General features: G+C 31.9%; 5 protein-coding genes and 1 long non-coding RNA gene across 8 annotated transcripts in view; 3 read left to right on the top strand and 3 right to left on the bottom strand.

The window, feature by feature from the left end:
- LOC139519382 (epoxide hydrolase 4-like) overlaps positions 1 to 2,142 on the bottom strand; it is a 20,171-nt gene extending 18,029 nt beyond the window's left edge. Inside the window, exon 1 of the mRNA XM_071311397.1 lies at positions 1,793 to 2,142. Coding sequence (XP_071167498.1) covers positions 1,793 to 1,999 — 207 coding nt within the window. The 5' untranslated portion in view covers positions 2,000 to 2,142. The remainder of the gene's footprint in view (positions 1 to 1,792) is intronic.
- A 23,946-nt stretch (positions 2,143 to 26,088) lies between these two features.
- On the top strand, positions 26,089 to 56,241 carry LOC139519400 (MAU2 chromatid cohesion factor homolog). Its single transcript, XM_071311452.1, is given in 19 exon segments — positions 26,089 to 26,358; positions 28,827 to 28,844; positions 29,635 to 29,700; positions 30,148 to 30,243; positions 31,282 to 31,380; positions 31,382 to 31,405; positions 31,970 to 32,125; positions 34,383 to 34,458; positions 37,583 to 37,656; positions 38,877 to 38,967; positions 39,469 to 39,572; positions 42,026 to 42,103; positions 42,857 to 42,922; positions 43,652 to 43,779; positions 45,206 to 45,283; positions 46,662 to 46,773; positions 52,799 to 52,889; positions 53,674 to 53,801; positions 54,386 to 56,241. Coding segments are annotated over 19 exon segments (1,764 nt in total). The 5' UTR covers positions 26,089 to 26,121; the 3' UTR covers positions 54,428 to 56,241.
- Positions 56,242 to 58,792: 2,551 nt separating this feature from the next.
- Positions 58,793 to 66,279, bottom strand: LOC139519398 (transcriptional repressor p66 alpha-like). 3 transcript variants are annotated; one of them, XR_011663580.1, is made up of 4 exons: positions 65,971 to 66,222; positions 63,719 to 64,176; positions 60,255 to 62,381; positions 58,793 to 60,197 (listed from the first exon to the last, which is right to left on the bottom strand). XR_011663580.1 is itself a non-coding variant. In XM_071311450.1 (3 exons), exons 2-3 carry the CDS (start codon positions 64,171 to 64,173, stop codon positions 60,953 to 60,955), a joined length of 1,884 nt encoding a protein of 627 aa, XP_071167551.1. In that variant the 5' UTR covers positions 64,174 to 64,176; positions 65,971 to 66,279; the 3' UTR covers positions 58,793 to 60,952. The 3 variants fall into 3 exon arrangements, 2 of the variants coding, with proteins under 2 accessions (XP_071167551.1, XP_071167552.1); XM_071311450.1 differs by having other exon boundaries at positions 58,793 to 62,381; positions 65,971 to 66,279; XM_071311451.1 differs by lacking the exon at positions 65,971 to 66,222 and adding an exon at positions 65,155 to 65,347 and having other exon boundaries at positions 58,793 to 62,381; positions 63,719 to 64,205.
- Positions 66,280 to 73,808: 7,529 nt separating this feature from the next.
- On the top strand, positions 73,809 to 74,907 carry LOC139519381 (amphoterin-induced protein 2-like). Its single transcript, XM_071311395.1, has one exon. It carries the CDS (start codon positions 73,840 to 73,842, stop codon positions 74,794 to 74,796), a length of 957 nt encoding a protein of 318 aa, XP_071167496.1. The 5' UTR covers positions 73,809 to 73,839; the 3' UTR covers positions 74,797 to 74,907.
- A 7,233-nt stretch (positions 74,908 to 82,140) lies between these two features.
- LOC139519401 (uncharacterized) lies at positions 82,141 to 84,347 on the top strand. The gene is made up of 2 exons (XR_011663581.1): positions 82,141 to 82,269; positions 83,070 to 84,347. It is a non-coding gene; the product is annotated as an uncharacterized lncRNA (long non-coding RNA).
- A 1,538-nt stretch (positions 84,348 to 85,885) lies between these two features.
- LOC139519397 (von Willebrand factor A domain-containing protein 5A-like) lies at positions 85,886 to 135,327 on the bottom strand. Its single transcript, XM_071311449.1, has 21 exons — positions 135,133 to 135,327; positions 127,726 to 127,826; positions 125,891 to 126,093; positions 124,664 to 124,883; positions 122,619 to 122,794; positions 122,119 to 122,227; positions 121,677 to 121,787; positions 120,470 to 120,596; positions 119,669 to 119,810; positions 117,785 to 117,864; positions 115,497 to 115,611; positions 115,077 to 115,244; positions 111,847 to 112,006; positions 110,840 to 111,000; positions 109,644 to 109,709; positions 104,994 to 105,059; positions 103,615 to 103,680; positions 99,501 to 99,549; positions 93,256 to 93,346; positions 89,998 to 90,268; positions 85,886 to 87,257 (listed from the first exon to the last, which is right to left on the bottom strand). Exons 2-21 carry the CDS (start codon positions 127,778 to 127,780, stop codon positions 87,078 to 87,080), a joined length of 2,616 nt encoding a protein of 871 aa, XP_071167550.1. The 5' UTR covers positions 127,781 to 127,826; positions 135,133 to 135,327; the 3' UTR covers positions 85,886 to 87,077.
- Between the last annotated feature and the right edge of the window lie 8,852 nt (positions 135,328 to 144,179).

Here is a 144,179-nt window from a genome sequence, read left to right as displayed (position 1 = left end):
TTTAACACAATGTTAAAAACACAAAAGTTAGCTTGGGATTGATTTTGGTTAAGGTTTAGGAATTAGGGGCCTAAAGGGCCCAACAATAGCATTTATCTAGTGTCAGAACAATAAGTTTGTATAAGTCTGAAATTGTACCACAATGCTAATGCCATAAGTAGAAGGTTGAGATATATTTTAAGGGTTATGGGGCAAACAGTCTAGGAATAAAGGGCCAAAAAGGGGCCAAAAACAAGCATTTTTGTAGTTTCAAGTCAATAAATTGGAGTTATCTTTCTTTGTCCAGAATGGTTATTGAATCGCCTAAAACCAATGCTTTATATAATCTTCTTTGAAAATTAGAGTTATCTTTCTTTGTCCAGAATAGAAGTTGAATCAACTTAAATCAATGCTATAAACAATATATACAATGCAATATTCACTTTACTACCAACTGATAAAATAAAGCAATCTTTACCATTCAGTGATTACAAACACTTTGATTACCATTCCAGGATTATGCCCCTTTACAAGTGTAAAAAATTGAAGACTTAATTTTTTTCGTTTCTGTTCTCATAATTTAAGTTTGTCTCAACTAAATTTAATGAAATGTGTATATATAATGCTTATAACCTCTAAACTCAGTTTAAGTTTAATTTTTGGCAGCTCCAATTTTACAGTTCTTGAGTTATATCCCTTTATAACGTTATATGCTAGCGGGGGCATCATCTGTGTTCTTTTGGACACATTCCCATTTATTTTTTTAGAAGTTACTATTAACCATATTAATTTTAGCCATGACTGTATGACATTTTATATTTTAATATTTTATGATATATTTAATGAGTAGAGTAGTTATTGTTGCAAACTCCATTAGAAATTTGAATTGAGATCATTTTTGGAATAAGGGAAAGGGGGAAGTGAGAAAAAAAATTGGGGTGAGGGTCAATTTTTTTTTCTCATTTCAGATTTCAGAATTTTAAAAGAAAATGTCTTAGTATTTTTTCTTTGAGAGTATTAATATTCAACAGCATAGTAAATTGCTCAATAGAAAATTTTTTTTAAGTTCATTAGCCCACACTCATTCTGAGTCAGAAACCTATGATGTGTCAACTATTTAATCACAATCCAAATTCAGAGCTGTATCCAGCTTGAATGGTGTGTCCATTATACTGTCCCCAACCGTTCAGGGTTCAACCTCTGCGGTTGTATAAAGCTGCGCCCTGCGAAGCATCTGGTTAAGTTTTAATCTACAGGTAGCATTATATCCCAAACGTACACAGAAAAAAGTCCAACAAAATATAACTTGATGAAGACTAAAAATTTAAAATTCCTATGGAGATTTGCATTGAAAAGGGAAACAACTCTTTAAAAAAGGCAGAAATATCAATAAAAATTATAAAAAAAATAACTTTACAGCTTCTATATAATTCAGCAGAATGTATTGATTCTTGTGGGTTTTTTTTTAAACTGAATTCAGTTAAATACTTGTCTATTTTAAAGATCTATTCTGTATTCAAGTATTCAACATGGTCAACCGTCCATAGAAAAAATATGCTCTGTGACATAACTTCAACTTGTCATTTGAACTGTACTGCAAAATATTAACACTATAACAAGAATTTCGAAAAAATATGGAGAATGCAACTTAAAAATAGACAGGAATTAAAATCGTTTCTTTCGTCTTTTTGTAATCGTTGAAAATGTTAGCCAAAGGCATTGATATTTGATATCGGAAAGTGACATTGTCATGCGAGTACATAATAACATGTAGACATACTGTACAGAAAGTCAGATTAAAGTGAATACTTGCCTCTAAATGTATAAAGCCGTGAGAACCCAATGTTGGGTCATTCAAACAGGCTGGCATCACATCTCTGGTCTTTGGCCATGCAGTCGTGAATGATTTAATTGGATGTCGAATAAATCTCCAAATAAGACCCATTACTGACATGGCAGCGAAAAATATTCCAAACGATAGTGCCACACAATATTGAATTTTGTGCGTAACCCACCCCATATTCAACGGGGTAGTTTTTTCAACAAACACTTAGAAAATAAAACGTTTTGTGTACTTTGGACCGTATTAAAAGAACGTGATAAAAGGAGTTTCGTACAAGGTTACAAAGTAAACAGGGAACTAGTATTCTGGGGTCAATTTCTAGAATGAGAAAAAGTAAAACTCGGACCACTAATGGTTTTATTAAACATCCGGATCATATGAATTTATTTTCCCCATTCTCTTCTCATGATTCTACAATACAAAGATAGATCTACAAAGTAGCCTACAGACCAGGGTTAATAGAATTGTAAATTAACCGTTTTGTAAAAGACCTGTATGTTATAACAAAGTAATGGAAGTACAATTGGCAATAACTGCTATAGGTCCTCCATTGTTTTATATTTAAATGGGATATGTATTACAGACTAGGGGAATAGCTCTGATAGCATGGATGGAGGCGATAACAAACTGACACATAAAAACACATCTTCTCCATTTTCTACATTTAAATCAGACAAAGATGACGTCGCAAACATAAATACAAAATACTGACAAAAGGGGAACAGCTCTCTCTTGCATACAGAAACATAATCTGACCATACATACTGATATATAACATATGTTTAAGCTACAAATTAAATAAATAAAATACGCAAATAATGCGTTAATCACCAATTCATTTATATTTTCAGAAATATATGAAATGTAACCGATGATCTTGATCTTGATCCTAATGTCAATATTTAGTTTGACACGACTGGTCTCTTAATGGTATTTATTCCTACTTGGCACTGTAGTTTCTCTGGGTAATGTCACATTCATGGTATACATTTAAATAAGCTAAATGGTTTACGCGCAAAAATCATAACTTAGAATAGAATAGAAGAACATGTTATTGTAAGTCGGGGTTACATGAACACACAATCTCTGTAATGTTTTGCCTACATTACAATACCAACACAGATACAGTATAAGTACTCTTTTATTTCATATCTAACTACATGATTTTCCAGCAGGATAAGTCCATTTTATTTTATATGAACAGGCACGTAGTCCTGGAAATATAAAAATTGTAAGTTCTGATTTTACATGTCGTAATGATCTGAATATTCAATTAAAAACACTAAAAACAAAAATACTATTAGCAGTGGCGGATCCAGGGGGTTCCGGGGGTTGGAACCCACTTTTTGTACGATCAATGCATTGAAATGGGGACATATAGTTGGAACCCCCTTTGTCCTGGGATGGGACCCCCTTTTTTAATTGGCTGGATCCGCCCCTGAGTAGAACATGAAAGTGCTGCATATAATTGCTCATTGTTGTGAGCATGAAATGATTCCGGGTTTTGTAGTACGCATGGATTCTGATGATGGTAGTGATAATTATGCCTATTGAGGAAATGGCGAATTTGCTGAAATACCTTTGCAATTATTCACGATGAATATTTTTTTCCCAGCTTGCCTTAACGCACTGACATTACAAAATAAATTTAGTAAACAACATACTTCATTCATTTCTTTATTTCCTCTATCAAGAGATTCAATGAACAACATATATGTTAACAAATTAAATTACAAAAGTTTACAAAACAGGCAACACTATACAATATTACAATATTACAATATTTACAATAACTATAGCATATTACCAAAAGAACGATTTAAGAAAATTGCTCTCACTAACGACAGTTCATATACTTAGCACGCTACTGTATCATCCTTCTCGTTACTCTGCTATACTCAGCAACACAGAGTGCAACGTGTACGTGGCACAAACTTAGAAAACTGTCAGTGTCGATATTTACTGTTGTTATGTGCTTGCCCAAAAGAATGCAGTATAAATGTTCATCATCGTATGAATACAGTTCGACAAATAATTGCAATGGAAACCTTTCAATAATGAAATCCCACCATGCGTCTCTGATTGATTGAGTACCACAACAACTACAACACGCATGTACGTACACATCTAGGAATGGTCTGTCGCATAGCTCGCAAGTGCTTCCCGTGTTATTAGGGATGTCAGTTAGTAATTTTGTTATGAAGTATGCGTTTATGATTTCTCTTGATGATCTAGCGCATTTCCAGAAATCAGGGACTTTGACCGAGAGGTGAATATTTCTAAAACGAGAAAAGTTATTGTTTATCTGTATTCGACGAGTCCATTCATCACTTTGTACTTTATCTACAGTATTATTTACTATGATTTTCCAAGATTGCTTTGTAGGGAAAACTCCATCTCGCATAAAGATAATCACATATTCATGAAGATAATATTTATATAAGATATCCATAATTTCTTGAATGAACCCATAATGTTTACGTTCGGTGTCAATAAAATAAGAGTACAGGCGCACAAGAAATAGTTTTTTTCGTCAGGAATTTACCATTAAGGCTACAAAGTTTTTGTAAGAAATATAACTTCTTTAACTCTATAGTTGAAGTAATGGGATGCAATCCAAGTATACTTTGACACATATCCGACCTAGTTGAAGTTCTTAAGTCTAAAATACGCTTGACTATAAAGTGCTGAAAACAATTCAACGTTGCTATATCGTTTGACTTTAAATTAGTCCACATTTCACAACCATACAGTACAGTAGGTAACACAATAGATTTATACAGTTTAAGTAGAACGCATGAATTTGCTGACTTGAGACATACACCATTAAGAGCGAAAAATGAGTTTTTGCCTCTTCTACATGCGTTAGAGGTCCTTTCTGCCGATCTAAATTTATAGTTTAGTTCAATACCCAAATGAGTATAATCCTCTGCTAACGGGAGAACACTGTTTGCAATATGCCAATCGTATTGTAACCGAACTTCTCGAGGATTTAGGGAGAATTGCATTACACAAGATTTCTTCGCATTGAAGCAAAATCGCCATCTATTAGCATAGTCAGCACATGTATCTAACATTCGCTGTAAACCTGACGGGGTTGTGCCAATACATGAAATGTCGTCAGCGAGAGCAGGAGAGCAACTGGCTATATGATATACACCTGTTTTCTGGTTACATTTTTCAAGTTCAACCAACATTTCGTTTATAAATATCAAATATATTAAACCAGACAATACCCCTCCCTGCCTTACACATTGTAATACAGGGAAAAAATCAGAATGATATTGGTTAACAACTACAGAACTCATGGTACCAATATGACAGTCATTTATAACTGACCACATTTTACTTGTTACCCCTATATTATACAATATATACATTAACCCAATTCTCCATACAGTATCAAAAGCTTTTTTACTATCTAAAAATGCAACAAATATTTTACTGAATGATTCAAGGTTATGATAAATAGTCTCATGTAGGTTAAATGATGCTGTTAAGCAACTAAGGTACTTTTGAAATCCTTGCTGTTTTGGAGATTCGGAATGTTTTTATCAAATAGCACACAATTTATTAACCGAGCTTTAATAACGCTTTCAAATAATTTCAAAACACAGGACAGTAAACTAACTGGTCTGTAGTTATCCGGTGAAGTCTTGCACTTGGTTCCACCTTTGAAGATAGGAACAAGGAGGCCTAGTTTCCAGTTCTGCGGTATTCGCCCTTGTTTGACGATGATGTTGAATATAGCGGTTACACACTTCACAACAGAGATACCTCCGTGACGCAAATGTTCGTTTTGGACTCTGTCATGTCCGGCGGCTTTTCTATACTTTAACTGTCCTATTAATTCGGTAACTTCCTTTTCAGTTATCAATCCACCAGGTAAGTATTCACCTTCAACACCACATGTTTTAATAATTTCATTGTATGTACTCTCGATACAACATTTAAAGTCATTGTCAAAATTATTCTCATCCTTTGGTTGGTATATATCATGGAAATATTCGGCGAAACAGTTTGCTACAGACTCGGGAGTATTACACACTTTATTTTCATACACAATCTCGGGATAAACTTTAGACGAACGACCTTTAAAACGTTTTATTTGTTTCCAAAACAGACGCACATCACATTCGGCAGTTTCATTGAGATCATCATAACAGCTCTGTATATACTGTTCATTAGCCACTTGTTGTACACGTCTAAACTCGGACTTGGCCCTTTTGTACATTCGATAAGAGTCAAAGTGCATGCCTCGAGGCCGACCTTCTAGTACCCAACATCTACGCTTTGATCTTTCGTTGTCATGTGCTCGTTTTACATCTGCGTTGCAGTAAGGTTTTGTATGTGGGTTAAAACCGCATTTCGGGATTGCAATGTCAGCAGCAGTGTGTGAAATGTTAACGAATTCGTCATTGATGGCGTCAATATCGACATAAGAAAAATACCTCATTTTATCAATCAACATATCAACAGGATCATTCAGCAGTTTTTTGTATTCATTTATCTGCGCATCTGAAACTTTATGCCAAGCAGGTAATTTGTCGCAAGAGTTCATTACACGATGCGGGTTTGAGTCTATCACAAACTCAGCCACAACTGGCAAATGATCGAACGTGCTACTTATCTCCCCTTCATCAAGGATTTCATAGTACCTTAGTTTTCTATACATACTTTAATTGCATAAGATATAATCTAACATTGTTTGTTTGGTTATATACGAATAATTTGGCCCCTTTATTTGTATTTCACCCCCGGCATACAAAAAATGATGCCTAGATACAAATTTTAATAACTCTTTTGATTTATAATTATTTGACATAGGTCTGTCTTTATCTAAGCAGCTAGCATTTAAATCACCTGCAATTATACAATTACCATAAACACTATAGTATGTATATGTTCCAGACCGTATGAGTATTTGGACCGTACGCGTACGGTCTGACTAATATTTAAAAGTTGGTCAAGTTTATTCGTTACAAATGCATATAGCAGATCAACATAATTTAAATATCAAATTAATCTAAAAAAGTTCAATTGTAATTGAAACAAAAACTTTATATTTTAACTTTTTTTTAGATTCACGCTAATTAAATCTGTTAGTCTCTTGTATTAAGCATGTCGATCAGTAATACATTAATTGAATTATGATCACTGAAATTGAAGATATCGTAAGTAAACATAATGTGGGAGGTCAATTGTTTTAGAATATTTAGCAACTTTCAGTTACCAAAAAATGCAAATGCAAAGGAACATGCATGAACTGCATTCATGAAAATGTAAAAAAATAGTACGTTACTTGAATTGTGTCACCTTGGGCGAGAGTACCAAAATGGGATTCAGATATAAAATTAAACAAATACTTAATTTCAATTGTTCGTTTGTTCATTTTATCTATCTAATTGTAATAAATTATCAATAACAATTTGTAAAACTAAAAATAAAGATTGTGATAAATGCTTGTTTCAATTTAACCCATATGATTAAATAACATGTATGGTCAGCTCGTACTGGACCATATGCGTATACTCATACGGTCCGACCGTACGCGTATGGTCGGACCGTACGAGTATACGTATACGGTCCGGACCGTACGCGTACGGTCCAAATACTCATATGGTCTGGAACATATATAAATTATCTAGTATATTTAATTCACTCTTATAATTTTCAATAGTCATCAGATGGTAAGTACGCACCAAAGATAAAAAGTGAACCATAAGACTGGTTTTTAAGTTCAATACCAGCTATTCTACTGGAGTTAATGTCACTTATTTCATTTACAGAAAACAGAAGTGAAGTTATAATATGGCAATACCACCCTTACCATGATATGCGTTATACCCTATGGGTAATGCATCAGCTTTACTTATACAGTTGTACCCTCTTTCAATAGTGGATAAATAATGTAAAGACCTTTCTTTCAATTTATGTTCCGATATAACACATAAATCACAATCAGTGTTCTTTAAAAATTTACTGAGACAAATAGTAGAGGACATGATACCCCTGACGTTCCATGATACTTACTTAATACTAGACATAAAAAACAAAATGAGTAATACATTCAGAAATAACACAACATTTGAAATAAAAGTTCTATTCAGTATGAAAGTTTTTAGTGTTCGCCTTGTTTTAGGTCGCTTGGAACCTCGGAGCTTCGTTGATACCACGCCTGGTTACTAAGCCAATTCCTACAATGCACACCATTTGGCCAAACGTTTTCCCCTTCAATAATATTAGCACAGTGTTCGGATACGTTCAATTTAGCAGATACATAGCGTAAACTATTTCGGGATTGAAACAATCTCAGGTATGTATGTCACTTGCACATTTCTACTCTCTAAATATGTCATGATTCCGGAACGGGTTGACTTCGAAACAATTCCTGACAAGTAAGACCACTGATGGTTTTATTAAACATCCGGATCATATGAATTTATTTTTAAAATACATAACAACATCTTAAAAAAGGATCAATACCCAGCCTATAAAGACTTACGAGACACTGTATATACAAATAAAAACTATAACAGTTATACTGTTGTGGGTTTTTTTAATAAAAAGGCATAGTCATGCATGTAAATTAATCGTTTTATAAAAGACCTGTATGTACAAAGCAATGGAAGTGTTAGTACAATTTGATAGTACCGACTACCAATATACTGGAAAGTGCAACAAACATATGATTAACAGTCACACTTCACTGGCCAACATTACAAGAAAGGAGACTCAAAAGCCGATTAACTATGTTCCATAGAATTACAAACAACAAAATTACCATACCACATACTGACATACTAATTAAAAGCAAATCAAACACCAGGTCTAGCCATTAAACATACATACCGATAAATTCCATGCAGCAAAGACAGTTACAAATTTTCATTTTTCTGCCAAACTATAAAATACTCAGAGGAACAAATTATCTGAACCAATAGCCTGCAGCACCTCTATAAGTGCTTCACGGAGAAACTCACTTGAGAGATTCTCCTTGAGACTTACAAATACCTACATGTTTAATATGTATCTTGTTTTTATCTCCTACCAAAAATTAAAAATTACAATTGAAAAATATTACTTACATTAGGCCGTTAGTTTTTTTCGTTTTAATTGTTTTACATTGTCATATCGGGGCCTTTTATAGCTGATTATGCGGTATGGGCTTTGTTCATTGTTGAAGGCCGCACGGTGACCTATAGTTGTTAATGTCAGTGTCACTTTGGTCTCTTGTGGACAGTTGTCTCATTGGCAATCATACCACATCTTTTTTTTTAGCTCACCTGGCTCAAAGGGCTCTGAAATTTTCAGAAGAATCGGACAACTGCATGGTTGTTGGGTTGCTGCCCCTGAATTGTTAATTTTAAAGAAATTTTGTCGTTTTTTGGTTATTATCTTGAATGCTATTATAGATAGAGATAAACTGTAAACAGCAATAATGTTCAGCAAAATAAGATCTACAAATAAGTCAACAGAATCAAAATGGTCAGTTGACCCCTTAAGGAGTTATTGCCCTTTATAGTCATTTATTACCAATTTTTCATAAATTTTTGTAATCTTTTACAAAAATCTTCTTCTCTGAAACTACAGGGCCAAATTTAACCGAACTTGGCCACAATCATCATTTGGGTATGTAGTTTAAAAAATGTGTGCGGTGACCCAGCCAATCAACCAAGATGGCCGCCATGGCTAAAAAATAGAACATAGGGGTAAAATGTAGATTTTGGCTTATAACTCTGAAACCAAAGCATTTAGAGCAAATCTGACACGCGGTTAAATTGTTTATCAAGTCAATATCTATCTGCCCTGAAATTTTCAGATGAATTGGACAACCGGTTGTTGGGTTGCTGCCTCCAAATTGGTAATTTTTAAAGAAATTTTGCCGTTTTTGGTTATTATCTTGAATACTATTATAGATAGAGATAAACTGTAAACAGCAATGATGCTCAGCAAAGTAAGATCTACAAATAAGTCAAATGACCAAAATGGTTGACCCCTTAAGGAGTTATTGCCCTTTATAGTCAATTTTTAACAATTTTCATTAATTTGGTAAATTTTTGTAAATTTTTACTAAATAATTTCCTCTGTTACTAATGGGCAGAGTTCATTATAGATAGACTAAAGAGATAATTGTAAGTAGCAAGAACGTTCAGTAAAGTAAGAACTTCAAACACATCACCATCACCAAAACACAATTTTGTCATGAATCCATCTGTGTCCTTTGTTTAATATGCACATAGACCCAGGTTTTAAATATACTGGATGCAGATCATAAGGTTGCAGGTGTTATAATGGAATCCAAAACATAAATTCGAAACGTGTGGTATTCAGTATAATCATTTACTAGTATATACTTATTGTTTATCAAATTTGTTCATCTACGACATGTATTCTTCTGAAAAAAAATGTTTGTTTCGTCTTATTAGAATTTGTGATCTCAGTTTTAAATACTTTGGTATGTTACTTACGTAAAAGAGGTAGTAGTCTTAATGGCATTCATACCATGCACTTCTTCTTTTTTATAATTAAGTTAGTACAAATGCAAAACTGTTAAAGAGAGCAGTTGATGTGTTGTTTGTTTTTGGTTTGATATCGTTTAAGTAGTTATAGTGACAATTTTGCAAGAAGTTTTCCTGGACAAAATTAATACTATTTCTAACAAGCTGCATGTATTTTCTGAAGAAACTATCCAATGTGCTTTTACCTGCTTTTAAAAATTCTCTTCTGACTGATCAGGATTTTCAGGAAGGGGAATAAGATTCGCTGACTTTTTTCAAATATTTTGATATTTCATGGATAGATTTTTGAAAATTCATAATATCTCGGTCTAGGGTGATTTTATAGTAAGGACATGACCACAAGCAAAAAAATATATAAACAACGAATGTCGCAAGTCTATGGTACATTAAATGACTATTTTGTTCAATATCAATGATGGAAGAAATGGGCAAACGTTTCACACTCATTGAATAATCTAAATACGTTTATCAAGTCAAAACATCGATGGACATATTTAAGTGTAAGAAAATAATGTGTGTAATCTTCATTCGGCCCAAGATGATGAATCGTTGAACTTTTGAGAACTCTTTCATATTTATAACTTTCCGTCATATCCATAGTGCCTAATTTAGTACTTTACCAAGCCTTAATAATTAAAGCCGTATCAACTGTCAATCATTTTAATACTTCTATTAAAATACGTTGGCTGTTTTAAATGTGATATGATGTAACTACTCTTTTAAATCTTTAAGGAAACCAAGAAATTATTTTAAATCTTAAAAATTCCATTTTAACGCATGGCACATACCTACATCGACGCTTTTCTCCTAAAAAATGAAAAAAGATAATGTTCTTAAATTTCATTTATATAAAATATATAAAATATTACGTGTGTTGCTGATTGTTGATATTTCCCCCAGTAACCAGCCATACTCTTTCACCTGACTGATTTCCTCAAAACACATATTGAAAAGTAAACTTGTTACTCTCTATTAATGGCAAGTGTCTAGCATTAGATTGAAAAAAAATCTTAGGTCAAATCAAAACGATTTTTGTCTATTCAAACATTAAGATGAATTAAATACTACTATTATAGAATCTTGAATATGGATGGTTATGTTTTTACTTATAACATGAACTTATTGATCATTTTAAGTTTACATTTAATATATCGATTTTCAAAGCTATGTTACTGGTTTAAAAACCAATATTTTAAAATGGCGATGTTTGGAGGAATTTGTTTACAACAAAATAATGTCAGTTCTATAAAATGTATGGTGACAGAAAGTTTGATTATGAACATAGGTATACCTGTAATTTTCATCACACTATGTAGACTGTTAATATATGAAGATAAATTCGACATTTTCCAGATTTCTGTATGGTACTTTCGATTTGTATTTGTGGTCTTGGTGTTTCAGTATAATCCAATTAATTTTGGACATTATTTTACAATCAGAAAGAACGTACTTGTTTATGGAGTAGTTTTTCCTTACCTTTGTTTACGCAATTATCTTAGACGACTTGACTATATTGAGAGAGAAATAGAAAAGCGTGAACGTTTTGTGGATTATTTTGACAATGTTTTTTATTATTTGGGTTTAGATATTACAAATAAATGTTTAAACGGCAGCATACGAAGGTGGTACATTCAAATGAGGTATGGCATTCCACAATTTATCTTCAACTTGATATTTTGGATAGCGTTTCTCTTTTTTTTCTATCTTTTACAGGTCTGCATCGGTAGTGTTACAAGCGGGCTTGTTATAATGAGTGGTGAATACAATTCGCATGCTTCACTTGTAAACGAGTACAAGGAAAGCCAAAAGATAGTTGATACATTACATGAAGCTGTACTCCAACCCGAATACATACAGAAGGGAATTACGCATAATGGAACTTATCGAGAATTATTTTTTGGAACTTCACCAGCTTATGAAATACAATATCATCGTTTTCCGGGCGAAGATATTGAATTGAAATGTGCGTGGATTCTATCTAAACATAAAACACCCAACCTGAAGGGTGCCTTAATGATATATACAAAATGGACAATGGTTGGGATTACAAATATTGAATACGACTTAAATCAAAGAAGACACATAGACTCGACAAAACATTACCAAACAGACAGTTTGAAACGAATTATCATTAATTCAAAAGATTTTGGCGTATATCATTTATGGCTCTCTGAGATATATGAGGATGTAATGTATTCTCATTCAGTATGTAAGTTTGAGTTGAAAAAGTCAAAAGTTAAGACGGAATATATTCAAGTTCCAGTTGGAAGCTTTTTGATACTTGGTAATCATATTTTTCACACATTTGCCAATGTATCGGATATAACTGTTGTTTACAATGTTAAAAGTGTAGCATTAGGAGGAATTGACTTAACTACCAATGCAATATCTTCAGAATGCACATACTGGACAAATATTTATAAGGATAGCAGAAATAATAATTTTACCATTGCTATTAATTTATCTAACCATATTATAATAGTTAATGGTGGTACTTGTGTTTCTTCAAAGCTGTACGGAATACATTATCTTAGTATTGTCCGCAAATCGTTTCAGGAAACATCGAGTAACATGCGTTTAATTGGCGAAAAAAAGTGTATATCAAGACATCGATATTTAGTTCATCCAAGTAGAACCTTGTCAAACCTTCTTTACAATAAAGAGTCAAAGCAATTTTCCAAAAACAACATTCTTTCTATTTCAGATATAATTGATGAGGAAAGGCTGTGGACTATTCGACAAGGAATTGAAGGAACCCTTATATTATTTTTCTTTATCACGAGTTGGCTACTTGTGACAAAACTGTGTAATTCCGTTTTCTATTTTTCTTCAGTTTTCACGAACCTTTTCACAAAGGTTAAGAAAGTGGAATGTTTTTCTGATTTCATAAATGATATTGATAAGAAAGATATGAAAGATATTGACTGCCTTTTGATATCAGCTGAAAATGAAAGACAATACAATAACCTTATATCGTCTTGTCTTGAAGGAGAGGAGATAAAAGTGTGTATACCAGATAGAGATTTTGATGTAAATGGACTATCACTCAAGCTTTATTCACAAGCTACAAGAACAGCGTTATCTTTTGTCATAATTTGTTCTACAGAATTAGTGCACGACTCTTTTCTAAATACTTATGGCATAATAGATATGATTTTGAATCGACTGAAGGGCAAAACTATAAAGGAGACAAATATTTTAATTATCAAAACGGACATCCAAAGTATTCCAACATCTCTACTAAAATACGAACAAATTCAATGTTTTGATTTTTCTAAGAATTTTCTGACTGAGTTAGATAAAAAAGATATGATATTATGCTGGGCACAGTCAAGATTTAAGACACCAAAACTTACGTACTACGCAATATTTTTTCGATGGTTGGAAACAAAGTGGCTGCTATTTTCTTTACGCCACAATTCATTTGCATCGAAAATACAAACCTGTTTCTATGTTATTTATGCTTGTTTTACTGTATATTACCTTATTAAATATTTTCCCTTTACCTTTAAAGATCGTTGAACTTGGAGTGCAATAATTTAGTCACTACTTCATTTAACCAATCAAAATCAATTTAGTGCAAATGTTATATTTAACCTAATCGTATATATTTTTTTCATTATCGAAATTTACAAGAACATACAAATGATTGTATTATTATCGTCATTGTTTTTTCATTCTCCTATAACTCGGCTAATTATGATGGATTCATTTTCTTGATTTCATATTATTAAATACACAATAAAAGCCTTTATTGCTACCATCAAATGTATGATTCTAATGTTAAGGTTCGATCTGATACTGGAATGGAAAAGGAATGGAAAAAAAAAACGAAAAAAAAACATTATAGATAATCACTCAATCAACATGATGATTATGATGTATTATTGATTTATCCATCAAATGGAATCAAGAAGGATATTAACTGAGTTTGACCATACACTATGCTTCATAGCAATACAAGTTTCATATAAAAGGGGGGCAATGGTGTCTATAGGTATATCCACAACCTGTCAATAAACTTGATAGCAAAAACGTACACAGATGTTGTCAAGGAGGAAAAATACAGCTTTAATCATCGCAGAACACTTCCTGTGCATTTTTATCTAGTTTATAAAAGATAAAGGATTTAAACAGTCCTACATCCATGCCCAAGGAAGTGAAGATTTCATATCTTCTTTTCTTATTTCAGAATGATTTTTTTGTGGACCGTTTCCCTGATTTAACTTTTGAATGTTAACACTTTTTCCTTTTATTGAATGAACCACCTACATGCGCAACACATATACAGTCCATCCACTATAGGTAAAATTATAGGTTGCATTAATACTAATTAAAATGAGTTAACTTTTTGACTGGCAAACCAATAATACAATAATACATCGGCGTTTTTTTTTGTTGTTGTTGTTGTTGTAACGTTTATTTTGACGAAATGAGAACATACTGACAGCTATTAATTCTTTTCCGTCTTCATAAATGTTTGAAAATAAAATAAAACATATACTCTATTGTTTTGTCTATTTCATATAGTAATGCCTTTTTATCGAAAAGAGAGAGAGAGAGAGAGCTTATCAAATTTATTATCATTATACATACACCTGATTTAATTTCGTTTTAGCCACACAGGAATTTACAGTTCAAAAGCCACTTTACGGGTTACGTAATAAACTTTTTATGCGGAAGTGGAAACTAAAACTTCACAAAAGATGCGGAAATGTAACACATCGTGGGAAATAGGTTGCATTTATTATTTGGAATTTTGAACAATTGATAATTGGTATGCTGCATTCAAATAAGGCTATCAAAATGTATAATGGTAGTTTTATAATTGGTAAACCTATCCCGTCGCAATCTTGACATCATGGACATGTGCAATAAATTACTGAATTTATATAACTTTAATTCAAATACCAAATACCGGGTATTTGAAATTTCAAAAGAATTTTAACATTTGGGAATTTTGATATTAAATTCAGAAAGTAAAAAAAAACCAAAAAAACAACAGCAATCTCAGAAAACGGGAGCACCGATGTTTCATTTTACTCAGACTGTATCCAATTTTGTCTATAGGAAATTAAATAAAATCCTTAATGTTTTGTGTAGGAAACAACCATATGCGCAATTTTTATACAAACGCTTGGTCAAATTCATGAAAAACCTTGCTTTATATTCATTTCAAGTTCGTTGTAAATGTGTTCTTTACTACCAGAGACATATATTACATATATGTATTACATGTCTCTGGTACTACTGATCCGGATGAATAAAAAAGGACAGAAATTCAGTCAATTTTTTTTAGGTTATTAAACAAAAAAGGCGGTATTAGAAATTGAACTATGTGTACATGCAAGACAAAAACAGTTAAACTAAACACAAATACACGGATAAAACCAAAAACAAAAATTCGGACAACAGTTAATATTCTCCGAAGAACAGCTTATTCCAGCTGTTATATATACCATTGTTTCACAGTCATATAATACTCTTTTTTTTAAATCTCACATAAAAGTTGAATATGTTAGGATGAAACGGAAACTTATTCCGATAAGTGCTGTAACATCTGCGTCTCAAATACCCCCACCCCCACATCAAATCTTTACAAAAAGGGAAGAATAATGTAAGTATTGCGGAACTTCGTGTATTCATTATAGTTTCATACATGCACTTATCCTATGATAAAAATACTATAAATAGGTGCTACATATATAAATGTACATATTTTTTCCCTGTTTGCAAGCAAAAACCATAAAACATTTTGGAGAAACAAATCACAATGTCTCTAGTTGAAGAGTCCCTGAAAAATTAGATCACACATTGTCGACAAAAGATTAATTCTATCCATCGTTTTCACAGGTGCTTCGGTGCCCGGTTTGGATATTTTTTCTACATTTTTTCAATTTTGTATTTTCATACCACATATATACGTAACACCGTTTTATGCTTGTCTTTTTTTGGGTCAATTTATTAACTTTGATATATAAACATTCTACCTCAGGAATAAATTACCTTAGCTGTACTTGGCAAAACTTTTATGATTTTTTGGTCCTCAATGCTCTTTAACTCCGTACTTTATTTGACCTTTTAAACTTTTTTTTATTTGAGCGTCACTGATAGACGAAACGCGCGTATGGCGCAAATACAAAATTTTAATCCTGGTATCTATGATGAGTTTATTTACAACCACTGCATGTGTCGATGCCTCTGCTGGTGGAGTTTTTATTCCCCGAGGGTATTACCAGCCCAGTAGTCAGCACTTCTATGTCGACATGAATTACATTAAGACTTTCAATAAAGACGTTAGCTATATACCGAAGATCAATATATAAACTGGTTAAGTCGTCGTTAAGAAACAAAGAGATCTTTCTTCGGTTTCTTAAATATTTTTAAGGTATCCCTTGTGTGTGCGTGACCATAACATTTTGCGAACGAATTTTAAGATTATCTAGATGCAATAATTGAATAAATTTGAATAAAAATAAGCTTTAAGAAAATTAAAAAAATACTTATGCGACTGACCTGTACTATAGAACACATCCTAAAACCTAACTTGTGTAAACACGTTTGCATCATGCATGGTTTGGAGACTTAATTAATTATCAAAATAGACTCAGTAAAAAAAAAATCACACTTTCATGTTTGTTATTCTAATTCTTGCCCTTTGGCTTGTAATTTTTGTACACTGAAAATTTCCTAAAAATTATTGAAAAAGCGCAAGAAAGACTTCTCCGTTTTTTGTTGTACGATGACGTAACTAATCCTTATTTTTAAACTTCGCAGTCTAATGATACATTTCAGTAAAGCTGACGTACATTTTATTTGCTGGTCTAACATTAAACAGAAGAATAAGAACTTTGATATTAGAAGAATTTGAAAATATAAAACAAAGATAGCACCCGTATGTTTACCTGATTTTTTTTATCAATATGTGGGTATATAGAGCTAGGATGGGGTCTCAATTGAAAACATTAAAAATCGTTGTAAAGAAGCTTTTGCAAAATGGAAAGCAAATGAAAGACCAACATCACCGAACAACAAAATATACTGTGATATGAAATTTGCGAAATACGAACTTCGAAAAACATGTAGAATAGAGATAGCGATGAAAGTCCTCAACGATAGACAAGAAATTCTAGATGCTAGAACTAAACATGATCAAGTATTTTACAAGTTGCTTGGTAAAAAAAAAGGAAAGCTGAAGAATTGTATATCCGAACTGAATGTACAAGATAATATATATAAATCTGACAATGAAATTATAGTTGGATGGAAACAGTATTTCAATAAATTAGCTCAACCAGCAAATGATCCTGAATATGACGACGAATATTACAAACAGCTAGCATTAGATCTAGACAATATACTTGATATATGTAACAATCAAACTAATACCATCTCTGTAACTGAAAAAGATGTTCAAGATGCCATAAATGGGTTGAAAATAAACAAATCTCCAGACATTTACAGCATATCCTCTGAAAATATCAAATATGGTGGTGATAAGCTGCAAACAGTTATTACAAATATGATAGTATCATCATTCAAATTAGGAGTAATACCTGAAATACTCAAAATGGGTCTCCTCACTCCTGTATTCAAGAACAAAGCAAGTAACAAGAATGCCACTAACTATAGAGGGATTACTATCATGCCAATACTGCTGAAACTAATTGAGTCTGTAGCAAAGGCTAAGGTCCAACCTAAAATATTGAAGGAACAAAATAGACTACAAAGAGGATTTACTGTGAACTCAGCTCCAATGAACTGCTCCTTCTTTATAGAAGAATTTATCAGAGAGTGCAGGGATGCTGGTAAAATAATATATATAGCGCTTCTAGATGCTAAATCGGCATTTGATGTGGTAACGCATGAGAGTATCCTAAGAAAGCTATACATAGCAGGGGTAGAGGGGCTACTATGGAAACTTATACATAGTCTTCACATGGACTCTAGCAGTGTAGTTAAATTTAATGGTCTAATATCTGAACCATTCTCAATATGTCAAGGCGTAAAACAAGGTGGTATACTGAGCGCCGACATGTACAAGCTGTACATCAATAATCTCCTAACAGATATCGAGCACTCAGGATTGGGAGCAAAAATAGAATCCATTTGTTGCGCAGCTCCGACTTGTGCAGATGATGTGGCACTAATGAGCGACAACCCTGAGGAACTACAGGTACTTATTAACATGGCATACAACTACAGTCGAAGGGAGAGATATAAGCTTCAACCAGTGAAGAGTGTTATTCTGCCAGTGTATCCAAATCGTAGAAAACAACAAAAACCTTCCTTTCCATGGAGTATAGGTAACTCAATAATGCCAATAGTTAGCCAAACAACCCATATGGGGGTCTTACGCACATCAAAACCAGATGATCCTAATCCGTTGTATGAAAACGTGAAAAAAGCTAGACGAGCCATGTACAGTTTAATGCCAGCTGGTTTGCATGGGAAAAATGGACTGGACATACAATCCTTACTACATATATTTAACATCTATGTCATTCCTGTACTTCTGTACGGCCTGGAATTAGTAACTCCTACAGGAAAAAACTTGGATATTATTGACATATTCCACAAAAAATGCATTAAACAATTACTTTCTTTACCAACAAGTACAGCTACGCCCGCCATATATATTCTTTCTGGACAACTACCAATAGAGGGCCAAATACATAAAAAGATTTTATCATTATTTGGAAATATATCTAGACAACCACAAAATAGTTTAGAAAAACAAATTGCATATAGACAACTACTTATGAAAACAGATGATAGTCACAGCTGGTTTATTATATTGTTAAAACGATTCTAGCGAAATACAACTTACCATCCGCCTTATATCTATTAGACAGTCAAATTCAAAAATTAAAATGGAAGACCATGGTAAATAAAGAAGTATCAAAGTATTGGAAACATTTTATCGAGGGTCATTGTAAGCTGTACCCCTCACTAAAGTATTTAAATAGTCAATATATACCAGGAAAGACACATGTATTAGTAAACCTATCTGCTAGTAATTCCATGCAAGAAGCTATGAGAATACCCGTAAAATTAAGAATAGCAACAGGAAGTTATATATACTCATGGCTGACAGAACAAGGCATTCAAAAAACAAAGGACTATTGGCAACGTGTCCTTTGTGTCAAACAACAGATGAAACCTTGGAACATTTCTTACTACTTTGTCCTGCACTGTCAAACCAGAGAAAATCAATCTTAAGCAATATCCAACTGCTACATGAAAAGCTCAGTATTAAATTCAAACACAACGGTAGCGAAGTAGACCTTATCCAAGTGATAATTGATTCAAGTACAATTGGATTACTGGAACCCAGTTGTGATAATTCAATCCTAATGGACATAGAATTTCAATCAAGGAGACTATGCTTTCTACTACATACAAGCAGGTCGAGAATTCTCAATGATATCGATCCAACATCAAGTTAGCTTAAAAGACACCGTGAGCGTGGGTTACGCCACACTCTACGGACACATCGATAAAGGAATCTCGACATTAATACAAAATGAGCGTGGATTTCGCCACACTTGTTAACTCAACCATAGTCTATAATGCCTTCTAAAGCGTGGATCTCGCCACACTTTACTGAAGATGCTAAATATATATCGTTATCAGAGAATAAGCGTGGATCTCGCCACACTTTAATGAAACTATAATACTACAACTCAGCCCAATAAAGTCCTATGAAGCAGTAAGCGTGGGTACGTGGCCACACTACACTGTATACAGATAAAAGTTAACTATCCTAAATAAAACCAGCAAACATGCAGAAGAACGATTTATGCTGATCATATATATATATATACATGTAAATAAACTGTAAATATCGAGGAAGTATTTTAAATTTTAAATTTCATGACGTTGAACTAGCTCATATTTTTATGCCGATACATGTGTATATACAAAACATTTTAAATATTCCTTTTAATGATGATAGATGTCTACCTGTGTGACTTTTATATTTTAAAGATTAAGATATATGTACTTTTGAACTGGTGGTGGAATACTCATTGATTGAGGTGCTCCTTTATTGGAGGAAGTTATGCAATACAAGTTACAAGTTTAAATCTTCTACAGCTAGGGCGTGTTTTTTTTGTTCTTCGGTAGTGAGCCAGATGAGGTCCATTTCTATTTTTTTGCATTGGGAAGATCTTCTGGCTCTCTTCCACCTCTTCTTTTTAAATAGGTGGTTTAGACAGCAGAGGCACAAAACAAGCATGGCGTCGTTTAGTCTAAATGACATTCATAAATTAATTAATGAAGATATACTAGAATGTGAGCTTTGTTATAAACGTTTTTATGGTATGACAGCCTTAGTAGGACATATCTGTAGGACGATAAGCTGGATGAATATAAGAACTACACGGACAGTAACAGTTAAGGGACAACTCTTTGAAATTCTAGAGACGGGATTTTGATTCTTCTTTAGGTACAGAAAAACCATCAACCTTTTGAAGATTACTTTCCGGCGCATGCCTGATTGAGGTTGCTAGTTCATTTCAATTTTTCTTTTATTTATTAAACTTTACAATTTTTTACATTTTTTTTAATCATATTTTCATTGGTGATTAACGCTAATTTCAATACTCACGATTGGGCTAGTAGTCAGTTTAAATCAATAGATGAGGAATGAAGAAGGAAAGAGGACATCATTATTCATTTTAATTTGTCGCTAATCATGCCTATTTTTGTTTTGCTCTTACCAGGCAACCATATTCATAAACGAAAATCTCCTGTCCCCCATCCCAACAAATAAATAAATATCAGATGTTTTTTTTCTAACACAAGTTTAAATTGATGCTAAGTTTTAACGCCCAGGGACAAATATGACGTCATGCATGTTCAGGAAAACACGAGAGAAAAAGTCGGGTATATAATATAAAAACGAAGAGATGTGATATGATTGCTGAGGACGCAACTATCATAATATGAAGTAGTGGATGAAAGCAATAATAGGAAACCGTAAGGCCTTCAACAATAAAAAAAAAAAAACGATACTGTAAAGCCGTTTATAAAACGCCATGAAAGTCTGAAACAATTCAAACGATAAAACTAATACGGCCTAATTACTAGTATGCAAAAAACAAAACAATTTGAAAAATACCAAATATGAGTTGAGACATGAACCAACGACAAACACTAAACTACATGCTCCTGACTTGGGACAGGTTCATAAAGAATATGGCAGAAGTTGATCATATAAAAACGAAGATGTGGTATGATTGCCAATGAGACAACTCTTCACAAGAGACCAAATGATACAAAAATTAACAGCCATAGGTCACCTGTGGCGGGATTAAACATAGTAGCGGGATCCCAACCATTTCCTAACCAGGGCAAGTGATTTAACAGTACACCAACTAGTTTGTGAGCGCTCGCCGTCCTCCTCGAAGCTGAAACAGTAGTGTAGCAGTACAATATAAGAACAACCTGTGCAAATCAGTTGCAATTTGATTAACTGAAAAGATAGGTACGAGATACTCAAAAGAAACCGTCCAACTAACATTAAGACCATAGACTCAAAACATCGGACTAAGAGTATTTGCAATTACTGGAAGTTTGTTCAAAGCTAGTTGCAACTAGTTCTGAAATAAATCTTGTTCTCCCAGACTGAAGTATCAATCAGTACACAACCAACTGATAAAATTTATTAAAAAGAAAAGTATAGGAAACGTCAGGTTTACGTTGCATACTAACATATGGATCGATATATAATGAAAGCATTTGAAAAGTGGTAGTCCGAAGGTTTTGACCATCGAAATTTTGCTTTAGAAATAATAGTTAGGACCTGAGAAGATTTTCTTCAAGGACCACCAGAAAAAAATGATTTTGAGAACTTTCTGAAAGCTTTGCTTTTTACAAAAATAATCCAGTTCGGTTACTTTAAAAATAAATAGATAGACTAAGATGACCTTTTTGTAAATTGACCCGAGTCAGTATTCCAGACAAATATTAACGAATTCTTGTGCAGGATAAGATTATTCTTAAAAATCAAATAGTGGGGGATAAAGCCAGATTTGTTTAGCAACATTGAATTGAAAAACAGCATAAAGAAAATTGTAACGAACAGACGCGGCACAATTTTACAGTCATGTCTACTGGACGTATCTTAATTTTCTAAAAAAAAATCGTAAACTTAATTTAATTCATCCAACATAACAGGAAGGCTGTTATTCGACGGCAATTAATTTTTTTATTTTATTGATCTTCCGTAGAATATCTCCAGAAGAGGTCCAGATTCATTTTTTTGAACTCTTCACCAGAAGACATTCTGGAGATGTACAGAAGAGACCAATAAAACACGCCCCTACACTGTAGAAAAGTGTTCTCTTTCTTCACCCCCTTGCCCCCCCCCCTCCCCCCCCTCATTTAATTGAGAGGAATCTATTTGAAACTGTTATCAGGTAGTAAACTGCTAATCATAGGCTAAATGGACCAGCGATTCTAGGTTTTCCGTAAATTTGACAATGACCTACTCCTGGGTTACACTAATGACTGGACCGAATGACAGGACCGAATGACAGGACCAAATGAAAAATGCTAATAACTTTTTCATTTCGCAAAGGATTGATCTCAAATTTGAAATATAATAAGATTTCATCATTTGATAAATAGATTTAAAAAAAAAAATTAAAAAATTTTGTAAGAAACTTTAGAAAACGTGACATGACCAACTCTGATAATGACAGGACCAACATCGAGAATGACAGGACCAAATCAAATTGCTAATAACTTTTTTGTTTTTCAAAGGAATTATTTCAGATTTGAAATATAAAATGGTATGTCATATTTTGAAACCAAAATGTTATAAAAATTATAGATTTATTTTCAAAAACTTTCGAAAACGTGACATGACCATCGCTGATTGACAGGACCAACATCGACAATGACCGGACCAGATGAAATTGCTAATTTCTCTTTTATTTCTCAAAATATTTTTCTAAAATTTTAAATATAATAAGATTTCATCATTTATCAAATAAATTTTAAAAAAAATACACAAAAAATATATAAGAAACTTTAGAAAACGTGACATGACCAACTCTGATAATGACAGGACCAACTTCGACAATAACAGGACCAAATAAAAATGCTAATAACTTTTTTATTTTTCAAAAGAATTATCTCAGATTTGAAACATAAAATGATATGTCACATTTTGAAACATTTATGTTATAAAAAAGAATAATTTATTTTCAAAAACTTTCAAAATCGTGACATGATCCCATCGCTGACTGACATGACCAACCTCGACAAAGACCTGAACAAATGAAATTGCTAATTATTCTTTTATTTCGCAGAATATTTCTCTGAAAATTAAAATATGTGAAGATTATACCATTTTATACATAAATATAAGAAAAGGTATAAAAAGCTTGCTGAAATGTGACCTGGTTAACGTTGTCAATAACAGGACAATCCTCGACAATTAATGACAGGACCAAATAAAAATGCTAATTATGCATAACATTTGTCAGAATATTCCTCTCAAATTTGAAATAATGACAATTAAGACCATTTTGCACATCATATAAGAAAAATATAGAAAAAAAACGTATTGAAAGCTTGCGGTTGTGTGACCTGACCAACATCGGCTATGATCTGGCCAATGATTTTACTGAAATTGTTCAATTCTGATCCATAATTAGTAAGATATATCTTATAAATTCAGGAAAATATATTCTATGGTGGTTAAAATTCTTGACCTAGCTACTAAACATGCTAAACGTATGTTGGCAGAGAGTCACAGGACATGCAGAGTCACAGGACAAAAAGACACGAATGATCACTATATTTAAGAAAGAGATCTTGAAATATTTATATGTAATTACATATAATCATTTTAGAGTTTAAGAGATTGTTCATTAAACTATAGATAAATTCAGATTTATTGAATTGTCATCATAATATTTCTTGACATCATGAAGCCCAATTTAAGCCACTTTGAAAAGGTATCAAACCTTTTAAAGTAGTCCGTGAAAATGTTTGATTCAGTATATTTTATGAAAATATTTGAAACTACCAAGAAATCATGCATGCAAGGGTCGGGCATACTTCAGGAAATGTTTATTAATTTGTTTATTTATTATGAGGGGGGAAACTATCAAGATATACCCTGCATATACTCAAGCATACATGGAAATAATTATTTAATGTTCTGAAAATATTGAATAAAACAACGACTTGAACTATTATGTGATTTTAATTACTGTCATCACAATCTTTATTGGATTTATCAACTTATTTATGGCTTATGTCACACCTTTTGTTTGTTACCTTATAATTGTTTTCAGACGTGTCAGATTATGTCCGGTAATTAATATACAAAATAATCTGAATGAATGAATGAATGAATGAATGAATGATCTTTATTCTCAACCCAAATACATAGTTAAAGAGTTAAGATATAGCATGTGTGAAATATCAATTAATATGATAAATATTTACACCAAAGATAAATAAAGTTAGCTTTTTCCCTTATTTTCTAAAAGCTTATAAATCATTCAATCTTAATGTGTGTGTTTTAATTATTATTATTAATTTCAACCAGGATTTCTATAGTAGGGACTATGGTCATTTCACGTTTTCGCAATAAAAAAAATCTAGATTTTTTTTTCTTTAATTGATATTTTAAAAGATGAGATCACATTTTATTTTAAATCTGACATAATTCCTTTTCAAAATTAAAAAGTGAATAGCATTTTTATTTGGTCCTGTCCTTGTCAAGGTTTGTCCTGTCATTGTTAGTGTTGGTCAGGTCACATTACAGCAAGCTTTTAGTATTTTTTTTCCTATATCATTCCTATTTTTATGTATAAAATGGTTAAATCTGACTATATCTCAAATTTCAGAAAAATATTTTTTAGAAATAAAAAGTAATTAGCAATTTCATCTGGTCCTGTCATTGTCGAGGTTGGTCCTGTCAGTCAGCGATGGTTATGTCACGTTTAAACTTTCTATATTTTTTATAACATTTATTTTTCAAAACATGACATATTATTTTATATTTCAAATCTGTGAGAATTCCTTTGAAAAATAAAAAAAAGTTATTAGCATTTTACTTTGGTCCTGTCATTGTCGATGTTGGTCATGTCATTATCAGAGTTGGTCATGTCACGTTTTCTAAGTTTCTTACAATTTTTTTAATTTTTTTTTCTTAAATCTATTTATCAAATGATGAAATCTTATTATATATCAAATTTCAGAAAAATATTTTGAGAAATAAAAGAGAAATTAGCAATTTTATCTGGTCCAGTCTTTGTCGAGGTTGGTCCTGTCAATCAGCGATGGTCATGTCACGTTTTCGAAAGTTTTTGAAAATAAATCTATATTTTTTACAACATTTTGGTTTCAAAATATGACATACCATTTTATATTTCAAATCTGAAATAATTCCTTTGAAAAACAAAAAAGTTATTAGCATTTTTATTTGGTCCTGTCATTCTCGATGTTGGTCCTGTCATTATCAAAGTTGGTCATGTCACATTTTCTAAAGTTTCTTACAAAACTTTTTAATTTTTTTCTTAAATCTATTTATCAAATGATGAAATCTTATTATATTTCAAATTTGAGATCAATCCTTTGAGAAATGAAAGAGTTATTAGCATTTTTCATTTGGTCCTGTCATTCGGTCCTGTCATTCGGTCCAGTCATTAGTGTAACCCCCTACTCCTGTTATGTTTAGTATTATAAAATGTTTCTCGGACGCTTTCATATCTAGAAGGCGCAAAGTCCCGAGGCACCTGGATATTTATTATGAAAATGGCGTCAAGTGCGAACACAGAAGCTTGCTATGTTGCTCTTCTAGGTTTAGCAGAGAATTTCAGGACATCAAACCCCCCAAACATAAAACTTTGTATACATTGTTTACAAAGTATTCTCACACTACAGTTAGCACCGAAAATAGAAACCAGGACACGCGTACAATTGGGCAATATCTTAATTGCACATACAAAAAATACAGACCTGGCAATTTCAAACCTGGAAAAGGCGGTAAATAAAATATATCTTGAGTTGAACAAAAGGACCAAAACGTATACAGTGAAACCTGATTAAACCGGACCCTGAATAAACCGGTTTCCTGTCCATTCCGGCCGAAAATGAAAGTCCCATTTTTTCCCCTTCAAAGTCTTTGTTAAAATACCCTTTGTAAACCGGACCCTGTGTATTCCGAATTCCGGTCTAATTATGCAGTCCCAATACTCGTAATTACATTAATCATAACCTGTCAAAACCGGTTTGTCTAATTAATTTCAATGATCGATATGCAATCAAAACATATTTGTTTATACAATAGTGTTTTTTAGGATAATCAATTAGTCAGGTGTTGAACTGTGAACTTACAACCGGACAGTAGTGAGCTGTTTTATTTATTAAAACATTATAAACGTGTCAATTAAACAAGAAGACACATCGAATATATCTCGGATTGAACTTGCGTTGTAAATTGGATAAACAAATTTAAATCACGGAGAAAGACATTTACTAAAGTTTACCACGTGATTTCTAAATCCTGGGTTCCCTGTTGTGAACCACTAAACAAATGACCTTGATAATGAAAAAACACCCGGATGACAACAATAAATGGGTGTTGTACACTGTACGACAACGTTTCGATAGTGATGAAATTACGTTTGATTATATTCTGGCTTTTTAATTGGCCATTCCAACGTTTCAAATTAACGATCATGGAAGTAAATCGAAACTATCGCCTCACAATCCAAACAACGTGAGTATTATGATGCAAATACAAACAATGAAAAACGAAGTGAAAGTATTTTAATTTTATTTTATCAGATATAATTTACAATCAAAGAGAACTTTTACATGCAAAATATCGGACGTCACAAGTCTTTAACTTCCGGTCAAAACGGAAACCTGAATAAACCGGCTCACTGTCCAAACCGGCCCTTTTTCATAGTCCCATAGCCGGCCGGTTTATACAGGTTTTACTGTATAAATTTTTCCATTTATTTAAACTATTGTAGCGTTGTCGTTTTTGTATGGATTCGTGTTTGTCGATGTGTTATTTTGGTAGCGTAAATTACGTGAAATCCATATTCAAATGGCACAAAGAAAACAAACCACAACACAAAGTTTCAATTCAAATCACTATGTAATCTGTTAAATGTATATCAGTTTGACATAATAAAACAGTTGAACAATAATCCTAATTCACTAACACAATATAACTCTCAACACTTCTAACTAACAATCTCAAATCTCTCTATTCTCTCTATTCCCCTCTGATCTCTCTCGCATCCCCTTATATACATATTTACAGGCGGTACCCCGACGGTTCCAAAGATGGGGTACCGGGCGGTTCTAAAGATACCAGGCGGTACCTCAGCGGTTCTTAAGATTGACTACCGGGCGGTACCTTGATAGTTTTAAAGATGGGGTTACCGGAAGGTACCCCGACGGTTCCAAAGATGGGGTACCGGGCGGTTCTTAAGATACCGGGCGGTGAATTTAAGTAATATAGATATCGTTCAAATAAATAAAATACTGGGCATTGCGCTATAGAAATGTAATTTAACCCAAACGTATTTAAAAGAAAGACATCTTACATAATAATAAATTATACAGTCAAACTAAAATCGCTACACTATTAAATAGTTAAAAGATTTACTCCTGTTAGTGTTACTGTTATATATATACCGAAATGCCACTTGAGGGGCTATGCATATAACCGTACAATTTAACATTAGATGAATGGGAAATGGTTCTGTGCATGAGAAAAGTATGCAATTAACCGAATTATGCTATTAAGCGGTATGCAATTAAGTGGAATCGACTGTATAGGTCAAATTCATTTTATGTGCTCCACACCACTCTGTATGATGTTATGTTAACACAGCTGTGCCTTGACAGGTTCATTTAATACCACTAAAAGCGGATAAATGACTATAAAAACATTGATTAGCAATAAAAAGCGACAAGAAAGTTCCTACATGTATATGATTCAAATATTATCTGGTATTAAATACATCCACATAAGGCTTTGATTTATAAAAAAAGAAGATGTGGTATAATTGCCAATGAGACAACTCTCCACAAGAGACCAAAGTGACACAGAAATAAACAACTATAGGTCACCATACAGCCTTTAAAAATGATCAAATCCCATACCTCATAGTCAGCTTTAAAAGGCCCTGAAATGACAATAACGTCAATGTAAAACAATTCAAACGAGAAAACTAACGGCCTAATTTATGTACAAAAAATGAATACAAAACAAATATGTTGATTGTATGCATTTCTGCTTATTTCAATAATTGTATACAAATTGTATCAAATTTAATATTTTAATCTATTCACTGACAAATTATTAATGTATTTTATCTCACCTCCTCAAATATGTATATGAATCCTACTTTTATTAGCCTAGGATAACAATTTTAGTGAAAATTAATATGCATATACATGCACATATTATTGAGTTTTTCTTTTCATTTCAGTGGGAATTAGCATGCAACGTATCCTTTCTTATATTTTCATGATGTATGCACAAAATGTACAATGAATTCATGAGAAAGAAATCTAGATTTAAAAAGTACATGTGTTTGTGCATAATCAGTGAACATTGTTAACACTTGAGACTTGAATTGGAAAAATGCACTTGAACATAATAACATTTATGCTTTATGCTCAGCCTTAATCCATGTGTATTCTGGAAAAAGGGACTGTAGGAATGATATGTTGTTTTTATTCTATTTAATTTGATTAGTTATTCTATACATCATGTAAATGATAACAATTTAAAGGATACAAAGAATGTTACCTACTGACCTCAAAGTATTAAACTACAATTTTGTATGTACACTAGAAAATCATGATTTTATTGAATGTGTTTTCAATAGTACATGTATACAATATGTTTCTAAACCTCCTTACCTTACATGTACTTATTTAAGATTAGATTTATGCACATTACTTTCTTGTTTTACTTGAATATGTCATCACAGATGTCTAAATCTGCCTTCATTTCTTTGTTGTTCAGTGACTTATCTTCATTTTCATTTAAACTGGTTTTTTTTTTACCTTTTAAGAAAATTCAGTTCATTCAAGGACTATTTTGAAAAAAGATACATGTAGCTTTAACTTTACAAATAATGAATATTTTTATGCCCTATTTGGAATGTTATGGGGCATTATGTTGAAACTGAAGAGGGCATCTTACTTATAGTTGGACAGACTTTTACGCAAATTCTAACAATTTAGTCCAACAATACATAAAATATGAATTTCTTTAACAATATTTAACAGACTAGAGATGTAGATGATGTTAAATTTGAGTCAGCAAGTGTCTTAGCACAGATATATGAACAACAAGTAAGTCTAGAAAAGTTGTATTTAAATATTTCATTTTGATTTAAGTAAGACATTTACTAATTTAGTCTATACATGTTCTGTATCTTTTCATTACAAAGATCCGCCTCAGTGGTCTCAAGGTTATGGGTTTGATCTTCAGGTGAGTTAAAACAAAGCCCTTGAAATGTGTATTTGTTACTTCAAAATAACCACACATCAATTAGGAGTAATATCAAAGACAGATTGGCTAGGAGTCGAAATAAGAGCAAAGACTGCTTTACTAGGACAGGTTATTGCTATTTAGGTGTATTTTCTTGGTTGTTTGATAAATTACATCATATTGGACAATGATTAAAATATAATTATAGGATTAGGTTCTTTTTATCTCATTCATAGTCACTATATATTTATTTTTTTCTATGATTTTGATATGTTTGTAGATGTAATATTTTACAATTTGTGATTCAGACCCAGTATGAATTGGCTAAGCCATTGTTACAGACTGCGCTAGATATGTCCCAACAGTCACCATATTGGCATTGTAGAATACTCTTCCAACTGTCTGTAAGTAACACATTCATTGTCACAGCAGTCACCATACTGGCATTGTAGAATACTCTTCTAACTGTCTGTAAGTAACACATTCATTGTGAAAATGTCTTCTTGTCTTGAGGGAGTGAGAGCAAATAAGGGAAGACATTTAGGTAGTGCTAAACATCTTATTCTCCTCATGATAAAAGAAACATTTGGATATGACTAAACATCATATTCTCCTCATAACAAAAAAGACATTTAAATATGACTAAACATCTAATTCTCCTCATAATAAAAAAAAAGACATTTAAATATGACTAAACATCTAATTCTCCTCATAACAAAAAAGACATTAAGATATCACTTAACAGTTAACATCTAATTCTCCTCATTACAAAAACGACATTTAGATATGACTAAACAGTGTAAACATCCATGAAGGTTGTAGAATTACCTATAGTTGATAACTTGTATATGTCATTTGGTCTAGAGCTGCTGGACAGTTTTTTTTCTTACTTTTATATCCAAACTATTTATAAATTGTGACAATTGCCATACTTACAATATTGACTTTACAACTAGGGCCTGTAGGGTCTGTCTGCATGTACAGAACATTTTAGCCAATCATAGAAATTTTAAATATTTTCATCTCTCCCCTTATTTTCGTTATGACACTTGTTTAAATTTTTAAATAGAACAACATATTTTAGTTCTGATCTGTGATGGGTCAAAGGAAGGTAAATCCTTGGACAATCTGATTTCTAGATACCTTTATATATACAAACATGCTATGAAACTATATGAATGTAATTATAATGGCATCAAATTTATCAAGCATGAGGTCTTTGAAATACATGAAGAGCAAGGGATATTTTAGCTTTAAGGAATGCCCTCAAATATTTATTCAATAAATTACTTTTAAAATAACTGTCAAGTTCAATAAAGAAAGATTATATGAGCATATTGTAATAAATATGATACGGCGCAGAAATATTTAATACTTTTTGGTAGGTTAATTTATCATTTTATGATTTTACATTCCAAAAAGTTTTTTATTATAATTTTCAGCAATTACATGCCATAGAAAGAGACTTCCCGTCAGCTGTACGACTATTGACTACAGGAATTGAAGTGGCAGGGAAGTCAAGATCAGAATATACAAAAACTATTATTCCTGCTCAGCAGAGGAATGGTAATATTTTACTGTGTGTCTGTTAAAAATTGAACATGGGTCAAATGACCAAAATAGAATTTAATTGAGTGGTCATGAGTTCAACATAATCATGTAATCATGGTAATTATATCCAATACAGTTTTTTAGTGAAAAAGATGTAATATCCAATGTGAAAGTAAGCATAATCTTTTAGCAACTAATCATTCATTCAGTCATCGCTGTTTACAAATCATATTGTGCAAAAGCTTCCAAAAAATATATCCGGCCTCGGTGGCCAAGTGGTCTAAGTAGTTACTACTGTAATCACTAGTCAGTCAACACTGAGGTTGTGAGTTCAAACCCCAATAGGGTTGGTGCACTCAACTCCAATCTTAATTGACTTGGATTGTCAGTTTTCCTATCGAAGTTGCTGTTTTTCTCTGGGCAATTCAGCTTCCTCCGCCAATAAAAGCTGACCGCCCACGAAATAGCCCTAAAGAGGTGCTTAAAAATGGTGTTAAAACACCAAAAATCAATCAATCCCCAAAATATGGCTTTGCAAAATATCAATTTAAGAATGATTAATATCTTGTTTTATTACAGCTACTGTTAATAGATAAGAAGACTGGTGATGTCCATGAAACACTAACAACAGTCAGTTCATTGATAGACACTTATAATGGACCCACAATACAGAAAGAATCTCTTAAAGTCTTCTTCCTTATATTACAAGTTTGTCATTATCTAATGGCCGGTCAGGTAAGATCTTCATTGATAGACACTTATAATGGACCCACAATACAGAAAGAATCTCTCAAAGTCTTCTTCCTTATATTACAAGTTTGTCATTATCTAATGGCTGGCCAGGTAAGATCTTCATTGATAGACACTTATAATGGACCCACAATACAGAAAGAATCTCTCAAAGTCTTCTTCCTTATATTACAAGTTTGTCATTATCTAATGGCCGGTCAGGTAAGATCTTCATTGATAGACACTTATAATGGACCCACAATACAGAAAGAATCTCTCAAAGTCTTCTTCCTTATATTACAAGTTTGTCATTATCTAATGGCTGGCCAGGTAAGATCTTCATTGATAGACACTTATAATGGACCAACAATACAGAAAGAATCTCTCAAAGTCTTCTTCCTTATATTACAAGTTTGTCATTATCTAATGGCTGGTCAGGTAAGATCTTCATTGATAGACACTTATAATGGACCAACAATACAGAAAGAATCTCTCAAAGTCTTCTTCCTTATATTACAAGTTTGTCATTATCTAATGGCTGGTCAGGTAAGATCTTCATTGATAGACACTTATAATGGACCCACAATACAGAAAGAATCTCTCAAAGTCTTCTTCCTTATATTACAAGTTTGTCATTATCTAATGGCTGGCCAGGTAAGATCTTCATTGATAGACACTTATAATGGACCAACAATACAGAAAGAATCTCTCAAAGTCTTCTTCCTTATATTACAAGTTTGTCATTATCTAATGGCTGGCCAGGTAAGATCTTCATTGATAGACACTTATAATGGACCAACAATACAGAAAGAATCTCTCAAAGTCTTCTTCCTTATATTACAAGTTTGTCATTATCTAATGGCTGGTCAGGTAAGATCTTCATTGATAGACACTTATAATGGACCCACAATACAGAAAGAATCTCTTAAAGTCTTCTTCCTTATATTACAAGTTTGTCATTATCTAATGGCTGGCCAGGTAAGATCTTCATTGATAGACACTTATAATGGACCCACAATACAGAAAGAATCTCTCAAAGTCTTCTTCCTTATATTACAAGTTTGTCATTATCTAATGGCTGGCCAGGTAAGATCTTCATTGATAGACACTTATAATGGACCCACAATACAGAAAGTATCTCTTAAAGTCTTCTTCCTTATATTACAAGTTTGTCATTATCTAATGGCCTGTCAGGTAAGATCTTCATTGATAGACACTTATAACGGACCCACATTACAGAAAGAATCTCTTAAAGTCTTCTTCCTTATATTACAAATTTGTCATTATCTAATGGCCGGTCAGGTAAGATAATAAAAACAGTTATGGAACTTATAGTACAAATGTGTATCCAAATTATATATGAAAATAAGAAGATGTGGTACGATTGCCAATGAGAAAACTCTCCACAAGAAACCAAATGACATGAAAATTAACAAATGTAGGTTTCAGGATAATAACTTATGTATAAGTATTTCGATTGCTCTGAAATTGTACCCCAATATTAAATACCACAAATAGAGATTGAGATTCAATTTAGGGGTTATGGGGCCAACAGGATGAAATGAATTAAGGGCCAAAAACAAGCATTTTTCTAGTTTCCAGACTATAACTTGTGTGTAAGTGTATGGATCTCTCTGACATTGTATGACAAGGTTCCATATCACAAAGGGAAGGCTGGGATTGAGTTTGAGGGTAATTGCTACAAGGGGGGTTTCAAAAATTTGGGGGGGTAAGAGATTCATATTTATAATTCAAATTTTTGAAAGTTTCAAGAAGAAATTTTCAATTGCACAGTAATGGGCAATAGATGATCACAATCCAAATTCAGGCAGTATCAAGCTTGAATATTGTGTGCAAAATTGCCCGTACTGTTCAGGATTCACCATCTGTGGTTGTATCAGCTGGACTCAGTGAGGCATTTTATTTGTTACATCTTAGGTACCTGTGCATGTAGTTAGTTCACAGAATTTAAGTGTAGTTAATTGTTAATTGATCAAACAAAATTTGTTAGCTTTGCAAGATATAGATCTGTTCAACAAGCTGTGCACACATTGTTTTGCTACATTTTCCATTCTTTGTTAATTTCATAGTCAATCTAAAAAAGCATGTAAATTATAATTCATCCCTGTACACAGTTCTATAGTTAAGCTGTCCGTTAAGCTTTACCTTAAACAAAAATTTTGTTGGCACATGTTTATATCAATTATATTAATTACAGTATTTAAATAATGAAAAAAATTGATACAAATTTAAATAATTTTAGGTTAAAAGTGTAAAACCAGCATTGAAGAATTTACAACAGATTATACAGACCATTACACAGTTACATTCAGATGAAGGTACAAATATTTCATTCTTTACAGCTATTTTCATAATGCTAGCAAGACATTTAGGTTTGTTTGGCTTGCTTGCTGTGTTTGTATCAATGTTTGCTCAAGCATTGTAATTAAGATTGACATCTGAAAACAGCATAAAAAGGCGGATTTAAAATTGTATACATCAAATTTACATACACACAGGTTTAACTCCGCCTACTTATATTGTTTGCAGATGTGTCTACTTTTTTACAGTTCATTATTTTGTATATCTTCAATAAAAAGAAATACTGTGTTCTCCCAAGCATTTTCGAATTGCACCTTGGGATTTGATAAAGCAGTGTTTCTCTAAATTTATCATAATTCAAATACATTCAATTATGAAATCTTTTCAAAATGCATCATAGTACAATGTGTGTTATAAGGCATTGTGGGAAATGCTTTGAATAGGCAAACAGACATATTTCTAAAAATATTGTTGAAAATGTCTGAGAAGTTCACTCTGCAAATGCATTTCAAAGTATAAATATATTTTGGGCTTTAAAGCTAATATATATAAGAAGATGTGGTATTAGTGCCAATGATAAAACGCTCCATCAAAGTCCCAATAACTCTATTTTTGGCTTTAAGATAACACCAATTAAGAAATGTGAGCTTTAAATTTTTCATCACAAACAAAGATGATACCATCTTTTATATGTATTTATTTGATATTGACTTGCAGGTCAATCTGTTTTTATTAGCTCACCTGGCCCGAAGGGCCAAGTGAGCTTTTCTCATCACTTGGCGTCCGTCGTCCGTCGTCCGTCGTCCGTCGTCCGTCGTCCGTCGTCGTCGTCGTCGTTAACTTTTACAAAAATCTTCTCCTCTGAAACTACTGGGCCAAATCAAACCAAACTTGGCCACAATCATCATTGGGGTATCTAGTTTAAAAAATGTGTGGCGTGACCCGGTCAACCAACCAAGATGGCCGCCACGGCTAAAAATAGAACATAGGGGTAAAATGCAGTTTTTGGCTTATAACTCAAAAACCAAAGCATTTAGAGCAAATCTGACATGGGGTAAAAATGTTTATCAGGTCAAGATCTATCTGCTGTAAAATTTTCAGATGAATCGGTCAATTGGTTGTTGGGTTGCTGCCCCTGAATTGGTAATTTTGAGGAAATTTTGCTGTTTTTGGTTATTATCTTGAATATTATTATAGATAGAGATAAACTGTAAACAGCAATAATGTTCAGCAAAGTAAGATCTACAAATAAGTCAACATGACCAAAATGGTCAGTTGACCCGTTTAGGAGTTATTGCCCTTTATAGTCAATTTTTAACCATTTTTCGTAAATTAAAGTAATCTTTTACAAAAATCTTCTCCTCTGAAACTACTGGGCCAAATTAATTCAAACTTGGCCACAATCATCTTTGGGGTATCTAGTTTAAAAAATGTGTGGCGTGACCTGGTCAACCAACCAAGATGGCCGCCACCGCTAAAAATAGAACATAGGGGTAAAATGCAGTTTTTGGCTTATAACTCAAAAACCAAAGCATTTTGAGGAAATCTGACGAGGTAAAAATGTTTATCAGGTCAAGATCTATCTTCCCTGAAATTTTCAGATGAATCGGTCAATTGGTTGTTGGGTTGCTGCCCCTGAATTGGTAATTTTGAGGAAATTTTGCTGTTTTTGGTTATTATCTTGAATATTATTATAGATAGAGATAAACTGTAAACAGCAATAATGTTCAGCAAAGTAAGATCTACAAATAAGTCAACATGACCAAAATGGTCAGTTGACCCGTTTAGGAGTTATTGCCCTTTATAGTCAATTTTTAACCATTTTTCGTAAATTAAAGTAATCTTTTACAAAAAGCTTCTCCTCTGAAACTACTGGGCCAAATTAATTCAAACTTGGCCACAATCATCTTTGGGGTATCTTGTTTAAAAAATGTGTGGCGTGACCTGGTCAACCAACCAAGATGGCCGCCACCGCTAAAAATAGAACATAGGGGTAAAATGCAGTTTTTGACTTATAACTCAAAAATCAAAGCATTTTGAGGAAATCTGACATGGGGATATAAATGTTTATCAGGTCAAGATCCATCTGCCCTGAAATTTTCAGATGAATCGGTCAATCGGTTGTTGGGTTGCTGCCCCTGAATTGGTAATTTTGGGGAAATTTTGCTGTTTTTTGTTATTATCTTGAATATTATTATAGATAGAGATAAATTGTAAACAGCAATAATGTTCAGCAAAGTAAGATCTACAAATAAGTCAACATCACCAAAATGGTCACTTGACCCCTTTAGGAGTTATTGCCCTTTATAGTCAATTTTTAACCATTTTTCATAAATCTAAGTAATCTTTTACAAAATCTCCACTGAAACTACTAGGCCACAATCATCTTTGGGGTATCTAGTTTGAAAAATGTGTCCGATGACCTGGCCATTCAACCAAGATGGCCGCCACGGCTAAAAATAGAACATAGGGGTAAAATGCAGTTTCTGGCTTATAACTATGAAACCAAAGCATCTAGAGCAAATCTGACAAGAAGTTAAATTGTTAATCAAGTCAATATCTATCTGCCCTGAATTTTTCAGATGAATTGGACAACTGGTTGTTGGGTTGCTGCCCTCCAATTGGTAATTTTTAAAGAAATTTTGCCGTTTTTGGTTATCTTGAATACTATTATAGATAGCGATAAACTGTAAACAGCAATAATGTTCAGCAAAGTAAGATCTACAAATAAGTCAACATGACCTAAATGGTCAATTGACCCCTTAAGGAGTTATTGCCCTTTATAGTCAATTTTTAACAATTTTCATTAATTTGGTAAATTTATGTAAATTTTTACCAAATATAGTTCTCTGTTACTAATAAGCAAAGTTCATTATAGATATAATTGTAAGAAGCAAAATCATTCAGTAAAGTAAGAACTTCAAACACATCACCATCACCAAAATACAATTTTGTCATGAATCCATTTGTGTCCTTTGTTTAATATGCACATAGACCAAGGTGAGCGACACAGGCTCTTTAGAGCCTCTAGTTTTAGAAAAAAACAATTTGCTATCTAGAAATTTCTTCTTGACTAAAGCATCAATTTTAAACAATCAATATCATTCCATTATTATTAATGCAACCTATATTTCAATACAGAACCTGACTCCACCAATCCAGTAGACTTATTCCAATGGTTACCCATAGAACATATGTGTGTATTGGTATATTTGGTGAGTACTTATACATGTTGGATGTAAGATGTTTTTAGCCTTAATCTACCAATTCCATACATTGGTACAAATTAAAAATCAAAGAGAGGAGAAATGATGTATAGCAGAAAAGTGCAATGAAATAGATATTATTTTTATTATGTATTATTGGTAAAACAACACTTACTGTGAAATATTTTAGGTCAGAAATAGATCTAACCACTCCTACACATTTGTATACTACAGAAATACTTGTTATCTTAAATGAATGCCAGAAATGTACCTCTACATTACCATGATTACTGTATATATCTGTAGTTACATATATCATTTTATATCTCTGATATTCATAATTTGACTGCTCTACATGTCAGCCTATTAATCTGATGGTAAGCTGTAGTGGAAGTCTTCTTATTGAAATGCTAGTTATTCTTAACAGCAACAGAGATATCATACTGTTAAAGAGTTGTTTTCCTTGAAACCAATTACAAAATTTAGGGTTATTTGGTGATTTTGTACATGACAAAGTTCAATGGTTTAGATTAAAAAATATACAGGTGAAAGTAATGCATTCTATGTGTGTATTTATATGTATACGATTATTGTGTTTACAGGTAACAGTAATGCATTCTATGTGTGTATTTATATGTATACGATTATTGTGTTTACAGGTAACAGTAATGCATTCTATGTGTGTATTTATATGTATATGATTATTGTGTTTACAGGTAACAGTAATGCATTCTATGTGTGTATTTATATGTATATGATTATTGTGTTTACAGGTAACAGTAATGCATTCTATGTGTGTATTTATATGTATATGATTATTGTGTTTACAGGTAACAGTAATGCATTCTATGTGTGTATTTATATGTATATGATTATTGTGTTTACAGGTAACAGTAATGCATTCTATGTGTGTATTTATATGTATATGATTATTGTGTTTACAGGTAACAGTAAGGCATTCTATGTGTGTATTTATATGTATATGATTATTGTGTTTACAGGTAACAGTAATGCATTCTATGTGTGTATTTATATGTATATGATTATTGTGTTTACAGGTAACAGTAATGCATTCTATGTGTGTATTTATATGTATATGATTATTTTGTTTACAGGTAACAGTAATGCATTCTATGTGTGTATTTATATGTATATGATTATTGTGTTTACAGGTAACAGTAAGGCATTCTATGTGTGTATTTATATGTATATGATTATTGTGTTTACAGGTAACAGTAATGCATTCTATGCAGGCTGGTTACATGGATAAGGTACAGAAATACACAGATAAAGCACTCATGCAGATAGAAAAACTCAAAAGTAAGTTGATATAGATTGGATTACATAGAAAAAAAGATCCAGTGGATTACGTGGGGAAAAAATCCAGTTATTTATTCTATGTATAACAATATCAGTTTATATCTTACTCTGTGACTAGAAAATGACTATCAAAATAGAAATGATATTATAAATTCATTTTGGGGAAAATTTGACAGATAAAGGTTCATATTTAAAATTTTGATTGCATTGTTGGTATTCAGTATCTCTATAATTATTGTCTTGCTCTCCTTTGCACATAATATTGATAAAGATGTGAATACTGTTATCTGTGAAAATTGTGAATGTTGAGTTTTCCCATACATTATTTAATTGAAAATCTTTTATTTATAGGAAAATACAACATGATTTGTGGAGAGGGCTTACATAGGCTATGTCTGTTGTCCAATCTAATTCAATTTATTTGAATAAAATACTGTTTAAACTAAACTATACAAGATAACCTTAATATAACCAATTTTTAATATTTATATTACTTTATAGTGTTGGATGCTCACCCTATTCTCTCTTCCTTTCAACTTATGTTATTAGAACATATAATAATGTGTCGACTGATCATGGGTAACAAGACAGTCGCCATACAAGAGGTAAGAAAATATAAGAATAAAAGAAAAAATATGAGACTGACACATATTGACCTATTAAATGAAAAAAAAAGTCAAGTAACTATAGAGCCTGTTTATACTAGTGTTACATTTCAAGTTGTCAATACATAATTGCTTGATTGCTGTTTCTTAATGTCAAGTGGCAAATAGTTCATGCATTCAATGTCAAGACAACCCTAAACTGTAAAACAGGTAATTTCATGCCTTGTTATTTTTACCGTTTCAACCTTAGAAGTGCAGTTAAACTTCGTCTATCACAAAAATATGGAAAATTAACCAAAACACTGCATTGATTTTTTTATGCCCCATTTATTGGCATTAAGCTTTCTGGTCTGTGCGTCTTTTCATCTGTTTGTTCGTCTGTTAGTTCTTTCATCTGTTCATCTGTCCGTTCATTCTTAGTATACATATTCCTTCTGATATTATCCTTTTAATCTAATGCCAAATTAGAGTTTTTACCCAATTTTCCAGGTCCACTGAAACCATAGAAAAGTGATAAGGCCACACCAATTTGATCCCTTGTTCGACGGACCCGCCCGCACCTATTTTTTTCAAAACAGAATTTTTTTATTTTTTTTATATTCCCGCTTCCCGCATTCGGAATTGTAGTCATGTCCATTTCCCGCACCGTTTCTTTTTTAAATATTATAAAAAGATATCAAAATTTGTTAAAGGATCTTAAAGGAAGTCACAGTCTAACCTGTATATAACGATTTTAAACATAAAAGCACCCCACCACACTGTGTAAATATCTGTGAGTATATTTGTTTCAGCATGAAACCTGGAGTGCTCCGATAAAAAGTTATAACAGCGGGTATTTCCGTGAAGAACAAAAAATTCGTTTCTTTCCCCCTTACTTATATTCCCTATCAACAAATGTTCGGTGTTGTTAGAATAAAGTACAAAGAACTTCTGAAGGATGTGCCTTCAACTGCAATTATATTGTATGCTGGCGAAACAAAACTATCCATAGCCGCTGCATGTTTATGCACCTGTCCTGATTGATTCAGGAGCATGTCGTTCAGCAGTTATCGTTTGTTGATGTTGTTCATTGGTATTTTCCCGTTTGGATATATAAATTAGATCGTTGGTTTTCCTGTTCGAATTGTGTACGCTAATAATTTTGTGGTCCTTTATAGCTTGTTGTTTGGTCTGTATCAAAGCCCTGTGTAAAAGGCCGTACTTTGACCTGTGTTTGCTTTTATCCGGTTGAGAACAACCCTCCCTCAGACAAGGGGTCATTTTACTGATGTAGAAAAGAAAATAGAAATACCAAGGATTTGTATAGTTCTTTGATACAAAACCTTTGAACACTTAGAATTTTGTACTCAAAAAGAGGAGAGTTACATCATATTTTAAACAAATTTTTCTAAAAGAGGGGTCCACTTATTTTGAATAATATTAAACTGTTAAAGTAAATATGTTAACATGGTTAAAGTCCAGGAATATTACTAAATTCTTGGACATGTTTTGACCATTTAATACCAGATAGATATATAGTTCTATGAGAAAATATGAGCCCATTTGTACAAACAAATATATTATTGATCCCTCATACAACATGTAAAAGGAATATTTATAACATTAAGGGGTTGCCCCCAAACTGATTATGATTTGGATGGAGAATTGTTTTATTGTCAGTCACACATACATAGACCAGATTTAATTATTTCTTGGTGAACAGGGAAAAAATACTTCAGAAATTTCAAAGTACAAGTGATAAATCAAGTTTTAATATTGTCAAAACCTATTATTTTACATGTATGTTTACAAAAAAAAATTATAATCGCTCGCCTTTACTTTTCAAGCTTCGCCTCAAAAATTTGCAAATTAAATATTTTTTTATTAAAATTTTCAAATCGCTCGCTCGCCCCAAATTTTGGAGTCCAAAAATCCGTAGAACAAGAAATTAAATTGGTGTGGCCTAATGCAGATGGGGCAGGGACATATTCTTGTTTCTTTTTAAATTATGCCTCTTAATCTTGAGATAAGAATAAGAAGTGGTTTGATAGCCAGAGACAAAATGACACAGAAATTAACAACTATAGGTCACAGTACGGCATTCAACAATTAGTACATTTTTAGACAAATAAAAAGTTTCTCATTTGCTTACTTAATCATCTTTTCTTTAATATTTACATTACTTAATGCATGTATATATGTATGTTCAAGGATGACATACAAATCAATGATTCAGAAATAATGTATGCATTTATTAAGGCCATTTTTGAAAAAGACAAAAATGTGATATTAATTATTGCAATTTCAGTAAAACCTGCATACAGATAGATATAGCAGATAGATGCAGTGATACTCACTGAGTCGCATAACTTACATTAATAAAAACTTCACAATAATTTCTGAATTTACAGTATTGTGTTAAAAGTTTCAGAGTATGTTTTTATATTTGATATCTTTTTTATTATTTATTGCAGATATTTCAAGTTTGTCATGTCTGTCAGCAACAACCAAGATTATTCACCACTCACGGTGCACAGATTCATTCATTACTGGTAAATATTAAATAATGTAATCTTGTGTGAACTCATATGTAAATCTGAACATAACTTACAGTTCAGACAAGTAAATAGAATTAGAAATAAATGAAATCTGAAGGGAAAGTTACCAGTGTTTAATTTTTTTCAATGTATTAGCAAATTTATAACATAAGGAGTATATGTCAATCTGAATGTTAAAAAAAGGAGGAGGATAATACATGTATTAGAGAACTGGCTTTATAGTGTTTAATGTAACTTCAATTTGAATTTCATTACTATGATCTTTCTTATGATATATGCATGGCAATTGTCAGGCAGCAAACTAAACAACAAAGACAACTGTATACATGCTGGATAGAACAAAATGGCAACATATAATCTCTACAAAAAAAATTTATGATATCTTTTTGTTAGTTTGTTCAAAATAATGTATAAACTTACCTATTGTGATAAACAGAAAGTTTCTTATCCCAACAAAGAATATTAGTTCAGAGAGACAAAACCTTCTTTACTTCTAAATTTCTAAAGAACTTGAACAGTTTGTAGTAGATTAATAATGCCAATGATGATGATTACTTTATTACTATGTAGCCATTTGTTAGTTCTGTAACAAAAGTTTTTCCCCTTCATAGTTTTAGTTCAGTTGTACCACATCCAAAATTCTCTTTGTGTTCATGAATTAGAAAACAAAATAAGTGATAAATTAAAATCTATTTTAAGTTTGGATGTATTGACAATTATTATTAACACATTATTTGTGTTTTTCAGGGTTTATATGCAATGTCAATGAATTGTATGGAAGCCGCAGAATCACAGTTTCACACAGCTATAAAGGTCAGTGAAGGTCATATGAATGACTTATATCATGCATTGTTGATCAAGTCCCCCTATAAAATAATCTCTAAATAGATAAAAGTCAATCTATAGCCCTATAGAATAGTCTCTAAATTAACAATAGTCAATGAGATTTAATTTGAATAAAGAGTCTCAATTGAAAGACAGCTTTTTCAGGCTCATTAATTGAATTGTATATATTGACCTCACTTAAAAAATTATTACCAAAGATAGGAAATATTAAAAAAAAAAGTTGTAAACAATATTAAAATTAAAATTGGTATGAACCATTTCTTTTTCAATATTAATAGAATGGTCATTAAATAGTACCTCTTTAACAAACAGCTTCTATGTTAACTGAGATCAACACATCATAACAACAAATTACAGAAAAGATAATAAAATCAGAATATGTTTACAAATTACAATGTGTTATGAAATTAATACTGTATACCAACTTATTTTGGCGGATACTTTATTTCACATTTAGCCGTTGCTAGCCCATTTCACAGCCATATAATTTCACAATTCTCATATTTACTAGATATAGTTAAGTAAGGAAAATCCAAGTTTTACATATTCGTAATATAATTCTACTCATGAAAATTAGTTGGTTTACAGTAGTACAGGTGTTTTTTTTCTATTTAAGAATTTACCCAGTGAAGTGTTGTATTTCATTTTGTATATATTTAACTAAATAAATTGAGGATATTGTTTTTGTAATTTTAGTTATCAAGAGGTACAGAACTGGCAGCATTCATCAATTTAAATTTAGCAATAATATACATGAGGTCAAACAGACAAGATGAACTACTTCAAATTTTAGAAAAAGTTGACCCAGAAAAACTTCAGGCACAGTAAGTTTAAAAAAATATTAATTCTATTAAATCCACACTTATTTTTCTCTCTCAATTTATACATCCTTTTTTTTCTTCAATTAACTACATTGAGTCACAAGTAGACAATTGTATTTTTATAATAGTTTAAAGCACTATGTGGCAATACAAATGGATGAATGAATTCCAATCTTGTTTTAGGGATAAAGATTGCATTCATGCAATTAAAACCCTTATTGGACTGGCTTGCTAGTTATCAATTTTCCAGACTTTATCGCTTATATTAAGATAAAAAAAAAAACCAGTGCATTGAGCACAAAATCTATATATTCCATCCAGGAACATTACAAGAAATTTATCAGTGAATTATATACCGAGAAGTTATAAAATGATGTGTGTGTATAACCATACTTGTGAAGAAAATTACATAGCATGGTAATTGAATCTTGTATCTGTTTCAGAAATATAAGTTATGTCATTGCTAAAGTAAAAATTTAAATTGTACTTATTTCCCTTTGTCCACAAGTTGTGGTTGAACCCAACTACAGTTATTATTCTCCAATTTATTAGTGCCTTCCAAAGCTTTAAAAACACAATTTCTAGTTGCATTTTTTGTTGTTTCATACAAATTGAATGCAATCTTTACCCTTCAGTGTGCAGAAGCACTTTGTTTAATCACAATTTTTGTTTTTGAAATGTCTGAGAAAAACCACATTCTCTGAACATACTGATAAGAAGCCTTAAGGGGGTTCGCGGGTCTAAATCATTTATATAGGATTTCTCTATATTTTTCTATAAATTAACTTTATCTTATAGTTAGTAGAAAAATAAAATAAAAAAGTGGGGTCACCGTTCATTTGCGCTCACAATCTGCCTTCGAAAGAAGCATACATTTTTGTAAAGGTGTTTTTTTTTCTGTTGAAGTAATATGAGAAATAAAGGTAATATCGAAATAAAAAAAAGAAATTTATTACAGATATCGCTAAAATTTTACAATAATTTAGTTTAAGTATAGCTTATATGGAAATTATATTAAAAAAGATAGGTCACCGATGAGTTGAAAAAGATATTTCCATTTTAGAGCCAAAAAATGGCATTTTTCCATCAAAGGGAGATAATTTGGAACTTTTTCAATGATGTATACATTTTGAAAGTCATCTGGGGCCAACTCGAATTGATTGTTTTGGATGATTTTTGTACCATATGATAAAGTAACAACTACAAAAGGAAATAAATAAAATTTGTAATGAAAAACAAATGTTTGATTTTTTTCTGAAATTTTTATACCCTCGAGCCTCCTTAATAAAGAGTTATTTTCTACAAAACACAAGGCAAGTATTAGAAGAAAATTCATATTATATTTGTTGTTGTTATTGGTTTTGGTGGTTTACTTATGTAGTTATTGCGCCTTACATTCATATTATGTTTGTTATGTTATACTTTTCAGATCACATGGTTTGAAAGCTTCAGCAAATTATGTGAGAGGATTACAGTCATTTTTTCAAGCAAGATATAATGAAGCAAAGTAAGTTGACTTATACTTTGGGTAGTGTCTACTAGCACAAAAGTTATGGGTATGCATCAATGTGATAGCAACCCAACAATAAAAAAAACCCAAAAAGATATCTATAGAGCGCCATGCAATCTTAAACCATTTACAATATATGTTAATCACTAGATCAATCCCAATAACAGTCTTTGTTCTTCCTGTGGATGGTTACTTTTATGCATTTATGGTGCAGACTTTTTTTAAGTAGCCTCGTGTTATTTATATGACCTAACATATCTATTACTAGGTAAGGTCTCCATGTACTGTAAATTTAAAAATTATTAGGTCAATAACAGTATGTAATAAATTTATATGACCTAAAATATCTATTACTAGGTAAGGTCTCCATGTACTGTAAATTCTATTATTGCAATTTTGTCATGTTAGACTAGACTGATTTTAATATTTGCAAATAACCTGTATTATTCATTTCAAAAATTCAAAATGTGAGTTTAAATTATTGCGATTATAACCCTTTTATATTTTTCTCAATAATGAAAACATTGCAATAATTTCTGAATTTACACTTACAAACTTAAAGTCAGATGAAACTTCACATTAAAAAAATAATGCACATGTTTTTTTTTATAACTAAATGGCTAGTTTTTATTATAAAACTTATGTACATATACCTTTTTCTCCAGAAAATTCTATTTAGAAGAAATTTACTTTTTTTTTTATTGTTGCTTCCAGTAAACAATTGGCCAATTTGTTATCCGTGTGCAGTGAACTCAGTGTGCCATTTCTCGTAAAAACCTGGTGATCACAATACGCATGGATCTGTCATTTAAATAAACCATTATCTAAAACTTCCACATCATAACAGACAGAGGAAAAAAAAATATTGATGATTATACGATATGGATGCTTAAAAAATGATAAAATCTTGCATAGAAGACTAAGTTTATGATACATACATGTACATGCATTGGTTCAAGAATTGGAGAGACATTATGTTTCACAAGTCACTCTTTTCATATGACTTTACGTCTGTTGAACTTTTCATTTTGTTTTTAGTCCATCACACTTTTGGTTTCTGTCTATAATCAAAGTGTTCCTTCAAAAATTTATTACATACTGTTACTGACCATTATAAGTACATTCTGGTTTCCTTTTGTTTTAGTTGCTTGGGTAATCAGCATTTAAGGGTTATAGCCATTTCTTATGTAAAAATATGTGATTATGTGTGGATTAAAGAAGATTTAATGTAAATGTCAGTGAGACAGCAACCTAATGCCACAAACTATCAAAAGATAGATGTGTAAAGTAAACATGTGAAGCATACATGATTGTATGAATAGAAACCCTGGCTGTTTTTTTGTTTTTTTTTTAAATTTATATTTTTATTTTTCAGACATTATCTAAGAGAAACATTAAAGATGGCTAATGCAGAGGAGATAAACAGGATGACATCTTGTTCTTTGGTTTTACTGGGCCATATCTTCTTATCTATGGGTAACAATACTGTAAGTTTATTTACACAAGAAGTATGTATGTTGATAAATGCTTGATATAGATAAATCTTTTCATTGACATGTAACAGCTTTGAATGCATTATTTAGGTAGCACAATATGTATAATAAAACAATATTTTCTGTAGAATTTATATTCAAAATCCTTTAATTTAACAAAACTGATAAACTAAATTATATTTTGTCAAAACTATCTAGTTGCAAACCAATTGCAGATATGAAATGTTATGATTATGTTATACTTAACCCTTTCCTCAATGGACATGATGGAATTTTATTTTTTGCATACTTGATTTGCATAGGATATTTCAATAAAATACTGAAAATATGTTTTAAAGTATTAATTCATTGCGAAAAACAAATATTTTATCAAATAAATTTAAGCTAGATATTCTTATGAATATCCTTTTCATATTGAATACAAGTTTTTTTAAGTCGGATGCAGACATTTCAAGTCTAAAAGTATTTTAACCATAAGACTACACAGCTGTCAAAAGGCATCATTATGGAGTAAAGGGGGTGGTGTCAAAAGGTGTCATTATGGTGATAATAAGAATATCCCCAAAATAAATGTCTAAGAAAGGCTGTAAATTCAGAAATTATTGTGCTGTTTTGATATTGCGAAAAATGTGACAGTGTCATAATTGCAATAATTTTAACTCACACTTTGAAATTTTTAACAGGTATCAAACAGGAATGTTCTCAATATCACAACAATTAAAATTGCATTTTAGTAAAAAATGACAAAATTGCAATAATAAATGCACACATTAATTTCTGAATTTACAGTAGTCCATTTAGGGCTAAAAGCAAAATAAAGTATATATATGAAAATAAGTTGGTTCACAGTATACTGTTATATAGATATAGTACATGTTTCCTGTAATATTGTAAGAAAAGTATACTGGTTTATAGATATAGTACATGTTTCCTGTAATATTGTAAGAATAGTATACTGTAGCCCTTTTCACAAAAAATCTTAAGATATATTTTACTCTTAAGAGTAATCTTAAGATTTTTAGGTTTTTCACAAAAAATCTTAAGTAAATCTTAAGAGTAAAAACTATCGTAACTTTAAGAGTGCTATTACCCACTCTTAAGTATATATTTTACACTTAAGAGAAATCTTTTAAAGAGAAATATAAGAATATAAGAATTTAAAATGGCTGCTATATATTTCTTTTTAATTTTATAAACAGATCGAAGAGCTTTAAGAAGAGATCACGTTTTTCGGGACCGGACCGACGACCTTGATTTGTTAAGTAATGGCCATTCAATTGCACGGTATCGTTTCCCAAAGCAGTCTATTTGGATGATTTAGAGATGTCATTAAAAGAACTCCCAACAAATCAAATGCAATCCCTTCCCATATTCAAGATGTATAACAAGACTAACAACACAAATCAAACGTATCTTCCGTCTTGTAGTTAAATGTGCAAATTTGGTGTTCTCTACCACGTCCGCTATGGAGTGAAACATTGCAAATTATGTTACGCCAATCCCGAACACTTACACTGTACACACAAGCAAGACTAAAGGTTGTACATATATTAAGAACGTTTAAGATCAATAAACCTATTTTCCAAAGCCTTAAATTTGTCAGTCTGATTATTGTACACACAGTTTCAGAAATGGTCACATTTGGGATGAGATATGAGGGTACTCGGAAAAAGGGGGAATTGTCCGATGACCTGTTTTTCAAACTACCTTTATTCAATCCATTTCAACTGCACATCTGCGTACAAATGATTTCATATTCGGGTTTTATTAATTAGAACAACAACAGTGCATGCTTATCCGATTTAGAAATGTAGTAGTTGCTTTCAAAGCCGGACATATAATTTATTATTACAAATTTAATTCAATGTTACTGTTTCAGTCATGTTTAAAAAGGTAATACATTGCTTCTTAAATGTTTGTTTACACAGTCTTCCAACTAAGCCCTTCAGAGTGAAAATTTCATATCTTCTCTCAATTATAAAATGGTTAAGTAGAGATATAAATATGTCATCCACTACTGATTAGGGGACAGATGATATTACATAAAACAGATGTTTAAAACAAAAACTGAGTGTGTAAATTTTTGATAAACCCTCAAGTAAAGAAATTACAAAGTAAAAAGTAAATATTCTGATTAAGTTTTACATCTACACATTACCTCATCAGATATTAAAAAGAAGAAGTACGAGTTTTGAATAATGTATCATTTTTCATAGTTGTATATGTTATATTTAAGCTTTGAATCTTTAATATGGTAAATTGCAGTAAATTTAAACAGCTTAATTAAGTTCATTACATATACATTAATTTGTTGTTACTAAAATACTATGAGAGCTCAGCCACACCCTCTTCTTTCCATGTATTGATAGATTGTCAAAAGATGTTAAGAAGAAAAAAAAAGAATATAAGAAGAACAATTAGGTCTTTTCTCATCTAGGGGATATATTTATAGATCGCATTGATACTAAATGATACCTCAATATTTTTATGGTAGGGGTGTGCCATTCTGGCCTAAAAAATGTATCAATTTTAATATACATGTAACATAACGTTCAGCACCTATAGTCAGGAGCAGATCCAGAACTTTTTGTAAAATGGGGGGGGGGGGGGGGGGGGGCTCTGACTGACCTAATAGGGGGCCACTCTAGTCATCAGTGATTCCCTAAATAATGAACCAAATTTTTCCCATGAAAAAAGGGGGGGGGGACATTTGGAACTTATTCTGAAGGTGAACATATTAATTCATATATAAGTTTAATTTAGTATATTATAATTTTAAGATTCTGAATAGCATATTCTTATATGAAATGAAGATCATACATACCCCAAATCAATATATAGTATGTTATAAAAAGGAGGGTAATTTTTATATAAAACCTCTCAAAAAAGGGGGAGGCAGTGTCATGTATTTTTACTTTTAATCCATTTACTAGTATGCAACAATTACCACTTGTGGATCAGGATAAAATAACATGTGCTTCCTGTCATCTAACAAATTTTAATTGGAGTGACAGTTTAATTTGAAATTATGGTGTTTTTCTAAGTGGTGCAGATGATAAGCCCAACATCATTTTGATGTGATTTCTCGGGCTTAGTTGTAAGACTGTACAATTAAAAGACATGATGGGTTTCATGAAAACACTTGGTATTCTGCATATCTGACATTAATTTCCATATACAACTTATACAAGGTACATTATATATGTACGTCCTATGTCCTTGCTTAGAGCTGAAGAATAACTTCTCAAAAATAGGGTCAGACATATTGATAACGAGTGAAAATCACAATAATAATCGACGACATTAAAAATAAAAAACAGATAGAAAACCTATAACCATTAACTAATAAATCTGGGAATGTTGTCATCTAAAATTTAACAAAGCTTCCACTGACTAAAGTGTCTTCTTTTCAATAAATATTATTATAGAACGATATATATATAATACTATTCATAATAGGAACAGATTAAAAAAAAAAGGCAAAAGATACAAACAGGTCAATTAAGCTCAAAGGTCGAAAACAAAACAATAATACTATGACGAGTAATAAAAAAAACCACACAGGTCTCCACTTACCCTAACATAAAAAAAACTTAAAAACTAATCAGCAACACCCCTCTCTCCTCCCCCCCAAAAAAAACAAACTAGGGTGATCTCAGGTGCTTGTTTTTAAGCAATGATGGCTTTCATTATACTGCATGCATTGAAGACCTATTGGTGACCTTCTGCTGTTGTCCGTTCTATGGTCGAGTTGTTGTCTCTTTCACACATTCCCTTTTTCCATTCTCAATTTATTTTTTTAGTATGTATAGTTGTTTTATCAAAATTCACGCTAAATCAACACAATGTTTTTTGAAAATATATGGATTTTGTCCAGTGTCCCATCGTGATACTTGATTATTAACGGCGCAGATATATATATATATATATGATTCATCCGTTTAAAGCAACGTTTCCATTCACTTTAGCTCTCGCAATTCCCAGTGCTGAGTACACGTACACTACTTGCAATATCCCGTGTAAAAATTGTTAATCACATACAGTCATACAGATGTTCAATCCGTCCAAGCATATATATCCCAAGTTGACAAAATCTTTGAAAAATCTTGCAAGTTGCAGTGCGTAATTTCTGCGACAGTTATGTTCTGAATAGGCAGTGGAGTTTTGATATTTTGCCGGTCTTAATTAAGATTTTAATAGAAGTATAGAAGTATAGACATTAAGAATAAAAAAAAATTAGAAACATACAGGGAATCTCTATACCAAAATGTCTTCTTTAAAAAATTATCTAAATTGATATTCTTTACTTTTAGAATAAGTAGTCTCTAAAAATGTGTATTTTTTAAATATCTAAAAATCTTTAGCATAAACATTAAAATTGATACTACATGTAGTACTTTTTTCTTTGATAGGAAGACTATTATAGTAACACCCAACAACTTCAAACTGCTTGACGAGCGTTACAAAACCAGTGCCTTGCTTTTTTGTGATTTTCTTTTGAGTCTAGCACCAGAAAGGTGCTGCCGCTGCAGACATGAACTATACATAACACTTGTTTCTTTTGCGTCTGCATCACTTTTGCAGACTGAAACTCATAATTCACTTGCCCTAAAAGTATATAAAGCAACAGAAAAAAATAACTCTAAATCCTATTGATATTAAAATGTATTTAAAACCATTCAAGAGAGAATCAATGATATAGCCGTCCAGAAGCAAGAGACTGGCACTAATCAAACTAAACAAATTAAACTTTTTTAATATACTATATAAACCTAATAGAAGACCCTCGTATGTTGATCAATGCAAATCCAAAAGTGATAGATCGACATTATGTAGATTAAGGTTAAGTGCTCATACTTTATCTATTGAAAGAGGGCGATATATAAAAATACCAAAGCAGAGTAGGGTATGTCTTTGCTGCAACAATGGAGACATTGAAGATGAACTACACTTTCTTTTAAAATGTTCATCCTATAACTATATGAGAGATAACCTCATCAAAAAATTAAATAATAATCTATTGAACAACAATTTACCTTCTTTATAATATACTTGAGTTCTGTAATAATGTATATATACTTCTCTTTTTTTTTATATTTTTCTCGCATAGTTATCCGCTGTCACTTCTTCATTGTATATGTTCCGGACCATATGAGTATTTGGAACATACGCGTATGGTCAGACCATATGAGTATTATACTCGTTTGGTTATTAACGGGCCGGACCATATGAGTATTTCGACCATAGGTATTTTTTTTTCAAATATGCAATAAAAACGTTCAATAATACAATAAACTGACCCGTCATTTTTTTAAAGATACAGACTGTATCTTAAAAAAAATGACGGGTACGTATAAAAAATGTATTAATTTTACAATTCACAGGCTACAGAAACATTAAATATAGATGTTGATCTTAGTATTCATCGCTAATTGTATTCTTGCATGTATGCTTAAAATGACATTTACTTCCACACGGTACCATAGCTTTCTTGCATTTGCACGTCTTGTTTGTTCACGAACATTTTCCAATACACCTTTTACTGTTTTACTTGCGAGTGACAATCTAACACATTTATAATATTGTTTTCCGATTTACTCACTCATTACATATATAATCGTGCACTGGAATTTGCCGGTGGTGTACTACATATTGATGCAGCGTGTAATACATATTATACGTATTGTTTTCTTTTTCGTAGGTTTTGACAACACTGTGTGAGAAAATTGGCAAAGGGGCGACTATAAGTGATAATCGGAAGTCGTCATTGCGCATGTGAAACGAAAGTAAAACAAGGTTGCTATGCAATTGTTTATCTTACGATTAGTCGTAAGTTTTTACTTAAGATAAAAACTTAAGAATACTCTTAAGATAAAAAATAATCTTACGACCGTCTTCGTGAAAATGACTTAAGATTTCTCTTACGATACTCGTAAGATTAAATCTTAAGATTTATCTTAAGATTTTTTGTGAAAAGGGCTACTGGTTTATAGATATAGTACATGTTTGTCTGTTTTAGGAATCATTAAACATGGTAACACCAGCTATGAAGTTAGCAGGAAAGATACCTGATGTTCATGTCCAGTTATGGGCTTCATCTTTACTCAAAGGTAGGAACAATACAAATTAAAAAAGAAGATGTGGTATGATTGCTAATGAGACAAATCTCCACAAGAGACTAAATAACACAGAAATTGAGAACTATCGGTCACTGTAAGGCCTTGAACAATGAGCAAACCTATACTGCATAGTCAGCTATAAAAGGCCCTGCAATGACAAATGTCAAAAAAATTATCAAAAAAGAAAATTAAATGCCTGATTTTAATATGTATAATAACTTTCTTACCTTGGATGTCCCTTTGGAATAAATGAACTACTGTTATCACAAATTTCATTTTTGCCTTCTTTTTTATCCAAATTTGGAAGGAATAAAGTATGGGATGTTGGATTAGTTTTAATCAGAGAGAAAAGATGGCCACCACTGTTAATATGATTATGATTGACTATTTTTTTTTTTAAATCATCTTATGTAAGATGACGTTTTGAAAATTTAGATATTTGAAAACAAAAAGAATGAAGAAAGGACAAAATGCAATATTGATTAGGGGATTTCATAAAAAATCATTTATACATATCAGATTTCAGAATGACAGTTCTTATAATTGCAATGCTAACCAAGACAAATTATTTGTATTCTAAGTAAAGATAATTTTCTTTGGAAGTTGACAAATATTTTGAAGGGTTAGATTGCATGTTCTACCAATCTGTAACTAAGAAAGCCACCATTTTGAATTCTTAATTTTTTTGGTATGTAATTTCTCAATAAAAAAAGAAAAAGAAAAAACCAACAGTAGTGAGGCACTTAAATATTACTATGTTTTTTTGTGTGTACAGATTTATATAGGTTAAGTGGTGACAAGGCCCAGGAAGAAGAAGGATGCAGGTTACATACAAGTTACTCACAATCATTACTCAAAGATCATTTCCAGTCATCACAGTTGTCTGAACATGGACTTATTCATGTTAGTATTCTAGCAATTCTGTGTTATCTCATTTTATAGAGATGGCCATGATAAAACCATTATTTTATTCTATTGATTGTTTTCAAATTTCTCAATTGTGTTTCATCAAAAACTCAAACTCATAGATAAACTAACTGAAAAATGCTTCACTTTGTCAAGTTGTCAGACTGTGGATTCACTATTATTAGTTGGATACCAATTGTCATGGATTTTGTAGGTACAGGTGAACGACAAAATTAAATATCCACTAACATAACGTTTTCCTTAATCCATGATAATTGGTACCCACGAAAATAAATGTATCCACAGTAATTTAAAGTTAAATTAAATGAAGTGATGAATGTGCTTATTTTATTGTTAAATGATTAACATTGCCATTATTTAATCGTTTTGAGAAAATTTTGCTATTTTAGTGTGTTTTCATTTTTGGTACTTTTGCCATTAGTCGATTAAACCCAAGTAGGGACTGCAGCCAAGAATATCACAATGTATTCAATATGTTCGATTAGTTTTGCTATTATTACTATTATTTTGAAATGGAATATTTTGATATTTAAATTAAAATGTTGTTCTATATTTTTCAGTGGACTGAAGGAGCATGTCCGTTCCATCTCAATACAACATAAACCATATAGAGGGAATCACAGACTCAGTGTTAATTTAACATGGGCAGCATACAGAAAAATAAGTGTTAAAAAAATATATCTTGCTGTGAAATATATTGATATGACTCCCCAACATGGGTTGTTAACATGGATAATAAAGAAGAAATGATGTTGAAGTTGCTTCAATTTAGGTTTTTGTTGTCGACAATTTAATCTTAAGATTTATTTTTCGTCTGACAAATTATATGTTCTAAAACTTTGTTATTCTATGAAGAAAATTTTTCACTGTTTCACCAGTTTGGAACATAAGTCTAAAAGGTGTTTGAACAGTCATTTTACAAGTTGTATTTCTTTACAGGGATAAATTAGGAAATATGTGAACAGTGAATTGTGATTTTTAAAATCAATGAAGTAAATATTCTGACATTAGTTTTTAAATAGACTGTAAGTATAGTCAAACAATATATGATATTGATTTATTTTTCTTTTATTAAATTTTATAAAGTCCATGACAACTTGCGAACTATAAAAAAATATTTGATAGTTAATCAGTAGTTATATGCATTAGGATAACTTAAAAATAGAACTCGACTTTATTGGATTACTATGAATATATTTCAAATATTTAAGAAAATAATGTTTTGGTTATTGCAAAAAAAAATTTTTTTTTAGCTTAAAAGCCAAAAAAATATATTACTGATAAATTTTAAAATAAAACTGCAGTTATATATACCGTTTTTATTGTGTGGATGGAAATGCTTATATATGTACACTTTTATAGATTGTACACTTTTATAGATTAGTAAAAATATTTTGTTTAAGAAACGGTTTTGGATAAGAATTAAATGGATTTAGAAACATCGACCATAATGAAAATTGGACATTTTGAATGTATTATTATAGAAGATTTGATAATTATATTTTTTATGTATAGTATTTTACAATTGTACATTCTTGTATTTCTATTTTATACAATTGTAGCATGTATAGAAAAGAATATTAACATTTACATACACTTTTATTTCCTTAACATTTTATTGTTTGGTTTTAATTTGTTTTCGTAAAGGGCGATGTCTGTCAACAAGTTAAATAGAACGCAAATGTTTGAAATTACTGAGAAGATTTTCATCCAAGCATATTTGAAAAGAAATATTTTTTTTTCTGACACTACTAAAACTTATTATGTCTACAAACAAGGAATTTGTTCTAATAAATTTTTTAACGACTTGTAATATTGCTTTTGTTTTCCAGCAAGTAGATAAGCTATTAGGTATATGATGTCAAATAGTCACTGTACTTTTTAAACTGAACCTATTTGACTAAACTTTTTTCTCTATGTGAGTTATCTCCCCATTAAATGTAATTTTTTGGAAATTTTTGAAAGTACATTGAAACCCAATTTTTTGAAAACCAGCATAAAATAACCAATCATGACGATAAAGTTCATTTCAATTTTTTTTTTATCACCAAAACTCATGGAGGAAGGACGCTTAATTTGCTATTATTTGTCAATAAGTTTTGTGAACAATGATTTCAAATTGTTTTCGGGAACATATGAACTAGTATAAAATGATCATGATACAAGAGAAATGTATTCTGATAAGTGTTACTTTCAGCAAATCATCCTAGCAGAACTGTTAACTCAGACATATGTGAAGTCTGATTCTGATATGTGCAATGTATGACTACATTATAGTGTAGTTTTGTAATGAAATGTATCTTTAGTTTTGATAGAATGCAGCAAATAATGCATGTTGTCAATTATAATAAATGTTTTCTATAAACGTGTTGTTGATAAAAAAACAAACATGAAAATAAAAACAATTTAAAAATCATTTCCAGTTGTTTGTTTAACTTCTTATGCACTCTTAGGTGGGAGAACACTAGTTTAAGGTTGTGTAATGGTTTAAAAAATCTTGATCAGTTTAACTTTGCTTTGTAAAAAAGGGTTGTATTGTGAAATTTGTATCAATTTTCACTCTAATGACTTGACACCAAGGGTCTCCTGTGGCGAGTTATCTCATTGGCAATCATACCACATCTTTTTTATATTATAAGCTCACCTTTACCATCCCTTAGCATCTGGCATCCATCACCAATGTCAACTTATTACAATAATCTCATCACAAGCCACTGATTAAATCAAACTTTATGTGAATTTTCCTTGGGTTATTTAATTTATTAATCATAGGAGCCTGCTCATAAACATACACAATGGCTGTGTGCTAAAAATAGTAAGGTCCACTGTTCATAGAAAATGATAGTACTCACTTCAGGTTAAAGTTTTTGATCATGGAAGTATTTGATGAAAGTTTGAAATTGAGAGTCCAATCAAATTGAAACTTAGTTCACATGTTTCCTATGATATGATCTTTCTGGTTTGAATGCCAAATTAAGAGTTTTGACCCCAATTTCACAGTCCACTGAACATATAAAATAAAATTGTGTGTGGGGAACTTCACTATGGACACAATCTTGTCATATCCTATGAGTGGATCTGGATTAACCTGATAATCTTAATAGAATAAAATGCTCATCAGGAAGCAATTTGAAACAACAGCAGTGGTCTGACCCTGAAATCTCTTATGGAGATTGTCTCATTGGCAATGATTGCCACATCTTCTTTCTTATATTAACCAAGAAAGCTTAAAATTTTACCAGTAAACCATAAAAATGGGGTCATGGTCAGATAAACCATGATTGTTGGTTGCTCAAATTAGATGAGCCATGCCTATCTTATAATAAACTTAATTTTTGTATATTTGTATTAACATTGCGTCATACTCATAGATCAATTTATATTTTAGTGTATTTTACTTGTTTTTGTTAATATGTCTTGATTGAGTTAAGCCATTTCAATTGATATTTTATAGTGTGTCTTTCTATGTTGTGATATTACACTATTTTTCTGGTTACTACCGTTAGGGTGAAGGTTGGCACCCATTAAAATGTAAACCCACAGCATTTGTTTGCACCTGTCCTAAGTCAGTTGTTCACAAGTGTTTCTCCTTTCTCATTTTATATATAAATCAGACAATTGATTTTCCACAAATAATTTTTGGGGCCCTTTATAGCTTGCTGTTTGTTGTGAGGCAAGGCTGTGTTGATGGCCTTACTTTGACCTATAATGGATTACTTTTACAAATTACGACTTGGATGCAGAGTTGTCTCATACCACGTCTACTTATATCTATTAAATGTAGGTAACATAATGCTTATAGTATATCATGTATATTGGAAACAAACTGACCAAGAAAATTAGGTCAAGTTCAGATTATACCTGCCACAAAGACATGTACACCTTACAATCATTCCATACACTAAAAAAAGTTGACATATTGCGTAGTTTTCAGAAGAAACAGGATACCAAAACATTACTAGAGGATCAAGGAGCCTGTATCGCTCACCTTGGTCTATTGACATATCAAACAAATGACACTCTCCAACATTGTAGATGAGAATAGACTTCGTGAATTTTTTTTGATGATCTTGTATTTCTGATCTTTAAGTCTGTTTATGGGAATGATTATTCAATATAAACTTGATGTGATAAGACGTTCCCTGCATTTTTACTAGACTGACATACTTAGCCTGTTCACAAGATAAGAGTCTGCAGGAGGACCTGTCACTCTACTGGACAAATGAAATTCAAAACTGCCATTTCAAATAAGACCTCAATGTTGTCATCAGTGTTTAAGTAGTTTCCATGATATCACAAATTGACTTGAAGCACTATTGTTCTATAAATCAAACACCACAACTTCCAAACAGCAAAAGAAAAAAATCTTTCACATTATGCTGACACCAATTTGCCTTACTAGAAACTTGAAACAGATCAGTTGAACATGTGGAGGAAAAAGTGACATTTTTCAATCAATCAAGAACCATAACTCCTGTTAAATTTGAATCTGCTCCATCTGGTGCTGGGGAGGGTGGGTTTTTGCATCATGTTGGACCTCACTGTGTCTCTTAAGATGAAGAACAGCAATGAAACAACCATTTCTTTGCTTTTTTGTCAAGTTTTATATGTAGAGTTTTGTGTCATGAAAAAAGACTCCATATCCCTACTTTTCCATTCAGTACAAAATAAATATTTTAATTTGAATTAACAATGCAAAACAAAATATATACCTTTTAATAACAGGTTGGTATCGTTCGAATGAAATGTATAATTTTAATGTATGGCACTAAAGCCTCGCCCTGTGTTTTAGATCTGTTTGATATTCATATTGACAAATAGGGTTTTTAATCTTTTCATCTAATTGTTTTTTTATTACCAAGTAGACAACACTGTGTCAATTGGTAGTTTAGTTGTTGGGTATCTGTCTTATAAGCTCCATTTTTATTCAATGTTTTATAAAGGCAATAATGAATGACAATGATATATTCTTTATGATACTTTCTGCATTTTATTTAGTCAACTTATTAGCACTGGTCCTCCAATAAATTAATGATTTTCTGTATCCCTCATAATGCACTATATTAACATAAAATGATTTCACTGATGAAAAAAATAAATTCAAAACTCATAAAAAAACATGATAGATAAAAAGAACTGTGAATCACAACTCTTTGATTAATAAATAAGACTATGTTCATGTATAATGTAAATATATGTACAGGATATGTACATCATTGAATACCAGGAACAACTTGTACAGATAATGAATACACACCATTTGTTTTACAACTGTGAGATCCATCTGAAAATTTACATCAAATCAGTTATTCACACTGTAATACAATACAGTATAGTACTCTTGTACTTTTGGTAAATGGAACAATGAACTTGATGTAAATATGAAATTGGTTACATGATCATGCTTAATGTATTTAAACTTAACAAGAAGCACTAACAGTTGTGTAGCTATGGAACAATTCCAATTCATAATAACAAGTTTAACAACTATATCATTCACAAAAGCCTAACATATTAAGGTATTTATTTTGATTAATTCAAATGTTTAAAAGAAAATTTTCAAAAAATATGTCACTCACAACTATAACATTTAAGAAATTTAAGAATATGTGGAACAAGATCCTTTATAAACATCAACTTAATATCTGAAGATATTTCAGTTGAAAATAATTTTGTATGTTATCTCTTATCAAAATATTACACACACATGATACAAAAGTATTATATCTGTTTAATTCTTTAATAATGATGTCCAGCAATGATTATCTTTATATTTATCACTGTCATTATCAACTTGGCCCTACCTAGCTAGTTTCATATAAATAAAAAAAATTATACCATTCAGTATGTGACTGCAGTCTAAACAATTTTGCCTGATATATTTTATTGCCTCTGATCATGATCAGGATTGGAGAAAAGATTTATAAAAATAATGATGTGAATCTAAATCTTTAATTTTTAATCCGCATATGAAAATGAAATTGAAAATTCATACCATTGCACAGGTTTTGGTTTGGAATGTTTAATTTGGTACCTATTATATAACTTTTTTTTTCAATTTTAAGAATGTAAAGGTTTCCATTCTGAAGTAACAGGTCAGAAGAGAATCAACTTTAAAAAACATCTTGATTTTTTTTGAAATAAGATAATGTTTAGCATTCAACAAAAGTTCTAGCAATAACAATTATAACCATGAAATCTCAAGTCCTGCTTTTGAAGGCCAAGGTCAATACACTGTACATGTTTGTAGAATAATGATCATAATGTATGATGATGTTATTAAACATGATAAAGGTATTATTGTAAGACAAATTGAAGTTGATTTTGTTCAGATACTTGGTTATCCTGAATGGAAAAGCAGCAATTGCCAATCTCTTTGAAGATGTTAGAGGAGTGAAATAAATGACAGGATTCCTTCCACATTTGAACTTTGTTTTTTATATTTGACTTAACATATGCCAAATCACTGAATTTTTCTATTGCAACCTACATGTATGTACATTTTTAATAAAATATTTAGATGATGAGCTCGAAATTGACGACTCTATCCCATTGATATAAAAAATATTGGATAACTGATGTTAAAATGTTAGATGATGAGTAATGGACTACAGCAATTCTGTTAGTGACATTTAACACAATATTTAGTCAAATTTGTTCTATAGAAGGAAATATAATGTACAAAAAAACACAAGTTTTACTTCAAAATATAGTATTTTAACAGAAGTGAGGAAACAAATTGATATGCAGAATCATCTGTTGCTACAGACTCCTTACATTACTACAAGTCACTTAAACAAATCAAAACCCCTGATGTTTATAGACACAGTATTTGATAAAATTCGCCTTAAGGAAACTTTGATAAATGTTAAGAAAGTCATAGTGTAAAAACCTAAGGTAGAAAAATGGTTACATGTTCAGTCAGAAAACCAGCTTATACATGAACATGTTCATTGTGGTTTTACAAACCAAGAAAGCTATATACTGTATAAACTATTAAGTCTAATTCCTGTAATGATACTAGTGTGTTAAATCTACAATATGGAACAAGTTCCTCTACAGCAAAGTCACAATAATTTACACTGATTAAAACTGAACACAGCACACCATATTTATAAAGTAATAGACTAGGATTTCCATGGTGAACTACCATGATTTGGTCGTATCATATCCAGCAAATATTGTCGTTGTAATTCTGAAGCTTTGCCACCGAATGGCATTTGATAGGGAAATCCACCACGTGCACCAAACGATGGCATTCCTAAAGGTTGACCCATCCGTAACGCTGTTTGGTGTGCAGCTGCAGCCTGATGTGCCTGAATAAAGTTTTGATGTTGTCGGAGAGCTTCATTGTTGTTGGCGTACTGTGAATGATTAGAACTAATTTGAGAGGTGTTATGAGAGGGTCTACTGTTGGATGGTGGCGGCGGTGCCTGATTAGTATTGCTACTCTGAGTGGCCTGCATTCTCTCAATTTCTTGTTCCTGTTGTAGGGCTTTGACGAATGCACTTTTTAGTCTATTTGTGTGCTCCTGTTTCAAAGCTTTCTTTTGATTAGTTGTAACACATTGTTCACATATAACATTTTTAGAGCCTGGCTTTTCTCGTTTCCAGACAGGAGTAAAGTCTGAGTTACATTGTACACATGTAAAAGGATTACATATCAACTTTTCATCTGGATTTTTCTGTCCCTTAGAAATAAGATTAGCATCAATAATATAATTAACTGCCTCCTCTAAACCTAACAGATATATAAAATCTGGACTTGCAAGACTGGGTATAAAGTTCATTTCTGGCGGTGGGGGTTTAGGAGGAGGTATTTGAAGCAATGTCTTTTCTAACTGTTTACGTAGTGCCATTTTAGCAGCAGCCTGTCTTTGTGCTGGTGTTTGATTATCAACAGGTGCAGATTGTTGAGGTGCCGACGGACTAGAACGGTAGTTAGGAATATTTCCATTCATATATCCTGCCTCTGGCTGTCTACCCATGTTCACAAGTGGTGGGGGGCCATGTTGATGTGCACGGTTATTATTTTGTTGACTATTTCTCATTAACTGAGGTGGCTGACTATGAGCAGGATGTGCTTGTTGTTGTTGTTGCTGCTGTTGCTGTTGTGGTCCTCGTACTAATGGCGGAGGCTGTGAACTCTGTTTCTGTTGTTTTGCAGGTACGTTCTGCTCTGCTATATGTGTAGTCTGACTTTGTCTTAATTTTTTTAAAAGAACTAATTTTGATTCTTCATTACGAAGTTCTGACTGTAACTGTTTTATAAATCTTTTTCTCATTTTGACTTCAGATACAGTTATTTCATCAGAATGACCATTCATCATAGGCATTTCCTCTTCATCGGAGAGCATAATAATATCTCCACCATTTGACTTAGTGCTAAGATCCATTGCAATTTCTCCATTTTTTCGACGATTTTCCTTTTCACTGTCTTCCGATTTAACCGTTGATGTATCATCATCTCTGTCCTTCTTTGTTCCTGAATCACTTGCACTCTCATCAGAAAATTTATCTTGGCTATTATCTTCAGAAGCATCATCAAGTTTTGTCCTAAAAAAATAATTATATATTAGACCATTTTATGACTTCACATGTACATCCATTGGATCTGTAACGATCTATACGTTAGTTTGACAGAACATGATGTATTCACCTATTTTTTTATAGTTGTAATTGGCTTTGAACTAGCTTTCAGTAGCTATGAGTGCTCTTATTTCAGTGCTTTGTGTCTTGCACATATTTGGGACACTTTTGATTGAGCACTAAGAGCACTAATTATTCAACTGATTTTTTACAGTGTGTTTTATGTTGTGCTGAAACACCTTTACTCCTGTCCCAGGTTTAGATTGCTCAAAAACATGTTTTATTATGTCACATTCTTTATGTTCCTGTAAGTGTGTCTCAAGTCCGAAGCCTGTAGTTCAGTGGTTATCGTTGGCTTATGTATGTCATATTTTTTCCCGTAAATTGTTTTGTTTTTCATGTAAATTAGGCTGTAATGTATTATCTAATCTCTATTGAATTGTTTCATAATTTCATGTCAGGGTCTTATATTGCAGACTCTATGATTTCTCATTGTTGAAGGCAGTATGGTTGCTATAATTGCTTTTATCTTTGCTGACCAGGCGAGGGCAAGAGGGAAATTGACAAAAATAAGTTAATAATGTATGCTTACCAGTGCTATAAATAAAAAAAAACCTAAATGTATATAGAAATTTAATATACACATATATAATAAACTTAAATGGACACTATTTGATAGCGACCGCTTCTCTAAGAATGACCCTAGCTTACCGTTCCTTTTTAAAAAAAAAAAAGGTCCACCATTCATCTCCAGTTTTTAAGATTGATGTTTGATATTATTTAAAGAGGTTTTTTTTTGTCAATTATCATAATGATGTTAAGTGTGCAAGGGTTTTAAAATGACAGATTTTTTGATAAATTGGACTAAGTAGGTACAATATGTAAGTGCATTCTAAATTTTACAACTTATCAATGAGGTATGACTGCTATTGACTTGTTAAAGCCAAATTGACGCAAATCATACAGTTAACATGGTTAATGCTACATGTATCTTTAAACCATTATCAAAGAAGTCTTAAGGCCTAAATTAGTATATTGTTTGCTTCCCCAATCCCATCCCTGCCAAGCCAGAAGTGTAGGTAAGGAAATAATTTTATTTTTTCCTAAAAGCTGGAACAATATCGGAAGATCCGGCAAGCCTAAAAATCGGAAATGAATAGAATATTTGACTTAGTTTTGACAATAACATTTTTTGAGTAGCATGGTTTTTGCAGGGTCGGTTGGGATTTGGGAAACAAACAATATTTTACTTTAGGCCTTATCTAGACTTTTTTTTTACCAAAGTCAATTGAAATAAATATTACCGTTTCGAATCAGAGTCATAGCCATTTGTAACTGTATCTCCTGTTCCTTTATCCTTATAATCATCTTCTATATCTTTTGGATCACAATTGTTTTCTCTATTTTCTTGCTGTTCACTATCTTCCTCCATGTTTTCTTTTGCATCACAATCATCTTCTAAACTTTCTTTTGGGTCACAATTATCTTCTAATATTTCTTTTGGGTCACAATCATCTTCTAAATTTTCTTTTGGGTCACAATCCTCTTCTATAGTTTCTTTTAGATCAATTTCTTTTTCTTTAGGGTCACTATTAGCCTCTATTTTTTCTTTTGAATCATGATCTTCTAAATTTTCTATTGAGTCACAATCAGCCGCTATATTTTCTTTTGAATCACAATCTTCCTCAATATTTTCTTTCATATCATAATCTTCCTCCATATTTTCTATGGGATCACAGTCATCTTCCATTTTTTCCATAATCTGTTAAATATATAAACCGAATTAAATTGCTGAAAGATACATTGTAGCTTGAATAAATTCAGAATATGTCCCTTGAATATATAGTTATAAAGGGACACAACTTAATAACAATCAGAGTGACGCTCAGGGCTTTCCATTGAAGCCGGTAGCCGGCGGAAATCCGCCGCTTACGGTGGTTTCAAGTGCCGGCTACTTCACTGCCAAAAATATAAATTCAAAAAGAAAAAAATATCTTTTTCAAATATTTACAGGCAGCCGAGAGACGTATATTGTCGCAAAGTCGCGGTCACGATAAACAAGGATGAAAAGTCAATGTTTACCTTGGGCTAAATATAGTTCACATGAATTCATGTCACTGATTGGTTGTCTATTTAAAGTCAGAATGCATCGTTTCTTTTCAAAGATAACAAGAGAGACGTTCCGGTGGTCATTGAATGATAACAATAGAGACGTTCCGATGGTCATTAACTCGTTGGCTTTTTTGGGCTTTTAAAACGTGAAGACAATCAGATAGGATGACAATCTTATGTTATGGAATAATATTAGTCAAATCAAAGAAAGTGTAGTAGATCATATTGTTCAGAATCTGGAAAACAGTATCTTTTGAAGTTCATTTTTTCAAAGCCCACGTGGTGTTCAGAGAATCAAGGTCAAAAACGAAAGTAGAATATTGTCGACGCGACCTCAAATAAATAACATTTCCAAATGATTTCTGTATCCGACTTACTGAACAGTTTACAAAAAAAAAGAGAAAATCAGAGGATATATGAATTTTCTGTCAATGCTTGAGAAATAATTGTATGATTTAAATACGCGTAACAGTCTTTAGAGAGAAAAGGGGGGTCATTTGTTTACAAATGCACGTAGTTAATATGCAAAATAAAACGATCAAGATTTCTAACAAACCGGATGATTATTTAGATAAAACTCCTTTAAAAGTAAATGAATTTTAAGCATAAGGTAATGAAAATAAAAAACTGACATAAAAAAAAATGAAATTTCTTTGAGTTTTTTTTTTCTTTCTTTAATTTCCTACATAAAAAATGGTCATTTGAAAGATTAAATTAGGTGCCAGGAGATTGCGAGAATGCAGGATTATGCTCTATTTATGCCAGAGCTATTTATTCTGGCAAATAAATAATAAATAAATGTAGGATGCACCAAGTCAGTTGAGAGCTTCAAAACAGCTCTCTAAAGTCGTCAACATGTGCTATCTCTCATATCTAGTTACAGCCAGAGTTGGTACCTTTGATGATACAGAAGCATTGTTAGTTTATTTTCGACTTGCGAGTTTGAATGTCTCTTTGACTTTGAATCTTGGTGATCTTTCGCTGCTCTTTTGACCATGAATCATGATTATATTTCTAGTCGGAATTACATTTGTAGTGATTTGTACATTGACGAGGAGATTCTTGATCATAGTCAGAATTAGTTTGAAAAAATTTTGGGACGAGCTGTTCAACATACATATTGTTAAAGATTGAAAATAAAAAAAAAATGTGACAAATTAAATTTCTTCGATGCACTTCCGGTTTGCAGTTTTCATTTGATCCGCCATAGTTTAAATAATATCTTCTATTTCTATTTGTTTTATTGATTTAGTGACCAAATGGTATCGTGCAATCAAGTTATTAGGTGTAACATAATAGTTGACACCAATATTTCAAGTTCTATACATGTATGACAAAAGAGGGGGGTGCGTTTATATTATTTAAATCTTTTTATAATCACATTTTAAATTGCCATTGTCGAAAAAATCTATCGTCAGAATATTTTATTGCGACCTGAACTTACTGTCAATCAACTTCTTTGCAAAAATAAAACCCTTAAAGTCAAGATCGATAATTGTCTTCTTTGTCCACTACTACTTTCACTCCATCCTCTTTATCCAAAGATGGCATCCAATCACTTTGGGGTTTACTGATAGTGTAACAAGGAGCAAACAAACAAATTGTTGACAGATAAACAACACTCTCGTAATGATTGGATTGAGAAGGTCACGTGATTCTTTGAGGAACCTGCGAACATGCTTTATGTGGCAATACTCCAGTGACCCTCTGGTTAAAAATAGACACACATCTCTTTTCACACATTGGTATGCAATCAATAAATCAACCACCATGAACCCATTTTTAAGTTAAATTATTTTCAAAATTGGTAAATTTTACATAAAATTAGTCTAAGCTTTTTAAAAGTACAATGATTTTCTGCTAAAATCAGTCTGCATTTAAAAATCAATATTAAGATATTTTTAGATCAATTTATGTTATTACTTATCTTATCCGCAGTTACAATGGCGACTTTGTCATGCACTAGTGGTGAAGACCTAATTAAATAAAAATAATTCGTTTAGAAGAAAAACTGTATTTTCGACATTTGTTCAACCACAAAAAGTACAGATAAAAGAAATAATAAAAAAAAATGCACATAAATAGCCAAAAACAATAGGTTTTATCGGTAAAATTTTTATCATCATTAGCAAGACTTCTGACAGTCAAAAAGCACCTGTAGACCATGCAAATATTAAAAAAAAGAGACACGTACGTTGGACCATAAAGAAAACTATATTGCCAATACCGTTAGATCGTTTTCTGTATTTTTATTTGTAATAAATCATGAATAAAATCGATAATCATTACTGTTATATAAGATCTAGGTAAAGAAGCGGGAAATGTACATGATCAAACGGCATGGTCATCAAAATTACCAAAATTGCTCGGAGCCAACTAATTTTGAATGATTGATACAAAAACGCTTGCGATATTACGATAGAAGACGATATTCATTTGTTTTTACAGTTCCATCGAATTTGAATGGCAATATTTCAAAGTCCGGAGTACGGCGAATATTTTCCCTGATTTTTTATTTCAATTTTTCTTATCAACTGTTCAGTCTTTACATTAACTCATAAGGAAGCTATTAAACCTGATTTGTAATAACATATGAGCAACACGACGGGTGCCACATGTGGAGCAGTATCTGCTTAAATTCCCAGGTTGGAAGAAAAGCTATGAATTTTATTTCGGATGCAAATTAATTTTGGTTAGCGATGTCCCACGATGGGATAAATTATGAAATGATGTTTTAGGCAAATGCTATAGACTCTTTAATATTCAATTTCATGTAAGATTTTACATTACTGGATGTTGACTCTGTGATTGAAACAAAATCAAGGATAATTTGTCCTAGACTACCCCTTAAACAAAAGGGAAATCTAGCATACGATTCGGTCACCCGGCAAACAGGCGATCACCATAAAGATACCACAAATCTTTATGATTGCAACATTCATTCACTTTCTCCTTTATATGTAATACATACAGTTTTGGTTAACCGAGTAGTATAGGAACACTATCAGAGGGAAATTTAGGGGGAAGAGGTCCAATCCCTCTTTGTAGAAAATATCTGGTTGATTATAATTTGAGGGAATCACGTCTCGAGTCGGCCCCCTTTTAATGGCAGTCAATGAGCCCCCTTATGAAAATTTAAGGATCCGCTACGTACTGACTACAACTGACGAATTGCTAATTTGTTGTTTATTTGCTATTGTGACGGTTTCGATTGAAGGTTGATCGACCCAAACCATTCCGTATGTAATTGTTGCACACACTTGTACAGTAAACAATGATTATATACATGTCCCTATCGTTATTTATATTTTTAACCATCAGATTTATTGACGAATACTTATTTGATAACTTAATTGTGTGGCGTGGTCAATTACATCAAAGATTTGTTGGTCAATACATAATCAGTTTAATAATCATCTTTCATCTTGATAAATGTGACAGTTTATACGGTAAATGAGTCACAGTAGAAACCAATAACATTTACAAGTTTCTCACAAGATAGTTTTAATTAAGTATTGACCAACAAGTCTTTGATGTAATTGACCACGCAACACTTGAATCGAAAATAAACATATTACAATTTTAGCATAAAATCTAAATGTTTAATATATATATTTTTTGTGTTGCATATTTGTTTTTCGTTCATTTTTTTTTATACAAATATGGCCGTTAGTTTTCTCGTTTGAATGGTTTTACATTGTCATATCGGGGCCTTTTATAGCCGACTATGAGGTATGGGCTTTGCTCATTGTTGAAGGCCGTACGGTGACCTATAGTTGTTAATGTCTGTGTCATTTTGGTCTATTGTGGACAATTGTCTCATTGGCAATCATATCACATCTTCTTTTATATATACAACTCGTCTAAACATCAACCCAACAATGTTAGATCTGTAAATTTTCCTTTTGCAAATTTTTTGTTCTTCCCTCGCCGGGATTCGAACCCATGCTCACTGAGATATCGTGACACCAAATCGCCTGCACTGTAGCCGTCCCATACATATATATATATGTGGAAATATATATGTGGAATAAACATATATGCATGGTTTTTTTTAATGCATTGTACAATATTCAACAAATCCTTAATTTTAAGCCACTATACAATTTCAGCTATACATTTCGTTTACTGACTACTCATATCACCATTGTTATACCCAATATGTTTAACATATATTGTAAGTTCTCCAAACGTCAATTGGCTCATCGAAGGCTATACTCCAGAAAAGCGTTTCTTCACGTACTCATTAACTCAATAAAGCTGAAACGAATCTTGCGATGTCACCTTACAAATTCACAAGCCAAAACAGTCTGCTTTACTAATCAAGATGAAAGAGGTCGAAAATGTACTCTTGCAGTAGGTTGTAATAGACCAGTGTAATTATATCATAATTCAAGCTCCACAGAAGTGTTTGCCATGGGGTATATTGGTTAAATTGACCCAGTACGTTTGACCGTGCGTCCCTTTGATCATATCAAACTTCCGTCGATATGTTCTCAACAATGACAATGCCTTTTCTTGTTTGACACAATCATGCTATTTCAGATATGTCACTTATCTATTTTGTCTGTTTGCCGCAAACATAATTTTACTCATCAACTAAAAATCAGCGATTCTTTATATTTGGCACCATGCGTTAGTCATCTTCATTAAATATGAAAATTTTAGTTGTTGAATAACTTTTATTTTCTGAGAAACTCGGTTGAAATTATTTCACGTGAATTTCACCTAATATAGTAAAAGAGGATGTGGTATGATTACCAATTAGACAACTCTCCACAAGAGACCAAAGGACACATACATTAACAAGTATAGGTCACTGTACATCCTTCAATAATGAACAAAGTCCATATCACATATTCAGCTATAATAGGCCCCGAAATGACAAGTGTAAAACAATTTAAACGAGAAAACTAACGGCCTAATTAATGTAAAATAAATGTTCGTTTGAAATGTCCTGGTGTAAGATGATTTATATCATACTTTTCTGTACGATTAAAAAAAAGATGGTTCAAATTTCCTCAGACAAGGTTGGTCGAAGATGAATATTCTTATTAAGTCCTTTTCGTTCATATACCTCTTCACGTTGCAAGTACAGATGGGTCATTGGCTTTCACTTTTCAACTTCCTGAAAAAAAAGAAAATAAAACAACACGTTATAAATTTCATGCGTCTGAAGCGCCAGGAATGTTTAAAGCCAAAGATTGAAAACTAACGATGTGTACGTACAGAAACCTTTAAAGAGCTATAAGATGAAATCGACCTGCAAAATAGCCTTAGTCATATAGAGTCAACTTTGCCTGAGGAATTTGAAACTTTAGTTTCTTTACAATCTAAAAATTTACAAACGGACAATTTAAGAATGATTTGTTATAAATCATGTCAGTACCTAAGTATGGACTACTGAGTCGGTGCTACGCTCATGCAGGGACTGATAGTCCAACAGCAGAGGTATCAATACAGTGCTGTAAAAAAACGAAAACACCAAGTTATTTATAATCTCATGCGTCCGAAGCACTTTTCTTGATTTATCTTCATCTGGAACGCTTAAAGCCGGATATTTGTAGCCAAATATGTTTAAGAACCGAAACAGTTGAGCTAAATGAGTTGATGAGACACATTTTAAAAATCGTTATTTTTTGTTGTTTTCTTTTATTATTCTTGATATTTGGAATCAAACTTGTCATATGTAAGTTTTATAGTGTGAAACATTTTCAGTGTGGTCCATTAAATATGCCGAATAATGTGTACTCTTACCGAAAAAAATGACCGATATGATGATCATGTAGACCGAATATAGAAAGTGCCATATAAATTCACATGAAACAGGAGCGGATCCAGGAGGGGGGAGGGGTGTGATTCATAACTAAAAAAAACCAGCACCATCGGCGCTGTGGTCCACACTATTCTATGGCTAATCCAAACTATTTTATAGCTAGTCATTATGCTATTTTCCATTATTTATTCGCTTAATGTTATTTCCAAAATCTTACTTTAAAATTAGTTATTTTATTTCCTAACTTGAAAAGATGAGGAATTTCTCAATATTGATGCATTCTTTTTTATATTTCAATTTAAGAAAGGACACTGATTTTTACATGTTCTTTTTAATAAAGAGTTTCAATTCTTGATTATGACAAGAGTGGAAAAGGAAATCTTTAAAGGCTTAGCATATTTTTTTTATATTAAAGTTTGACTTAAAAAATCAAAGTACTGAAGTACTGAACATCGGATCACCGCAAGTTCTTGTGGATGGTTAAAAGCACTTGTCACAGAAAACAAAATCACATCTTTATACCTGAAACTGAGGTTAATGTACAGATATATATTTTTTTCTGAGACAAGTTTGTGCGTAAATGATGAATAAATGAAAGAGATCCGTTTGCGCCAAAAATGCGTCGTTTTGCGCCACTACTTTTTTCTCCTATGCTACGTTTGCGCCACACGTTTTAAAATTACATGGTATCATTTGCGCCAAAAATAAAACATACGATTGCGCTAATTAGAAGGAAAATGACTTCCCTACTCCTTTATTCGGACTTAGAACCGTCAGTTTACACAGCAAATGTTTCCTTTTCTGAAACACATCTTCTTCTTACTGCTGCTGCATGGGTACTTCCTAATTTAATGTATGTAGTAGCTTCTAACTTCACTTTATTGTCAAAAAACACAAACATTGACGGTCTAATGCATTTTAAGTCATTTCTCTCCAGATGCTCATCTTCATGGTGAAATATCTCCGAACATATGATACTTTTAAAGCCAAAATTAAGAATACATATATATTAACCATTAATATTTATGATAGATAAGTGTACAGGTAAAGAGGCGCAAATGAGTTCAAAATATTGGCGCAAATGAGTTCCGAATATTGGCGCAATTGATACATTTGGAAAGCAAAAGGACTGCTGCCGAATAAATGACATGAAACCGCACCATAATCACTATTATATTGTAGTGATACTCATCAGTATACACTGGTTTGTTGTTATATATTATATTAATATAACAGTTACATGTATTATATATAATTTTCGTCAATTTGTATATCATTCTATTCTACTATTCTAATAATAGTGTATTGCAAGTGCATGGTGGACACTTTTCTGTAAAAATTCGATTTTTCTAAATGATTGGATATGAGGAGGCATTCATATTTTCCCGCAAAAACAATTACAGAGTTACTGGTCCTTGCCGGGATTGTCGCAAAATGTTCTTGAGATTTTAAACACAATTTTTCGGCTCGTGTGCATAGATATTACCAATGATTTTTTAATTATATATATAACTCGTCTAAACATCAACCCAACAATGTTAGATCTGTAAATTTGCTTTCGCACATTTTTTGTTCTTCCCTCGCCGGGAATCAAACCCATGCTACTGTGATATCATAACACCAAATCGCCTGCACTGCAGCCGTCCCGCTAGACCACACGACCACCTTGGCTCTACAATAATAAAGCTTTCAGTGGCCGTGTGTTACCTTTCCTCGTCAGTTTTAATCAAGCGGCGTACTACAGTACATGATATATAAGGCATGGAGATGTTATTGTTACAGATCAGCTCAATCATCTATAGTAAAGGATCCTACAAATTAATGTAAGATACAGTCACAGAAAATAATTATATTTATAAGACTAGTACGTCTGAGTCAGTGACATATATATATATACTAGGGATGTCAAAAGATTTGAAATTGAACACTCGGATACTCGGTCATACTACTCGAGTACTCGCGAGTACTCGGGTGAATCTTAAACGTCTATTGAACAGTTTAGATTTCAGGTGGGATGCAGTGTTTTTCTTTTTACCTTTCATAAACATATTAACGAAAGACAAACATACTACAAACTTAGCTTGATCCCCTCTTTGTTGTGTCAATTAAACAATGAACTACCGATATACATAATGTACACAGCCATGTATCACCATCATTGATGGCGATCCGATGGATTCATCTGTTGTAGAGTTGTCACTGACTCAGACGTACTTATAAATATAATTATTTTCTGTGACTGTATCTTACATTAATTTGTAGGATCCTTTACAATGACTACTTGGTTTAACCAGTCTCGTGAAAGCTCAAATTCACGAATGACATTAACAAAATCACCTCATCACCGGATGATTGCTCGCCATTGGCAACACGATGGGTGTCACTTGTGGAGTAGGATCTGCACATACCCGGGTGTAAACTAGAGATCATCGAACCGTCTCCAAAGAAAAGAAACCCATATACCGTATTCATGGTATTTGGCAAGCTGTAAGAATAACAAAAAGTGAAATAATACAAAAGAGACAGTCAACTTTGTCTCTATCAGCTGTAACAGGGAAACATTCATCTATCACTATAGTTGCAATGATATCTTTTACTATACGTGCAGTTTTATATTTACTTGATCAGCCAGTTAGTTAAAACAAATATCATAAGTTATGTTGTCCCTATAAAACAAAAAATGAAGAAACCTACCTAGTGTTAAAGTGCGTCCCTGCAGCTTAAGGTAAGATATAAATATCCAAATTAGTTTCTCAAGTTTATTAATTATCACGACATTTGGTTAATTAAGAATAGATTACATTAGAAATAAATACGAAAAACCGAAAAACACAAAAGCGCACGCATACAATTATTCTGTAATTTGAAATCCATAAAAATCTAAATTCTATTGTACATCTTAGATGATGGGAAAATATTTTGGTTGTTTGAGGTCAAATAAAGTACCCATTACAAATCGCCACTTGGAAAAATATAAGGCCTATGACATATGAAATGTCATTTTCAACTGCCATTGTCCTGAAAGTGCAGTAAATAATACTTTTAGCCCCCATTAGAAAAATAATTGAAATGTTTTCCTAACAATGCCACTTTAACCCGACTGATATTGGTGACAGAATTCCCCTAACAACACATAATAAAACCAAACATAAATTGAAGGAAGATAGACAACAGTGGCTATGCCAGAAGCACAAAAAAGACATAACCAAGTTGGGTAGCAATTTGCAACTTATATTTGATCAGTTGTTCTTCCAACAATGATCATTGTGCCTTATATAAATATATATCACGATTATTTCATTATGTATCTGAAATATAGAAAATAATTACAAACTTATTTTTTCAATTTATCCTTTTGGCACGGTTACCGCAGGTTGTTCTGTGATATGCTTGGCTATTATTTATATCATGGCCCCTAGCTACACGTAAGTAAAACTTTAAATATCATCGGCACACATCTTAATAGATTGGCTTAAATCAGGTATTAAAGAAGTTAGATTCTAACATTTACATTTTTACTATTGCAGGAACAGCGGAATGTCAAATCGGATGTGTATGCTGCTTCTAGTCCTGATAACTAGTAACTTTTGTGATAAAGCATTGTCACTTTGTGCTGATTCAAATACTTTGAGTCTTAACTTGACCAACAAAAGAATTTCACTATTAGGCGGACCGTTATTTGCAGGCTGTAATCCGGTTGCTTCAGCTATTGATCTCTCATGGAATAACATCACATCACTTGAATTCAATGCTTTTGCTATTTATGATTCTAGCATTCAGAAATATGTTCCGTTCTTTCAGAATTTGCGATCGTTGAACCTAAGTAACAACAGAATTACCAATATCAGTGACAAAGCTCTTACATTTTCTAGGAATCTTCATCTTTTGGATCTGTCAAATAACTCCTTAACTGAACTTAAATCAGGGATTTTCGACAGTATTCCTCTTTTAGAAAGCTTGAAACTATCCCATAATAAAATATCGATCATAGACAATGGCGTGTTTACTTCAAATTTGAGAAATTTAAGACAGGTTGATCTTCAGCATAACCAACTAACCTCGATGGAGATGTGGCCTTACATTATCAAGCCCTCATCAATGCTCTTTATATTTGATGTTCGACACAATATAATAAACAAATTTACCAATAAACTGAATTATACATATGACTTAAAGCCGCCATATAAGACAATGACATACCTTGATTATAATAGATTTACCATCTGGAATGACACCTGGTTTACGCAGTATCACAATCACAAACGCTCCTACCTAAGTGATATGTCAAACTATATCCTTGTGATGTCTTCAAATCCTTGGGTCTGTGATTATCATATGTGTCATCTTGTTTCATCATATCATTCCTTTATACACGGAGATGTTTTGTCAAGATTAATTGTATGTGAGAATCCTCAAGAGCTAAGACGACGACCATTGCATAGCCTTTCTTCACAAGTGCTTCACTGCAACACATCAGTTCCTATTATTGGATAGTGCTCCACTTAAGCAAATGATTGCAAAAAGACGTCTATTTTTGAAACTCAGACTTTTAAACGTTTACTTATAAACATATATTGTTAATGATTGAATACATCATTTTTATTATTTGTTATTATTTGATTTAAACTAGCTTTCAGCAAACTGCGATATCTTTCAGATCGGTACTTTAGCCTTTTTGTTAATTGTTCTTGTGGGCTTTTGTGTCGAGCTGATGAGTCAAGCCCTTTTCAACTGCTTTGTATAGTTTGTTGTTCTTTCGCTCTCTTTATTGGTATAAGAAGTACTAATAGATAAATTCAAACGTTGGAATAGCCAGAAGATACTATATGAAAATGATTCTACTTGTACTATGGTCAAGAGTTGTGTATTGACTAATGTACAAAATATTATTTTTGAGAAATAATTGGCTGTTTATTCAAACTGTGATATGCATCTGTTAATTGCCTTAGTCAAAAGCTATTCTCATTATCATTTTACTGTACTTTGATGAGACGTGTAACTGTTGAATTACACAGGCATTTGTCTCTGAAATTTGTTTTACCTATACACCTTGCTGTGGTATATAGGTATGGTTTCAGAGACAAGTGCCCGTATTTAATCAGTTAAGTACCAATTTAGTGGTTTTATCTATTAAGGTTGCAAGGTAGAGGAAGAGGTTAATTTATTAGATTTTAGTTTGGGTCAACGAAATGTATACGATATTTTTGGTTCACAGTTAGAATCAGAAGAAACACCGACATAGCTAGATTATACAATTAATTAACTTATTACTACCACAACTTGAAATTAATTAGTACTGTAATTTCATTGTTATTAATAAATGGTATATCAGCATTACAAATATAATCTTGAATTCTATCCTAATTCTATCTTATTTTTGGGATTTTATTTTTAGAAATTCATATGTGACGTGACGGCTGTGTATTTTTATGTGCTGGTTTAGGTTGTTTTATGAAATATATCCGTTTTTATTCTGTAATTAGTCACCACTTCGGTTTTACCATGTATATCTATTATATAGTCATTTTATAAAATTTACTGTTTGCAAAAGTATGAATTGTTCTAAATAATGAGGATGTTCTTATCCAAGGCAGACAATTCTAGCCTTATTGGGCACAACTTTTTGAAACTTTTGGTCCCCAGTGCTCTTCAACTTTGAACTTGTTTTGTCTTTCGAACTTTTTCATCTAAGCGTCACTAGTTTAGTCTTGTGTGGACGAAACGCACGTCTGGCGTATTAAATTTTAAACCTGGTACCTTTTGTTAGCTATTATTCGTGTGTTTCTCTATCCTATATGTTCTTCCATTTATTTGTATTGTAGTCCTGTCATGTAATGTTGTCATTTTTATGTTTTATTTAACATTGCCACAAAGCGGGAGGTTTGGCATGCCACAAAACCAAGTTCAACCCATAATTATTTTCTTAAAATGACCTGTACCAAGTCAGGAAAATGGCCATTGTTATATTATAGTTCGTTTCTGTGTGTGTTACATTTTAATGTAGTGTTTCTGTTGTTTCTGTAGTAGATCTCTTATATTTGATGCGTTTCCCTCAGTTTTAGTTTGTAAACCGGATTTTGTTTTTTTTTCTCAATCGATTTATGAATTTCTAACAGCGGTTTACTACTGTTGCCTTTATTATTCAAATCAATTCCATTCTTTGTTCATCGTTCAAATAGTTTTGCATCAGTGTACCTTCTTTATACAAATGACAAAAGTAGCAAGTAAATTCACAAAAATACTGACACGCATAAAATATCAAAAGAAATCAAAAATATATACAGTTCATTTGGTCACATTGACATATACATGTGAAGTATTTAAAACAATATTTCAATGAATATAGATGTTTTGGCTAACATCTACACTCTAGTTTTTGATAAAATCTTCCTATCCTTCCAAGGATTGAAAATTTCACAGAAACATATTGGTGCATGTTCTAGTTTATCTGTTGACGTACTTGATCCACGATATTCCCCCTGTCTTTAATCCTTTATTTGTATTCTGAATAGATTGTCGAGATTTGAATATCAGAAGACTACTGTAAACACAAGTCTGACCTATAGCTATGTAGCGATAGCAATGAAAGATTAAAGTTTCTGTGATATAGATACAATGGATAAGCGTTGATTCTTGAAAAAGAAACCATGAGCCTGCGGGGCGAATGGTTTGTTTTTCATGAATCAACGCTTATCCATTGTATCTATCACTTAAACTATTGTGATAATATCTTTTGAAAATTAACGACTATTCTTAATTAGAAGGTATTGTTAGTGAGTTGAAATAACCATGTAATCGTGTCAAACGATCTATTACAATAAATTAGATATCACAATTAAATGGTTAAAAAATACAAATATATTATAACACAACACGTCTGCCCTGAAAGATCTTCATATCATTAGGCATCCGAATGTTATCTGTTTTTACAAAATAAGACATATTCGAACTTATTTCTATTTGAATTGATCTTAATGGAAATGGAGAATGTGTCAAAGGGACAACAACCCGACAAAAAAACATTATATATAGTGCATATAATAAGTATGTTTCCGAAATTTCTAGCAATAAGCCTAATTCAAGACATATCACGATTTTCTACACAGCTACTTTTGCAAACTTTAAGGTACTATTTCTGTACTAAAAATCTGTAGTACTGGAAATCTACTTTTAATATTCAGTACTATTTTGTTACTTTAAAATTATTGTAATATTTAGGCACCTGTATTTTACAATACTTTATTTGTACTTGAAATCTAGGAACTACAGACTTTTGGTTACTACTGTTACATTTTCAGCATTTTGAATGTTTTTCTATTTCAAATCTCTAAAAAGGTATGATTTTCATGGAATATTGCTATCATAGTTGGTATTATTTCTGTACCAAAATATTAAATACAAATCAAGTACTGTAAAATACAATTACATTAATATTACAATAATTCTAAAGTAAAGAAATAGTACTGAATATTAAAAGTAAATTTCCAGTACTACATATGTTTAGTACAGAAATAGTACCTATGAAAAAGTAGCTGTGTAGCATAGGAGTTTGCGAATTAAAATTTGTAAAATTATGTAGTAAAACAGATGAAATCATATAATATTAGTTTATAAAACAAAAATGGACCAATATTATGCAATCCAGTTTTGTTTTGTTTGAAACATATGGAATAGCCAACCATTATCCGATAATAAACGACCAAAACGCGACAATAACATTCAAAACAAGAACAAAAACTAGAAATCTAGACTATTGGAACAACAAAGAGAATTCAGGGAGTCGAACCTAAACAGCCAAGTCCTTAGCTTTAACTCATTTATCGTACTAACTACTTTTTTTTTTATCTTTATTATATCGTACTAACTACGAAACCTCGTGGCTACCAACTCATACTATACGATTACCTATTATGTATATATAAAGGTAGAAACCATGTGTGTCCGTTGTACCGATGTATATCATATATTAATTTATATATATAAAATATACTTTTAAATCGTAACCAATTGGTAGCCCAGGGGTTTCGTCGATATGTTTATGTCAGTAACAAGCTACACAATTTATGGACGGGTTCGATTCCCAGTGAAGGCATATAGAAATTACAAAAATTAAAGGAAAGTTTTTAAAAATAATCCCATTAGTGAACAGAAATCAGAAAATTAGTCAATTCAAACTTAATGATATTAGGGACACAAAGGAAATAATAGAATATAATCTGGTGAGTCCATTTCAGCGACGGATTTAGGAAGCGTTGATTCTAGAAAAAGAATCCACTGTAAATGAATAGGCTGACGTCACCACAATGGTTTAATTCTGAGTCCACCTATAAACAGTATGGTTGATTCCTAAGTTCAAGTGAAATTGGCCCTACCTCTCTCCCAAATTAACACATACAAATGATACTTTTTTATTGCAGCATGTCAACTTTTTGCACGCGTTTAAAACTTATAGGCTATGCTAATGCAATATAAGTATAACACCGTATTTATCTCGTAAATCAGATTTGGTTTTATGTGAATGCTAACATGCTCAAAAACAATTTACTTTCCTTTCTAAGAACTTTTTATTGGAACACATATTTTCATTTAAAAGACTATTATAAAACGACTAATAGTTCCAAAGCTATATACTGGGTATGAATTATTTACCGAAGGCAAATATTTTCCCTAACTTTCTGTATTATTTGAAACAGATATCTATTCGCTATTCGGACAATAGCAACGTCATTGTCTCCTCGGAAAATAGTTCTATGATTCCTGCCATTCTTTATCTCATAACTCATATTGAGTTTGATGTGAATGCTTACATACTCATTAATACTGATGAGATATCGGAACCGTCTCTTACATTGAATTTTTTCTCTTAAAAACTTCAAGATATGGCATGTTAAAATCCAATCAAATCCACTCAAACTCATAGTGACATAACGTCCTTTTACAAAGAGGTGAGGTCCTTGGTCAGGCAAGAAGTTGAGGCCAAGTTCAAAGTTCTAAATTTGGCTTGTAATTGTAATTCATATTGAATCTTTATACTTATCGACATTATGTTTGTGTCAAATTGTAAGTTATGACATGACACAACGCAAATTCATTTACGTCGAAGTACTCTTTATATTAAATTTAATAGGAGTTTTCCCCTTATCTGCTTATAATATTTTCAAAGAAAACCTCTTGGTAGGATAATTTCTTGACATACACAGTCATCTCAGTACCAGAGTCTATGACAAACGAGACGATTTCTATATTGAAATTATCAATTTCCAAATTATGGATTTCCAAATTATCAATTTACCCCACCTTAGTAGCACTATACCAACTTCACCCGCACATGGGATATACATTTCCCAACTTTTTCGGTATTTAAGAGCTTGCAGCTTCTACTCAGACGTCACACGTGTCTAAGCAGCAAGTTGTTGAATCAGGGTTATTTCGAAGAACTTCTCGTTCTTTATTCTAAAAAAAATATCGGAAGGTACCAATACCTTGTTGATAAATGTTGCGTATCAACTTCACAAATAATACATGTTGGTCTTGAAATATAGATTCTGCGTACTGACTTTGTTTATCATCTTAATACGTGTTATAGTGTTCTTTTATTTGTCTTTATTAATACTTCTTTTACTGTTTTGTCTGTTTTGGTGATATCCATTTGACGTGGCTCTGTGCTTATACATCCTGTCATTGTGTTTTTGGCATAATCTTTCATATTGGGTTGTCAGTGACTTTTTATGTTTCTTTGATACATATGACGTGACTCTGTACTTAAACATTCCGCTATTGTGCTATTGTTCTATTATTATTTTTGTATTCTGGTCTTTCATATTTGCTAATGCTTTGCGTATATGCCCTTTTTTTAATACATAATGATGTGGTTTTTTTTTTAAGAAGAAATACACAATAAAGTGCAATATAGACAAGCGGCAACTTGGAGAAGGAAAAAAAAGGAAAAAAGGATATGCCTAAAGAACTATAGAATATAAAATGTTCATACTTTGAACGACAACATTATTTATATCTCTACCTGTATGAGACGTTTACATTCTGACGTCAAACACACGATTCAATGTTAGAGTCAATGTTGCTCTAGCTACTTGGTCACAGTTCTTAAAGACTTTTAATTTTTACATCCCGTTATTTGCTATTGTAAAACTTGTTTGTTGCTTTTCTGCTTTGTGCTTTGTCTATATGCCTTTTTATGTTTCTTCGTTACATATATGACCTGGCTCTGTACTTATACATCTCGTCATTGTGTTATTGTACTATGGCATATTTGTGTATTCGGGTCTTAAAATTTTGCTAATATGCTTGGTATATATGTCATTTTGTGCTTCTTTGTTACATTTTTTATTTTAGTGATTAAGATTATAACAGCTGTATATTTGACATTTTTACCTATTATGTCTGTGTGTTTGTTCACGCATCGTCGTCAATATAAGGGAATTCGATGCGATTGTCATACAAGTGAGAGGTTTAGCTAGTTATAAATCCGTGTTCAACCCACCATTTTCTACATAAGAAAATGCCTGTTCCAAGTAAGGAATATGACTTTTGTTATCCATTCGTTTGATGTGCTTGAGCTTTTGATTTTGCTATTTGATTAGGGACTTTCCGTTTTGAATTCTCCTCGGAGTTCAGTATTTTTGTGATTTTACTTTAACCATACATATTAGATACTTGAATGATTTGATTTGAAATAATTTAACATCTTAATAGCGCAATGGGAAATTTGTTATTGTATTTTTTTTAATTTCTCATCTAAGACTGAAATTTATGAATTATTGGTTATAGCTTCATACGCGTAAGTTACAATAGACATATGACCTCCCGGTGTCATATGATATTTTACATTACACTGTTGGTTTCGATATATTTTTGCTTGAAAAAAGGGTAATTTTGTCTAAACTTTCTTTAGTGTTTCAACATGGTATATGTGTAGTTCGGCTAAAGTTTAGATCATTAAACCATAACGGTTTCGATGTTTGGAATTATAAAGTACTTAATTTTCCTTTTTTACGATAAAAGGGATATAGTTACGATACTGTTGTCAGGTCATTAAATATTGCATATTTTGGCTTTAATATTGATTCACTTATAGGGTCATTGCATCGGAATTAAACACATTTATTCTAAAACCAGTTGTTGGCATGGCACGGGTTATGTTCTTCTCATATATTTTATGATGGTATAATACTAGACCCCTAACAGGAGGGATTGTGCCTGGTATTCATATGATGAAGACATAATCTTTCAATCAGTTTAATTGAGGTCTGGAGCTGGCATGTCAGTAACTGCTAGTAGTCTGTTGTTATTTATGTATTAATGTCATTTTGTTTATTTTCTTTTGTTTCATATTCTAACATTGGACTCGGACTTCTCTTAAACTGAGTTTTACTGTGCGTTTGTTTTTCTACATTGGCTAGAGGTATAGGGGAAGGGTTGAGATCTAAAAAAAACCATGTTTAACCCCGCTGCAAGTTTGCACCTGTCCCAAGTCTCTGGCCTTTGTTAGTCTAGTATGATTTTATTTTAATTTCTTGTACATAATTCGGAGTTAAGTATGACGTCCATTATCACTAAAGTAGTATGCATATTTGTTTAGGGGCCAGCTGAAGGACGCCTCCGGGTGCGGGATTTTTATCGCTACATTGAAGACCCATTGGTGGCCTTCGGCTGTTGTCTGCTCTATGGCCGGGTTGTTGTTGCTTTTACACATTCCCCGTTTCCATTCTCAATTTTATTAAATCGTAGGATCGTCCAATAAGATTATTGACAAAGATAAAACCAGATAGAAAAGTTTGTGCATATTTTATGCAACCATAGGAATTATCCCGACTTGCTGTTTTGTTGGTTTGAAGAAGATTTAAATATAATGTAATATTTGTATACGATGTATATAACTACAGAAATATATAGATAACGTCTCGACATACTCATGTTTACTGCATTTTTTATTTAAACATCTAACAGGTATGTAAAGTTTTATTTTCAAGACATTCAGACATGTTAAATCACATTTCTGCAAATAATTTCTTTTTATGAATACAAGTGAGATGTTTAGGTAGCTTTAAAACCAGTTTTAATCCACCATTTTCTACATAAGGAAATGCTTGTCCCAAGTCATGAATATGACAATTGTTATCCATTCGATTGATGCTAATAATATTCTACAAGTACAATCTAATATTGGTCAATTTTCTCGTATATGATAAGTATTTGATTATCTGTGTTTATTTCGTCAGACAAAATAAACGAATTATTATGTTAGAAAAGAGCGAAAGATACCAAAGGGACATTCAAACTCAAACTCGAAAATAAACCGACAACACCATGGCTAAAAAAGACCAACAAACAACAGTACACAAAACACAACATAGAAAACTGAAGACTTAGCAACACAAACACCACCAACTATCAAATGATTTTTTGTTTTATTTTTTATAGACTCTATCTTTTCATCGTATTCTTTTTATCTTTGTAAAAATGAAGTTCAATCATTTCAATCTTAAGCTTGCGCCAGTTAAAAGTAACCAAGTTGCTTTATATCTTTAAACATTTTGACAAGGACAAACAAACTGCAATAATAATTCCAATCATATGCAGTTTTAAATCAATAACCAAGGTAAACTCAAATACTGAATTAATAAGTTAGTGTGTTCGCTGTCGATTTGAATTGACAGATTGCCAGTTTTTTGTTATATGTCAAGTCAATATATTAAATATTCATTTAATATTCATTTCATATTTCATTTGTTTTTTCTAATTTACAGATATATTAAGAGTGTAACGGACAGACATGTTACAAAGATTAATGCTCTCTATACTACTTCAGTTGATACCTTTTGTGTCCGGTCGATGTTCAGATGCAACTGTCACCGACATTAATATGTCCAACCTTGGCATATCTGAAATCAACGAGTCATTATTCCAAAACTGTAATCCACAAGCTTATAGTCTTGACTTGTCTGGAAACAAAATTACACTTATTAATGAAACTGCTTTTGCATCTTATGATAGTAGAATTCACAAGTATATTCCTTTGTTCTACCAACTGAAAACACTAAATTTGAATGACAACAAAATCATCTCAGTAGACCCTAATGCTTTCAAATATACAAAAGTGCTAAATACATTGTATATTAGAGACAATCAACTGAAAGTTATAGAATCTGGAATGTTTGATCTTATTGGCGATACACTGGTAACTTTGGTAATGTCAAACAATCAAATATCTTCAATCGGTATGTCGGTTTTTCATACCAACATTAAAAAACTTCATAACGTTGATCTTTCACATAACAAAATGACGTACATGGAAGCATGGCCATATATCCCTCCTTCTATCTCAATATTTAATCTAAGTAATAACGACGTGAATAAATTTACAAATCATCTCAACTGGACTTATGATTTAACCGAACCTTACTTTACCTATGTTGATTTGATGTACAATAATTTTACCGAATGGGATAACGAGTGGTTCTGGAGATATCAAAATCACAAAGGAAATTATGCCTTTGAATTACCAAACTATCGGTTAAAATTAACAAACAATCCCTGGAATTGTGATTGTCATATGTATTACATAATATCAACGATCCAAGATTATTTTTATCGATTTGGGCAATTAGAGTTCATCCATATTGAATGCGAACATCCTGCGAATCTTAGGAGAAAACGAATAATTGATGTAGATCTGTCAACGTTTGTTTGCGACTCAAAGGTAGACTTTCCTTTCGGATAACAACGCCAGGATAATTGGCAATCTAATATTCAGAAAACCACGATGGAACTGTCTTTATCTGGCATAATCAATATTATAGTGTCAACAGGAAAAGAAAAAAGAAATCCGGATACTCGACAGATATTCATATACCATATTTTATCCAGAAGTTAAAAGATGTATAAATATATTTATAACAATCATTTATAATTAGATTTGTCAGACATCGGACATCACATGTACGTTGATAATAATCTTATTGTTTGTATATGATTTGTTTATTACATGTATGGTTTAATAGGAATATTAAAATCAGATTTTCCCGCCGTTTTAGCATATAAATGTTATACCACTAATCGGAATATATTAGTGAAGGAATATTTTGGCGGTTTACAGCAGAACAGTAGTGTTTTAATTTTTGTGAGTAAAATTTTGGTATTTTCGATCAATTCATTAGAAAAAAATTCCATAATATTATTCAATAGATATAAGAAGATGTGGTATGAGTGCCAATGAGACAACTCTCCACCTTAGTCACAATTAATAACAGTAAACTGCTATATGTCAAAGTAGGGTCTTCAACACGGAGCCTTGGCTCACACCGAACAGCAAACTATAAAGGGGCCCAAAAATTATTAGTGTAAAACCATTCAAACGGTCTTATCTATAAAAAAAAAACCCGAGAAACGAGAAACACTTATGAACCACATTAACAAACGACAACTACTTAACATCAGATACCTGACTTAGGACAGGTGCAAACAAATACAGCTGGTTCAAACGGTTTAATGATACCAAACCTTCACCCTTATCTGAAACAATAGTGTAACATTACAACATAGAAAGACACACTATAAAATATCAATTGAAATGGCTTAACTCAATCGGAAAGCAGTTTTACTTTTGAAAATGCAACTTTACGCTATTCAAAACAGGCGCATTGCATTTGCGCCAATTTTAAAAGAAACCAACCTGTTATTTGCGCCACAAGATTATATTTCATTTGCGCCAAAAAATGAAAACTTCATTTGCGCCGCTTTACAGGTTATACAGGTAATAAAAAACGGAAAAGTTGAATATGTAGCTCTATACGAATTGTTTCTACATACGTATAACAGAACTGACTTATATCTATTTTATAGTGTATAGTGCTTCGAACTGTCTCAATATTTTACTCCAGTGTATAGTGCTTTCTTTTATGTTTTTTTTTATAAGGATTATATATAACAGGACTACGTTTTAACAAGGTCTTAACGTTGATCTATATTAGAACTGTGTTTTATCAAGGTTTAACATTATGTGAACTAGTGTGATTTTATGATGTCTGATTTCTGACTTAAACTGTCTTTTTTTATATTAAATTTTTTTTTGAAAATGTCTATGTTTTATACTATTTATCTGTATTTAAGGTGATATTGGAGCAAATGAAAGATTTTATTTTTGGCGCAAATGAAATATGGTTTGTAGCGCAAATGAAATATGGTTTGTGGCGCAATTGACATATTTTTTTTTTTTGCGCAAACAAAATGACAACTGGTGCAAAAGCAAAGCATCGTTCAATACAATTGTATGCATCCATAAATTGGAAACACAGTAGACAATACAATTTTTCTTAAAAAGTTCATTCGAAGATTCTAATTTCTGTCGATAAATATTCCGTTTCAACCTCACAAATAATACATGATGGTCTTGAAGTATAGAGTTTAGGTACTGACGTTTTTATCATCTAAATTACGTGTTATAATGTTGTTTTACCTGTCTTTGAAAACCATTAACCTTTACTGTTTACTCAATTTATGGTAATAACCTTTTGACGTGGCTCGATGTTTATGCATCCTGTCATGTGTTGTTGGGCTGAGACAATGTCTTTAATTTTTGCATATGTGCTTTGTCTATATACCATTTTGTTTTTCTTTGTTGGTATATTTGTTTGTTTGCAGCAAGAGTGTCAAAAAGACAAATCTAACCTGGGATAATATGGCATTAAATGAAACAACGTACACAGGTCAATTTAATTAAAATGAATTTGTTGTAAGGAGTACGGAAGTAAACTTATTTTTACAAAACTAATACACTTGTTATTCAGAGTACGAGTACAGGGAAAACGGTACTATTTATTCTGCCATAGGCGAAAATATTAACAGTTTCTAAATTTACCACTTTTTAAGATAAAAACCCGGATAAAACAGTTATATGTTGTGTTAGTACTTTATTATTGTGTTTTAAAAATTAAAGCCTAATAGTATTACGACCAACTTCCAACGGAGCTTGTTTATGTTTTCCATGCCCAATGTCATTTTGCACCAAATTTATGAAATTTTGCAATTCTTTTCGAATAATTCTCTAGAAAATATTTCAATAGGTTTCAAAATTTATATTGTAAATATACACACTGCAGTCATTCATAGATAAATTAAAAATAAATTGTACCCTTACATCCAATCACAGAGCTCCTAATTTGACTTCCTTCACCTGCCTTAATTTGCCTCCTTCACCTGCCTTGGGTACACAAAAGGCCAACCTAATGCTGGGAAAATTAAATACTACCGTTTTCCCTACAGAAGTGTAAGTATGGTTTCCGAAATCAGCCAAATTAATTTAGGCAAAACATTTTAATGTTCCTATTTACAACATTAAATATATATAATTTTTAAATTAAATGATTATGGTAACAGTATGACAGAACATATTTTTCTGATTTATATCAGCATATATATCTGGTTTGAACATCGATAAACTATAACAGTTGCCTTAATTGACACATATACACATATATACATATGATATATAATATACAAATACAATAATGGTTCATATAAAAAGAAACCATGTCAATACCATTTTAAGGATCTAAATTTGGAATCGATCTTACAATTAACATAAAGTGTGATAGTAAAATTTATAAATAAATTTAAATATACCACAATTCTAAAAGAATTTTTATCACGAACATATTGAACTCCTTTGAGAGAAGAACAGAAGAAGATCATACTGTTAATATAGAGGATTTGTATCAGTTAAATCTTAGTACCTATATTTCCAATAACTGTACATTTTATAGGGTTTTGCTAATGGCATTGCCTTCCTCTATGATTTGAGTGACACTCTTTTCTTCTCTGTCTTGCGAAGTTAGCCATTGTATTGCCTTGTTATAAATCATTTCCCATTCAGATTTACGTTTACTGAAATTTTTCTCTAGGAAAGCAACAACTAATGCTGTACACCAAATATTACCCTGAAATAGTTAAATGCATTCAGATTTATTAGAGTGAAAACCTTGATTAACAGTAAAATAAATGCAACGTAACTCGAAAAATATCAAGACAAAAAAAAAAATAATAGAAACATTCAAGACACCGTCGGCATGTTGAAATTTCTAGGTCTTAGGTCCTCTACAAGGTATCTATTTGGTTTTTTTGTGAGGTTAATTCTGTTTTGTCTTAAAACACGCATGAACTGAAACATTAGTCCTACAGAGGTTGTGGATATTTTGTCGTTATCAGTTCCACCTCATGGAGTAGCAGTCAGGCTTTAGCCATTTCTGAGTGGTTAAAATTTTTCCATACGTATCTTTATTTTACCATTTGATAAGAGACCTTCTGTTTTGAATTTACCCGCGATTTTGGTATTTTTGGTATTTTTCTTTTCATGTTTTCCTTTAAAGTGTTTCACCTGTTTAAGTATGTGAAAAAATTGTGTTTAATCATTTGGCATTTCAAAATCATCAATTGGTTAAATTCTCCCTGGTTTATCAAGTGAATCTAAAACCTATAGTTTTAATTCTATAAAGGAATTAGAAGAACCAAGATGACCATTGAAAGTTTCAGTCTTTAGTTACATTACTTGTACCAACTCCGAAGAATGATCACCTCAAAACGGAGAGGATGGTTATCTATATATATTTAAAGGAGGAGATTTGAAAAAGAATGTGTTATGTGCTTCTGCTTTTTTTTTTTGGAATTTACAAAATAAATTCATCAAATATTATGAATTGCTCAGTTAAGATTATCGTTATAGTTGCAGATCCTTTTATTAAACAGAGTATTAGTCATGCACAACTAGCTCTTGTTTTATGTGAGTCCAATGAAGACAATTAATCTAGAAATAAAGGTTCTGTTAGCAAATAAATTGTTATAATTCCTCGAGAATAACACTTGTTCTTCTGAAATGCTTTTCTATAATAACCATTATCAGGACTGCTTAAACCCACTCATTTGCAATTTTAGTAAAACTTGGATTTATAAATATTAAAATACTTGATGTAAATATAATACAATAGCTAAATCGACTTGAGGTGGTTAGAACATTTATCGGTTTATACTTATGAAAGTAGAAATTTAAGATATGTTCTAACTCCTGTTATTCCCACAGCCCTAACTTCTGATATTAAGAATCTCGGGGACAAGTCAATCACCAGCAGCAGTATCAACTTAGTGTTATAAATTCAAAATAACATTTAATGAAATGGTATGTCGAAGCGCTTTTCTTGACTTAACTTCATCATAATTTTTTATCAACAATAGACATCATACAACTTAATAAATACACATATGTGCAGCATAGGTGACTTTATGGTACAATGAAAGACTAAATTTTAATTGTATTCAGTCTTGTGTTATCATGTTTTGTAAATTTTAGAAATATGTAGAAAATAGTTAAGGATGGTACATATGTGATTATCTAACTTGAAACTCATTGGAATTTTGCAATTGATAAGGGGGCGCTACTTCAAGCACATGTTCTAATATCCAACCTCTTTTCCAAATTGCTGCCAAAGGAAGAACACACAGAAATTTGGTGACATTCAATTTTCATAAAATATTTTAACAATTTTTGAAAGACCTTTGAAAAAATGACTATTTCACGACGGAAACGTTTATTATTGAATATTTATTTAATTAAGAATTGAATGCTTCTTTTTATAAATTTAAATTCGTAAAATCGTTGACCGATGTACATTTGCGCTTATTCTAAAAACGTGCGAACGATCAGCGCTTTATAACCCGTATAAAATTAAAAAAGTGGCATTCAATTTTTATAACTACATTTAGTGCTATGGGATTATAAAAACACTTTTTCTTTAATTTGCCTGTGTACTTTATTGCAGAAGCTCGTTTCATCATGAATGTCACATTCAATTTTAAAATGAAGGATGATTTCAGAATGACGCGAGGTTGCTGTTAGCCAACCAAAACAACGTATTTGTAAGAAACATAGATTATATAAGGTATGTAAAATTATCATAATGTCGAAAAATGAGTTTTGTAAATTATTATTGGCAAATCATGGGTCCATCTCAAATTCATGTCCAGTATCCTTAAACCTGCACGATCTCTTTAGAGAGCTGTTTTGTGTTCTGGGACAGAAGAGAATATTTTGAAGATTTTAGGTTAGATTAGGCTTTAAGCTTCTTATAGGACCCTTCGCCAATTCATTCGATTATTGGATCCTTGTCATATCGTTCTATTATGGAACCCTTTGCTATTTCATTTTATCACAATGGCAAGAGGAAAGGGGACGTAAGTCTTCTGATTATGAATAATAAAGACAACAGTAGTAAACCGCTGTTCGAAACTTATACATCGATTAAAAACAAAAAAAATCCGGGTTACAACTAAAACTGAGGGAAACGCATCAAATATAAGAAGAGAAGAACAAGGACACAACAAAAACATATGACCCTTTTATACAATCAATAAGATTTCAGTGTTATTTTTAGGACAAAAAGCATGACACAATTTTCAACAGATATTTCGACATGTCTTGACCTGATTTTTTATTACCAAAGGTTGGCAACTATGGTTCCTATTTGAAAAAAAAGTATTAACAAAGGGTCTCTTTTTGCCGAGAAATATGGTATTTAAAGACTAGTTGTGAAGTATTTGTAAATTTTAAACTATAAAGACATTGATATATTATGGTTATTTACTGAAAAAAACAGGCCATATAAGGCTCTAATTGTATTCTGTCCTTACCTTGTATTTAGCTTCCATCTCCTTTTGGGTAATATTAAGCACTGATTCCAGCTCAGATGATGGTGACCAGGAACCATCAAAGTTTTGCAGTGACACAATGATCATCATTTTATCTCCTGATGATTTTGTGTGTTTCCTTTCTCTCAACTTGTTTGATAATAAACGAGATTTATTAACCCCTCTAGACCTGACATGTAGCAGATCACACTCTGGGTCTTTCTTTGATCTTGAACTTGCATATGCATCCATGCTGTCACAAACAAGCCCTTCACTAGAAGATCATTAAAGAAACATAAATATTGACATAACGAGTCAACAATTGGACCATTAATAAAATGAATCAATATTGTACCAATGAACGGATGATCATCAGTTTGTCTATGCATACGTGTAGCTCGCTTTCAAAGACGAGAACATACTCACACGAAATCGCTATATTGTTTTTACTAGACTAAGATAAGTTTGAAAAATGCCTGTATGACTAGTTGTATGTGGTAACTCTTGGGGACCGCGGATTTTGTTAGAAAACTGTTACGGTCTTTACTTAAAATAACATTGTATATCAAAATCTTCTTTATTTTGGTATAATAATATTTGTATATTACTCTTATCTCAAATAACATACTCCGACAATTTTCAAAGCTGTCAATTCGAATGAAAAACCAGATGCTCCGCAGGGCGCAGCTTTATACGACCGCAGTGGTCGAACCCTGAGCTGTTGGGGCAAGTATGGACACAACATTCAAGCTTGATACAGTTCTGATTGTGATCAATTTTTTGACATACTATAGGTTTCTGACACAAAACAAATGTCAAGATCTTACAAATTGATTTAGCAATACTGTGCAATTAAATATTTCTTCTTGAAACTTTTCAAACATTTGAAATTTGAGAAATTTTGAAAAAAAATTGAACTCCTTAAAAAAGATTGGACCCCCCGCCTTATAGGAGCAATTACCCCCAAACTTGATCCCAGCCTTTCCATTGTTGTATATTCAACCGTATTGTGCAATTCAGAGTGATCCATACACTTAAACAGAAGTTATTGTCTAGAAACTAGAAAAAAAACCTTTTTTGGCCCCTAATCCTAAAAGAATGAGGCAATAACCCCCAAACTCAATCCAAGTCGGTTTTTTTGTGATTTGGAACTTTGTGGTATCATGTCAGAGAAATCCATACACTTACACACAAGTTATTGTCAAGAAACTACAAAAATGCTTGCTTTTGGTTCCTTTTGGGCCCTTAATTCCTTAACTGTTGACACCATAGACCCAAAATAAATCCAAACCTTTTACTTGTGGTATTAAAGACTGTGGTACAATTGCAGAGCCATTGGAATACTTATACACAAGTTATTTTCTTTAAAGTAGAACAAAATGCTTGTTTTTGGGACCCTTTTTGATCCCTAACCTTCCTTTTTGTGGTATTGAACCTTCTTATTAAATTTCAAAGAGATCTATTCACGTTAACTTAAGATATTGTCCGGAAACTAAATGTTTCTTCGGACGACGACGACGACGTCATACCATTATTAGATCCCCCAAAAAATTTAGCTGTCGTATAAAAACCTTAAATTAAAATTCCTCATTTGTTAAATTAGAGCTAGGAGTTGAAATTTTCAATAACTTTGATAACACTGATGTTCCAAAAGTAGTACATCAAGTCCTTATCTGTTTTTAAAGGTTCATTCAATTTAAACATGAAAGATAATGATTTATTATCATTATGCTAATATGAATTTTACCTGTTCTTACTTGTATTGAACAGTTTCTGGCATTACATATTTAACATGTTTAAAGTAATGTCTTTTTATAGTCTTATACTATTATTACAATTCTTTTTGTTATTTTGCAATGTGATGCACTGGTACACCACATTTTAAGTTAAGGAAGATCGTTTGGTACGAATTTTTAATTTTTATTGTATGTGCCTGTCATGGGTCAAAAGTCTGCAATTTACTGGTTGTCGTTTGTTGCTGTATATCATATTTGTTTTTTATGCATTGGTTTGTATATAAATCAGGCCGTCAGATTTCGGGGTATTTTATATCTGACTCTATGGTATTGTTTTTGTTCATTGTTGAAGGCTTTACGATTACTAATAGTTGTTAACTTTTATTTCATTTCGTCTCTAATGAAGAGCTGTATCATTGGCAAGTATACAACGTCTTCTTATTTTTTTCTTTTAAAGTTTTACTCCATATACTTAACATTAACAATGATCTAAGACAAGGAGTCCAATATGTCCAAGGTCGCACAAAGAATAAAGATATAAGGTACATCACTGAATGGGGAAAATGTGCCCTTCTCATAGTGTATGGGTCTAAATTCATACATATCATATACTTAAAGCAATTCTACCCTAAACATTCAGAACATATTTTCCTACCACATTATTCCCTATTAATGATGGATTTCAAGTTTTACAGTAGACAATGGATTGCGTTCTACGTCTATTTTTTTTAAGCATGATTGTGATGTTTTTTTGTGTTGGAAGAATGATTGACATAATTTTAAAGACCATAAGGATGTTTTTTGCCAAGTTTTTTTCCGGATTACCATTTGATTTTAGAAGAGCATAATTTTTGGAAGAAAAAAATCCCACCAAAAACAACGCTTTACTGGCACCAAATGATATCTCACACTGCACTGAAGGACCAGAAGAACTACTGGCTTAACTCTTTCGGTATTGGTACCTTGTGAATCCTATTCCTTTTCTCCTAACAGATCAATTTGATCATTCCTTACATTGTGTTCCAATTTCGAAACAGTTGATGGAAAAAAAACCTAGGCCTTATTTTACAAATTCGTAAACTACTACTTACTCAAACGAATAAATATTGACCATAAGACCACATTAGTGAAACACTGCTCCATTTTCCCTAAACTTAATTTAAAGAAAATGTAGTGACACTGTCAGCACGTTGTATTTTTGACACTGTAATATTTAATTACATACAATCAAATGGGATAGTACTTCTAATCCTAAATCATTTTTAAAAGTTGAGAAAATCAAGCCTACCATTGCAAGACATTCTAAATATTCGCAATAGGAGAATGTATGCTGGACACAGAACTTCTTTCAAAACAGCTTAATACAGGGTGGTATTAAAAGTTAAACATTACAAATACTACGTTAGTTTACCATGACAATGAATATACATACATTGATGTCAACAAATAATAAAGTATTCCCTAGTATTTAACTGTAATAAACTAATGATACTTCCATTTTACTAGTATTAAAAAGCTTCATTACCTTGTATTTATTGATGGTTTGCTGGAATTTGATCTTGGAATACAACTGCGGATTAGTTCCATTGGTGCACTATTCTCTCTTCCACTTCTTCCTTAAAATAAAAAAATAAAAATAATACAAAATTCAGTGTATTATAATAACAATATACTAAATATGTTATGAAAATGTTCAAAAGATTTGAGATATAAGATATGGCAAGAGCGTGATTTACTCAGACTATTTATGATGTCTCTACACTAAATTCATTGGAAGTGTACTGATTGATACTTTAGTCTGGGAGAGAATGCATTTATTCATGAGTTGTTATCTTTCAGCAACTGATAGTACACTCATTTCATAGTTTTGTTCTATCGTGTTGATATTACTGTAAATTCAAAAAATGTTTTTATGACTGCAGCTAAGTAAGATCTTGTAAAGAATAACTCGCATTCTGACATATTAAACACATATTTGTTTGCCGGATTTACTGAACTCGCTATAATAAATTTTGCATTTTTGTCCATTCTTCCAAAATAACAATAATAAATGCACACACTAATTTCTGAATTAACAGGGATTGTCTAAGTGTTATCTTCGCTAGCCAATGGTTATAATCCATTCCCCTTCTCTCCACCTTTGGCAGATTAAGCCAACATTTTTTAGTATAATGCTGCACCATCTACCAGTATATAAAATTCTAACCAATTTCGACTGCATCATTCTTGACCATAGCAGCACTTTAACTCTCTTCCGTTTGGATATGTAAACATGATTGTGTCTAGCGTCAACAAATGTCGATAGAAGGATTCGAAAATACATAATGACTTTTAAACATTTGCTCACGAAACATGCGTTGGAAATTCAATTAGTTCAACAAGATCTTTAAAATGCCACAAAACATCGCCAAATGCTTTGGAGTTAAAGACATGTTGTTCAATGTACAGGTGACAATTGGTTATTTACAGTTTCGAAATTTACACGTCACGTCACGTGGCCATCTTATAACCTTAATCCGCCAACGGTGGAGAGGACAAGACAGGATCGAAACCTTTGGCGAGCGCAGATGTTTTAGAGTTTCTTACCAATATTTTTCGTTAGGAAAATGTTACTGATTGTTCTTAGGTTAGGAGAGTTAAGCGCTCACAAACATGTTCAACCCCGCCACATTCTTGATGTGCCTGGACCAAGTAAGGAGCCTGCAGTTCAGTGGTTGTAGTTAGTTCATGTCTTTTATACTTGTTTTTCCTTTGTTATACATACGCCATATATTTTCTAAATTTAATTGCTTCACATGTTTCAAGTTGAATCCTAATAGCCAACCATGGTTGTTTTTTGTCAGTTTTAAAGCTCTTATTGTTGCCTTCATTGCAAAAAATCACTTCATTTGAATTCTGGTGGATAGCAATTATACCAAATCTCCTTCTTTTAATATTTTCTATTACATTGTTTATACTGATTTCCCAGTAAGAATAAGAACAGTAATACAACTTCACACATATGTCTCAGATAAGGGACAAAAGTCCAATAACTCCCTTATTCACTATAGAAGTTGAGTACGAGGGTGGGTTTAACGACCTTGACTACCACTGAGTACCTTGTATACTGTAAACAAAAATAATAAACTCCACACATATGGTCTCAGATAAGTATCATTCACAAAGGGTCAATGTCCAAATACATCCAGGTTTATTGTCAAAGTAATAAACATCCATACATATGTCTCATATATGTTTCATTTACAAGAGGTCAACGTGCAATAACTCATTCATATACTGTCAAAGAAATACACATCAACACACATGGTCTAAGATAAGTATCATTCACAAGAGGTGAAAGTCAAATGACCCCCTCATATAAGTTAGTAATAAACCCTCACACATATCGTATCGCATATGAATAATTACACATTACCTGAAGATCTGCGGAAGCAGTGAAAGTACTAGTAAAAAAGTGATGCATTGAAACCGTTTTTATCTTTTAATAATTTTCTTATATATATATATATATATATATATATATATATATAAATGCTTCATCATAACCACTTAAGAAAAATCAATAAAATTTTAAAAATCAATAACACATGCATGACAAAGAAGGGAAGCCTCATATTGACATTGAAATCGAGAGAACATTTTTAAGACATCAATGACATACCGTATAGCGGGTTAATTTCGCGAGTGTAAAATGTCGCGATTTACATTGAAAAAGGTACACGAAATATTTTGGCGGTTTGAAAACTTTTATCAATACCTTTGCATGTACACTTTTAAAATGGCGGGATTTATTTTGGCGATGTTGTTCTATCCGCGAAAATAAGCGAAAATTTACGCCCCGCGAAAATAACCCGCTATACGGTACCTAAAGCACAATTTTCCTCATAGTCAAAATAAAAACAAAATTTTAGGAATTTGATCATATACTTTACATTTTTAATGCATGAATGCGAATATGTTTCAACATTTAGTCGTTTATCAACAAATTTGCACAATTACTTTTTTTTTAAACTAGACGCTCTGAAAGGGTGTCGCTCACATTGGTCTAAGTGTATATTGATCAAATGACGCTCTTCTACATTGTAGACGGGAATAGAATTCATGATTATGCTGATATCTTATTGCAATTAGAATTCATTTTTATGCTGATCTATTATTGCTTATCTTTAAGTCTGTTTAGTCTCTCTCTATCTTCTTAAGTTTTTTGCTCAAAACATAAAACGGGGTAAAACAATATCAATTTAAACACTCCTATAAAGAGTGACAGGCTTCTAAATATATCGCCAAATTTATCTTGTTAGTAGATCTTGACTTGCTGATTTTTAAGTCTGTTTAGTCTCTCTCTATCGTCTTAAGTTTTTTGCTCAAAACACCAAACGGGGTAAAACAATAGCATTTGAACACTCCTATAAAGAGTGACAGACTTCTAAGTATATCGCAAAATTTATCTTGTTAGTAGATCTTGACTTGCTGATCATTTTTGTATTAGTTGTAAGATTCTAAGATATAAGGCTAAAAAGCAAAAAATGGTAAAAATTGTCATCAAATGGCAATAGATCTAAAAATGAGTCAACTGACGATTTTGATCATTAGAAATATTTGTAGAACTTGCATTGCTAATCATTCTTGTGATTTGAGGTTTCTCTTTATCTATTATAGTTTTCAAATTAATGTGCAAAAATTATAAAAAAAATACCTATGGTCATAACTCCTATAAATAAAGGCAACAGTAGTAAATAAACTCATCATAGATACAAGGATTAAATTTTGTATTTACGCAAACCGATGTTCGAAATTCATTAATCGACTGAGAAAAAAACCAAATCCGGGTAATAAACCAAAACTGGGGGAACACATCAAATATAAGACGAGAACTACGACACAATAGAAACACAACACTTAAATGTAACACACACAGAAACGAACTATAATATAACAGTGGCCATTTTTCTGACTTGGTACAGGACATTTAAAGAAAAAATGGTGGGTTGAACCTGGTTTTGCGGCTAGTCAAACCTCACGCTGTGGCAATTTTTTAGATATAACAATAAAATGACAACACTACATGACAGGACTACAGTACAAATAAATGGAAGAACATTCAGGACAAAGAAATACACAAATAAACATTACAATAGGACTAGTTATCAAATGTACCAGGATTATAATTTAATACACCATACGTGCGTTTCGCGTCTACATAAGATTCACTAGTGACGCTCAGATCAAAATAGTAAAAATAGCCAAACAAGTACAAAGTTGAAGATCATTGGTGACCCAAAATTCTTAAAAGAGGTGCCAAATACGGCTAATGTTACTTATGCCTGGGATAAGAAAATTCTTAGTATTTAGAAAGGGTAACCGTGTCTATAAAAAAATTTGAAAACAACACGTTTAATAATTCGATGCGTCCGAAGCGCTTTTCTTGATTTACTTTCATCAGGAACGCTCAAAGCCAAACAATTGAAATCCGAGGATGTGTAACCGTTGAAGAGCTTTATGTCAAAAATACTTAAAATAAATAGCCAAATTCATCTAAAGTCAACTTTGCCTGAGGGAGGTGAAACCTTAGTTTCTTAATAATTTCAAAATTTATAAACGAACAATTTTAAAAAGGTTTGTTAAATCATGTCAGTACCAAAGAATTGACTACTGAGCTGCTGATACCCGCGGGGACTAATAGTCCACCAGCAGAGGTATCGACCCAGTATAAGATGTTGTCTGACAGTTTTGACAAAGAAGGCCAATTGGTAAAGCTCAACATTCTGAACTCCTGTCAGTTTTTCTCTAGCATAGCGATTTATTAAATAATAGATAACACTTGCATTTTACCCAATGTTCTACTTTTAGTCTTGTCTTCCATCTTTGTTGGCATACGGGACCAGAGGACACATTGTTTAAAATAGATACCCCAATGAAGATTGTTGCCTTTTAGTGTCAGAGAAGAAGCTTTTTGTTAAAGTTAAAAGACAATGGAAAATCAACATTAAAGGGGAATAATTTCAAAAAGGAGTCTTCGGACGATTACCTTCTTTCAGTCTTAAATGCAGATCTTGTCTTGCCGATTATTTTAGATATTTCTATTTCTATTCATCTGCTATAATTTTGAAGATATAAGGCAAAATGCAACAAAAAAGGTAAAAATCATCATCAAAGGGCAATAAGAATTATACATTCTCAACCTTTATGATCCGTCATATTTCTTTTTTATTAATTTAAAGGGTGCCACATGTGGAGCAGTATCTGCTTACCTTTCCGGAGCACCTGAGATCACCCCCAGATTTTGGTTGGGTTCGTGTTGCTCAGTCTTTAGTTTTCTATGTTGTTTCTTGTGTACTATTATTTTTCTGTTTGTCTTTTTCATTTTTAGCCATGGCGTTGTCAGTTTATTTTCGATTTATGAGTTTGACTGTTTCTCTGATATCTTTCGCCTCTATTTTAAAACGATTTTCAAAATAATAAATATAACTCGCATTTACCCCCTTTATCCTATATGTAGACATATTGGCCATCTTGGTTGGCAAGTGGGGACATGAGGACACATTTTGTCAAACCTGATATCCCAATGATGATTGTGGAAAAGTTTGGTTAAATTTGGCCATGTTATTTTAGAGGAGAAGATTTTTGCAAAAGTTAACTTAACGACAACCACGACCACCTTCTGACCAGGTGAGCTACAAATGTAATCTAAAAAACACAAAAGAGCAATAAACAAATGAAATTGCCTTAATGTTGGAAAACGAAGTGTGGTTATGTTTTAACAGCAATTTATTCTGTAAAATTATCAAAAAGAAAAGGAAGCTTGCATTTATATTGTTGTATCAAAATTTCACAAAAAACAAATATACTATAATTTTACTATCTGGTATTATGTACGATATACAATTCCTCCTAGTTAATTAGTAATGTGCCTCAGTGACCTAGTGGTGTAAGCAGTTCAATCTACAGTGATTATTATTCTGTTTACATTGTGTGAATTCCCTGCATAACGTCATGGTTTTATCCGGTCACTAGAATGTCTTTTATCAATAAAAAAAAGTAGCCGTCAAGATATAGCCAAAAGTGCGAAGAGAGGCTAATACGAACAATCAATCAATCATTCCTCATAAAGGATTGACTGGGATAAAGAATTTGGTAATCCCTTATGTTCTGCTGTCCATCAGTAAAACCATGGCTTAAGTTAGGCATCTGGTTGACTAGAGAAACGCATGCTTGGTATATATGGGGATGTTTTGAGAAGAGAGAGTTCCACACTCTCTCGGACTCCATTTAAAAAAAGATACTGCGACAACTCTTGAAGGATATGTAGGTTGCCTGTTGCGCGGCTTTATTGGTCCAATCCAACGATTCTTTATTTCCTAGTGGCATTTCACATGTCCTACCTACATCCGGGTTGATCCATTGCAGAACCGCCATATTTAATTAATTGTTTTGACCTAAATGTGCAATATTACAAATGATCCTTGCATTGTATTTAAAGCACTTATTTGAGGATTTTAACAGATTTAATATGAAATGTAAATTATTTTAAATATTGCCAAAAATTGCTTTTTATAATATGTACAAATGCTGTATTAATTGTTTACATAACATATATTCTACATATCATTAGATACATTCTCCACTCTTTCCATGAAAACATAAAATATACCAAAATGACAATTAAAGATTACCTTTTCCATGTCCTCTCGAGAAACGTCATTACTTTGTATCAAATTATCGATAGCTTTTACATGGGTCCTAACTTGTTTTGATTTATTTTATACTTACTACATTCAAGTATATTCTGCATCTCAACAGATCTTCTATTTGTCATACTCTGCAAGCAAAGTGTTTAAAACTAAATATATTATGACCACTTAATTTTATCAATCTTTATTAAATTCTCGAAGAAATATCCCTTTTAATACATTGATTTATTTTCAAAAATTAACTAAAAAATTACCCTTTTGTGAATTGTAACTAATGCATACGATCTTTTTAACTAATAAGAACTTATGTAAATTCTTTATCCTGACCACTTAAACAAAAAAATAAGTACACTGCTATATCCACAGGAAGAGGAGGTAGTCTCATCATACAAATTTGAGTACAGACGTCACCCTATTCAAATATTGATTAATGCAGAAATCCCTACCCATTCATATATTTGTAAGGAAAATCACAACCAAATTATAAGTATTTTCTAGCAATCTTGCTATCTTATTTTAACGTAGAAGAAAATAGCACTCGATGTATTTGAAATTCAAAATTAATGGACCACTTGTAAATATGTATGAGTCAGATGCAGGATTCACCTGGTTAAGACCATTTTATAATTGTAAGCGTTGGGTATATAAGTTATATAACATTTGGTTGTAGAAAACTAAAGTTAGAGTAAGGAAACCAAAGAATCAACAATCTTTTTGTCTATATAGGGGCATAATTCATACACTAAAAGTGACGCCAGCTGATTTCACATTTGAGATGCTTTTTATGGTTTTGGGTTCTTTTTTTTGGTAAATTCTATGTGATTTTAATGGAAGTAATGCATGATATTCATACCAGGATATGTAGAAGATTTTTTTACCCAACTTTTAAAAGTTAAGAAAAAGTTTGACTTTTAAGAACATTTTCAAAACTGAAAGTGACAACACTTTAATCACACTAGTATTGTTTAGAATTTGTAGTTTTCAATTTACTTGTCTGGAGCTTCATACAAAGGTTAAAAAAACCCAATTTAATTAAAGGCAAACAACGATGACAAATGTCTAACTATAACTAGCAGTATATCAGAAAGTTCAACATTAAAGTAATGAAATTCCCAAAAAACAGAGATGAAAAGCTGAGAGAATTATCGAAATTTAACACATTGAAGGTTACCATTCGGCTTTAGGAAATCCAAGCAATTTATAGGACACAAGGAAACAAGGTGAACATAAAACAGTTATTTTCCCATAATGAAATCGAAAAACATGCCCAAACAATATTATTTAATAATAGTTGATGATGTTATAAAATGCGACATGGACATGCGTTTAAGACTTTGTGATAGGGGTATACTCAGTGCTTCTTACTGTGAACTGTACTGTATATGGCAAAAAACGGAATTAGGCAGCAGTTGTTTAGCATTTTATATTTATGGTGATAATAGTAAGCGACTGAAATAGCTTCAAAATATTAGTTGGTAAAAAAACTGTGAAAATACTTTTGTATGACTGATAAAGGTTCTTCTCTATATGTTATATTTTACTGAAACCCAAAACGCCAGTTTTCATTGTAGTTTTACTTTTATTATTATAATTTATATATTAAAATTATCATAATTAAGTATTTTTCTCATTTAACATTATGTTTAAAATGACTGATTATTTACAATTTATACATAATTTAATTCCTTGTTTGACATATATATGTTACAGTGAATTTGTATAATTAGTGATTATGTAGAATCTCTGAAATTTTCAGGGATTATGTAGAATCACTGGCCAGTTTAGGGCTTATATAGAATCACTAAAATTTTCAGGGATTATGTATAATCACTAGAAAAAACATCAGGGATTATACATAATAACTGAAATGAAGAAATAGTTTAATTTATAAGGAAAATGAATAAAAGTCAAATAATTTATGCTATAAAATCATATTAAAACAGCATTACACTGTATAAACATAAATTGTAAAATGGTAAGCACAAAATATCAAAATGATAACCTTATTTTTTTAAATGTTAGGCACAATATATTTAAAAAATGTTAAACACTTATTTTTGAGTGTAAATTCACATTGCGATATTAAGACGTGTCACGGTACTTGTCTATCCCAAATTCATGTATTTGGTTTTGATGTTATATATATATGTTATATTTGTTATTCTCGTGGGATTTTGTCTATGTGTGTTACATTTTAGTGTTATGTCGTTGTTCTCCTCTTATATTTAATGCGTTTCCTTCGGTTTTAGTTTGTTACCCCGATTTTGTTTTTTGTCCATGGATTTATGAGTTTTGAACAGCGGTATACTAGTATTACCTTTATTAAACACAATATATCAAAATGATATGCTTCACATCTGTTTTTACCACAATATCCACATTTTAGAAAACCTTTTCCTTCACATATTGAATCAGATTGTATGACCCGCCTAAGAGAAATAAAGCGTTTAGTAAAGACATCGGTAGGTACCCCAAAAAAGGGAATTAGCTACCTCGAACTGGTTCGAGCAAGATACCATATTTTTAGGCCAGGCGATTTCTTTTTTCAGAATTTTGGTGAACAATTACCATTATGTTTTTTTTTGGGATTCCCTTTCCTTTTTACCATGTGGAATTGCTATGAGAATATTACACCAAATGTCAGCTTCCTCTAAAACTTTGTTCTAATTGTCAATCCTTAGTTTTTCGATACATTTAGATGCGTAAGTTCTCTCGGTTTGAATTTCTTGTTCATTTGAACAACAAAAAAACAACAACAAAAACAGATGTTCCATAATCTTCTTCATAATTTGTTTTACATGTACATGTACCACAAATAACATGCTCTGTAGATTTACAAATAGAACATGAATACCAATTTGACGCTGGATTTAAATAAACAAACAATATTTGTAAAGTTACAAATGTATCGCTTTAAGGGAATCTTGATATTATTAATTTTGAAAAGTTCAACTTTATCTCGAAACCCTGTGTTGGTTATATCTGTAAAATCATCCTTTGTGTTTTAAAGCAAAATTATTTCACCTGGCAAGGAATATGAAAGTATAAAATTATAATTTGTCTATATATTTTTTTTTATCAAACAAAGGATCCATAAATTATTCATAATCCCTGAAATTATATTAAGGAATTTGTAGAATAATTATTAAAATGTCCAGTGATTATGTAAAATCACTGGTCATTTTCAGGGATTATATATAATTACTAATGATTTTAGTGATTCTACATACTCCCTGAAAAATCAGGGATTCTACATAATCCCTGATTATACAAATTCACTGTAACATATATATATAAAGTTGAATTATTTTTACATCACTTGTACATAGTTGGCTTCAAAATTGACTACAAAATATTTTTTTAGTTTGAATAACATGCAATTTGAAAATAGTAGTATTATGTGCCCGCAAAGCTACAGTTACACATAACATAGTACGCTGATGGTTGAGAAAAAAGTGAAATCACAAAAATACTGAACCTAGAGGAAATCCAATCGGAAAGTCCATAATCACATGGCAAAATCAAACAACAAAACACATAAAATACGAATGGACAAGAACTGTCATATTACTGACTTGGTACAGGCATTTTCAAATGTAGAAAATGGTGGATTAAACCTGGTTTTATAGCGCTAACCCTCTCACTTTGATGACAGTCTCATCAAATTCCGTTATATTTACAATGATGCGTGAACTAAACAGACATAATAAATAAAAGAGTCAAAATATGGGTACAGCAGTCATCATCGTGTAACAATTGATTGTGTGAATGTAGTTAATTTGAGTTTTTATAGCCATTTACTTATTGAAATAATGGTATAATTGTACCCAATGATAAAACATATTTGTACATATATTTATTCAATAAATTTGAAGAATTGCCTTAGCCGTTTGATATGACTTTTATTATCAACTGCTCCCGGTTTATATCAACTGCTTCCGTTTCATATCAACTGCTTCCAGTTAATATCGCATGCTTTGCTGTAACTTTATCGCATAACATTTCGACGTCATTTGGAAAATTCCGGAAATCAATAGCTTTTTTTTTGTGTAATAAAACATAACAAAGTTTGATAAAAAATTTATTAGGAATCAGGGAAAATATACTATTAAAAATGAAAAAAATATATATCAATATTTTTGACGAACTTTCACTTGTTCTTACAGATTAACAAGAAATAGGTTATGTATTACCTGATTGGGAGACGCTGAACATTGCATCATCATTTGCATTTCACCACAAAGTTCCCCATGAAAATTCTGAAACAGTTAAAATGTGTATTAAAAAGAGTTCATATTCAATTTCCATTAGAGCTGAATTTGTCATATAGGATGGCTTTAACTAGATTATAAAGGTTAATACCCAATACAATTTATTTCTGATATAATAAGTTTTGTATAACCAAGTGTTTTATTTTGTTAACAGTTTACTAAAAAAATTTGCCTTTCCAATGTTTTTTTTTGTGGGATTAAACTCTTATGATACAAGAATATTCCTTGAAAGCATTTTTTGTTCACTTGATTGAACACTTCTGAACTTCAATTTCATATAAGTTTGCCCAATATTTTGATAAAACAACATTAAAATTCAAAAGCAGAAAACATTTAGTTCCAAATTGACTGACGGTCTTTATATATATGCATAAATTTGAGCCACTTAATTCAAAATGGAATTAAAACCCAATTTCCTTTTTTGACAATTTGAATAAATTTTGTTTTCCATAAAAATTATGAAATTTTAGTTTGAATAACATGCAATTTGAAAATAGTAGTATTTTGTGCCCGCAAAGCTACAGTTACACATAACATAGTACGCTGATGGTTGAGAAAAAAGTGAAATCACTAAAATACTGAACCTAGAGGAAAATCCAATCGGAAAGTCCATAATCACATGGCAAAATCAAACAACAAAACACATAAAAAACGAATGGACAAGAACTGTCATATTACTGACTTGGTACAGGCATTTTCAAATGTAGAAAATGGTGGATTAAACCTGGTTTTATAGCGCTAACCCTCTCACTTTGATGACAGTCTCATCAAATTCCGTTATATTTACAATGATGCGTGAACTAAACAGACATAATGAATAAAAGAGTCAAAATATGGGTACAGCAGTCATCATCGTGTAACAATTGATTGTGTGAATGTAGTTAATTTGAGTTTTTATAGCCATTTACTTATTGAAATAATGGTATAATTGTACCCAATGATAAAACATAGTTGTACATATATTTATTCAATAAATTTGAAGAATTGCCTTAGCCGTTTGATATGACTTTTATTATCAACTGCTTCCGGTTTATATCAACTGCTTCCGTTTCATATCAACTGCTTCCAGTTAATATCGCATGCTTTGCTGTAACTTTATCGCATAACATTTCGACGTCATTTGGAAAATTCCGGAAATCAATAGCAATTTTTTTGTATAATAAAACATAACAAAGTTTGATAAAAATTTTATTAGGAATCAGGGAAAGTATAGTATTAAAAAATGAAAAAAAAATATATCAATATTTTTGACGAACTTTCACTTGTTCTTACAGATTAACAAGAAATGTGTTATGTATTACCTGATAGGGAGGCGCTGAACATTGCATCATCATTTGCATTCCACCACCAAGTTCCCCATGAAAATTCTGAAACAGTTAAAATGTGTATCAAAAAGAGTTCACATTCAATTTCAATCAGAGCTCAATTTGTCATATAGGATGGCTTTAACTAGATTATAAAGGTTAATACCCAATACAATTTATTTCTAATATAATAAGTTTTGTATAACTTAGTGTTTTATTTTGTTAACAGTTTACTAAAGGAATTTGCCTTTCCAATGTTTTTTTTTGTGGGATTAAACTCTTATGATACAAGAATATTCCTTGAAAGCATTTTTTGTTCCCTTGATTGAACACTTCTGAACTTCAATTTTATATAGGTTTGCCCAATATTTTGATAAAACTACATTAAAATTCAAAAGCAGAAAACATTTAGTTCCAAATTGACTGACGGTCTTCATATATATGCATAAATTTGAGCCATTTAATTCAAAATGGAATTAAAACCCAATTTCCTTTTTTGACAATTTGAATAAATTTTGTTTTCCATAAAAATTATGAAATTTTAGTTTAAATAACATGCAATTTGAAAATAGTAGTATTTTGTGCCCGCAAAGCTACAGTTACACATAACATAGTACGCTGATGGTTGAGAAACTAGAGGCTCTAAAGAGCCTGTGTCGCTCACCTTGGTCTATGTGCATATTAAACAAAGGACACAAATGGATTCATGACAAAATTGTATTTTGGTGATGGTGATGTGTTTGAAGTTCTTACTTTACTGAATGATTTTGCTTCTTACAATTATATCTATAATGAACTTTGCTTATTAGTAACAGAGAACTATATTTGGTAAAAATTTACATAAATTTACCAAATTAATGAAAATTGTTAAAAATTGACTATAAAGGGCAATAACTCCTTAAGGGGTCAATTGACCATTTAGGTCATGTTGACTTATTTGTAGATCTTACTTTGCTGAACATTATTGCTGTTTACAGTTTATCGCTATCTATAATAGTATTCAAGATAACCAAAAACGGCAAAATTTCTTTAAAAATTACCAATTGGAGGGCAGCAACCCAACAACCAGTTGTCCAATTCATCTGAAAAATTCAGGGCAGATAGATATTGACTTGATTAACAATTTAACTTCTTGTCAGATTTGCTCTAGATGCTTTGGTTTCATAGTTATAAGCCAGAAACTGCATTTTACCCCTATGTTCTATTTTTAGCCGTGGCGGCCATCTTGGTTGAATGGCCAGGTCATCGGACACATTTTTCAAACTAGATACCCCAAAGATGATTGTGGCCTAGTAGTTTCAGTGGAGATTTTGTAAAAGATTACTTAGATTTATGAAAAATGGTTAAAAATTGACTATAAAGGGCAATAACTCCTAAAGGGGTCAAGTGACCATTTTGGTGATGTTGACTTATTTGTAGATCTTACTTTGCTGAACATTATTGCTGTTTACAATTTATCTCTATCTATAATAATATTCAAGATAATAACAAAAAACAGCAAAATTTCCCCAAAATTACCAATTCAGGGGCAGCAACCCAACAACCGATTGACCGATTCATCTGAAAATTTCAGGGCAGATGGATCTTGACCTGATAAACATTTATATCCCCATGTCAGATTTCCTCAAAATGCTTTGATTTTTGAGTTATAAGTCAAAAACTGCATTTTACCCCTATGTTCTATTTTTAGCGGTGGCGGCCATCTTGGTTGGTTGACCAGGTCACGCCACACATTTTTTAAACAAGATACCCCAAAGATGATTGTGGCCAAGTTTGAATTAATTTGGCCCAGTAGTTTCAGAGGAGAAGCTTTTTGTAAAAGATTACTTTAATTTACGAAAAATGGTTAAAAATTGACTATAAAGGGCAATAACTCCTAAACGGGTCAACTGACCATTTTGGTCATGTTGACTTATTTGTAGATCTTACTTTGCTGAACATTATTGCTGTTTACAGTTTATCTCTATCTATAATAATATTCAAGATAATAACCAAAAACAGCAAAATTTCCTCAAAATTACCAATTCAGGGGCAGCAACCCAACAACCAATTGACCGATTCATCTGAAAATTTCAGGGAAGATAGATCTTGACCTGATAAACATTTTTACCTCGTCAGATTTCCTCAAAATGCTTTGGTTTTTGAGTTATAAGCCAAAAACTGCATTTTACCCCTATGTTCTATTTTTAGCGGTGGCGGCCATCTTGGTTGGTTGACCAGGTCACGCCACACATTTTTTAAACTAGATACCCCAAAGATGATTGTGGCCAAGTTTGAATTAATTTGGCCCAGTAGTTTCAGAGGAGAAGATTTTTGTAAAAGATTACTTTAATTTACGAAAAATGGTTAAAAATTGACTATAAAGGGCAATAACTCCTAAACGGGTCAACTGACCATTTTGGTCATGTTGACTTATTTGTAGATCTTACTTTGCTGAACATTATTGCTGTTTACAGTTTATCTCTATCTATAATAATATTCAAGATAATAACCAAAAACAGCAAAATTTCCTCAAAATTACCAATTCAGGGGCAGCAACCCAACAACCAATTGACCGATTCATCTGAAAATTTTACAGCAGATAGATCTTGACCTGATAAACATTTTTACCCCATGTCAGATTTGCTCTAAATGCTTTGGTTTTTGAGTTATAAGCCAAAAACTGCATTTTACCCCTATGTTCTATTTTTAGCCGTGGCGGCCATCTTGGTTGGTTGACCGGGTCACGCCACACATTTTTTAAACTAGATACCCCAATGATGATTGTGGCCAAGTTTGGTTTGATTTGGCCCAGTAGTTTCAGAGGAGAAGATTTTTGTAAAAGTTAACGACGACGACGACGACGGACGACGGACGACGGACGACGGACGACGGACGACGGACGCCAAGTGATGAGAAAAGCTCACTTGGCCCTTCGGGCCAGGTGAGCTAAAAAGTGAAATCACTAAAATACTGAACCTAGAGGAAAATCCAATCGGAAAGTCCATAATCACATGGCAAAATCAAACAACAAAACACATAAAAAACGAATGGACAAGAACTGTCATATTCCTGACTTGGTACAGGCATTTTCAAATGTAGAAAATGGTGGATTAAACCTGGTTTTATAGCGCTAAACCTCTCACTTCCCTCTCACTTTGATGACAGTCTCATCAAATTTCGTTATATTTACAATGATGCGTGAACTAAACAGACATAATAAAATAAAATAGTCAAAATTTGGGTACAGCAGTCATCGTCGTGTAACAATTGATTGTGTGAATGTAGTTAATTTGAGTTTTTATAGCCATTTACTTATTGAAAATAATGGTATAATTGTACCCAATGATAAAACATATTTAAGGTCTTTCCTTTTACTAAAGGGAAAGACCTTACTGTATTTCTTCTGATTATTATTATTATTCTTCTTGTTCCGCCAAACTTTGACAAAATTTCCCTCCGTAACCGTAAGACGTGTCGCTTTCATGTTCACACTTTGTATCGGTGTCATGAATACCTATCCGGAACTCACGCTGTGAGTCGAAATATTTTGTCGGTTCGGAGTAATCCCTCCGAAACCCAAAAACCTTGTTATCGTTCCAACACCGTAACCATAATAGGTAGAAAAAAAATGAAGGGTGAAATTTGTTCAGGACCAGACCCCGGTTCTTCGTTACATTTGGATCGAAAAGATTCAACGACTCATTGGTAGGGTTATGCCCCTATGAAAATTAACCGGTGTCGGTTGGCCACCAAAACTCAGAAACCGTAAGTCGTAGACACATAGGATCTTCACCAATCATCATCATTTCATGTATCTTTAAAAAATACCTCAAGGTCAAATTTGTATGTTGACCTTGACCTTTGACCTAACACCTTGTTATGGGATAATCTCAGAAACCATTATACTTACAGAAGTTTTAAATGGTGGAAAATGTTTGGGTCATTATGGCGCAACTTTGTTACATTTTGACCAAAGAGATTTGACCTTTCTATAAGGGGCATAACCCCTGTTTTAGGTTTTTGAAAAGACAAAATCAGTTTTTACTATATAACCAAAGGTCCTAGACCCTTAAGGTCTTCAGTAATGGCATTGGGGACTAATGACCTTGACAAAGGTCAAAAGGTCAAAGGTCAAGGTCATGTCCCAGATAGCGAATTTAGTGTTTTTAACCTTATATAAAGGATTTTTAGTGTGTTTTCGAGCGTTTTAAGGTTGACGTTGACCTTTTCAATACATTCTACGTCTGTTGGAACATGTATTTTACATTACAAAAGGAAAGACCTCTCAATTGTTCAAGAACAATTGACAGTTTAATTGTACATATATTTATTCAATAAATTTGAAGAATTGCCTTCGCCCTTTGATATGACTTTTATTATCAACTGCTTCCGGTTTATATCAACTGCTTCCGTTTCATATCAACTGCTTCCAGTTAATATCGCATGCTTTGCTGTAACTTTATCGCATAACATTTCGACGTCATTTGGAAAATTCCGGAAATCAATAGCAATTTTTTTGTGTAATAAAACATAACAAAGTTTGATAAAAAATTTATTAGGAATCAGGGAAAATATAGTATTAAAAATTGAAAAAAAAAAATATCAATATTTTTGACAAACTTTCACTTGTTCTTACAGATTAACAAGAAATGGGTTATGTATTACCTGATAGGGCGGCGCTGAACATTGCATCATCCTTTGCATTCCACCACCAAGTTGCCCACGAAAATTCTGAAACAGTTAAAATGTGTATTAAAAAGAGTTCATATTCAATTCCATTAGAGCTCAATTTGTCATATAGGATGGCTCTAACTAGATTATGAAGGTTCATACCCAATACAATTTATTTCTAATAGAATAAGTTTTGTATAACCAAGTGTTTTATTTTGTTAACAGTTTACTAAAGGAATTTGCCTTTCCAATGTTTTTTTTTTTGTGGGATTAAACTCTTATGATACAAGAATATTCCTTGAAAGCATTTTTTGTTTCCTTGATTGAACACTTCTGAACTTCAATTTCAAATAAGTTTGCCCAATATTTTGATAAAACTACATTAAAATTCAAAAGCAGAAAACATTAAGTTCCAAATTGACTGACGGTCTACATATATATGCATAGATTTGAGCCACTTAATTCAAAATGGAATTAAAACCCAATTTCCTTTTTTGACAATTTGAATAAATTTTGTTTTCCATTGAAATTATGATATGCTTTTTTATTACATCAAGTACTTAACATTTTTAAACAAAGGATGACAATTAACCATTTATATTGCAATTAAAACAATAAATTTTAAGACCCAAGCTCACCTTTTGTTTGTTAAAAAAATGAAAGTTGTGATTACCACCTTAAAAACATTTATGGATGTGTCAATTATGTCCCCACAGACAATAAAACTGTACTTAATTAATTTTCCATTATTTGTTCAGGTTTTGTGTTAATTGGGCAGTTGGTTTAAATTTGTAAACGAAACAAAGTTGTATCTTTTACATATAGAAAGGACACTTGTCTTTAGATATCAAATATATACATGTTATACTTATACTGTACTTGTCTAAAATCTTTAAAAAAAAATCACCAAAATTAGCTTTTTCGTGAGGATAAAAAGTTATAAAAATTCTTTGATATTGCAAAATACAATGTAATCATAAATAATCCAAAGAAATCATGATAACTTTTAAGAAAAGTAATCTAATGTAATCGATTACATTTGAAATAAGGTGTAATGGTGATATAATTGATTACATTTTATTAGCAAAGAAATTGTAATTTAATCGATTACATTTTAAAAAGTAATGGACCTGATTCAGATCAGGTTTAATAATTTGTAAATGAGAAGATAGGAATGATCAACTGCTTACGTTAAACTCATAATCAAATGGTGGTTCTTCATTGAGTAGTGAGACAGGAACTTTGGTATTTTTATCAACACCTACGAATGCTGTGTATTTTGAGACAATGTTTGCTGCCTGGCTAACAAATACAATTTTATCTTTACTGCTCTCATCCCCTCTATAACTTGCTGGAATAAAAAATTTCACAAAAACCAATTGTCTTATTGAGTTCCTGTGTGCAGTAATTAAAACAAATGTTTCCATTGGTCACAGATGATGCCCCCGCTTTGCATATAACATTACTAGCTATAGAGAACTGTCAATGTAAAACAATCCAAATTCAAACATGATCTGTGGTTATAAGTATTGTTTATAAGTTTCATAACATTGAGTTGAGTCAAAGTTAGAGAACGGAAATTAATTCTGGGACATAGATATGAACAGATGGACAGATAGACAAATGGACAAGGGTAACACTTAATCATTTAATTCCCACTTGGTGGGTTTATAAAAAGATTAAAAATTAATTTCACTTTTTCATATACATATTTTGTGAATAGCAATCTGCACAACTTTCCTTAAGTAAGTAAAGGATGACTGATTGGTTGCTTCTTGGTGCAATAGGAACAAACACATTAAATATAAGTGATGAACATGAAAATTAAATAAAATTGATGAACAAACTATAAAGGTTTATTTTTTTAAATTGTGACTTGGATAGCGAGTTGTCTCATTGGCACTCATACCATATCTTCTTATGTCTATGAACAGAATATCAAATTAACATGAAATGTAGTTTTTCCTCAGTAATAAAGATGTAAAAACACATATAGAACAATGGAAGAATGAAAATGGGGACTGTGTCAAGAAAACTATTATATAAATGTGCAACATTCTTATAATAACATTAACGGTACCAATTTTTCTGCACCAGATGCGCATTTCGACAATACACGTCTCTTCAGTGATGCTCGTGGCCAAAATATGTGAAATTCAAAGCTTATATAAAAGATGAAAGCTATACTCCAACTTACATTCATCATCATTTTCCAAGTTTTTGATCTGGTATTTAGCTGCTACACGATGTAATGGTAAATCATTTTGTGAAGAACTGGGAATTTCTATTTTCACTTGATGACTTATATTCTTTCCTCCAAATCTTCCTTTCAATGTGAAGGAACCAGAAATACCACTCTTAAATTAAACTAGAGGCTATAAAGAGCCTGTGTGGCTCACCTTGGTCTATGTGAATATTAAACAAAGGAAGCAGATGGATTCATGACTAAATTGTGTTTTGCTGATGGTGATGTGTTTGTACATCTTACTTTACTGAAAATTCTTGCTGCTTACAATTATCTCTATCTATAATGAACTTGGCCCAGTAGTTTTCAGTGGAAAATGTTAGTAAAAATTTACAAATTTTATGAAAATTGTTAAAAATTGACTATAAAGGACAATAACTCCTTAGGGGGTCAATTGACCATTTCGGTCATTTGACTTACTTGTAAATCTTACTTTGTTGAACATTATTGCTGTTTGCAGTTTATCTCTATCTATAATAATATTCAAGAAAATAACCAAAAACAGCAAAATTTCCTTAAAATTACTAATTCAGGGGTAGCAACCCAACAACAGGTTGTCTGATTCATCTGAAAATTTCAGGGCAGATATATTTTGACCTGATAAACAATTCTACTCAATGCCAGATTTGCTCTAAATGCTTTTGTTTTTGAGTTATAAGCCAAAAACTGCATTTTACCCCTACGTTCTATTTTTAGCCGGGCGGCCATCTTGATTAGATGGCGGGGTCATCGGACACATTTTTTAAACTAGATAGCCCAAAGAAGATTGTGGCCAAGTTTGGACTAATTTTGCCTAAAAGTTTCAGAGGAGAAGATTTTTGTAAAAGATTACTAAGATTTACGAAAAATGGTTAAAATTTGACTATAAAGGGAAATAACTCCTAAAGGGATCAACTGACCATTTAGGTCATGTTGACTTACTTGTAAATCTTACTTTGTTGAACATTATTGCTGTTTACAGTATATCTCAATCATAATAATATTCAAGATAATAACCAAAAACAGCAAAATTTACTTAAAATTACCAATTCAGGGGCAGCAACCCAACAACGGGTTGTCCGATTCATCTGAAAATTTCAGGGCAGATATATCTTGACCTGATAAACTATTTTACCAATGTCAGATTTGCTCTAAATGCTTTGGTTTTTGAGTTATAAGCCAAATACTGCATTTTACCCCTATGTTTCTATTTTTAACCGTGGCGGCCATCTTGGTTAGATGGCCGGGTCACTAGACTAATTATTTAAACTAAATACCCCAAAAATATTTGTGGCCAAGTGTGGATTAATTTGGCTCAGTAGTTTCAGAGGAGAAGATTTTGTAAAAGTTAACGACGACGGACGACGACGGATGACGGACGACGGACGCAAAGTCATGGAAAAACGTCACTTGGCTCTTTGTGCCAGGTGAGCTTAAAAAAAATAATATTTTCAGGATTTTATTCATTTCAGTAAAATGTAATTTCATCTGAAGATCAAACTAGGCTTTAGAATTTTCTTGCCAGCAGACTTTAAATTGAACAGATAGATGTATAATTAATGCTATTAACCCCTTAAAACTAAAAAATCAAAAATCTTTAAGAGCAGGCTGTCAGAAAGGTATTATACTTCTAGGACATTCAAAGTTCTGGAACTCAGAAAATATGTACACGTTTAAAATTATGATTTAAGATATACAAAAAAAAAGATTAGATGACCACATTCTGTATGTGCCTGTCCCTGTTTAAAGCAAACAACTATGCATTATCTTTTAACAACTGTTTAATGTGTTGTTGTACTCTAGAGTTTCAGTCTTCTTATTGGTGTATACCACAAAACTAATTTTATTTATTTCATAATTTTTTTAAATCACATCTTCTTCTGTATGGCCCGCAATTCTGTTTTATAAATGTTGACTTACAGCTTGAAATATGAAATTTCTATCACTTTTACATGTTTTCAAAGTTAACCATACAATACTATAATAACGAAAAGGTTTAGATATTTACGTACTAACATTGAAAATAAGGTAGAAAAGAAATGTCTTGTGCAATGAGGAATTTAAAGCAACATAAAATTTTCACAATGACTAAAGGCAACAGTAGTATACCGCTGTTCGAAATTCATTAATCGATTGAGAAAAAACCAAATCCGAGTTACAAACTAAAACTGAGGGACACGCATCAAATATAAGAGGAGAACTACGACACAACAGAAAGACAACATTACAATGTAACACACACAGAAACGAACTAAAATATAACATTGACCATTTTCCTAAGGACATTTTAAGAAAAAAATGGTGGGTTGAACCTGATTTGTGGCATGCCAAACCTCCCGCTTTTATGGCAATGTTAAATATAAATTTAAAATGACAACATTACATGATAGAATTACAATACAAATAAATAGGAGAACATATAGGACAGAAAAACACACGAGTCATAGCTAAGGAAAGGTACCAGGATTAAAATTTAATACGCCAGACGTGCGTTTCGTCCACGCAAGACAAACCAGTGACGCTCAGATGAAAAAGATGAAACTGAGGCAGTTTTTGGTTATTCTGCATTTTCATTTTTCTTTTCAAAACAAAGCATATTATATAATGAAAACAATGAAATATATGAAGCATACAAGACATTGTCATTTTGCTCTCTTGTGAAGAGTTGTCTCATTGGCAAATATACCACGTTTTCTTTTTGATATTTTGCCAAAATATAATCCTCAACCAGCTCCAGGGAACACAGAAAAGGTGGATACATTGTATTTTGAAGTGATACATTTTCTTGGAATAAACTAATAATTGATTACATTGGTTGCAATGAATTTCATAGATTTCCCAGTGATATAAAAAGCGATAATTTCACATGCGTGGTTATTTCACTCAACTGAAGCCATACAACAGAAGGCTTTGTCAAGACGTCGATAACTTTGGATCATAATAAATTGTGAATGCGTAGATAAAGATATAGTCTCTTACATTTTCTACTTTTTTTTTTATTTCATTTCATTAAAAAATCAATTTGCCAATGTTATAAAAAGAATAAGTAATCAAATAATTAAAAAATCGAAAATATTCAATTCGTGACCGAACAACACTTATAATTAACTCATGCACTTCGCTCATTCTTTAATTGATGATTTGTTCAACCACCAATTGTATATTTTTCTATTTTTTATTAGCTATTCTATTAGCAAAAATACCTTGGCATCAGAAGATGTTAACAACGAAAACAAGACAAGTTTATCTCCCTGGAAGACGACTGGAGGCTCCTTGGGGATATTTGTAATTGTAAAACATTTAGGAATATCCCAATGCAGACTGACTTCGGACAAACAATTGTCTAACGATCCTTTCATTGCTGTGATCACCTGCAAAAATCAGATAATTTTGATATTATTGTATATACTAATTGCTAGTACCAAACTTATAAAAAAATAACTAAATGTTATTAAGACAACCTTATTAAGTTTTTGATTTGCTCATACATATTTGTACATGTAAATGTGTCTAACAGCATTCAAACTATCGTGGATTTCCAATGAACACAGTTTTCTATATCTATTTGATTTTTTATTCAATACATGTTTCATTCTTGGAAATGTTCTATCTTCTAATCCTACCTTTTCTTGCATGTTATCTGTATCCTTAATGAAAATAGCTTTTCCATTACTGGCTTTAGCAACATTCTTTATCAGACTGGTAGAAGCTCCGTCACCAATACCAAATGTGAAAACTCTACAACGGAAAAACTTCTACAAATATCAAAAAACAAAGAGCTGCGTCGTGAGCCTGTTATTTCAACATAGAAATTTTTATTATTTCTTAGGGTCCTATCAGAAATGTATAAGAAAAACTAAAGGGAGGTTATTTAAATAGATATAAACCAATCACCATGCAAACTGCTCAAAGCATTTTTGGGTATTTGTCCAAAAAATGAAAAATATCCCCTTTTTTGAGTAAAATCCAATAGTTCAGAAACGTTAAATCAAAAATTAATAAAAATCAAAAGGAAATTCAATAGATATAAACAATTAACCAATATTCATGAATATTGGTTATCCCCTTATGATGTGTTTGGGCTTTTGATTTTGCCATTTGATTATGTACTTTCCGTTTTTAATTTTCCGCGTTATTTTCAGTTATTTTGTGATTTTACTTTTGAGTAATGTTCCGATGTCAATGACGAACAGACAACTATATACTATAATATGTCCCTTAAACAAGGGTTTTAAAAGGGTGATGTGTATGAGTTCCTATTAGGTATATGAAGCTGGCACTGGTGAAGAAGAAACTGCTTTTGTTTCTTGAGGACCTGTGTTCTTAAATCGGTTTTTAATGGGGTACATATTATATTAAGAATCTATATTGTATTTCAGCTTAATAACATTAGTTGTGTTCCTATTTTTTTTGGGGTGGCATCATTCCATGAGTTTTGATTGCCAAACATTTTTTTAATTCATCTGTTTTAAAAGAACAATGAGTTTCATTGTCATATAAATTCATAAAAAGGGAAGTAGTTGGTTGTGTGCATTCACAAACGGGACAATAAATTGAATGCTCATTTCACAACTAAGGAAAAATAAAAAAAATGTTTGTGTCATTTTTCAAGAAACAAGAAAGAATGTGAAAAAAATTGAAATCATATTGCATATAAATATCAGTTCAATGCCATAAAACTCAACCTGAACAATAGGTTTACTGTTAATGGTTTACTTTTACAAATTAAAACTTGGATGGAGAGTTGTTACATTAGCACTAATAATTATTGGTTTCAGACTTTTTATCAGACAACCCTGCTTTGATATTAAACAAATTTGTACAAGAACATTTCAAATTGTGTGTTGTCACCACCTGTTACTGTTTATTTAACTTTTCATCCATTTGGACTGGTCTATTTCATTAGATGATGAAACATGTTGCAAAATAATGAATTATGATAAAGAAAAAAAAAAACTTATTGTAAAGAGCATTTAGCAGAGGTTCCAGTTCAGTAAAATCATTTTCGTAAACTACACTTTCAGTTCTGTTCAATTTTCTATTTTCATAACTTTATTTTTAACAACAAACCCAGATTATTATGAGCTTTTTTTTATTTAACACAAAGGATGACGAGTTATCATTCAGTTTATTTTTAAAATAATAAAATTAATAATTTGAGGTAAATGCAACTACACAGATATTTCAGTATATTTCCGGGATAAGTTAATTAGTTAAGAGATTTTATGCTCAGAGATAATCTTTCTAATTGAACAGCTAAAAAATAGATTTGAAACTTATATCTTAGTATAATGCAAACAAGAATGTGTCCACAGTACACGGATGCCCCACTCGCACTATCATTTTCTATGCTTAGTGGACCGTGAAATTGGAATAAATTCTCTAATTTGGCATTAAAATTAGAATGATCTTATCAAAGGGAACATGTATACTAAGTTTGAAGACTTCTACTTTATCAAAAACTACCTTGACCAAAAACTTTAACCTGAAATTTGCACTATCATTTTCTATGTTGAGTAAACCATAAAATTGGGGTCAAAACTCTAATTTGACATTTAAATTAGAAAGATCATATCATAGGGCACATGTATACTAAGTTTAAAGTTGATTGGACTTCAACTTCATCAAAAACTACCTTGACCAAAAACTTTAACCTGAAGCGGGACAGACGGACGAACGAACGGAGGGACGGAGGAACGAACAGACGGATGGACGGACGAACGGACAGACCAGAAAACATAATGCTTCTCTACTATCGTAGGTGGGGCATAACAAATAAATAGACTGCAAACCTTTATATACATATTTTGCATGCCATTATTGATAAGTGAATATTTTATAAAACCTTCTGACATTTAAAATACTTTAAAGGAAGAAACTATAGAAATTATCTTTTTTTAGTCTAACTTGCCTTGTATATCCGTTATTTGCCTTCGCCAGTGATATGACCTCATTGGTGTTTCTGACACCTCCATCTGTCAGTAGGAATATCTGTAAAAAATAGTGATCCCTTGTCGATCAAAACAAAAAAACATGTCTTTTTGTGCATTTTTGTTACATTTTGTTTTGTTTTTATAGTGATTAAGAAGATAACACAATGTTGACTGCTTTGCCCTTTTTTGACATTTTTACCTATTTGTGTCTGTTTGTTTTGTTCACGCATCTTTGTCAATATAATGAAGTTTGATGTGACCGTCATAGAAGTGAGAGGTTTAGCTAGCTATAAAACCCGGTTGAATCCATCATTTTCTTAATATGAAAATGCCTGCAACAAGTCCGGAATATGAAAATTATAATCAATTCGTTTGATGTATTTGAGCTTTTGGTTTTGCCATTTCCTTTGGGACTTTCCTTATTGATTTTTTCCGGAGTTCAGTATTTTTGTGATTTTACTTTTTTATAACCTAAAATCGATTAGTGTTGAAGATTTTGTTTTCTTAACATAGACATAATAATTTGATAAACATTGTACATCTAACATTTGTATTACTTGTTGGTACTTCTGTCAGAATCTTTGTCTTATTTGATCTTTGATGGGGTTGATATTTTTGACTTTTCGTTAATTTCGTTTTGGTCATGGTGGGGTTTTCTTACTTATAGATTTTGATAGCTTCCAATACCATGCAACTTTGCCCTTATTTTCAATACTGGGTACATTAGATTATTTAAAACTGAATTTGCAGCTTTATATACTCTTGTCTTACAGTTAAGACTTGCAGCAGGAGCTCTACCAATTGTTCAATGAAAAGCTTATTAGAGCTTATCTTTAAAATGTTTTTCAAATATACTGATTCATATAAAATTTTACTTATTTACTAAACATGCCTAATGACTTGAACTCAATATCAACGAACTTCATCATTATAAAAAACTAGAGGCTCTAAAGAGCCTGTGTCGCTCACTTTGGTCTATGTGAATATTAAACAAAGGATACAGATGGATTTATGACAAAATTGTGTTTTGGTGATGGTGATGTGTTTGTACATCTTACTTTACTGAACATTCTTGCTGCTAACAATTATTTCTATCTATATTGAACTTGGCCCAGTAGTTTCAGTGGAAAATGTTAGTAAAAATTTACAAATTTTATGAAAATTGTTAAAAATTTACTATAAAGGGCAATAACTCCTAAAGGGGTCAACTGACCATTTCGGTCATGTTGAATTATTTGTAAATATTACTACGCTGAACATTATTGCAGTTTACAGTTTATCTCTATCTATAATAATATTCAAGGTAATAACCAAAAACAGCAAAATTTTCCTAAAGTTACCAATTCAGGGGCAGCAACCCAACAACGGAATGTCCGATTCATCTGAAAATTTCAGTGCAGATAGATCTTGACCTGATAAACAATTGCACCCCAATGTCAGATTTGCTCTAAATGCTCTGGTGTTTGAGTTATAAGCCAAAAACTGCATTTAACCCCTATGTTATATTTTTAGCCATGGCGGCCATCTTGGTTGGTTGGCCGGGTCAAGCCACATATTTTTTGAACTAGATACCCCAATATTGATTGTGGCCAAGTTTGGTTTAATTTGGCTCAGTAGTTTCAGAGGAGAAGATTCTTGTAAAAGTTAACAGACGACGCCGGACGACGACGACGCCGGACGACGGACGCAAAGTGATGAGAAAAGCTCACTTGGCCCTTCGGGCCAGGTGACTAGAAATGTATACAAAAGAGCAGCCGCTAAAAGATCTTCCCTGATTTACTGACAATTGATTAAATGTTGAAAGTGTTAAAGGTAATTGTTTACGAAAATTCCAACTCTGTTGAGGATATATTTATAGTTACCTGTCTAGGATATCCCTGTTTACAGCTGTTACTATAAATCTGTTTAAGTGGTCGTAAAATTTCTGTTCCGCCCATATCTGCCTCCATCTGTGATTGGAGAGACAGAGCTTGGTTCAAAGTTGCCTCACTGTACTCTTCACTCCTATACAATAATGAAAAAGTTAAAACACTTCTTATAAAAATCAAGAATGGCAACGGAGAACGTGTCAAAGAGACATAGCAGGAAAATTCCAAACCCGGAGGCAGGTTTTAGCTGAACCCAAAACGGAATATATACTACTAAGTAGTTCAGAGAAATATGTAATCCACACTATCCTTTGAATCATCGAATAAAATAAAAACAAAAAAAAACCCCAAAAAACAACATTATATGACTTACAAAGGTCAGAGTTTCCTCACTTGAGACAGGCGCAAAATTTGGTGTGGTGAAACATGTTTTGTGAATCTCCACCCTCCCCTATACCCCTAGCCAATGTGGGACCTCGTGTCATCTTCATTGTGTAATGAATGTTGATTTCAGAAGGATGCACAATTGCTGTTTGCAAATCGAAATAACTGTATCATAATGAAACATACATCGAATGTAATCATTATACACAGGAAAACCCTGTCACAAGTGACCAAAGATTTTATTGAAACGACCTATTGAGTTACTTTTTAGACTTCCGGGTACTCTATTTTATAGGTTTTAGACGGAAAAAAAACATGACAAACAGTTTATCATTCTCAACTTTCATACAACAACTTTTTTTTCAAACAAAGTAAAGACATCACTACCTCAATATTCATATACTTGCTTACTGTTCAAACAAAGTGCTGAAGTCACTACCGAATGATACAACATTGAACAGGCATCCAACAGGTAAACTCTTCAACAACAGTAGTAATGTTTCCTTGGCCTTCTTTATTCTATCATTTCTCATACTACCTATTAAAATAATAATATTATTTTTCTTTGAAATGAAATCATGTTTGATAATACTCTTAATTTTGTACTTATAAAAATATAAGTATAATTTGATGAGTAACAAATACTACCAGTAGCAGATGTGGATCAAGAATTTCTGAAAAGGGGGTCCCTCCAAGGCAAAGTTAAGTTAATAAGCCTAATCTTATGTTTAGTAGTTGTCGTTTGTTGATGTGGTTCAGAAGTGTTTCTCGTTTCTCAATTTTCATATAGATTAGACCGTTGGCTTTCCCGTTTGAACGGTTTTACACTAGTTATTTTTGAGGCCCTTCATAGCTTGTTTTTCGGTGCGAGCCAAGGCTCCGTGTTGAAGACCGTTCTTTGACTGTGATGGAGGGTTGTCTAATTGGCACTCATACCACATCTTACCATATCCAATAACCTTATGTTTAACTCTATAAGACCCCCTAAATCTACCTCTGAATTGCATTATGAAACGCTATATCAATAACAAGACCTACAAATAATATATATGAAAAATAAAGGCATATTTGACCAACTTTTCTGTGTGTCATGCATTTTTTTGTAGATTGTTTATAATACTGAATGCAGTTAATAAGTATCTGAAAAAAGTAATGGGTAATAGAGATAAACTCAATTTAAAAATTATTGTAGGGGGTGAAAACTAATTCTTGACACTAGGCTGTGGACTTAAATTTGCCCTCATCTTAACACTGTTAACCAACCATTTCTTCTTAAAATGTCCTATACCAAACCAGGAAACTGGCCATTGTTAATTTATAGTTCGTTTCTGTGTGTGTTGCATTTTAGTTTTGTGTTTCTGTTGTGTCGTTGTTCTCCTCATATATTTAATGTGTTTCCCTCTGTTTTAGTTTGTAACCCGGATTTGTTTTTTCTCAATCGATTTATGAATTTTGAATAGCGGTATACTTCTATTGCTTTTATTTATGTGGATTTCCTCAGCTTTCTTTCAATTTTAAAAAGCAGACCGAAAACACACATATCTATATATATATTGTTGCTGTGGGTCTGTAAAATGATCACATTAATACCAATTACATTCTTTGTATATGTGCATACCTGATCTATCGATTACAAAGATAAATTCCCTCTTTCTGTCTTCAGTATCTTCACCTTGTTTTAAATCAGGATAGAAGTTCAACATTAATAAATCTTCCCTCAGCATGCCATCTGTAAAAGGAATAAGATTTTGTTGGTTAATAGTTATTTTTTGTGGATTTAATGTGTAGAGCATGCATATTGATGTCCTCAACATTAAACATGATTGTATAATAAAAAAAGAATTCCAACGGTTCTGAAAGTAGAAATCAATAGACTAGTCAACAAGAAGGATAATGAAAGAAAAAAAAGTTCCCATAATTAACGATTCTACATGAAATAACATGTGTATACAAATGTTAAAAGGTAAAATGTTATACTACATGACATTTCTATTTCAGAAATAGCATTCAGGTTGTGAAGAAACATTAAACACATCCAAGGTGCAAGTCTGTTTACTAACCTTTTTCTTTATTTCCCAATTCTAAAATAATCTCTGGTTCATTGATACTTTCATAGATTATATCAAAACTTAAATCATGATCAAACTTAAACTCCTCTGCTAAGTCAATCTAAAAAGAAAAATTATATAAAATGTATAGTTTAATGATAACTACACTATGACAACGTCTGTCTCACAAATATATATCTCCTTACTTCCCATGTTTCTCATAGATACAATGCTAACTATTTATTATCTAAAAACGTAAAAGCATGAACTCAAAGCACCAAGATAATCACATATACAAGTATTGATATTCTTATGTTGTTAATATACTAGATTTTGTATATCACTATATGGGATGATCATTCAGATATGCTATTCGCAAAATTTTTGTCGTTCCTTTTTAGATTTTTTTTTGGGGAAATAACTCATAACATTTAAATGAATACTTATAATTTATAGACCTTTATACGTTTTCCATACACATATCTAAAATTTGTGTGATAAAAAATGCTCACCGATGCAGATAACTTATCTCCATTGACCTTTACATTTAGTTTGTCAAATGAGCTGCTGACATACTTGATTTTATAACAACCAAACACTTCAGCACTGAAATTCAATTTACATGGAGTTCTTATGTCCATTTGACCTGGACCAGACTCACTTTCAGGTTCTACATAATGTCCAACATCTGTAATACAAATTCTAATAAAAACAATATATCTAATAGCTGTTAAGAGCATTCATTGATCAATATTCACTCAATATTTGAACAATCACAGGGCCAACAACCTTGATATATTTACATGAAATTAAAAAAATCTAGAATTCAGAATTGATACTTTTACTTGAAAGAGCAGTTGTTAAGGAACAAATAAGCTAAAAAAAATTATAAGTTATGGAGCTCCTTTTCGAGATATTTGAGTTTTAAGAAATAGCTCGAAAAGACTGAGACTGACTTTGCTTTAAATCTACATTGCTATTTTATTTGGTCTCAAATCGAAAGAAAAGAAATGTAAAATCTGCTTAAATTTTTGTAAATGACTTTTTATGAGCTATGGAAGTCTTATATGAAAAGAAATATGGGTGTAATGGGGCAAAATATGTTACCTGTGTCGTAGGAAAAAACCCTAGGGAGTCAAAATATCTGGCAAAAATTCCTTAACCTCACCTTAGTACATCTTTCACTTGTGAAGATGATCATAAATGCATAAATATACAACGTTGCCACGCCCTATGATTTCTTTGATATTTTTTCATTAAATTTTATATTTCAGTATAAATAAAAGCTCTATTCAACATTTGTTAAAGCCATTTAAAATCATTTTTAAAGGGCTTTAATTGTTAAGCAAGAGCTGTAGCAACAACAAAATTTTCAAGATCATTTAATCATTTAATCAAAGATAGATACCATTTTCATAACATTTAATGTTTCAGAATTTCAGCAGTTAGATGGATACAACTAGAAATACATATGACAAAAACATAGAGTGGACGTGGTCGGGAAATTTTACATCACGGCAACAAAAAGACACTTAGTACCAATATGAGAGTACTCGAAGTATTGACAGCTAGTTCAAAGCCAATAACATCCAATAAAAATATCATGCATCTAAGACAAAATTATCAATCATTACACATCCAACATCCAATCGAATTAGTGTTAAGACGATATAAACAGTGAGTGAAAATCAGGATCTTGTGCAATGCCAAGATACAGAATTCGATATATTGTAGATCCACGAAAGTGCATATGTATATAACAACAATATTTGATTTGCTTTCAATGAACTAATAAAAAATCAATATTATTACCAATAAAACACTATTCAAAGAAGTCACCAAATGTCCGGAAGTTATTCAACCTTCTTAAGATTACTATTCTCAACCATAAAACACTTTTTGAGAGCAGTGGGTTCTTTAGAAGTCCACTTTTTTTGAAGAAAGGTATATCTATAACTACTGTTGCTATTTATATATTTTTCTGTTGTGTTTTAAACTGAATACAAGAAAGAAAACACATAACATTCTAATGGTACCAAACATATCCTGATCTCCAAATTTGGATCAAATCAATTGATTAATATAACATAAAGTTCAAATAAAGTACTCGGAAGGTTTTTCTTTTTTCCACGACAAAAACTGATAATGTTTATAAAGTGATGTTATCAAATTTCAATTATAACATCACATTTTCTTGCATTCCTCTGAAATTTTATTGTGAAGTCACGAAAAAAGGCGATCATGCCTGATGACATCATATAGAGAGAACACATAGATCTTTCTTCAAGTCATTCGGAGATGGATCAAGATCGTCTGCTAATCGATTTAAACCATCTTTATCTTATCCACTCTCTACAGTTAAATTTTAAATGTCGGAAACACTCATCGAGCCTCGAGTTTTCAAAATATGGAATTTAACTGTTACAAATAGATAAATGTCGTTTCAGATTCGATGCAGTGGTAGAATCTATATTTCTTACAAAACAGGAATGTTTGAGTGTTTTTAAAGGATGGAAATATATGGTAATACCTGACATTTGCAGAGTTTAAGTCTTACCAGGTGTATATCTTGGTGTCAGTACTGTGGGTAATGTAAACCTTATTTTCCCTTCTGTTTCTATAGACAGTTCTACAACATATGAAATGGTCAATAGTGCCATCTCTCCTGCTGGCAAGTTGCCAAGTTTGCATTCAAATATATCAGCTGATGCATCATCTTCAGATAAAAACATGGCCGTGTGGCCACTTGATATTGCTTCAATGTAAGTCTCTTTAGCCTGCAAATCAGAAAAAGTAAGAATGTTACAAAGTATTTAGACGTTTCTTAAATGGTAAATGCAGAAATCAGTAAGATCTTCGGATTGGTCTATACATGACTAATATTGACGTTAATACTGAGTCTCATATTTTAGAACTTCATGAAAAGATTGAGATCACTTCACTAGGTCATTTGTACAGTATGACATAAGTGACTATGTATAACACTATTCTTTACCAATTTTCATCAGACTGGAAACCAAAAAGTGACAGGTAATTTAAATTCCAATCTAATTGCCTACTATTGTATTTTTTTCCTGTTGTCGATCAGTGATTCTCTCATGGTACTCCATCTTTCTATACAAACAATGTTTCATGGCCCTCACAATATAACCAATAGTGCTGAAAGTGGCAATTTACACCAACACTAAATCTTTCTTCACACTGGAAGACTCTCCTAACATTGGAAACTGTGCTTAGTTTCATAACCACAATTTTTTAATATGCTATGTTTTACCTATCGATTATTTATCCTGACTTCGGTTGTGAGTTAACCTTCGTTTGTTTATCCTGTACTTCAGCTTCGAGTAACTTCTTGTTTATCCATCCTGTACTTCGGCTGTGAGTAACTATTTTTTTTTATCCATCCTGTACTTCGTCTGTGAGTGACTTTTTTGTTTATCCATCCTGTACTTCGGATGTGAGTTACCTTTTGTTTATCCGTTCTTGCATTCAACTGTGTGTTACGTTTTGTTAAAATCCTTCCTGTTTGTTTGTTGTGTGTTACCTTTTGTTTATCCATCATGTCATTCTGTTGTGTTTACCCTTTTTTTATCATGACTTTCTTTTGTGTGTTACCTTTTGTTCATCTTGACTTTCGGTTGAGTTTTTTATTTTGTTTATTCTGACTTTTTGTTGTGTGCTACATTTTGTGTATCCGGACTTTCTGCTGTGCGTTACTTTTGTTTATATTGACTTTCTTTTGTGTGCTACCTTTTGTTTATATTGACTTTCTGTCGTGCGTTACCTTTTGTTTATCCTGACACTCTGCTATGATATGTTTATTGTTGACATCAGCTTCAAACTTGTAAACAGCTGACATGTCATCCATTGGGAAGATAAAACTTGTTTGTAAGGCTTCCAGTGTGTCATTATTATAAGTGAGTTGACTCTCTACATTTGCTATAAACCCCTGGACTGTTACATGGACCTTAGATTCCTTTAGAGGCACTGCAATTTAAAACATAAATTCTAATTAAAAAAAAAGAGAAAATCAATACATTTGTCTGCAGGTGCGGGATTTTCTAACTGTTTTGAAGCCTTTGGGATGTTTTCGTCTCTTTGGTTGGGTTGTTTTCTCTACGACTCACTCCGAGTTCCTTGTTTCCATTCCAAATTTTCTCATTCATAGATTTCTTATTATTTGTGATTTGCTATTCATTTCGTCTGCCTTAGCCGTATTTGGCACAACTTTTTTGGAATTTTGAATCCTCAATGCTCTTCAACTTTGTACTTTTTTGGCTTTATAAATATTTGGATATGAGCGTCACTGATAAGTCTTATGTAGACAAAACGCGCGTCGTCTGGCGTACTAAATTATAATCCTGGTACCTTTAATAACTATTCACTACACATACAAATATAACTCACAAGTATTTCACTTCAAACGGGTCAATAGTTCAAAACTCACGGGGGACTGATTTTATGTGATTTTCAAGTTTAATCACACGCGAAACTCACAGGCATGATATCACGGGATTTGTAAAGTGGTATTTCACATAAATTATTAAAACAAACACATGAAAATTAATTAACATCATGAACAATATTAGATTTGTTTTAAATAAAGTTAATGTTAAATGTATGTGTAAACCTATTTGACACGTAAGCTTCATGTGAATCTCAATTCATGTGAAACACCTGCTGGTATGTGTCATGTGTATCTGGGTACATGCATGTAAAATTCACTTGGTTTTAAGTATCAGGTCGTTTGAGGTAAAATTCACATAAATATTTCACCTGAATTTTACTTACGATTTTTATGTAATTAAGGCGAGCAAAATTTGACTTTGTAAACATGCTCGTTTTTTTTTAACTTATGCACACAATTGTTTATAAATTTTGTGTTGCACAACATTAGACTTCGTCCTGTTTCAGTTAAAGTATTTTCAAGTTTCAAATTTGCACTGATGGCGTCAAGTGTTTAAACAAATATGGGTATCTAGAATAACTTATGATTTCAAAAAGTTTTTCAGCGTTCATTACACAGCCATTTCGCATTATCTTGAGCTTGAACATTTACATATTTTCATAACTCTGAATTATCATTTTAAAAGCACATAGATTGTTCTCTAAGCAACTTTAATCCATCGACTCATAATAGTTTAATAGAGCGAAGAGATGCTCAGTTCATCGTTTGAACAGTTTCCAACAAAACCTCAGACAGACATTTAAGGCAACTTCTGTGTGAGGAGACTGGGTTCTGGGGCATGTTTTCCACAACAAAGTTGAGATAATCAGACTGCATAAAACAGCTGCTCTACAGAGACAATTGATGATGCAATTCAGACAATAAGTCAAATATTGACAACGAACAAGTCTTTAACTGATATAAATGGAAAATTACAACGCTGTGTTTTGTCTGTACATACTGTCATGGATCCAAACGGCGTGATGCTTGTGATAATTAGTTAGATAACGGAGGCGTTTTGTTAAAACAATGCTGTGTTCTATATAATAATCCATGAGTTATGGTACGTGCAGATGAATGGGCAAATTTGAGTATCCTTGTTTAACTTCAATTGGGCAAATCTGTACAAAGAAAATGTTTTGAAAAACTAAGATGTCCTTTATTCATAGTACCTGTGGTATATTTTCCTTCTATGATAAGTCCATACAAAGATCTTCTAGTAGCCATCGTGTGTGAACAATAAAGCAGGTCAGTCTGAACTATCTGATTTTGTCTAAAAATAAATTGAAATATTTCAGTTTACATCTGATTAAGTCTATCATAAGTACATTTTCAGTTCAAACAAACTACTTCTCTCAGGCTTTAATTGTTTTCCAAGTATCAACAACATCTAAATGTTTTTTTTTTGTTATTACGAGTTTTACATATTACGTGGATACGTGCCTCTTATAAAGACTTCTAGATGTCTTTTGAGTGTGTCTTGTTTGTTCGTTGCCTCATTGAAAACAACCATATAAAATTTCAATCCTGGTATCTTTGATGAATTTATTAACAACCACTGGGTCTATGCAAATGCTGTTTTTATTCCCGATGGTATCATAAGCCTAGTAGTCCAAACTTTCTGTGTTGACATTAGTTATCATTGATATTGTCATATAAAAAGTGTATCACAAAAATACTGAACTCCGAGAAAATCAAAAACAGAAAGTCCCTTAATTTACGATTCTCAAATTTTTGATTTTTTGCAATACAAAGGCAAATTCTATATCCATTGGGCAAATTTTTAGATTTTTTTTACTTTTTTGGTTTCGAGCGTCACTCTTTTGTAGACGAAACGCTCGTCTGGCGCAAATATAAAAGTTCAATCATGGTCTATATGATGGTTTTATTGACATATCCCATATCTCCTGTATACCCTTTGTTTATGTGTATAAAACCTACAAAGATGACCACAAAACACAACTTGAGTAATAGAATAGGAGTCTTCACAGCTTACAATATACAAATACACATTTTAAAAAATATATTGATTGTATAGTTGAATCCTTTCTAAAGATATGATAAGTGAACAAAGGGCAATCCACGATTTTTAAAAGTGTGGGTGTCTATTGACGATTATTGATAATATATTATTTGTTGACGAGTATTCACCTCTACAACACCAGGATCAGCCACTGTAAGTAATGACAAGATAACAGTTCATTTGCAGATCACTAATTTGTTTATGTTATTACACACCTATAACACAAGATGTGTCCCTTTATCATTTATAAACTGGTTCAATAATATACAAATGAGCTGCTTCCAATGTTCCAATTGAAGTGATATCGAGGTGATACATATGCATATAAGCCTTTTAACGAATATTTTGATTGAGTTAGGTCATTCCAATTGATATTTTAAAGTGTGTCTTTCTATGTTGTGATGTTAAATTATAGTTTAGAAAAGAGAGAAGGTTTGGTACCATGAAAACGTTTAATCCCGCTACAATTGTTTGAACCTGTCCTAAGTCAGGAATCTGAGGTTCAGTGGTTGTCGTCTGTTTATGTGGTTCATAAGTGTTTCCCGTTTTACGTTTTTATATAGATTAGACTTGTGGTGTTCCTGTTTGAATTGTTTTACACTAATAATGTTTGGGGCCCTTTATAGCTTGCTGTTCGGTGTGAGCCAAAGCTCCGTGTTGATGGCCGTACCTTGACCTATAATGATTTACCTTTATAAATTGTTACTTGGATTGAGAGTTGTCTCATTGACACTCATACCACATATAACTATATCTATAAAACAAAATGCTATTAATCTTCCAAAAAGGGCGGAATTTTAACCTTTGACTTGTGTATCAAATCATTCAACCAAAAAGTGTTTGATTGTAAAAGGTTGACATTTGTTCCCGTTTTTATAGCTGAACATGCCTATCTCATGCTTAACTCATCTCTATTAAAGGGGGTAAATACTAGAAAGTCAAATTAAAACGGATTCAACGACATTGAATAATTGACTTGCAAGTTAATAATACATCAGCGATATGTCTGCTTTCATTTTAACTTGTAACAGTGACAAAACTCGAAAACGATAAAAGTGACCCAAAATCGAACTGAATCTGTGTATTTTGGTAATAAGCATTGTGTATATGTTTTTGCAAAACAATGTTAGATAACGGAAACCAATTTCGGGACTTACAGACGTTTTAATACAAAAAAAGTGACCAGGATCATGATTTATAATGCAAGAAAGCCCAGAATATTCTTTTTACAAAATAGTGTCCATTTCCATGAAATTTTACGGAACATTATATCTCTGTGAAAAATGTTCCTTACAATATTTTAATCATAATTTCTGTCCATAATAAAATTTCCCAGTAAAATAACATGACAATTCTTTAAAAATCAAAGTTTTTCCCATGAGGAATTGTGATAATACGCAATGAAATTATAAAAGTGTTGCAGGAATATTTAAAATTTTGTTCTTAATAGTTAAGAGTGTAACCTTGACATGCAGCAGCAAATATACAGTACACAATCAGAAATCACATTTTATATCTATAATCGAAAATATTCTATAAGGCAAATATAATTTATATATCAAACAAAGATACATTTTATCAAATTTTACTAATTTCGGATATCCATTTATGAATAAGTACAAATACAAATATTTTATTGACACACTTTCGTTATAAACTAAAAATGACAACTTTTTATCCACAATGGATATTCTATTTCTTTTTCTAATGTTAAATATATGTTTAAATAGCAATAATGCAATTAAAAGCTGAAAACGAACAAGAAACTCTTAGAATAATGACAACACGTATCAGTTTTTGCTATTAAGAACATGACCAACACCTGTGACTTTGTGACTTTTATCTAAGTCTTTCTACAATGATTTCCTTGCAAAAAAGTGCATATTTCTAGGAATTTTTGTATAAAAGGTCAAGATAATTATAACATTTCAGAAATCGTTAACAGTGGTTATGACCCTTACGGAAAGGTTAAATCTCTTCGGTCAACATGTAAAAAAGTTGCGCCTTAGAGATCCACAATTTTTCACTACTTTAAATTCTGTAGGTATAATGGCTTCTGATATATACAATACTATGGTGTAAGGTCAAAGAAAACGGTCAACTAAACAACAAGCTTTAAAACACATACAAAACCCTTTAAATAGGGTCAAATGCATAAAATCACTATCAGACCCGTAACATTGACAAGGTCATTGATCCCAAATGCCATTGCATTAGAAACCATGGTTCTAGGTTTTGGTTTTAGAAAAATGATTGTTAGTTTCCCTTTACCTAGCCAGATTTATGTTATACCCCTGGTTCGTTTTCTTTATTTTTTCCCCAATTCAACGATTAAAAATAAAAGAAGAAACACTGCTTTGTCTTGTTCCAATCAGACAATGTTAAAAATATTTTCTTAATGTTTTAATTTTGAGGTTTAGAAATGTCAAGGTTATGTTTGTTGATGTCAAAACACACTGAAATGAAAGAGGAAGTCAAAGTAATAAAACTGATCTATAGTTTATCAAATTTACTTGCATGTATTTTTATAGATATGATCTGGACATTTTTCATATATACAACTGTACAATATTAGTCCAAATAACGTCTTGAAAGGCTGTTGCATGGCGCAGAAGCAGGGTCAAACATACTTAAAAAGTAAACATGATCCGGACCTTATAAATATTTGGACCATATGCATATGTCCGGTTAATTAACACGATGAAATTTGAAATGGTATTCCATAAACTAAGAGCTTATAAAATATAATGGAACTGTATGCTACTGGCAATAAGTGAGAGGTTTAGCTATCGTTAAATCTATGTTTTATCCACAATTCTACTTAAGAAAATACTTGTATCAAGTCAGGGTTATGACTCTTGTAGTCCATTCGTTTGATGTGTTTGAGCTTTTAAATTTACTATTTGAATTGGGACTTTCCGTTTTAAGTTTTCCTCGGAGTTCTATATTTTGTTATTTTACGGTTATTATCATAATTGTAACGTGATTAATGAATTTTACTTACGAGTAGGAAATATTATAAAATCAATGTGTATGGTCATTATTGCTGTGTCTTTCCATTTTTACGAAGCAAATATTTATATAATAACTTTAGGAAATATAAATGAACTGTTGAAATATAGATCAATTGCTTAACTTACATGAACTTTGGTCATTGAACCCTCTTTCTTTTCTTTTTGTTTTTAAAATTCTTTTGTGTTTTTATTGAATTGAAATTTCTTAAATATTTCAAATGACTTTTAGTTTTGAAATATGTTCTTGATTCTATTATTAAATCTTTCAATAACAGATAAATAGTATGAGTAAGAGAAATTTAATCACAATCATAAATAGTATAAGTCGAGATTAGAAGAAATTTGGTTTTGAAATAATATTTTAAACACTACGAAAAATTAAAAAAAAAAGGCCAATGCTGAAATAAAATTGCAGACCTAAAGGTCGACAGGTTTAAAATATCTTGATTGATCCTAGTGAAGGCATGTTGATAGATACACAAAGATTCAGACAATATGTAAAGATAAAAAAAATCATTTAGTAACTTGTACCGGGGTTTGGGTTTCGGTAAAACATAGGTGCTCTCCTGCGAAGGAAGATAGAATTTATTTGAAAAATTCCCAAATGATCTTAATATCTATATAGTCCTGTCCGTAAATAACAAAAGAGTATATTACATATATGATCCGATGATATGGGTATACGCATATAGTCATGGCGATACGCATACGGTGCAAATACTTATATGGTCAGGAACATATCTTTATATATATATGTACCTAAACACTATTCATATTGACCGAGGAAACTTATTTCAATTCTAACACGATCAGATACTATTCATCTTTCTTGAACTATGACTTGTTCAGAGTCAATATAATTGATGACCCATCTTGTTTTGTGAATGCAACATTGAGTACCATTCCTTTTAGACTGTTATTTAAATATACACCAGAGAAAAATTCTGATGAACAATTTAAGATGGGACCCTGATAAAATTATATTGAATGATAAGTTACTACAATCAGGTAATCCAAACCTGTCGTATGAACAAAACGTCTATATATCTAAATATGTATTCTAGCGTATTAAAAGGTCTGACAGATTTCATGTTATATGATACTAAAAGTCTGTTTGTGGGACATTCATGGCATCATCAACATCATTGCCAATTTTTACGTTATTATTCATAGTTTTTCAATAGATAGACTCGTAAAGTGTGGTATATTCTGAATAAATGCATGCTCATATTGAATAAAGGCAACAGTAGTATACCGTTGTTCGAAATTCATAAATCGATTGAGAAAAATACAAATATATTAATATTGTAATTGTTATTAATTGATACGTGGAGCGGACTTCATCAGTATGGTTTACTTTTGTCTAATCAATTTTACTTTGAGTAAATAAAATATGTTAAAACTAAACACATATTAATATATACATAATAGTGTCTGTATTCATTAAACGTAACTAGAACAAACCCGTGATATCGCGGGTCCGTGACTGATATATAACTATGCGTATGCCTTATTTTAGTATTGGTATTGTCATCTGATAAAGTCATGCCGATTATAACATGTATAAGGTGCACAGTTTTCTCTGCTTTCAAAATCTTTCTGTTTGAACCCGTCGACCTGGAACCTATCAATTATTGGTACTATTAATAATTTGGAAAACAAAAGGGCCTGGAATGGAATATTTTTTACTCAACAGTATACAGCAAAATTCTAAATACACTGTTTGGTGGTGCGCCTGTCCGATGCGAAACGTACAGTGAGGTAATAGGTAACAGGTGAATATACTATTGGTATCGGTGTCGGACTCGACCCGGAACTTCATAATTATTGGCAATATTAATTACGTGGAAAACAAATGGGCCTAGAGTGGTGTAATTTTTAATCAACACCATTGTACTATATTAGTTATATATAAAGTTGAATTCTTTGATTCATCGTTTTTACGTGATGACGGCTGACAAATTGGACCTCGTAATTTTAGTATTATAGATAGACTTATGCGGTATGGGCCTTGCTTATTGTTGAAGGCCGTACGGTGATCTATAGTTGTTAATGTGTGTGTCATTTTGGTCTCTTGTGGACAGTTGTCTCATTGGCAATCATACCACATCTTCCTTTTTATATTAATTTGATTTGTGTATATACCTAAATGAATTAAGTATTTACCAAAATAAAAACAACAATAATAACGTATATATGTAAGTAATCTATACACAAAAATAATTATATATACAATACGATTTGGACTTAAGTATATATGGATATTGATTTACGTATTTACAGATACCGATTCACGAGTTTCAATGAACGTATATACCGAATTCGATTAAGTATAAAAAATAATTCGATTTACGTTCATAAGTAATTATATATATACGTACTTTGATATATGTACGGATTCATTTCTGTTTATACAAATTCTATTTATACGAAATCTGATTTCTGTTTATACGGAATTATTTTGATTTCTGTATATTCGGAATTATTTCTGTAGATCCATTCGATTTAAGGTGGAAAGGGTGTCTAAATTAATAATGATAGAATTTGTTCATACTTTGCCAAAATGTAGTTTTTATTGATATAAGTTCAAAAATATAATGAAAATGATAGTTCACCGTGCATTTTATCAGGCTACAGATTGTGACAGAATGACACATTTTTTATGGATTATAGAGGAAAAAACATCATTATGTGATTAAAAGCTAAACTAAATGATAGAATTGTAAAATTAAATGCGAGAAGATAGCTTTTAGTAAATGCTTTGAGAATATCAAAAGAAAAAGATAGCGTCACCATACGTTTATTTCTGGCTAGAATACAAATTGCAAAATTTCATGTAGATTCCTTCAGACAATGCACTATTTCAAAGCTATCTCCCCTTAAAATGCCAATTTCAAAATAAAATAAAAATCAAGTTAAAATAATATACACTTTTACCAATATTAATATTTAAAAGTTATAATCATTTACATTTGTTCTTTAAAATGAAAATTCACATTATTTAACTGCAGTTCTGGCTCAAATTGTGCTTACTTAATTGAAAATCGGGACCTTAGGTTCTCTGATTTTTACAATCCAAGATGGCGAAAGACACCCATACCACCTTAAGTGCTTACGTAATTATTTTTATCTGCATTTATTAAATTATGTTTATGAGTAAATTAGTATTTAAGGTCGTATTAATCAATTTCAAAACTTATCATGTTATTCTTTTCTTATTTCACTTTTATCAAGGACGTATATTATGTTACCTATACGTTCTAGTTTTAATATTATGGTTTGAAGTTTTGATTTAAATTATTTTGCTAATTTTGTGCGCAGTAATTGACTTTAAACTATTCGTTTGTTTGTTGGAACAAACACAGAATATAAAAAAAGTATTGATTGATGTCATTAAAACAAAAGACTATTAATTTAATTGAATACTCAAGATTGTTTATTATGGCAGATTTGATTGCTTGAGTCAATTACAACATTAAACATACATACATCGAACTGCATATTATAATCACCAAAAGTTACTTATTTTACTACGTATTTACCTGTGAGCTTCGATACACCCGTTAATGATATGTCATTAAAAAAAATGTCATTGTTGTCACAAATATATATATATAGTAAATTGGATTTCCCATTGTTAGTTCCGTGTGATTGTATACATGTTTAACTGGTGTACTCGGGGTATAAGTCTCGACCCTACAACAATTCTAGGACGTCCTCATAGTATAATAAAAGATATGCAGTTGCTATTTTGCTTGCACCGGAAACATAGAAAATTGACTATTTTACACGCTCTGATTAGAGGATCTAAATTCAAGCCAGCAAAATATAATTTGTATATAGACACGACTAGCTTACCGGCACCGGCGATACAGTAAATTTTTTATTCTTTGTACATAACTGATTTACCATTAGTTAACCCTTTCTCTTTTACACTGGTACAGCTTACCGGTGAAGCCAATTTTAAGATTTTTTTGGGACGTTTAGACTTGTTCCATCGCCATTTGCTGACGTATAGATGTGGTTAAGGGCTCAAATAAATCCTCAGATAACCAGAAATGTGATTTAATGTGCATCAAACTTCTATTAGGATAAGTTTATAGTCAGGTCGCCCCTTACTGATGTGTAATTTTTCTGTAAAAACCATTTATTTTTCTTCGAATGTTGAGGAATATTCTCAAAAAGAAGTGCAAAGAAAACTGCTCTTTTAAGAGGATTTATGACTTTTTTCAATAACTGTGCAGTGAGGTTTTGAAGAATAGTATTAACATAATAGTTCTAACTTGTACACTAGTTGAAAATGTAATTTTTAGTGTAGCAGCGCAATTACAAACTTGAAATGCGCTAAAAATCCGAAATAATTTTTAAAGATATTATGGGAAAAGAGACAAAAACCACTAAAATATTCTGATTTTTTTTGGCAAAGTTGAAATAGATGTAACAAAACATGGTTTCGTAAGTAGTGTTGCGGTATGATAAAGTTGAAAACACTTTTGTTTGAATAAAGGGACATGTATATTTCAATGAAAATATGACATTTCAAAGGGTGGATTCCTCCTAGATTTGCGTAAAAATCATGCATTTAGCATCTGAACACATAATTTCTAAAAGAAAACAAACTGGGTGAGGATCTTATTTTATTTGTTTTAATTTCTTCAGTTGTAGTAGACTTAAGTACTTAAATTTCAATATAAATTCTTTACAATGCCAGTGGCGCAGGGGTATGCTGATCTATCCCAAGGCGCTAAGATTGAATGTTCGAATTTCACAGCCGGGGTTAGAAAAATTATTTCCTATATTAAATGTAACTTAACTTAACTTTCAATTTCAAAAAGAAAACGTACGAGAGGTTACTAAAAGAATGTGTGTGCCAAATTGCCCTCCCCCTTTTTATCCCATTTGCCCTATGGGGCTCTGTCTGGGGTGTACCTTATCAAGCTAGCATTGGTGATTTAATAAATTTTCCCTTGTAAAAAATAATTAGGTTGCTGATTGATTGAAAACGAATTAGACAAATAACTAGTGTCCAAGTTTGAAATTAGACAAAAAAAATTTGAATGTTATGGACATCTTTATTTCAAGGCCTATAGCACGTCATGCGTCTTTTTATACCAATATGATAACTTTTATGTCTTCAACAGACTAGAGGCATTATGTTTTAACCAAAACCTGACCCTATTAGCGCAACAATATGTCTCTGCACGACTTTTTGCCCAAGGATTTCGTATTTTTTCACTTTTTCTCCAACAGTCACGTAACTTTTGGAAATATACCACGTGACCAAAAAATGACGAATTATCTTTAAATTTAATTTTTTGAAATATTTTACCAATTATCTTTCATTTGAGCTCAACATGGCATGTGTATGACCATTGATGCGAATGCAGTATCCATTTAAATTTTGATAGTGTCTTTTCGATAAGTAAATGTCTAAAATGCCTGAGAGGGAAAGGGTTAAATAAGATAACAACTAACAGTATTTGAGATACGTATAATCGTTTAAAAACATTTCCCTAATTCTCACCCGATTTGTCCTTTTTCTAACTTGTAGATCATTTCTATTTTTCTATTTTTTGTGATATTTTCACATATCTTTATCGGTGTGAAAAAAAAAAAATTTCCTCACTAGTAAAATTTGTGTAAAGGCAAAGGATTTGTTGAAACTTTATTGTGACGTCACGAAAAAAAGGCAACCATGCCTGATTACGTCACATAAAAATTACACAACTTTCTTTAAATCTTTGAAAAGATATCAAAGATACCTTAATGGGGGAAACCATACATTAAAGGTAAAACATTACGATATTGGAAGATGATATACAATAGTATCAGATTAGTACGTGGCATTTTTCATATCGCATGTATTATCAGGCCAATGTTCAATACCAGCCCAAGAGCCGCATGCTGTTTAGTCTAAGTATATGATAATGAATTGTATCATGCCATGACAGAGGATACCATAACATTGTGCAGGATAATTATCTTACCTTAATGGAGAATACCATACAATAATGAAGGATACCATACCATGATAATGGAAACCATACAAAAATGGACAATATCAAACCATGAACTGATTCCATCCCATAATCGAGGACACCATACCATGCTGGAGGCTATCATATCCTAATTACGGATACAATAATAATGAAGGATATCATACCATGATGGAGGATACCATACAATAATGGATGATATCATACCATGTGGGAGGATACCATAGCATGATGGAGTATAACATACCATGATGGAGGATAAAACACAATGATGGAGGATACCATATCATGATGGAAGATAACATGCCATGTGGGAGGATACCATACAATAATGGATAATATCATACCATTTGGGAGGATACCATAGCATGATGGAGTATAACATACCATGATGGAGGATAAAACACAATGATGGAGGATACCATATCATGATGGAAGATAACATGCCATGTGGGAGGATACCATACAATAATGGATGATATCATACCATGACCCCAGACACCAAGCAGCTAAACTTGAAATTTATAGCGTTTCAATATGAGGAGGTCTCCAATCATACAGCTGTACCTAGTCGAGCAGAACTTCTAGACAAATATAATATGTTTGCCTTACCAGGAACTTCACCACAACACAAAATAAAAGATCTCAGCAGAACTATCATGAAGAATCGCTATTATATGTACGATAATTTAAGATTAATTGCCCCAGTGTCTTAACATCGACCTTTTTAACCACGGATAATTAACAAGGGACCATTAATTAGGATTTCACTAGGGATAAACTGTTATATTCGGCCTGACATAATTAGTTACATGGATGAGCAAATTGTTTGGTATTTAGATGTTCCAGCCCCAATTTGGATATGCAATCACAATCTTAAATATAGATTTTTCTTACCCTAAATAATACATTTTTCATCACCAGGCTTAATCAAGGGTGACTTAGTTATAGAAACAATATTAGAAGAATATATCTTATTCCTGAATTTTACCATATTATTTTTTTGTGTGCTTATAAATATTTAGTCCTGTGGATTATGCATTATAGTTAGTGAAATATGAATTCCAGGAAATGGTAAATTAACTTACAATTTCCAAATGAGCAAAGACTGATTTCCTGACTAGAAATGGATCCTTCTGTTCACTAATCATCTAACTGCTGGTGCACTAAACTTCATCAGATTAAGATAATAGGTTTTGACCAGTTGTCCTCCTGTGGCTTGGCAGATATTTCTCTGTTACAGGCAATCACAATTGGTCCATAATGGCTGACCATCCATACATATATTAACACGTTTAAAATTTGTTATTGCTGCAACCTTTATATAGACTAACCCAAATGATATAATTATACATTGAAGCCTATCCCAGGTCCCTTACAATATCATAATGGCGGATACCATACCATAATGAAGGATATCAAACCATGACGGGTGATAATATACCATAATGATATATACCATATCATGATGAATGATACCATAAGAGAAGAAACTACAGTATGGTCGAAGATTCCATAACATGTGGAAGATATCAATCTAAAACGGCGGATGACATATCATAATGGAGAACAACATTTCGAAACAGAGGATTACAAACATTGATAGAGGATTCCATACCATGACGGTTGATAACATATCACAATGCAGAATACTATTTAATGGTGGAAGATACCATGGAAGATATCATAACATGCTGTATGATACCATACTATGGTTGAGGATAACATATCATAATGAAGGATAGCATACTATTGTAGAGGATACCTTACCATCGTGGAAGATAACATATTATAAGTGAGGATAGCATAATATTGTGGAGGATACAATACCATGGTGGAGGATAACATATCGTAATAGTGGATAGCAAAATATTGTGATCAATAACATATCGTAATGGTGTATAGCAAAATATTGTGGAGGATAACATATGATAATGGTGGATAGCATACTATTGTGAAGGATACCTTACCACGGTGGAGGATAACATATAATAAGTGTGGATAGCATAATCTTGTGGAGGATACCATACCATGATGGAGGATAACATATCGTATGGTGGATAGCATAATATTGTGGAGGATAACATATCATGGTTGAGAATAACATAACATAATGGTGGATAGCATACTATTGTGGAGGATACTTACACATGGTGGAGGATTACATATTATAATGTAGGATAGAATACTATTAATTGGGATATCATATAATGGTGGAGGATAACATATCATAATGTAGGATAGCATAGTATTGTAGAGGATATCATATAATGGTGGAGGATAACATATAATAATGTAGGATAGCATATTATTGTAGGGAATATCATACAATGGTGGAGGATAACATATCATAATCTAGGATAGCATACTATTGTAGGGAATAAAATGTATCATACAAGTGGAGGATTACATATCTTAATGTAAGATAGGATACTAGTGTAGAGGATATCATCGATGGTGGAGGATACCATATCATAATGCAGAATACTATTTAATGGTGGGAGATACCATGGAAGATATCATAACATGCTGTATGATACCATACAATGGTTGAGGATAACATATCATAACGGAGGATAGCATACTATTGTAGAGGATACCTTACCATGGTGGAAGATAACTTATTATAAGTGAGGATAGCATAATATAGTGGAGGATATAATACCATGGTGGAGGATAAAATATCGTAATAGTGGATAGCAAATAATGTGGCCAATAACAAATCGTAATGGTGTATAGCAAAATATTGTGGAGGATAACATATGATAATGGTGGATAGCATACTATTGTGGAGGATACCTTACCATGGTGGAGGATAACATATAATAAGTGAGGATAGCATAATCTTGTGGAGGATACCATACCCTGGTGGAGGATAACATATCGTATGGTGGAGGATAACATATCGTATGGTGGATAGCATAATATTGTGGAGGATAACATATCATGGTGGAGAATAACATAACATAATGGTGGATAGCATACTATTGTGGAGGATACTTACACATGGTGGAGGATAACATATTATAATGTAGGATATAATACTATTAATTGGGATATCATATAATGGTGGAGGATAACATATCATAATGTAGGATAGCATAGTATTGTAGGGGATATCATACAATGGTGGAGGATAACATATCATAATGTAGGATAGCATATTATTGTAGAGGATATCATCGATGGCGGAGGATACCATATCATAATGCAGAATACTATTTAATGGTGGAAGATACCATGGAAGATATCATAAAACGCTGTATGATACCATACTATGGTTTAGGATAACATATCATAATGGAGGATAGCATACTATTGTAGAGGATACCTTTTCATGGTGGAAGATAACATATTATAAGTGTGGATAGCATAATATTGTGGAGGATACAATACCATGCAGGAGGATAACATATCGTAATGGTGGATAGCAAAATATTATGGCCAATAACATATCGTAATGGTGTATAGCAAAATATTGTGGAGGATAACATATGATAATGGTGGATAGCATACTATTGTGGAGGATACCTTACCATGTCGGAGGATAACTTATAATAAGTGAGGATAGCATAATCTTGTGGAGGATACCATACTATGGTGGAGGATAACATATCGTATGGTGGATAGCATAATATTGTGGAGGATAACATATCATGGTGGAGAATAACATAACATAATGGTGGATAGCATACTATTGTGGAGGATACTTACACATGGTGGAGGATAACATATTATAAGGTAGGATAGAATACTATTAATTGGGATATCATATAATGGTGGAGGATAACATATCATAATGTAGGATAGCATAGTATTGTAGGGGATATCATACAATGGTGGAGGATAACAAACCATAATGTAGGATAGCATATTATTGTAGGGGGATATCATACAATGGTGGAGGATAACATATCATAATCTAGGATAGCATACTATTGTAGGGGATAAAATGTATCATACAAGTGGAGGATAACATATCTTAATGTAGGATAGGATACTAGTGTAGAGGATATCATCGATGGTGGAGGATACCATATCATAATGCAGGGAAATAAAATAATGTAATATGCTCAAACGATATTGGATGTTACCATATCACTGTAGTTAAATAAAATATAAAAAAGAAGATGTGGTATGATTGCCAATGAGACAACTGTCCACAAATGACCAAAATGACACAGAAATTAACAACTATAGGTCACGGTACGGACTTCACTAATGAGCAAAGCCCATACCGCATAGTCAGCTATAAAAGGCCCCGAAATGACAATGTAAAACAATTCAAACAAGAAATCTAACGACCTTATTTATATAATCAAAGCAATGTAAACGCTGTAGGCAGTTAACCAAAAACCAAGGCAAACATAATTATGAAAACTGTGGCAATGTTGCTTCAATTTTTTAAAGATTTAAAAGAACAAACATTCAAGATTCATATATTGTACATTTATGTTAATTTAATGAATGAATCATATAGGCAAATAATTCATATTTTATCAAGGTTTTCAAAAGCAACGCATATATCAAGTATATTTGGTCATGAGTCTACAGAGGTACAAGTTCGCAATGATTACAGTTGTTCTTGTTGATAGTTAACGTTGGTATTGGTTGACAGTTAGTAGTTCAACTTGACTTTTTTACGAGCTTTTAAAAGTGTGAATGGACTTGCTTCCCTGGAAAGAAATGTTCTACAGTACAAAATTTATGAGACACAAATCAAACAAATGTTTACTACTACAGGGATCAAAGGTGAGGTCTGACTGACCTGCCCATAGTAAATGTAAATGACCCCAACCTTCACTCCAACGCCATGATGTCTAAGTTTGGAATAAAATGACAGGTAATTATAAAACAGTTGGTCAAACATTCTTGGGCTTGAAAGATATGTTTGTTTTTTTTTTAGAAATGAGCCATATTAAAATGAAAATTTTTATAGGACAAAACTCCCATCATTCCCATGGTCGCCTGACATTGGGCAAAGTCTAGTACACAGTGGTTAGGTCTAGCAAAGTGATATGCATATGTGACGTCTATGAAATTGACCTTGTATGTCATTCAATCTTTTTGAAATAACGAACAGGAATGAATATGGTTTAGGGTTGGGAATCTCTACCGTTATCAAGTTTTCAAACAGGAGGGGGTTGGGACTCCCAGTGTCTTCCCCTGTATTTCGTTTGATTTGTTATATTGTCCAATACATGAATATCTATGGTTGAGGGGTGGGGGTCTCATCTGTTTCCAAGTTATCAAATAGGAGGGATAGGGTGACCGCAGGGACTCCCCCTATATTTCATTTAATTTAGAGGTTGGGATCTCAACTGTTTCCAAGTTCTCAAACAGGAGGGTTTAATTTCTTATATTGTCCCATACATGAATATATATGGTTCAAGAGTGGGTATCTGGACCGTTTCAAAATCTCAAACAGGAACTCAACCTATATTTCATATGATTTGTTATATTGTCCCATACATGAATATATATGGTTTAGGATGGGGATCTCGATCGTTTCCAAGTTCCCAAACAAGAGGGGTAGGGTGACCCCAGGGACTCCCCCTGTATTTCATTTTTGATTAGTTATATTGTCCCATACATGAATAAATATGGTTTAGGGGTGGGAATCTCGACTGTTTCCATGTTCTAAAACAGGAGGGGATGGGGTGTCCTTAGGGACTTTCCCTATATTTTATTTGGTTAGTTATATATAGTCCAATGTATATACATGAATGTATATGGTTGAGGGGTAGGGATCTCATCCATTTCAAAGTTATCAAACAAAAGGGGTAGAGTGGCCGAAAGGACTACACCTATATGTCATATGATCTGCTTACATTCAAGTATCATATAATCTAGTTGCACTATTTGTGAAACTAAAGTAAGAAACTTCCAGCTATTTTAACTGACCCATCAAAATTGAGAAAAAAATACCCATTGAAATTGCAGCAATATGTTTACACTTTAAAAGCAACTAACATGCATTATCAACATTTATCACTGATAAAGAAAATGTATACTGTCACCAGGAACATATATACATTGTAAGATATACTGTTCCCAGCTGTCACATTGTATTGGATTTTGACATTGTCACAAAGTAATTTTGAGTTTCTGTACAAAATATTTTCTACTTTTTCTTTCTTTAACATATGTACATATATCTTTTGGTTTTCGATTCTACTGTTTATATTAATTTACCATGCATAGATGTATTTTGTCACCTGTCTGGATTTTATTTTAGTTGATCGCCAAAACCCAGAATTACCCTAACCGCTTCCGGAATCGGATCCGATATTGTATTCCAACGGCATTTATTTTGTTTTCCGTCATGAATGTTGTTTTGTCAGTCAGATACGATTTTACTCGAATTTACAAATTATTTATCGGCGATTTTCTGTATAAAGATAGCGGTTGTACAAAATGAAATTGCTGTCATGAATAATAATGATTAAAATAAGTTTTGAGATCGTTTATATGGAAACTTTGGTAAAAGAGTTTGCAAAGTTATTTTTTATCTTCTTTCAAGTGAAAATTCCGTCGGGCATATATGGCATAGCTAGTTACCAAGTCGAAAGTCCAACTGCAAGAGTGGAAGG

This window comes from Mytilus edulis, chromosome 4 (genome assembly GCF_963676685.1).
Source record: "Mytilus edulis chromosome 4, xbMytEdul2.2, whole genome shotgun sequence".
In the NCBI taxonomy this organism is placed as follows: domain Eukaryota; kingdom Metazoa; phylum Mollusca; class Bivalvia; order Mytilida; family Mytilidae; genus Mytilus; species Mytilus edulis.
This window is presented reverse-complemented; position numbering and strand designations above follow the sequence as displayed.

What these genes read in the sequence shown, in the direction of transcription:
- LOC139519398 (XM_071311450.1), bottom strand. Translation starts at nt 64,173, where the DNA reads ATGGAAAAAATGGAAGATGACTGTGATCCCATAGAAAATATGGAGGAA. An exon ending in TATGACTCTGATTCGAAACG is followed by an intron (nt 62,382 to 63,718) that starts GTAATATTTATT and finishes TTATTTTTTTAG; the next exon opens with GACAAAACTTGATGATGCTT.
- LOC139519381 (XM_071311395.1), top strand. Translation starts at nt 73,840, where the DNA reads ATGTCAAATCGGATGTGTATGCTGCTTCTAGTCCTGATAACTAGTAAC.
- LOC139519397 (XM_071311449.1), bottom strand. Translation starts at nt 127,780, where the DNA reads ATGGCTACTAGAAGATCTTTGTATGGACTTATCATAGAAGGAAAATAT. An exon ending in CTTGGAAAATGATGATGAAT is followed by an intron (nt 111,001 to 111,846) that starts GTAAGTTGGAGT and finishes TTTTTATTCCAG; the next exon opens with CAAGTTATAGAGGGGATGAG. An exon ending in GCAGAATATACTTGAATGTA is followed by an intron (nt 93,347 to 99,500) that starts GTAAGTATAAAA and finishes TTTTATTTTAAG; the next exon opens with GAAGAAGTGGAAGAGAGAAT.